General features: G+C 31.6%; 1 protein-coding gene across 1 annotated transcript; it reads left to right on the top strand.

Moving 5' to 3' along the window:
* The first annotated feature begins 34,770 nt into the window (after window positions 1–34,770).
* On the top strand, window positions 34,771–117,074 carry LOC134722936 (A disintegrin and metalloproteinase with thrombospondin motifs 16-like). The gene is made up of 24 exons (XM_063586570.1): window positions 34,771–35,161; window positions 50,854–50,905; window positions 56,565–56,869; window positions 74,587–74,737; window positions 76,716–76,960; window positions 78,955–79,038; window positions 85,357–85,516; window positions 87,629–87,734; window positions 88,091–88,228; window positions 88,743–88,896; window positions 89,772–89,870; window positions 97,688–97,836; window positions 98,052–98,115; window positions 101,175–101,286; window positions 101,821–101,951; window positions 103,790–103,913; window positions 104,194–104,438; window positions 104,840–104,969; window positions 105,991–106,117; window positions 107,084–107,291; window positions 107,802–107,993; window positions 110,614–110,904; window positions 113,906–114,050; window positions 116,296–117,074. Exons 1-24 carry the CDS (start codon window positions 35,114–35,116, stop codon window positions 116,412–116,414), a joined length of 3,579 nt encoding a protein of 1,192 aa, XP_063442640.1. The 5' UTR covers window positions 34,771–35,113; the 3' UTR covers window positions 116,415–117,074.
* Window positions 117,075–121,896: the final 4,822 nt, after the last annotated feature.

The raw sequence follows: 121,896 nt of genomic DNA on the forward strand, positions 1-121,896 counted from the left end.
TATAGAGGACGAAATCATCATTCTCGAAGAAAAAAGTCACATTAAAATATAGTAATATAACATCTAGTACTTGTAAACGCAAAATAGTATTTGTAGATTCTGTGTCGAAAGTGCGCAACTGAATGTAGTCAATCTAACTAGTTAATTAAGTCAATGACATCTCAGACCTTTCTATGCAGTCTTACTTAAGCCAGCATTAACTGTATCTACTTGTTTTTGCATTCGTGGATTACTGCTTTTAATTCAATCTAACACTCAACCATCCCGATTTTACGAACTCGTTCTTTTACAGTTTCGTCTTTTTTTCAAGATGTAACTTTACCAATTAGTATTAAAAATTTAGATTATATAGGAGCATACCACTTTAAGTAAATCTATATAAAAACGTGTAGCATAATAGTATCTATTAAAAAAATTTAAAGAAAAATACGGAAATTTTATGTAAAAAACCAACGGAGCGAGTTGAATGCCATAATATTGTCACATACAAGGCATTATCCGACGAAAGTGGTGTTTTAAACACGGTATTATAGATAGCTAAACCTTACGCTTGTATGAATGACAGCTGTTTATACTTAAGTTGCATTGATAAAATTAGGCGAGGTTAAGCTAGCTTTAAAACCAGGTTTAATCCTCCATTTTCTAAATGAGAAAATGCTTGTACCAATTCAGGAATATGACAATTGTTATCCATGAACTCTATTGACGTGTTTGATATGTTGATTTTGCCATTTGGTTTATAGGGACTTTCTTTTTTGAATTTTCCTCTGAGTTCAGTATTTTTGTGATTTTCCTTTTTGTAATGTCCATGCTTTCGGTTGTATGATAAACATACAAGTGAATGTGACGATGGATGGAAGATCTGACAAATTAGGCGAAAAAAATGTTAACCTGAACAAAACATATCAATAACAAACAGTCTATGAAGAAAAATACCTTATTTTTTGTGAATGCAAATATTATATAATTAAAATATTGAGCCAATGTGTCTTTCATTTATGTTTTTTTTTTATATGCATTCAGTACAAATACGGACGATGACTCTTCGTGTGACTATACAAAATTGGTCCAAAGTATTGTTTAAGTTATAAATGGTACAAATTTACAACTTGTACACAGCAAATTCGTGTTAGAGACTGTCGGTTTTCCAAAAGAATTATATGTTACTTGTAAAATCTATGGGTTTCAACATATTGCATTTGTATTATCTATTTAATGGTCTTTAATTGGATGTGGAATTTGCACAGGTGTAGGAAATCCATTTGTTAATGTAACCAAATATTTGAAGTTTTATAAACAAACAAACAAACAAACAAACAAATAATTTATTAGAGTCTCACCTCTTTAAAACATTTGATATACAACACAATATAATATTAACAATTTATAAAAGAGCCACTCTAAAAAGAGTTATGAGATACTGTAAAAACACAGATTAAAATACATTTATATTACATCTATTACATATATCAATATATCTTAGCATAAACACCATGTTATTAAAAACACTTATACAAAAGAAAACAAACGTCAACATTATAATAACTTATTACGAGTATAAAATACACTTTCTCTTAAAAAGTACTTCATGGCAGATTTTGGCTGTAAAATAACAAACTCTATCATCATAAAACATAAATAAAAACTTTTCTTCATTACTTAAATTACTAAAACAACTTTCTATATTACATACACTGTTAAAAAATATCGTTCGCAGATCTGCATATTCTGGGCATTCTAATAAAACATGTTTTTCATCTTCAATTATATTCAAATTGTTTTTCTTACAATTGAAACAGAACCTTTCATTTACATCTATATCTTCATATCTGCCAGTTTCAATTTTAATCGGAGCAACACCTGCTCTAAATTTAGCATATGCACTTCTATATTATATGAAATAAAACTCTCATCTTAACTTTCTCTGTCCGATATGTTCAATTTGAAGATACAATATGTAATTCGCCGTTAAAATATGGAGTTGTGTCTCTTTGTGCATTATATTAAAGTTATGAGATCATTAACAAAATGGAACATTTTCGTTAAAATTGTAAAATTATTAAAATGTTGAAATTGGGAATTTTTAAAATCATTTGGTAAATGATATAAAGCATGTTTACATTACTAAATAAAGACTTTAGAAATGGACAATATAAAAATTGAAAAACAGACCCCCAAAATGACGTATTCGCAGAAGGTGCTTTTGTATGAGGTATAATTCTTTCGAACGGGAAAAAAGTCACGATGGGAATCCATTTGTTATAAAAATTTAATAGGATTTCTTTATTTTAAATCTTCCTGGCAATATTTTTGTCTGAAAATATTTTTGACGATGCTATAAGCAAGTAACTATATGTAGCATTAAGGATGAGGAAAAACAGGGCTTCTAAACCCTTACAAGAAAATTGTTTTAGAGGCGACTTTAGCATGTTTGGAGCTCAAGTCTTATTGATGACGACGGTGCCAATAACTCAAAAGTAGAACGATAAGCAATGCTGAAAAAGACGTTTAAAAAGTCGAGTGTAATGGGTATTACGTAATGTAAAAATACCCGGACGGGTAAGCTACCGTTCTATTTCTGTTGATAAATAAAAAATAGTAATGCGTCGCCTAATGTGATGGTCATAAGGTAGTTTAGATAAAGGGAACATGGATGTGGATAATTTGTTATAAACTTATTCATAAAAAAAATATTTTAAGGGTGGTTAACTCCATGATTAATTTCTATGTATCAGTCAAGGTTAAATTTTATTTTTCAGTCTTTCAAGACAATGAAATGCACACATAACTTTATGTGAGGAAACGACTGCGATATTCCATAAAAATGCATGAAGCTTGCTTCTTTTCATCGTTGATTGCTAAAGTTTGAGATTTTTTAAGTAAAACATATTGAAGTCGTATCCTTTAAGTTCTTGTCCCAATGCAAGTCAGTAGCATGCAGTGCGGATGTTGTCATTGGTTCAGGTTTGTCATATTTGGGGGTTTTTTTGGGGTTTTTTTTCGTACACTGTTTTGTTAGTCCGTTATTGTCTCAATCGAATTGTTGTATATTTTATTGGTAGAGGCATTTTATAGTCGACTATACGGTATGGGTTCTTTCTCATTGTTGAAAGCAGAACGATTGCCTATAATTGCTTACATCCACTTCATTTATACTTTGGTGGATAGTTGTCTATTTGGCAATTTTACCGCCTTTCTTACTTTTGTACTATTATAGCCATACACAATGCGGAGACGAGTTCTCAACATCAAGCATAGTTACCATATATATCTCCTTACTTTTATTTATTAAAACATTCGGTGGTTCGTAGCGTGCATTCTGTACTCTTAAATGTAGATAAAATTGTCAATACTTTTTAATAAACTTTTTCATTACTTTTACAAAATATATAAAATGTATGTAGTTGACTCAATATCACAGGTGCGGAATAGAAAACAATAAATAGTTTCTTCCATAAAAGCTTTGACTGTTCCTAATACTTGTCTGGATGGAAGAATTTACATGATTCACGTATTGTTTATGCGTGAAATCATATTCTACTAAATCATCAGTAAACAAAGTGAAAACTATTAAACGACCATAACTAATGTTATAGTATTTACCTTAAGAAGCAATGTCACACGTTAGCTTTTCACGTTGTCACTGAAGTCTTTAATTTAGATGACAAATGCCATCAAGTTAAGATTTAATGCACATCGGTGCACTATTGTGCAATTTAGAATATGTTTAGGTTGATATATTGAAAATTCTTTTATGTGAATAACTAAAACTTTAAAAGACATGGGTCTATGGGTTAATCTTATACTGGGTTTAAGTATTTTACGAGTATTTTAGAAAAAAACATAATTGACGTGAAGTTGTTTAAGTCAATACTACATGTCACTTGAGTTTCAATTTTAACAATTAAGAAATTCCAGATATAAATTTTATATGAATCCAATTAAAGGGGAAAATGTCGGCAACTTCTTAACATTTTTTGTCAAAATGTAGAAGACAAAAAATAACATCGAATTTGAAACCTTTTGAAACAAAAACTTACCTTTGATTTTCAGTATGCCTGGGGAATTCAGTACAGTAATATCTATCTAAAGGGCATACTCCTTTGCCGACGAGCAATCGCATTCTTTAACTACCTACAATCAGACCCTTCTGAAACAATCTGGTACATTGCTATAAAATTAGAGACAATAGTAGGTTACCGATGTTCAAATAGCTTGTAATAGGAGCAAATCAAGATAAAACAACATCTGAGTGAATCTTGTTTTATCCAAGCAGTGCGATACCGGACTAGTTTATATACATTGACAATGTGCGAATCAGACTCAGTCAAAATCTCACTATGGGGAATGAGACACAAAAACTAGAAACTCTGGGACTATAATGGAAAACTAGTTGCATTATCGAAAATCAAGTACATCCTTGCAGCTTAAAGATCTAAAACATTCTGAAATATAAAAATAAATGTAAACAAAGTTCAAAAAATAGAATGACGACTGAGCGCTAGCAAAATAATTCTGTTTCATTGTGAATGTGTTTGAAAACAAATTTTTTTAAACTTGAAAATCGGTCTATGTACATCGGATACTCGTTGTGTACGTAACTGCTGATCCGAACATCAAATTATTGTGGTGCAAGCAAATACTGTTCACCAGCATGTTGTATTAGCTGCTCTACATCGGGTACCTCAGCGCTTTTGAGTTACTTGTAATTGCTTTAGACAGGATAATTATGTTACATGTTACTGAATGTACAATTGACATTTGTGATAAGTGCTATCCACATAATACTTCAGTAGTGGTACAGGAAACTGAAGTATTATGTGGATAGCACTTATCACAAATGTCCATTGTAAATTCAGTAACATGTAACATAAGTATCCTGTCTAAAGCATGTTACTGTTGTTCCCTTAGTTCCTGTTTGTCGTATCATTTTCATTTTGAGGAATCGAACGAAAAGAGAGGTACAAATAGACATCGTAATTCTGTGTGTCCGCAGCGCTCTTCTAGATTTACTTTCATAGGCTAAAGTCTATGTCTTAAATTTGGAACCCAAGAATGTATCAGTACCGAAACATGTGAAGAGCTATATAACCAAAAGTTACCTTCAATAATGGTCATATCAATCTATGGTCAACATTACCCAAAGGATTTGGTACTTTTATTGTTTATAATATTGTAATTCTTAAAGTTCAATTCAAGAAAGATTATTAATCACGTCACCGAAGAGCACTAACTACAGAGCTGATGATAGATTACTATTTATAATAATTAGTTCATCAGTAGATTATTGACCGAGTTCTATAGATATGAAAAGAGCACTTTGTAATTTCATGCGTCCGAAATGCTTTTTTGTGTTTACCTCCATTAGTACCGCTAAAAGAATACGCTTAATATTTGAAACCCAATGATATAAAAGTACCGATACACGCGTGAAGATGTTTTTTTTCTTGAAATAATAACTTAGTTTTGTATGTACATGTATATGTTTTTATTTCCTACTTACCTCATATAAAGACAATGTATATCAGATTGAGACACAAACAAGATTTGAAAAAGGTGAAAAAAGAATAAACTAGCATGTACTTTTCTCATCTTATTTATTGATAGGCTTCATTTTTTGGTAATATATGATAACTTAAACATCCACTCGGACAAAAACATGTTTCGTTTATATTGGGATCTTAAGATACAGTAAAGCTGTGCTCGTATGTATAAACTAATTATCTTTTTTGCCAAAACCTTATTTGAACCTACACATCTTTATCTACATGATGTGTAAGTGTTTATTGTTTCTAGTATTGACCATTATTATACTAATCAGTTTATCAGAGATTTGTTATTCTACCTGCTTCTGCCTAATTGAAGTCTTTAATGCCATTTCATAGTATAGTCTCGTTTAATATATCAAACTCTCGCACCTAAAAATCCGATTTTACCGTTTAGAATCAGTTTAACCAAACGTAACATCTATCAATCTCTTTTCATCGGAATGAAATCTTTAATATTAACTAATATTTTCACTTTGTTAAATCTATTATCACTTCTTTATATAATTCGGTAACGATTTTTTAAAAAGACGGTGCTTTTGCCTATTTAATTTATTACCGCTGCTTTGTAATATCCGCTTAATTCTGGACTTTACTACGAAATAGTATTTGTAAAAGCATTGTATCTGGTTGCTTTTTTCCTTTTCGATTATCATAACATCTTTATTGAAATTTCATCAAAATTGTATGTCGAAATTTATAAAAACGGAGAAATACATATGAAAATATTTTACAAATAGTTCTGAATGTCTTTCAAAAATATGCTTTAAGTTTCATTTACAGTTAATAATTGAATGCTTCTTTTTGTAGACTGGTTCCTTTGTCGCTCAAGCAATGCACTCGTGTTTACGTTAGTTTCCTCTTATGGCTGGATATTCCTATCAATATGTATTCATAATTTACATGTATACGTTAATGGAATGCTATGAACCTCTAGTAATGAATTAAGGAATAATGTATATTATTATATTATTTCACACATAAGTGAACAATTTTCTTTCCGTTAAATTCAAAAATAAAATACAGGCTAATAAAACAAATCTGATTCTAACATTTAAAAGGACACTTGGTCCCTTTTACAGCAAAACGAAGCAAAAATATTTTTATTTCGCGTCAGTACGGCTGATTTAACAGCGATAAATGTATTCTAAAATACTTCACGCCTAATTTGACCCTTTAACACACTGAATTTAAAACAAATACAGCATAGTGTTTGGTACTTATAATGTATACACGTAAAGAGACAATATATGACACGGTCAGAACTAAAACATATCTGTATACTGTTTCGTGACATGGTCGTTTTGGACTGTTGTCAAATCAGTCTTTTTGTAAACAAAAGAACTTGTGTATATAGCTTATTTTCATTTATTGACAACTACTACTTTAAATTTGTAGACTGTTCATGTTCATGGTCCACCATCTGTAATAATAAAATCACGATATAAACGTATTTCCAAATTAAATCCATACTCATGAGCAACCCACCAATAGTCATTATCATCGTTCGCTAGTGAAAGGCGTTGGGATAAAAAGACGTGTAATTTTAATAATTGAATAAATATATTGAAGACTATGGTCGTTGCCTTCTTATCTAAAATAATAAGTTTTTTAAGAGAGTTGATTGAAATCTGTTATCCCTACATGCAATTATAAGATAGTTTATTATCTGATATAGAAAACGTGGTATCGAAAATGTTTTGATTTACTAGGTTTAAAAGTATATCTTTCGTTTGACTGTCATTTCATCGGATATGTTCCTTACGTCGTAACTACAATCCCCTTCCCTTTCATGAATTTGACCTACCGAATTAGACTATTTACCGGATTTGTAATCACATAAGCAACACGACGGGTGCCGCATGTGGAGCAGGATCTGCTTACCCTTCGGAACACCTGAGATCACCCCTAGTTTTTGGTGGGGTTCGTGTTGTTTATTCTTTGGTTTTCTGTGTTGTGTCATGTATACTATTGTTTTTCTGTTTGTCTCTTTCATTTTTAGCCATGGCGTTGTCAGTTTGTTTTAGATTTACGGTTTGACTGTCCCTTTGGTATCTTTCGTCCCTCTTATATCATAATATCACTAAATGAAAGATTATGAGACAAACCAACTTTATCTTTTTTAGAAAAGAATACATACATTTTGATTTAACTTGATTATTGATGTAATAAGTTTTGAAAGAAGAAGATATTATATGATTGCCGATGAGACAACTATCTTCCTGAGATGAAAGATCTTACTCAACTTTAAGAATAAGCCCGGTATTCAAAGTATCGCTAACTTTATATGGATCGTATCGAATTCTACGTGCTCTTTAAACAACATTACTGTAAAATTGAGCAGGCGATATATAGACCAATTGAAATAAGGATTCTGCAGGTACAGCAAAATTTCCTATTCAATTCTATTATTATATATATACTTATAGATCTTAAGCGTAGTACTGCACGTCATATGTACAACAAATAATCAGCAGTAAACGAACTCTGAATTTCTGCTGTCATCAACATTTTGATTCGCATTAAAACTGGTCGATTAGCGGTGATTGACCATGTAAGACTAAACACTTTTTCGTAAACGTGGCATAGCCCCAAAGATCGAAAACTATTAACACAATTCTAAACAATTTTAGTACAGCTTTAACGAATCTATATAACAATGTTTCTACAAGTCAATAAAGAAATTCTTATATTAACAAACCAAAGATCTCTCTGACTGTTGAATGTGGGTCATACCACCGATACAAACCAACGCAAGAATATTATGAGTTTTGATCCCTTTGATGTAGAAATAACAATTGAACCTGTATATGCTACTATACCTATTGTATAGCATATAAACACACAATATAGAGTTTATGTCTGATTACCATGTTGTGTCTGGTCTACCGCAGGTTACACAGATGTACGTGAATTAAAGCGATCATCACCTAAGTATAGTCACTTAGTTCAATCTGTAGACGAAACAGTGATGAAATCTCTTATAAAGTACGTCACCACTTGTAAACTTTCAAATTGTTCTGGATTGTGGACATTAAACAATGTAAAACGGTAATATAGTCCTCGATAAAAGGCACTTTTCTCTGAAAAATAAACCTTTATACTTTGATAGTAGTTTTTTCATACACAAGTGGCATGTGTCCTTAACCCGTTTTAAAATTATGCCTAATAAATGATATCACGATATATTGTGTGATCGTGAAAGATTGGATAATCGTGAAAGAGATTTACTGATCGTGAGAAAAGATTTATTGATCGTGAAAGATTTACTGATCGAGAAAAGATTTACTGATTGAGAAAATATTTACCGATCGTGAAAGATTTAAGTAATCGAGAAAAGATTTAGTGATCGTGAAAGATTTAACAGATCGTGAAAAAAGATTTACTGATCGATTATTTGAGAACGCCCAACCATACACAGACGCACAGAGCGGTTCCACGTGCCTGTCCTAGCGGCCACTTTAATTTTCGTCGTTACACTTCCGGGTATTCCGATTGCTTTTAAAAGTGAATGCTTGCATTTGGTTTGGAATGTCCCTGAATCGACCAAATTATTTAAATAGAGGTACATTTGATGTAATTGATGCAGTAAAATGTTTTAATATGTATACATTCATAACAAGTGGGTGCCATGTCTTAACCTATTCCTACCGTCGGACAAAAGATGTCAAGGTAACATACGATAAATCAACTTAATTTCGCGTAAAGTTTTTTCTTGCCAACCTCGCGACGGGTTATTTTTGCAATTCCCCCACTTTTATTTACATAATTATTCATGGAAAAATCCAGTTTCACATGTACACGACGAATTAATTTCGCGTTAGTTTTCTACTCGCGAAAGTTGCGAAAACAAATCGCTCGCAAAAAATAGTGGAAATATACAGTATATCTATACCCCAATGCACCCCGACATTTTACTGATTGAATATCAATGTATTTTCTTTCCAAATGACTTTTTATTAACACATAGCATAAAAGGTTGTTTGTATGCACTCTCAACGAGAACTAGGCCATTTTAAATTCTAAGCAAACAGCTGAACTGTCATAAATTTTTACATATTAAGTTGTTGCTTCAAAAGTATCTTGGGCGTTCAAACATAAACAAATCATTGATAAATTGAAATTCATTGAAACATGAAAAAAAGAATATTAGACTTTTTTTACAAATAAAGCTGCTCTAAAATTTTGTTGAGATTTTAAAAACTTTTGGAATAAGTTTTTCTATCAATAACGATCTCAAATTAACATGAAATCATTTTAATTTATGAAAACTTTGAGCAAGCAATGGGCGTTTCTGAAAACAAAACAGTACACTATGTTATTGAACATTCCGTTATTGCAGACGACTTTTATTTGACGACTGGGAGGTTATGCGCTTAAATATTTTTGCGCTTAAATGGTTCTTAAACCAATTTTTACAAAGAACATTCTTTTCGTTGTGTGAGTCTTTTCGACTACTTTGACATGACTTTTTATCCAACAATCCTTTTCAATAACAATTGTAAAGACTTGATTAAACTTATAACCTTAAGTGATATTCTAACACCAAATCGTATCAATTTGCACAAATAATTGAACACTACCATTCAAATGTAATCGTATAAAGCAGTCCATTCGGAAATGTTAAGTCTTTTGATCCCATCAACAAATAAAATTTATCCTTATTCAAAATCGTTATAATCCTGTTTAAAACAGTAAAAGAAAAAACATGCTATATTAGTACGTTGTACATGTATGTTTTCGCCTCCTTAAAGAACTAGATTACATTCTCTTACAATTCCTAAAGATAACATCTAGATATTTATTATAGTTAGTATTCTAACTGTTTTACTTTTGTCCCTATACTTTATTTATTTCATAACATGTGTATGTTGAAATTTCTGAAAATTAAATCGTTTATAGTGGCTTTCAAACATTTAGAATTGATCGTTCCTGATGAAGGATAATCCAGGAAAGCGCTTCGATAGCACCTTATTATAGTGAACTATCCGGTTAAAGATTTATTGTCATGAAGAAATTGAAAAATTTGTGGGTTAATAAATGTAGATTGCAAGATGAAACTACGACTTAGTTTTATATTTAAAAGAGAGATTAATTACTGATTGGAATTCATTGTCATTACTATTCATTTTGACTGATTGATTGATTGATGTTTTCTACTCCAGTGGCAAATATTTCATGTAAATTCAGGCAAAAAAAAAACAAATTTAGTCTTAGATGCATGATTTATTTTAATAGTTATCAGTAACTGCGAGTACTTTTAGATCTGTACTTAGTGGTTTTTTTGTTGTTGTTGTTTGAATGTACAAATACCCAGCCACGTCCACTTGTATGTGAAGCATTTGTATGTTTATCCATCTGATGAGTTAAGCCTTTTTCAACTGATTTTTATAGTTCGTTCTAATCTTAAGTTGTACTGTTACACCACTGTCCCAGGTAAGGGGAGGGTTAAGATCCCGCTTACATGTTTAAGCCTGTAATTCATTGGTTGTCGTTTGTTTATGTGTTGAAATATTTGTTTTTAGTTCATAAATTAGACCGTTAGTTTTGTCGTTTAAATTGTTTTACATTCACTGGTTAAAGAGATAATAGTAACTGCAATTACGATTATCCCAATATGGCGACGGCAGATATAGGTAAAATCTTTACAGTCATTTTACTCAAATGTAGCATGTTTTTGTCACTAGTTACTCAGCTGCAAGGTTTTTATATACCATTACATTATATTTGAATCGTAACGGTGCACTGGAATTGTCTAAGCGCTTTGCAAATTGCCGTTGAAAAATTCGGGATGATAATCGTAACTCGGATAAAAAGATAATCGTAATTATGGTTTTAAAAAATGCGAAGATAATCGTAACTGGATAGTGTTTTATTGATATTGACATTAAAAACGTATATCTGATAGCACATAATGAAATTATGGTGATTAATTAATTACGTTTTGACCAACATCTTATGACATGTCTTTTTGTGGATATATGAGTAATGGTTCTAATGAAAACAGCTACATACTATTATATCATACAATTGGAAGGGTGGACAAGCTTTAAGAAATTTGGATATGGGAAAAACACGAACTAAGTTAAAATACAGAAAACTCCCAAGAACTAGGAATGTCACAAAATATGGGAATGAGCGATGAGGCAATTTTATAGGAAGTTATGATATATGGCAATCATTGTCAGGGGAAACGCATGTGTCACCCTTCATCAGATTTGTGATTAATACAATTGAGAATGGAAATGGGGAATGTATCACAGAGACAACAACCTGACCATACAAAAAACAACAACAGAAGGTCACCAATAGGTCTTCAATGTCGCGAGAAACTCCCGCATCCGGAGGCGTCCTTCAGACTGTTAAAGAACATTGATTTATCCTGAATAAAAACATAATAAATATAATAAATTAAATTATTGTTTTAAAACATTTAATGCAGGTGGCTATGTGTGCTATTTCTTCCCCGGGAAGCGACTGCTGGATCAGTTCTAGTCCATATCCGTTATGCCATAATGAAGAAGGAAAGACGTTTAGTATTCGCCAGAGTCAGTTTGACGAAAAATTAAAAACAGTTTTGCACTTTTTGGATATGGGATATTGCTAACCCCCTCCATTTTGTCCCAAAAAAACCCACCTTAAATGCGCACATAACATTGAAACCTTGAAAACAATTAGAATATCTACTTACCACAATACCTGACCCGACAGCTGCTTCATTGTCAATATATTGAACAGGTATATAGATATAGGAAGATGCGGTGTGAGTACTAATGAGACAACTCTCCGTCCAAATAACAATTTCAAAAAAGTAAACCATTATAGGTTAATGTAAGACCTTCAACATGTATACATTAAAAGGTAATACATATTGTTGTCTGTTTTAAGGGCATTTTTCAACAAAAGTGTGAATTTCAGACCTAAAAAAAATAAAAATCAACTTGTCAAAATTTTTATTTCTAGAGTTATTTTGAATACCTTTATTGTAGACCTGTTTGTAAATAAAAATAAAAAGTGTAATCTTAAATACTCTTTAAAATGATATCATTTTCATAATGTATGTACTGTTTCGCAGGGGACATTTGTCCACTACGAAACTGCTTTTAAACGCACATCTTATTGCATTTTATTGTCTCCTATAGACATTCTAATTTGTTTTACTTTATAAACTAGAAAGATCTCAATTTTTCTTAATGTGAGAACCATTTTTTATCGATAAATATTAGACAGTACTTCACATATAAACGTACAACTTATGTTACGTAGTGGACATTTTCATGAGTGTCGAGTGGACAAAACCGATTGGATCGTAGTGGACAAAAAGTTTCGTAGTTGACATCAACCCTATACTATGTTGATAACATACTGAAAATTAAATTAAACTAACCCTTGCTATATGTTTTGCACGAATAGAATTGAAAAAAATAAAAATCTCCAATACTTGTTTCGTAGGTGACCGTTTTGTAGTGGACATATTTACATGGGTGTTTTTTCCCCACAATCTCAATATTGCAATAGTAACAAGAAAGACTATAGTCATCAAAACACGTATTAAGCTGAACACTGATTTTGTTTCATAATTTTAGAACCAGATACTGAAGGAGATTTGAACCGTTTCGAAGTGGTCATTAACAAAAATACGGTATCACTCTGGTCTATTTGATGTGCTCTTTGTTGTGAAACAATTAAAGTGCCGTTATTAAAACATCATTTCTTTTGTAAGACCCTTATGTTTATATCTCTTGCAAACATTGAGCATGAATGTTGAATAGGGCGTCTAGGGAAATGCCAGGAATCCATAGCTTATTAGTCCCTCCAATTATATTATGTTTCTTTGCTTAAAAAATGTTAAATCTAATTCCATGTAATGACTGCACAAAAAAATCATTGTAAAGATCAAAAACATTTTTTTTTAAGTGGCTGGGACAAGAAATCACGGTTTTGTAAAAATAAAAACGCCAATAAATCGAGAGATATATCAGTAAATTTGCCATAAATATTAACCTGTAAGTTTCTTCATTTTTTTTATTTTCCGTAATGTCATCCATTAACTGTACATTTGCATTTTAATACACACAATACCATTGAAATGCTGAAAGACACATTTAATTTTTCAGTTACTATTATCCGATAAAGAAATTACGATTATCAAACAAGGAAAATTCCATAGAGTTACGATTATCATCCCGAATTTTTCAACGGCAATTTTCAAAGCGCTTAGACAATTCCAGTGCACCGTTACGATTCAATTATGATGTAATGGTATAGAAAAACCTAGCAGCTGAGTAACTAGTGACAAAAACATGCTACATTTAAGTAAATTGACTGGAATGTTTTTACCTATATCTGCCGTCGCCATATTGGGATATCGTAATTGCAGTTACTATTATCTCTTTAATACCAGTGACATTGTCATTTCGGGGCCTTTATATAGCTGACTATGCAGTATGGGCTTTGTCCATTGTTGAAGGCCGTACAGTGACCTATAGTTGTTAATTTCTGTGTCATTTGTTCTCTTGTGGATAGTTTTCTTATTGGCAATCATACCATATCGTCTTTTTTATACGTTAGTTAAGTAGACTAAGGTTCTGTCAGCGAATACATATTAATTTTCCTTGTCATCTTCGAAACCCATAGTTACTGACAAAAATACACAGATTACATGTAATCCAAAACAGACCATACATGTAGGTTTTAAAATTTCTTCTTTTTGTACAAGATATTTTTAACATCTATATTCCCTTGGTTTTTTTAGTAGAAACATGTAATTGTCTCATTGTGAGTCATATCATATCTGTTTTTTCATGGCTGCATATTTCATACATCCCATAGGATGAAATGTCTGCCTCTAGGCCACCCAAACAGTGAAGATATTACGACCAGACAGGGATGACTAGGTGACCGCATTTCTATACCCTAGTCAACCAATTTTTAAAAAAAATAGTTGATCAAAATATATAAGTACCTTTGTTTATGTAATAAATCATATGTTTTAGAAATTATGATATGAGCTGATATATAGATTTATCGTTGTTTTACGGGAGTGAGAAACCTCACACGGAATTTGTAAATTAAATTAGAACTGTGTCTGAAAAGATCATTGACATCGATCTGAAAGGTTCTTTCATGTCATTAAATTATTAATGGACTTAGAGCGAATTATCAGATCTAAACTTGGGATAAGTTTCAGGTAAAAATTTAGCAAATATTCTTTTCTTTTTATTAAATACTACAATAAATGCTCATATTTCACATAATTAACATTTATCATCGCCCTGTAATAAGGCCTAAACTCGGTCTCTTTGAAAAGGATATATGATCATTTTGACCACCATAATTTATGCAAAATGTACCTAATCGACCCTCAAACAAAAAAACGACTGAATTTTCATATAAAAAAATGTAAAATAGAAAAAAATATAAATGATACAATTGGTATCTTCTTACAAGATTAACTGCCTAAATTGCCCATTTCAAGCAAATAAACGTCAATGACCACGTATTTCAAGATAAGTCATTGACACTAGAGTGACCAACCTGAAGAAACTAGTCACCTTCATTACATACATGTAGTGTGAATAGCATATACAGCAGCTAAATTATAATATAAGATAACTGTGTCACCTCAATACCTCTTTTAGAAGCCAAGGTTGACCGTGGAACTCAAACTATGGTCATTCCTAGTCTTATCTGATAGAAAAAAGTAAAAACACAAAAATACTGAACTCCGAGGAAATTCAAAAAGGAAAATCAAAAAAATCAAAATAGCTTTTTAATAACTTTTCTGTACGACACATACAATTTCAAACAAGCTATAGCAATGCAAACAATGGGTCGATGCACATAAGACAACATCCAAAAATACAATTGGGTCCATGATTTGTATAAAAAAAAAACACCTCCAACTGACCGCATGGTCTGTAATGATACTTATAACCTCACACAATACGTGTGTTTAGAAAGCAAGCCAAAAAAAAAATTGAAAATTTTGGACCAAGTATATTTATTTTATATGTGTGATAAGGCAAGATATTTGCAACCTAATTTGGATCAGAATATTTATTTTTATCATTTACCACTTCCCCATTGCCTTCAAAACCAACTGGTCGTCTCCTAATGGTGTAATTGAACCTATGCGTAGATGAAATCGTTACAGATATCTTGAATTACATCTAGAAATATACAATGAGAATCGGTTGAAATAACAATTAAGAAAAAAAAAATGATTATTTCCGCTTCCCAATTGTGAACTTTCCATTTTTATGTAGCAACATTCCAAAAGCGCCTGCATACGGAATAAATATATTTCCCAGTTGGTTCGATACTCCAGGGGTTGAATGTCCTATTATGGTTTTCTTGATAGATGGTTGCTGCTCACAATGAAGTTGTTGAACAAAGAGTTTAGCTTTACAAGATGTTAAGTCGATATCAGCAAATTGTGCGGACGCCATAACGAGTTGGTTGGCCGTGACGGAATATTATGTTCCTAATGTCGTAATTTTATCCCGAATATGGTCTACCGAAATAGACTTATTACCGGGTTTGTACTATCATGAGCAACCAGACAGGTGCCACAGCGGAGCAGAATCTGCTAACCCTATTGATGCATCTGATATCAACCCCAGGTTTTGGTAGGGTTTTCATTGCTCAGTCTTTGTAGTTTTTATGTTGTGTATTGTGTTCTATTGTTTGTCTATTTGTCTTTTTCTTTCTGAATCATGGCGTTGTCAATCTATTTCCTTTGGTATCTTTTGAATGTCCCTTTTTAAAATATATTTTGCCTCTTTTCTGAAATCCATAAAAAATCCTTAACATCAAAGCACTTTAAAAAAGAAAGAAATATGTAGTAACGATTAACAATAAGTTCCACTTAACAATGAAACCCAAGAGATGGACGTTACTTATATATAATATGGCCAATTTACTTGTTGCTATAAATGTCATCATTAACAATGTAAACATTAATTAACTTTTAAAGGACCTCAAAAGAAGTTAAATAAAGCCACCTCAGATTCATTAAAGTAGTTGTTTCTAGGGTTCATAAACGCACAGATCATGGTTTTTTTTAATGATACAGAACTTATTTATACAGCCAATGCAGCCTCACGGCAACAACCTCTCTTGACCATGAGTTTTTACCTTCGGATGTTAAAAGACCAAGTTACTTTTCCCTTTACCTCAGCCAAGCTTTTAAGAAGAACTCGTGACAAACACATGTTACATCACATGAACGAATGCCATTATATAGATTTAGAGGTGGTACAGAAAACCCAGTATATAATTAAGTGTAGATAATAGAAGCCGTGTTTAAATGAAGTAACAATATAAAGGGGCGATCATTAGTAGTAAGATTGAAATTCGAGAAATGACAAAAAAATGAAGCAAGTGTGAAAAATGTCTGTAGAGGTAGTTCATTAAAGTATAAGATATCAAATAGTTTTGTTGTTAGCTGGTTTTGTCACCTGAAGACAGCGATTCCGCAATGAACAGATGTAAAATTAATGTATTAAATAATACCCATACTGATCTCTCAGTCATAAACTCTACATCTTTATTCTATACACTATAATTTAATTTAAATTGTAAATTTTATATCATTCTTTCGCAATTTTTTAAACTATAATACAATATAATGTATTATACGTCTTCATTGTAAATTGAGCAAAAGAATTTCACAACGAGCAGTATTTTTGTGCTTTAACTTCAAATTTGAATTTTGAATTATTTACCGGTAAAAATAAATGATTTTTGTTAGGTGAGTGTTGTACCTTTTCAAATTAATCTACGTTTGAAAAATATTTACTCCAATGCCCTTTTTATATAGTTTGTTATGGACATTCAGGCCATAAACATGTCAGTGTAAAATGTATTTACACAAAGGTTAGAAATATATGAGTCTTTATTATTTTTATACCAAAAGAAAGAATTTTAGCAACAATAATAAAAAACGAAATGTCATCTCTTTTACTATAAGGAAATCCGTAAAATATGAGTCTCATAATTTTTATACCAAAAGAAAGAAGTTTAGCAATAATTACAATAAAAACGAAATGTCGATTAACATTGTATTATAAGTCTTAAATACCTTAGTTTGCGTTTATGTACTTTTATAAGCGTCTTGAACCCTCTGTTACTTGTAATTGTTTTACCACCATTGATAAATGGTTGAACTGAAAAAAGCCAACAAGAGATTAAAACACCTTCCATGCACATAGATTAATCAAAACTTATATCAGATATAATTTCTATAATATATCTTACAAGAAGATGGACAACAAGATATGAAGAAAAGCTCTCAATACATAATTGAAATGAAGCTCGTAGAAACCTTTCTAAGGTGAGATACGTGGTTATGATAACCTGGACAGACGCCGGATCTGGTCAGAAACTTGACAGAAATTACTTACTAACTTTATGTTCTGCTCATTATTTTGCTAATAACTTTTGTTGTACAAGTCGTAAAATAGACATCAGTTTAACCCGTCAACTATTGATTTATCAGCAAGGTACGAAATAACTGGAGTGTCAGTGATTTGAAAAGCAGCACGTGTAAAACCAGAATTACAAGCTGAGGGTGAGAAGGTATTATTAAATTGTGCTAAATCTTACAGATAGTTCTACAGTTTTTTTTGTTACAAAATAGAATTGCTGCCATGAGTATACATTTTCGCATTTGGCATAATTAATTATCCAGAATCAATAGAAAGAGAAATTTCGGACTTTATGTAGTGAAAATAAATGTAAAGTAATTGATCTTCAGCGAATACAAAATGACGTCTCAGTATCATTACGACCCATTTCTGTTAAACTTCAAGTGCCAATTAATTTATTTTAAATAAAATGGCTATGATAATAAAATTGAGAATGGAAATGGGGAATGTGTCAAAGACACAACAACCCGACCAAAGAGTAGACATCATATTTTTATTCGAAAAAGACTATCTTCTGCAAACTTTTATATGATTTAATTTGACAACATCATTTCTAATCTCGGTGGATCAAAAACATTTCTTAACTCTGATAATGGCAGACTCTTAGTTTTTGAAAAAAAGTCCCTTCCCAAATGAAAAAAAATCAAAACCTTCAACACATTAAACGAAAAGAAAACAATTGTCGAATTCCTGACTTGGCACACATAGTTCCATACACACAGCCTTGTATTTTAGCTGGTTGACAGAAAGAACATAAAAAATACCAGGCGAATATAGAAAAAAAAAAAACACGCATTAAAAAGACTCCGTCAATTCGCATAACACTTTTACGGTCATTGTCACGAATCACGATAAATCGGTGTCATCACTGGCGACATGTTTTCGCAGTGTATTATTAATATAATCGTCAAATTCTTATTCCCGATTATGACGTTTAGAGACGAGACGATTTTAATTTTGAAATTATCTATTTCCGCCACCTTTGTAGCAATATACAAAATTCACCTGCATTTGAAATATACATTTTCCAACCCATTCGGTATTCAAGAAATGTAGCTGCTGTTCAGACTTTGTAGACGTCACCATTGTATGATCAGAAATTTGATTAGCCAGGGGTTTGTCAAAGAACGTCTCTGGCTTTTCCTAAAGTTCATCGGAAGATAACAAATCCATGCAGATAAATATCCCGTACCAACCGTCTTAAATTAGAGATTCTAGGCACTGACGTTGTTTATTATCATTAAAACGTGGTATACTGATCCTTTGTTTGTCTTTGTTAGTTATTATTTTTACTGTTTAGTCTATTTGTAATATTCAGTTGACATGGGTCAATAATTATGCATCCCGTTATTGGGATTTTGTGCTATGGTAATTTTTGTATTCTTTTCTTTTGTTTCAGCTAATTATATATATGCCCTTTTCTGTTGCTTTTTCGACAAAGAAGTAGGTCCGGTAAGGGTCGATTTTGGCCTACATTTGAGGTTCATCTGACGAAAGATTTTGAGGCCAAAAAGGGGTCTTACTGGACCGACTCCTTTGTTTGTTTTTATAGTGATTAAGATCATAACATAATTCTGACTGTTGTAACTATATTCCGTCAATTTTTTCTTGTCTCTTTGTTTTGCTCATACATTGTTGTCCATAAAGTGGAATTTTATGCGACTGTCATGCAAGTGAGAGGTTAATCAAGCTATAAAACTAAGCAAAGGACCACCTCCGGGTGCGGATGTCTCTCTCCCATTTCCATTCTAAATTTTATTAAGCCACCATTTTCTGCATAAGAAAATATTTGTACCAAGTCAGTTATTTGACAGTTGTAACCAATTCGTTTGATTGGTTTGATCTTTTTATTTTGCCATTTGATTAGAGACTTTCCATTTTGAATTTTCCTTGGAGTTCGGTATTTTTTTCTTATTTTATTTTTTATTGATTGTGACCATGGATTCGTATGGCTGGGATCCGTCTAAGAACCTACTAAGAGTTTTTCCTTGTTAATATTCGCCAGGTTCGTTACACGAGACATTTTTCTTCATTACTTTCATATGATTTAAATTAGAAAATGTCATTCAAATGTGAAAGATAAAGTACTTGTATATCTTCTTTAATTTTAATTCAACAAGGAAAACTACTCCAACTATATGTAGATTTGATTAATGGTTTACTTTTACAAATTGTGATTTGGATGGAGAGTTGTCTCATTGGCACTCATACCACATCTTATATCTATCGATGACATTTGTAAATATAAGATATAATATTTCTTTTTATGAATATTGACACAATAGCAACACACTCTATTTAGAAGTCTTACGTGATCGATCTAATGCATATTTGGTTAATTTCTAACAAACTAACACTCTAACAATTTGAAACATGTTAAGTACAACACATTTTGAATTAAATTACATCTCAGAAATTTGAATGTCAAATTATCACATTGCTACTTTTATTGAATTAAGAAGCTATATGAAGATTCGCCTATATTGCCGATTTTTCCGCTTTTGTTTTCTATTCCTTTGTCATATTTTCTGTTTTTTCTCGACAACGGGTCATAATAAGATCGACCACCTTATGCCAATGTACGTAAACATGTACATATTTAAGACCGTGGTTGACTTCAAAAAAAAAAATTCAAAAACGACAAAAAAGATGAGTTTTGTAGATTTTATTTTACAACGGCTCAATTTTCAAAGGTACAGAGATTATCAGATGTATTAATATTCATTTGCTTCGAGGTCGATTCCTGTCCAACGCGGCCAATTTTCAAAGTGTTATTTTCCATTTACTAGCATTAGGTCGATACCACTGCTGATAGAATGTTACTACCCGAGAGTATAACCTGCTAAAACTAGTCAGTGATTCAGCGATGATATTGCTTATAACATACATTTCTGACATACCTAGTTGATTAATTAAGTAATTAATTAGAAACTAAGGTTGCAACTCTCTGCGGAAAATTCGATCCATTCATATTTTTTTATATTTGTCTTTAAGTCCATTACCGTCAGAAAATGACCTTGCCTTTTTACGTATTTTAAATCTATAGCTTCCATATATTTGACACAATTTGCTCTTCTGATCTGATAGACTGATTCGAGCACTACCAATGAGCATTATGAAGACGAAGCGCTTATATCTGGTGAAACAAATTACAAACATTTTTAACCTAAATCACAGTTTTGAAAGCTTGGTTTGACGTGCCTTTTGAATGTCAGTCCAGAAAAATGTCGATGTACGAAATTCTTAAAATACTTTTTGTCATTTATTTGTGTTAGAAAACACTGTATGATAGGATCAATTATATCACACATTAAAATTAGATATATTTTATGATAAGACTAAGATAAAATTTTACGTATTTGCGTATTTTGAGTAAACTGCAAGCGAACCGCGGCAGTTCCAGTTGAATGAAAAAAGTTTAGCCAGTTGAATAATATATATATACAGTAATGAATACATTTCCGATAGTGTTATCAGTAAAGGGAGACAAGAAGATCATATGTACTTACAGTGGATCATTGAATAAGACTACTAGTATCATAATTCATAACGATATTAATGAAAGTTAAATATGCAAATGAGACCCTAATTATGAACAACCACGAATTATAACCAATGAACTTGTTGCGGAACAAACTACTTGTAAATACCATACTTGAGGAAAGGAAATGCGAAATATACCAATGGACGGACATTTAAAGCAATACGTCACTTGCAACTCCATTGATTCATACGAAAGAAGTGAAAACATTCATGCAAACCACAAAAATTCTTTCCAGGAAAACACCTACAATGTATGTAAACGTACTAAGCAATAATTCATATATATCAGCCATAAAGAGTGAAGCAGAAAATAAGCCGACATTCCAATGTCAAAAAAACGAAAAACACATGAAATATAACATATAATAGTACACAAAACACAACAAAAAACGGACAAAGACAATCCGGGGTGATCTCATTTGCTCCTTATTATCGATTAGTGATGTGCAATGATATGTTCCTATCTACTTATCATTGTTACATGTACAATGAGAATGTAATGCGTACTTCCTTCCACTGCAAATCCTGATTATCACAAACATTTTCATTCCGGGAAAAACAAAGAAAACATGCATTTTTGCATATCATTTGGTAACATATTGGTGGTTTAAAATAACAGAACTGTATAATCATGAAAAAGTTCATTTTTTAAATCGAGCGATTCTTTTATAAGAATATAAATTGCATTTGAACTATTATACAACAATAGTATCATCTGATGGTATTTATCAACATTAATAGACATAATAAGTATATAATAAAATTATATTGTTTTACACAGTAATTACGACAAAGGTTAGTTTCTCCAACCACCTGTTCTTATTACGAACAACTTTGTTAGCAGCCGAACGGAATCCATCAGTAGGTCCGAGAACACAATTAATTCGTAGTGCATTTCTTTTAGAACATAAATGAAAATAAAAAAAATCCCACCTGCGCTTTCTCAAAGAAACTTTTACAGTGTGTTGTACTACTTTTGGGACAAATTATATCAAATTTATAGAAAACTTCATCGCCTCTAACTCAAAATATGGACAATTTTATGTTTAGGGCGTCTTGAAATCTTTTGACAGCTTCCGAAGTGCTCATTTTCAACCTTTTTCAGCTGGACCAAATTACTACTTTCCTTTAAAATTCTGGACCCAAATTTTTTGACAGTGTAATTTCATCCCCCTACTTGCAATTTGAGGCATTGAACATGGAGAAATAAATTTGGAAGGGGTATAAAAATGAATGGCAAGTAACCCACTGTCAACACTAAGGACTATAAAATCAAGGGACGACAATGGTGGTCTCGGACTAGTACAATTATTACTAAAACAAGGAAATGTCAGAGTATATGTGTATGCTTAAATTCAATTTCACGCTCGTTCTTCATAATTCTAATAATTAGATTTACAGGAATTAAAGATAATTAAACAATGTGTCGATATTCCTAAGATTAAAACACTATTCGGTATTCATTTTAAAAAAGGACTATTAAAATATATTTGGCATGGAGCATGAAGTTTGGGTATTTTTTTATTAAATCGAAACAAAAACCTCGCTGTTTAAAAGTTGATTTAAATAAAAAATATCACTTTATCAATATTGTGTATTCGAAGCGATTCGTTTGATTATTTTTTCAAGACAATATGACAATCTAGTCGTGTTCATTATGTCCAATGAAGTGACATCACTTAGAGATTGGCTCCATATTTATAAGCTCATTATGTCCGTGCAGCTATAAATTGAAGTTGGTCAATTTGTAAATAAGACAGATTCGTTGACTGATTCGTCTAGCAAAACAATAATTTTTATATAGGTTAAACGTTTTAGTCCGTTTTTGTGTGTGTTAAATTTTAATGGTGTGTCGTTGTTCCCCTCTTATATTTAATGCTTTTCCCTTAGTTGTAGTTTGATACCCCAATTTTGTTTTTTGTCCATGGATTTACGAGTTTTGAGTAGCGGTATACTACTGTCGCCTTTATTTATTATTATTTTTTATGATTTGAAATCATCAAACATAACTGGAAAATGTCATCCTTATAATTTTGCACGTCCCTGTGTTGATATTTTTATCAGTGTCAAATATGATCCTATTGGCAATCTTCAGAGGTCAAATCAATTGTTCTTTTGATGACCAATACATTTAAACGATTCCCGTTTGAATGGTTTTACACTAGTAATTTTGGGGCCCGTTATAGCTTGTTGTTCGGTGTGAGCCAAGGCTCCGTGTTGAAGGCCGTACTTTAACCTATAATGGTTTACTTTTTAAATTGTTATTTGGGTGGAGAGTTGTCTCATTGGCACTCACACCACATCTTCCTATATCTATTGTATATTGATCCTTTTTGAATCTTTGTAGTTCGGACAGACATTTGAATCAAATCGGAGTACTTAAATTTAACAGTTTAAAAAGAACAAGAATAGGACTCTAGACATAAACAATTGATTGCTTGTTTATGTTGTTTCGTTAAACAAACGGACTATGAAATACTTTTTTGCAATGAGTACGTAAGAAGTTTGGTTCAATTTTGTTAAATTAAAAAAGAACTTCGCTGTTTAAAAGTTCGCTTTTAAATAATGATATTAATTTATCAATATTGGGTATTCGAAGCAATTTGTATTGATTAATTTTTCAAGAAAATATTTCAACCCAATTGTGTTCCGTATGTCATATGATGTGACATTATTTAAAGATTGGCTCCGTAATGCTCATTATGTCCGTGCAGCTTAAAATTTAAGTAGACAAACTAGTAAATAAGACAGATTCGTCTAGCAAAACAATAATTTTTATACAGGTGAAACGTTTTATTATTTTCCTTTTTTATCCATGCTTTGAAATAAAACACAACTGGAAAATATCATCATTATAATTTTGCACTTCCCTGTGTCAATATTCATATTCAGGTCAATATGAAATCCCATTAGTATTCTTCAGAGGTCATATTAATTGTTGGCATTGCATATTGTTTCTTTCGAAATGTTTGTATTTCGGAAATACATTTATGTATGATATATATCAAATTTTAGAGTTTGAATCAAATCGGAGGACTAACATTTGATAGTTTCAATCGAAATACTTCTTATCCAAGCCTAGATTACTTAAGCTGTATTTGGCACAACTGTTTTGGATTTTTGAACCTCAATTTTCTTCAACTTTATACTTGTTCGACTTTCTAGCTATTTTTAAATTTGAGCTTCATTTATGAGTCTTATGTAGACGAAACGCCGGTCTGGTGTATTAAATCATAAGCCTGGTACATTTGATAACTATTTACATTGGTGTACCACTGGGTTGCTGCCACTGCTGGTGGACGTGTCCTGTTAAATTGTTATACGATGATGACTGATGTACCCATATTTTGACAATTTTATTAATTGTGACTGTTTATTTAACGCATCATGTAAATGTAACGGAATTTGATGAGACTGTTATTAAAGTGAGAGGGTTAGCGCTATAGAACCAGGTTTAATCCACCATTTTCTACATTTGAAAATGCCTGTACCAAGTCAGGAATATGACAGTTCTTGTCCATTCGTTTTTGATGCGTTTTGTTTTTTGATTTTGCCATGTGATTATGGACTTTCCAAATTGATTTTCCTCTGAGTTCAGTATTTTTGTGATTTTACTTTTTTCTTACTTGAGGGTTCCACTAGCCCAGTAGTCAGCACTTCGGTGTTGACATCAGTATCAATCATATTGTCAATTTTATAACTTAACTGATTGCAAAAGTATGAACAATTCGAAATACTAATGATTTTCTTATTAGCCGAATTTCTCACAACTTTATGGATTTTGGGACCTCAATGCTCTTCAACTTTATACATGTTTGGTAACAACTTATACGCCTGGTACCTTATAAAACTATTTATACCACTGGGTCGATGCCACTGCTTGTGAAAGTGTGGTCACTTAGGGTATAACCAGCCCAGTAGTCAGCAATTCGGTGTTGACAGGAATATTAATTATATTATATTGTCATTTTTGTAAATTAACTGTTTGCAAAAGTATGAATTATTTAAAATACTCAGGATTTTCTTATCCCAGGCATATATTACCTTAGCCGTATTTTGGACCTCAATGCTCTTCAACTTTATTCTTGTTTGGCTTTCTGAATATTTTGATCAAAGCTTCACTGGTAAGTCTTAGGTAGACAAAACGCGCGTCTGGCGTTTCAAATTATAATACTGTTACCTTTGATAACTGTTTACACCACTGGCTAGATAAACCTCCCACTTTTAAGACGCCCGCATAAAATTGAGTCATATTGAAAACGATGTGTGAACAAAACAAACAGACATAATAGGTGAGAAAGGACGTTATCAAAAACAAGAATATCAATCCAAATGACTTTGAGTACACTTTAATTATCACCAACATAGAAGGACAGCAAGTTTATAAAATCAAACTAGGTACAATTAGTTCAAAATAATATATCAATTGAATTATTTAAGGGACATTATTATTAACAAGAATATAAATCCAAAGGAATACACTATACCACCAATATGAAAGGACAGCAGGTTTATAATATTAAACCAGGTACAATTAGTTCAAAAAAATTTAGCAATTGATTTATTCAAGGGACATAATCATTAACAAGAATATAAACCTAAATGACTTCAAATACACTATACCACTAATATGAAAGTACAGCAGGTTTATAATATCAAACCAAGTACAATAAGTTCACATGGATATGTATACATTGGAGTCACATTATATCATTGTTTTTATTGACAATTGTAATAATTATTGTACCATGTATCTTACTTTTGTTTCTCTTTGTTAAATGTTTGTGTTTACTGTCTGCCAGGTCAACAAGTACGTCAGTGCTATATTGTCCTTTTTTGCGTGCATATGTCAAACTTGTTTGGATGACATTTCAATTCAAAATAAATTTACTACGTATAGTATTGTTTGTCATTTAATATGAAAAAAAGAAAAAGACCATATGTTAACTCGATAACATGATATATTATGGGTGATAGAAAATAAACATAAATCTGCATGTTATGTGCTTGATGACATTGTTTAAATAAAACCATTGCAAGTTGTTGCAGAGAAGCTTTAGCAGGAGTTCGAATACAATATCTTTATACATTTTTGTAGCACCAAATGTTCTTCGCATGAACTGATATGTTTGATCTCAGAAAGAAATAAAGAGCAATCAGCTTATTAACGGTTCTTCCCTTTTTTCATAATCAAACTTTAACTCTAATCTACCTTCTGATCAACTGTTCGATGTTTTGTTTTGTGAATCTGGTGTTTCACAGAATCAAACACATAGCCATTTGAAAAAGGACGTTAAATCGGAAATGCGCCTCATGATATTTTTACATGTTGCTCAGAATTTAGTGAATGTTGTGTTTTAGGCTGTTGTTTATTTTGGTTGTTTTTCATATTTTGTCGAAAAATCATCACTTTGTTTTCGAGATAAAAAGACAAACGACGAAAACAGTGTACAGACAATACACTAAAAACTAAAACAGTCTCTAATATTGTATAATAACATTGGATCATCTAATCACATATCAAATCAGAACGTTACTTTTCCCCAGTCCTTACGAAGACATCGCGAACATTCAATTATTTGATATCACATCATAAATAAATGACAGATAAGTTAAAGGTGCTCAAATCTCATAAAACGATTAAGAAGAAAAAAACAATGTAACAAAACTGAGGGAATCGAATTACAACCCCCCCCCCCCTTTTCCCTGAAAAACAGAAGAGCTAGAGATGTTTCGTCAAAAGACTAAGCGTCTTCTGCTGTATATGCTTTACAAGATAATTCGCATGTGTTTGTAACCTTTTAACTTATGTAGTGCCGATTTCAGACATTACTTCTCATAATTCTATTACAGCCATTTTTTTAGTAAAAGGGTATGTCCCTGTTAATGAAACTCATAATGAAGTTCATATAGCATGAACATGCTAGAGCTTATTTTATCAATTTAGATATATAAAAAAAAAACGCCAAACGATAGTGCCGAGGATATTGTGTCGTTTGTTTTCTCTTATGTTTGAGTGTGAATTCACATTACTATAAGATATGTCACAGTACTTATCAATCCCTAATTCATGTATTTGGTTTTGATGTTATATTTGTTTTTCTCATAGGATTTTGTCTTATGTCGTTGTTCTCCTCTTATATTTAATACGCTTCCCTTAGTTTTAGTTTGTTACCCCGATTTTGTTTTTTTGTCCATGGATTTCTGAGTTTTGAACAGCGGTATACTACGGTTGCCTTTATTTACTGCTGAGAAATGAGTAGTTGACAATTGAAAAGTTCCAAAATCTCAGGTGTCATCAATTGTAGTCTGGCTTGGTAGTATCAATAATGTCGAGTTAACATGGATACATGGGATGAAAAATACGCACTGAAATTGTGTTTATCCGGTATTTTAGTTTCCTGCTTATTAAATGAAAATTAAATACTTGTAACCTTGCAAGAACCTTTTTTTATGTTTTAAAAAAAGAAAAAAACTAACGACAGCAACATTTTGTTGGTTTCCGTTGCTCCCCAAAAGTAAATGATTTTATAGAAACACTTTGGAGAACAACATGTAATGTATTTCCTTCTTTAGATATTGTTTTATTAGCCATTCAATTCCAAAACTTCATTTACCAACTTCGGTATTCATCAGTGTATTAAAAGACTGAACGAACATATTTACGTATTTGGCATATATCTCATTTCATCTAGTTAATTAGTTCGATGCAACAACTATGTGTTCATAATTTACGTTTGTCAAAGTTGACAATAGTGACGAGACTCCACACTGTCCGGAAATTAGGATGTAACGTACTTATCTATCATATTTCACTTCTCCATCCCATTGGAAACATCGTTTTGATGAGCAGACTAATTTTAAATGTAATTTTATCTTAGCGTTTTATTACTTTTTATAGTATACAATAAAAATTAAAGGAAAATAACAAAAATAACGAACTGCGATGAAAATTCAAAACAGAATTTGTATTTCGATTCTACTTTGGAAGTTTTAACATATTTAAGATGTGTTATAGATTTCTAGATAATATCCAACATCGTAAAATGAGCTTACTTTAGGACAATATTATTGAGTTGTTTATTAATTTGTGCAAAATGCACAGTAGTACTAGATGGAATTTTCAATTCTAAGCATGTTTATTCCCGTGAGGTTTTCCTATTTGTAGTTTTGGCGTGTGTGCTGTTTGCAAGCAGACCACATCATCGTCCTCTTCAACAAGACAGCTTTCGGATAAATGTCGCAAAAATATTTCCAGTTGTCTTAGGTAGGGTGAATACAGCTCAACGCAGAGAGAAATTCACGAGGTCGGAGGCGGGTTTCAGCTTTACTTTAAACAAATAAATACATTTGTATATACTAGTTCGGCAAAAAGAATGCAACACTTAACTCCGAAACATATAAATGAACCAAATATTAAAAAAATAAATACTAATACTAACAAACAATTTAAGTTCCTGAATTAGAACAGGTGCAAAATTGCGGCGGGGTTACCATGGTTTGTGATGTCTATGGCTTTAGCTAATATGGAATATACAAACACACAGCAAAACGCACAGTAAAACTTATGTTTAAAGTCCATTTGTTTAATAGGTAATCGAAGAATCTAAGCAAAATGACAGTGCCCTGCATACATTAACAAAGGGCTTCTCGCAGGTATTGACATGCCAGCTCCAGACCTAAAAAACTGATAAAAATATCATTTCCTTATCATAAGATTAAATATACACACATTTGGGAAATATATTTAACTTACTATTTCCGTTCAACTTTAGCACAACAGACTGGATGCATTCTAGATTGTGCACAAGGCGGACAGGTGTCCATAAAACAGACGTATAAAATGCATATAAGCATATAAAAGACATAATGTTACTGTAAATAAAAGTACACAAAACCATCTGGCTATCACGATCTTAAAGCATGTATGTAGACAGACATGTATCACATATATGATACGAGCCAATATGGAACAAGGTGGTTGACTGTATAATGACCGACATTTTGGTCTTTAACGATTTATTCTTGATAGTGCGCTAACCTTCATACTGTTTTCAATTCCAAATGTATATTGTAAACGTATTAAATTTTAACAATGTAAGTTTATCAAACTCTACAGAAGCAGAAATTGTGACAGTTCCACTTGTACTGTGCCTTGTTTTTTTTCGACAATTCGACCATTGTCAATCTTAACATACTATGTTTGAAGTTTCTTTGAAGATTGAATATGTATATTATAGCTACATGTATATATAGTTATAATATCTGATTTGGGAACTGTTCATAGTGTCGTCCCTTTAACCTCTTGTAATATTAATATATAGATGATCTTCAACAAGTACGCGACGAAACAGCAGGATAGAATTCAAATAGAAGGAAATTTATCACTAGAATGTTCATGCTTAAAATGGTTAAAAGAAGTATGGATTATTTTTTTTCAATTAAGCGAACCCTAGATGTGCTTCTTCTGAATATGATCGATTGCGTTTGTGATTTATAAAGTGTGGATTGTACATTGCACTGACTACAACGACTTCTGTGCGTCGTATTCTTGATTCAAATAAATAACATAACAATTATATTTTTCAGCCTTGAAAGAAACGGTTATATAGAAACAGACGAGAACGAAAATCTATACGCAATCGGTATGCACAACTAGAATGCATCGCCTCGACATTTACTACAAGGCACAGCATGAAGTACAATTTATTTGAAACAAAATAGTTAATAATTTTAAGATGAAATCTGAAGACGTGCACAGTTATCAGTATACAACAGAAGAGCGAAGACCTTGTATCAATTTATCTAAAATTGCACACATATTGATAAATGTAGTCTATTTACGTCAAAATTGTTACACCTAAGTACAGAGAATGACCTTTATCATTATATAGTACAAAATATACCTCCTCATTTGGTGTACTATACATTATAACAAGGTGGAGAAATACAAAGGATAAAATCAAAACCATAACTCAATGACTGATAGACAAAAGCATGGTCAAAAGAAGAATAGACAAGCAGCTTGACAACCACATAAATCGGATGTTTGCGCTACGTTACCAGCAGCAGAAAAGCAAACATCAAGAAGGACAAACATTAGCATGTTCAAAAGAAGGAACAAACAAGCAGCTAGAAAATTAGTGGAACACAAGACACAAAACTGTATATTATAAAAACAGAAGAACAAAGACACTGAACGACGAACTTCAGCATGGTTAAAAGAAGAATTTGTATACGCAAGCTGCAAGACAAATAGAAGTCCATGAGACGCATCACACTGATGATTGAGCTGAGTATTCCTTAAAACAGGGGAACAGACATCTTGAACGACAGACATCAGCCTGGTCAAAAGAAGAACAAACAAGAAGCTAGACAGTTAGTACTCAATAAGATACATAACACTGATGAATGAGCTACCTTTAAAACAGAAGACCATAGATCTTGAACAACAAACGTCAGAACGGTCAAAAGAAGATAAAACAAGAAGCTAAACGAATTATTCCATTGATTTATGAAGTCTTTTTTAAAAGAAGCAATATTAGTAGGATGGCAAATATATAAGACAATCATTCCAAGTTCCAAAACAAAACCTGTTTTAGTAATTTTATATCACGTAGACCGTATAATAATCTCTAGGTGTCCGGGGATCCATTACTGACAATGAATATAAAAAAAGAGATATTGCATTCTCGCCAAAAAAAAGTCCAAATGAAACCGATTTAAGTAACTACAGGTCACCGTATGTTGTTCAACAATGATCAAAACCAATATCTTATAGCTTTAGAATTCACCGAAACATACGATCAACAAAAAGCACACATCAACAACTAACATAGAGACAATAGATACAAAAGTATAAATCGAGCTTAGAGATTTTATCAATTAATGAAAGCTAGTTTAAAGCTAATAACAACGAATAGATAAATGATGTTCTCCTTGACTTAAGTATCTATAAGTACTAGTCAAACGAATTTAGTATTTAAAAGTCATAAACAGTATGAAAAGGCATTACCTTGTGTAAAGCCATGCCAAAATGTAAGTACGCAGTATCGACAATAATTTTCAGAACTGTATAGCATTGCATATTTAAATATAGTAACTGTTATATTTTAGTTTAGAAAAAGCAAAAATCAATATAAATACCGATAAAAAAATCAAAGATTTTACTTCCGTGTTAAATTGATAACTGTAAAGAATAAGTTTATGTAAAGGATCAATGAATAAAGATTGAGTTTAGACGGAACATATCTAAATTTACGGGCTTTATACAAAATATTGGCCTAAAAGTTTGGTTGGAAGATTCCGTTTTTAATAGGAATTCTACCAGTACAGCAAATACTTTATAATATATTTAAATTATATTAAAGTTATATGCAATTCGCGGCGACGAAATCCTTGATATCAAGATACACATAAAAAAAAAAAGAAAGGGGCACAGCATTCAACTTGTTTAGATGAAATCGGAGAACTTGTCACTTTTTTGGTGCAAAATCTTTTCATAAGGTGTCTAAATATTTGGTTATTATAATATTTTCAGCTATATATTTTTACGATCGGTTTCCGCGTGTAGTTTCGATACTTCTTTTTTTTCTAAATATTTATATTTTCTGGTTATTATTGTCGCTTATGTAAACATTGATACTCATTTAAGCGCCTATCGTCCTGTTATTTTTCCACAATATTGTATCTGTTGATAGAACCAGAAGAAAACCCATCTGCATGTATGCAACACTTTAATTAGTATGCTCTTCTTTACCTTTGATCATTGCATTAATTGACACGAACCAAAACGTAAACATAATGTCAATAGGGCGAGCAATCAAAAAGTCGTTAGCGTAGAGAGAGAAAAAAAGAACATGCCGAGAAAAAGAATTACAAATTGAACTGACAATAAAAACAGGGATTCCTCTTTTTCTAAAAGTCGAACGATAATGAGTTTTTTTCTGTGTTGTTAATTTATTGTTGATAATTACTGACAAGAACCAACTGTCAGAAAAATAATATTTACTACTTCCATTTTCTTTTGTAGTGAGGTTTAACGTGGACTTTAACTATCAGGTTAATTTATGTAACTAATCTTATATTTTGAAGGGAAAAAATAAAAATAAACACAGAATAGATTATGGTAGAGTGACAGTTTTACTTAAACTTGTCACTATACCGTTCAAGTTCAAAATCATATATTTGAAGATGTGTGTTGTGATAATTTTTAACAACAAAAAATATAAAAGCCATGTATTCGAGAAAAAAAAGGGTTGAATGTGGCGTTAAACATCTTTCAGTCAATGCTCAAGTTTTATAAAAATTTCTTGTTTTATGTTAATTTGCAAGAAACATAGAATGATACGTTCCTTTTTTTCTTCTTAGAATACTATCATGATAGTCAGAACTTGCTCCCATACGTGCATTCTATAGTTAGGAAATCTACACGATATGGATATTTACATTTCAAGAGAATGCTAGTCTTGTTGAAATGCTATCAGAGTATAAACAAAAACGTAAAAATACACTTTCCTTTTATTTCTGTATATAAAAATATATAATTAATATATACATAAATCATCCTCTTTGATACCCTACATTTTCTTAAGATTCTATGAATTTATAGCCATTATATAATAAGAAAATGAAATCATGTATGATTCAAAAGTTTATGATTTTTACCAATTAAATAACTAAAGAAATAATGTAAAAATACCTTCATGCAACTATTTGACTAATAGACGAACCCGAATACAATAGAACCTAGTATGCTTCAGTACTGACTGTCATACTACAAAAAAATAATATTTCGATATCTATACTATCTGTAACTTCTAACCAATATGTTGAACGTAGATCGATGTGCCTGCATGCAATAAAGTTTTCAAGGTCTTCTTTAATCGTTTAAATTTTTGTGAACATGCATGCATTTACAAGCAAAATAAGCAAAAATCCAAAATCATAGTTCTTCTGTGTCAATCATTTATCAGTGAAATTGCTAAAACATATACATGCATTCTATCTTACTGAATGACACCCTCTTATTCCCAGGGTGGTGATTTGACTTTTAAGTTTATTTTCATATTTTTAGTAAACTGATGAACTACATGTACATGTAGTAATGATACAAGTAAATGGACTATTTGGGTCATTTTCAAATGTACCTTTCCGTTTTTCAAGGACTGAATGTTTTTGCCATAGACTTATTTTATTTGTTTAAACGTCGTGGAGCGTTGCAGTTTGCAATTTTTTGATTTTCTTTCTAATGTTGTTGTATTCTTTGTCAAATTAGGTACCCTGTAGCTCCTTATTGTTTGAGGCATGTTAATGTGTTAAGTCTTGTTTTCGCTAAGTAAGCATGTGCTAACTGAAAGAATGACAGGAATCCGTTATTTCATTTATCAAAGAATATTGTGGTGACGGTTGTTCTTGTATACTTTAAATTAGTTTTTATTGCTGCCCAATTTTGCTTCATGCATACGTAAGTGTTTATACAATTTGATGAAATATCAGTGGCGAATCCAGCCATTTTCAAAAAGGGGGGGATCCCAACCCATTATAAAAAGGAGGGGTCAAATCATTTGTTCTCATTCAAATGCATTGATCGTCCAACAAAAGAGGTTATTGCAACCCCCGGAACCTCCCCTTTTCTGGATCCCCACTGCATATCATTGATTCGCCTTTTTCTGTAAATCAGATAAATATGTTGATATAACACTAAGACTTTCTTTTCCCGGGCATAGTTAAAGCTATGGCACTAACTTTATTCCCAATGTATTTTCAGCTTCGTTATCGAGTTTGCCGACTGGTTTGTTTTGTTCGAGCGCGATTGATTAGTCAAATATAGACGAAACGCTGGTCTGACGTAATACATTATAAGTCTGCTATGTTTTAACAGTTATAAATCTAACCCTTTCTCTATAAACCCAAACCCATAACAAAATGTGGCATTATATTATATCTCTACGCAATAGCAAAATGTAAACAAATTATTTATAAACCGAGAAATGATAAAATAAGTAAAAACAGATTAAATGTATTCGGTGTTTAAAGTTCACATTATGAGGTAAAAAATGTATAGGTTTGTTAAGATAATAGGATCTAGGTAGTATACCTGTGAAAGATAGTACTTTTATACTATACACTAGTTATAGTCGCACTACCCCTTTTACACATAAATTTGTCTGTGTTCAGTAGACCACAAAACTTCCAATTTTGATTGGTCGACATGTGCGATAGCAATTGTATATATTCTGCTACAAAATTTATGAATGAGAGTATATTAAATATATTCCATCTTCTTTTATATTTAAATCTATTCCACTTACAGCTGGGCAAAAATTTTCGCAAATGCTTCATAAAAATATTTAACATTTATTAATTCATATTGATATATTTTAAATGTTAGAAATTACAATACACTTTTCTTCTGCTTTGTATATTTCAAACCTAGAAAAGATTATTCTGGGTCGTACAGAGATATAGTGAACAGTCATCTTTTATGATTAGAGGATAGTCAAACGAAAGTGACTTTATAGCAAAAAATAGCATTATGTTTATGCATAACAGCAATTAAGTTCAGGAAATTCTTTTCTATGGAGTTGAAAAATGAGGTTTCACGGACTATTATCAACTCTGATATTATTTCAATTACAGGTAAGTCTTTTAATTCATCAAAAATCTTAACAGCAACTTTGAAATATACTATTATAATATTTAGGCCGAATTTTTATGATTATCAATTTTAAGAATTGAAGCTATCGTAGTTAACATATGTTTGTATGTTAGCATAGATTTTTCTACTATATCAGCACATCTAACACTTTGTAGTTAAAACGTTGGAACCCACCTGTTAGGTTGATTATATAATGTTACTTATGTTTATCGAGTGTTCTGCATTACAGAATTGTACTTAGGAGGCTGGTATTTTAATGTTTGATTTCATTAATGTATGATTTTCAATTACCTTGCAATTACGAAAATGTATAATGTGTACGAACACAACCTTGGAACACATTTTACAAATTACTGACAGTTAAAATGTTTCAATAAAATGCGGTTTATTCAAGTTTACGTTATACTGCCTGAGCTTTTGATTGTCCGTATTACCGTTTGATCTTTTTTTGCAATATCTCAAATAAATTAGCACATATTAGCCATTAATTTTCAGCTGATTTTTACTCTTAAAAAAGCAGGTGTTCGACTGCAGCTTCCAGATTAAGTAATTATACATAATTGTTCTATATCAAACTATGTCAGGTGCTTTAAGGTACATAGCAGTTGAATATTTCAAAAGAGTTCGGGAAATTCTTTCTATTATAATAATTGACAACAAAAAGGGGCTTAATGAGATCTTATGGGACTCCTAATTTGAAAAAAAACCAGTTTAACTAGAAGATGTGGTATGAGATAAATATAAACAAGAGTTAAAATGATCTGTAAGTAAGCAATTATAGGCAACGCTACGGTCTTCTACAATGAGAAAATCCCATAGTCGACTATGATGGTCCTAATATGAAAAATGTGAAACTATTCAAACGAGATAACTATAAAGGCCTAATGTATAACAAAACAGTTTACGAAAATTGAATATGACAGACATGAACCAACAACAACCACTGTACTAGAGACTCCTGACTTGGGACAACTACATAAAGAATGCGGCGAGATTATATATATTTACGAGCATCCAGTCTAGGTCATTGGTGAAACAGCACAACATAGGAACAAACCTTAAAAATCAATTGCAATTCGCTTAACTAAATAAATCGGTAGGAAACTGCAGAAAATACAATAACCCAAATGCACCGAAAATAAGAGTACTCGCAATTACAGAAAGCTAGAAAAGTCAATACCAACTGATGTACAGTAGTTGTCGTTTGTTTATGTAATTTATACTAGTACGTGTTTCTCGTTTCTCGTTTTTCATATAGATTAGACCCGTTGGTTTTCCTCTTTGGATGGTTTTACTAGTAATTTTGGGGCCCTGTATAGCTTTTTGTTCGATGTGAGCCAATGCTCCGTGTTGAAGGCCGTACATTGACCTATAATGGTTTTCTTTTATAAATTTTTACTTGGATGGAGAGTTGTCTCATTGGCACTCACACCACATCTTCAAATAACTAATACATAAATAATGTTCGCTTAGACTAATGTATCAATCAATGCACATCCAATGGATTTAATGTAATACTGTCCGGCGGAATCTCATGACCTTGTGCAATTGTAATGAAATACATTTAAAGACTTTCCACACTTTTGGCTAAAGAAAATGTAGTCACGGATCAATACAATAGTTCTCGCAGCCTTACTCTTCCTCAATGCCCCTGTTCAAATAGTTATGTTTTTGCAGCCCCTCATTTTATGGAAAAACATTCAATTTGTATGACATTTTCATCTCATTTTGACAATTCATTTATTCGTTATTTTGTTTTAAAAAAGTTGAAACATTTTCGTGCTTGTTTCTTTCTTATTCATGCATAATGAACCAAGGCTCCGTGTTGAAGGCCGTACTTTAACCTATAATGGTTTACTTTTTAAATTGTTATTTCTCATTGGCACTCACACCACATCTTCCTATATCTATATAAATAATCAGAACTTTGTGTCACATTATTCTAGTAAAATAAATACGAATAGGAAATTAAATGAACTGTACCTAGTGTCAAACAAAAGGGGACAGAGCTTAACACTGGACACTTTACTATCACCCGTGACATTACATACGACTTTGCATGTATGATTCGAGGACTATTTGTTTGATTTCGTAATTGATACCTGTAATACGCGTGAATGTTGGTAGGCTGTGATAGATTAATTTTGTTATATACCTCTATGATTTTATTGAAAGTTGTGGTTTTAGTATAGACTATTGTTGATTGTAGTCCAATGTGGATGCATGGTTCTTAACTAACAGTCAATAGTTCAAAATGGAGATTAAGCAACCAACATTTAATCAATCAATTTGTGTATCAATTTCTGAGTGTCTATTCTAGTTTATGTCTTGTGTTTTGTTTTTTGTTGATTTTTTCATTCCACTTTTTTTTTTTTTTATTATTATATTTTACTGCATTCTTTCTTTCCATCTCTTGGTTACACTTCTAAAAGTTATGGATGACTAAAGAGGATTTTATGTCAACGTTTTTAAAGTAGACTTTTCCCAAGCCCATGAAGTAGCTAAAATAGGTACTTCTGAAGCACAAACAGCCTTTGTGAAATTATCTTGAAATAGATAAAAGGGACGATATATCAGTTTGTCGTAGGTTTGAAGCTATATTGGATGACGGATGCTATTTTCATTGCATTTCATTACATTTCATTACATTTCATTGTCATCTCTCTCCTTTGTTATTCATGCATTAGTTATGAACTATTTTATGCATATTTGTTGAACAATAAAGTAACAATGTGAACATCGTAGTTTCTGTAGGATGCAATAATGTGTTTTCTGATAGTAGCTGACTTCTGTCAGAATTAGCTGTTATCTTCAGTAATCGTTATATAATCTGGTCTGACACGTTAATTTGATAGGGACACACGACTTCCCGGCATCCTTTGCAGCAGAAGCTTGATTACCCGGATGATAAGATACCAAGTTAAGTAAAGCATGTAAACTAAATTGAGATAATGTCATGGTGATACAACCTGTAGTTTTGTCATTATTTTATTGGGGAAAAGAAAGTTTTTGGCATTTAATCTTAAAAAAGTGACAACATATCAGTCGTACCTAGGAGCGTTTGACGTTAAATATAGAATTTATGGTGCATACTTTGACACTTAAACAGTGTAGGAGGACTTATACGCGACATTTATAGCGGATTCTGATGCTACTGCTTTGTCATCACTAACGTGCTTTTCCCCCTTAATGTGTTTTAAAAGGACATAAATTGTGTATACTTGTATAAGAACAGTAAGCGTAACATCATGACAAGATTTGAATGAATAAAAAAATCTTAAGTACTTTGTCATTTTAATCCATCACGTAACGTATTTTTGGGGATAAACGTCAATAATAAATTGTTCTCTAATTTATAGTTTGAACAATACTTTACAAATTTTGTTTTGCCTGTATCGTTTGTTCTGTACATTTCTTTCTGTACTGTTTATTGCGTTGTTGTATTAAACCTTCAACCGATAGAGTTGACAGCATGATTTCAAAACTCTGAAGAGGTTCTTTGTACCGTGACGGGTTCAACCAATTTTAACCTTTATCTGATCATGCGCTCTACTCGAGGGCTCAATAGTGCGCCAATATTAAAAAAAAGATTTAAGAATAATGTTCCACCTTGCCGTAGATTTCAAAATTGTCGCAGATATAACTGAAGACCAACACAGAGAAGAGTTATTGTCATGGTTTGGGACATGCTCATTTACATAATCTGTTTAAACTTGATTAATTCATTTCGCGTAATGATAACGGTCGTTTTGATATCAGTTTTTGTTTTGTTTAATTACAAAGGTAATAATAAAATATGATTTATAATTATTCCAATATTGAAATCATTGTGTATCATTCTCTGGCATAAAGAACATACGTTCTAATAATTTTGTTCCTCTTTTTTTTTAATCATATATTTATATTGGAAACAAATTTGTAGAGTAGATTAGAAAGTCCTAAATCTTTATATCTTCTGTATTTGTTTATTAGAAATTGACCACAAATTTCTTATCACAAACCGACTAAGCATGTAGACAATTACAATGTTGACATTTATATAAAGCATATTAAATGAACTTAATCACTGTCAAATCTATAACTGTGTAAGAACGATGTACAATTTAATTGAATTTTTGTCCAAACATTGACCACTGGTCATCTAGTCTAAGACACTTTAAAGTCCAGAATGAAAGTTCCTGTTGTTTGAATATTGAATACGTGGTCATTTGAAGTAGTACAAGGATTACAGGAATAGTATTTCAAATAAAAGCTAACTTAACACGTCTGATAAACTTTAGGTGACAGTAAAAGTCGACATTAAATTAAAAATACACAGAATCAGCATTTCCAACTGTTTCCATGAGCGTCCTTTTATATAACAGCTTGAAAAAACAAGAATGTGTCCCCAGTACACGGATGCCCCCACTCGCATTATCATTTTCTATGGTCAGTGGACCGTGAAATTGGGGTAAAACTCTTATTTGGCATTAAAATTAGAAAGATTATATCATAAGGAACAAGTACACTAAATATCAAGTTGATTGGACTTCAAAAACTACCTTGACCAAAAACTTTAACCTGAAGCGGGACGAACGGACGCACGGACGAACGAACAGACAGACAGACGGACGGACGAACAGACGTACAGATAAGAAAACGTTATTGCTCTCGTAAGTAGGGCGTAAAAACGACAACTCGCGAATTGAGGTTATAGTAACTATTATATACATAAGCAGCTCGTTATTTTCACAACTTAAAAGACATTAAATCATATTATTATCATACTTTTCAGGACGGATTTATGTAAGACTTTCCAAATCTTTTGCTTTTTTCATGCTAAGAGCATGTATGTATTATATTCATGAACCTTTGGGCAGAAAGTTTGGAAATCCAAAGTAAAAATACCCTTTGTACTCAATGAAATGACACCAATGGTCTTGAAAAATGATTAATGATTATCCATCTTGGTTAAATCCTTATACCAGTCATAACGATGCATGTCGCCTTTGTTTAGGATTAAGGCCTCATTTTGACCCATGGCCATCTAGATATTTTCAAAGTCTCCATAGTATAAAGATTTCAATTGTTTGAGTTTTACGTGATAACATGATGGATTATCATGGATTACATGCACAGTCAATTTTGTAAAAGTGAAGGAATTGACGAACAATACTGTATGTGTTAAGTTCAAACAAATTTAACGTGTATAATTTGTATGTTGGTGTACATTATGTTTGCACAGGAAAGGTAAAAATATAACGAAAATTTAAAAATGACAATTCAGTGGTTGTCTTTTTGTTGCTTTTTTTTCTGTATCATATTTGCTGTTCATTAGTTGTTCTTCATTTAAATCAGACCGTTAGTTGTCTCGTTTGAATTGTTTTGCATTTTTTCGTGTATTGGAACGTCTTATAGCTTGCTACGTTGTATGTTGAAGGTCGTATATATGGTGACAGACCTATAGTTCGATCAATCTACGTTAAGTAATTAATACAAATAGCAATACACTGTTATATTAAAACATCAAAACCATTTAAAGCTAAAGCTTTCAAAATACAAATTTTTATAATAGGTGAATGATATCATATATATAGGACACCCAATTCTCATGATATAACATATATAAAATACGTTATGGATTTAAGTCTCTATTCAACTTGAAGACAACATTTGTGTTCTGATCAACCAATGTATATTGGTATTTCTAAAATTTCTTCAGTATTAGTACATGGTTAATTTGTATGTTGGTCAATGGTATTCCTCTTTCTGTATCTCCCTCTCTTTTTATTCCAGTATTTTTAATTAAATGCATCTAAAATAGTGGTGAATCCCGAAGTCTAAACTTTTTCAACATAGTTTCGATTTTCATAAATGTTATAAAATGTACACTCAAATTTATGATCATTTACATTATATACGTTGTTACACGCCACGATGAAACAATGAATTCGATGTCAATCGTGTGTTGCATGACAGTACAGTGAAATTATCATCTTTCTGGGTACGTTTTATATTTTGGCACGTAATAAGCTCTATATCATGGATTAACTTGATAGAGATATATCATATATTAAATTTATTGCATTGTATCACCAAATAAAAAATACCCATCAGAAAAAAAACCTGTTGAAATGAAGTCTTTTGAATTAAAATCTGTTGTCTATTGTTTTGAATAGATATTGTGCCACAAATTGACTTCTCGGATTATAGGATATCTTGTTTATTATTAATCTAATGTAAAGTACCACACGATATTGAAGTTTAATTTTCATATTTGCGTGCTTGTAAGGTATACATTTTTCTGTCAATACTAGATATTTATGAGGACGCATATACAATTGAGGTTGATTGGATGAAACAAGGATCCATTCTCAATCGACCAACCTGTTCTGGTTTATTAAGACGTTTCGCGTGTTAAAACACTTTCACTTTGGAAGCTTGGTTGTTATTACTATGTATTGTTTTCAGTTTTTGGCATATTTCACTGTCTTGATACTTCACGTTACAACAAGGTGAAGATATCTTAATGAAAACATGCAGCATGAATATGACTAGAAGAAATTATATCAATTCCGGATTATTTAAGATCAGACGAATCATCTGCCTGTATCTGTATGTTCTGGCATAAGCCAGGGTTGACAATCTGAAGCCTCTTTATAATGATGCCAGTCTATATATTGTAATCCATGTGAAAGATTTAAAAGTTATATGTGTGGTATATCATTATTCTCTATAATTAGTTAGATGATAGGTTTGTAGTCCTATGGTGGTCACCAGGGTTTCTTTAGGTAGCTGAATATAAATCGTTGGAGAGCATACACACCATAATGGTCTTTCAGTTGGTCAGCTTTATATTGATAAACATCTTCAGAATATATAATTAGGTTTCTAATACCCTTTCCACCAGATGTCCAGACAATAGATTAAGGTCAATTTATACTGGTCATCATAAGAGGTAATTTTTATTTACTTTTGTACTTTCGTTTGTTTAAATCGGTGTTGTCAAGTACTAGATTATACTTCTTAAGCAGTCTATTTTAAGTAAATTGTCTGTCTCGTTTGACACTCACTGGTAATTATCGACGAGAGTTCAATAATTTTAAAGGCACAAGTACTCGAACTGTGATGCATGGATAGTTTCTAATTAATAGCTATATGCGATTATTTATGTATGGTTTCTTTTTATCGTAAATTTTAACTTTTAGAAGAATGCATATCTTTCTTTAAGATATATAATCATTTTTAAACCATTTCTCTTAACTTTATTCTAAAAATTGACCTTTGAAATAACACAAGTTCATTTGATAGAAATATGCTTTCGACAGAACAGCCTTTCTTTCATTGTTTTGTCTTACTTTGACAAATTCTTATATACATTGTAATATTTTTCATATGATGAAAGATACTTATGATGGTCCGCCTATTTACAAAATGTATATATACCATCCATTGTTCATTTTAGGTAGAACTTGATCTCGTTTTTACTCCTTGCTTCTGAAACACTCATCTTGCATTACTGTTTATTTCTGGAAGTCAGATACGTTTGAGCGCTTGGGTTTTCCATTTCATATGAGACTTTCCATTTTGAATTTTCCTTAGAGTTTGGTATATATTTGTTAGTTTGCTTTTTCCTTTCAGTAGTCAAACATATAGAAAGGAATGGACGTTCGCGTTTTACTATAATTTACTCCAACTTCTGGTAAACCCGAAGATCAAACCTGTTGTCAAGATTCCAGTATTGGTCATAATTTATGACATTTTCTACATAAGGAAATGCATATTCAACGTCAGGAATATGACATTTGTTTCCACACGTTTGATGTGTTTGAGTTTTTGATTTTACCATTTTATAAGGGACTTTTCATTTTGAATTTTCCTAGGGGTTCGGTAATATGTAATTTTACTTTTTTCTTATGTCTGTAATTTTCGGGTGAAACGAGTTTGGAACTCCTCTGGATTTGTTGTATTTGATTGTATAGCAAAATTCCAATTCAACATTTTAATGTTAAATCACTCAGTTTAACCAGATGTTCTATGCTTAAACGATCGTAACTTCCTTATCTTGTCTGTATTTTTTTTAATCTGATACCTGTTTTATTCATTTCTTACATATCCATTAGACAGATTAAGAGAAGAGCACTTGTTAACGATCTTGTTTGTAGGTACCTAATTGAGTGAACAGACAGATCATTAAATCTCATGACAAGTAGCATATCGTGTTAGTCCCCGAGTGATGAGGTTATGTAACCATTATGTAACGTCAATCAAATACCAGTTTAAGATTGTGTGGGGTCTGTAAGGTGGTTTTCCTAACTCTGCTAACTCTGCAATATGTAACATGCAACACATATTAGTCTAACCTACTGCAGATAATAACTTTGTATATTGTTTTTTGCACGTAAGAAACATTTGTCTGGTACATATTTCAAATCGTGTCTTGTGACTTGAATGATGCCATTTTCATGATTGATTAGATATATCTTCATATTTCCGTTGTTATGTGTTAGACTAGATATATATCTACTAGTTTATCCTTTCAACAATTCCTTCGGTTTGTAACATCAAAAGTCCGTCTCTGATGTCTCCACTTTTTTGAAAAAAAAGGCCCGAGGTTGGATTTCAATGGTGGTGGATTTTTCATTACCCAAGTGTATCACCAGCCAAATTTTCAGCACCTTTTTGTTGACACGAATAATAATTGATATGGTCATAATTATAAATTAACTCATTATTAAACTTGGCATTTTGAAATACTTAGTTTTTTCCACCTTAGTAGAAGATTACATAAGCTGTATTTGGCAAAACTTTTAGAATTTTTGGTCATAAAAGCTTTTCAATTTCATACTTTGTTTGGCCTTTTTTAACTTTTTTTTTCGAGCGTTACTAATCAGTCTTTTGTAGACGAAACGCGCATGTGGCGCAAATATAAAATTGCAACCCTGGTATCTATGATGCGTTTATTTGTTAACAAACTGACAGTGGTTTTAATCATATATAGCATTAATGTAATATACCCGCAATAGCTTATGTTTTTTCCACTAAAATTTTAATCCAGTAAGTTACTACTAGCATATTTGAGTTCCATATTCAGTTTGAATAATATTTAATCACGATTTCGATAATTGGTAATACCCCTTTTTGGCTGACAAAATTATCGCAGGTTGATTTGCAACTTAGCTGATCTGTCCAAAACTGAAAATGTCTGTAAAAGTAGTTTACAGGTTCAGTTATGACAGTAATTACTTTGTAATCAACATCATTATTACAATGTTCTTATTATCGCTTGCTTTGCTTTTTAACTAAAGCAATTGACACATATCGTTTCAGTTAAAGACAAGTTGATGTTTGAGGTGGTTAGTAATGCATCGTTTATTTGTCGTCAATAAAGACTTGAATAATAGTTCTAGGTTAGAAGTAAAGAACAATCAACATAATAAACAATAAAGATTGATACAAATAATGCACATCACATGAGAATTTCATTATCATTACGTTAACGACCTGAGTTGATATTCCTATAGTTATACTTTAATTAAAGAGTGTTTCTTTTACTGTAGTACAAAGCAATACCACAGAGTTTGTTCAGATGTTCGACCTAAATATCAAAAATGATGCGTCTGCCATTTTCGTCGTCTTTTGCACAGCATGGGGATTATGAGATTTGCGTCGAAACTTGGTGAAAAAACATCAAACAAGGAAAAGAGTTGTTTTTTTTTTTGTTTTTTTTTGGTGGTTTATCATTAATTCTAGTATCTTCATAATTTTTTTTTAAAGAGTTTAAAGTCGTATATGATTGTTAATTATATATAATAAATAGAAAACTAAAAACTGAGCAACACATAAACTTTTATCTGGATGCTCAGGAAGGTTATGTAGACCCTTCTCCACATATAGCTACCGTCGTGTTGCTCATGGTTAGTACACATTCAGCGATAAGTCTGATTCGGTGATCTTACAATCAAGTATTGTGGTTACGACTATTGGGAGATATCAAAGGTCATCTATCTTGTCTATGACAAATATATTCAATAATGGTCAATCAAATAATGATGGCGTCCGTAGTGTTGCAAAGGGATGACTTCAACCTTACCAATCGCTATCAACTATTTTAAAATTGCTTCTCTGTTTGTAACAAGAAAGTATCAAATAAACAGAAATTAAGTTGTTTCCGATTGAAATATTACAACAATTGCTGAAGATTCTATTTTTTAATAAAAAATTGTTACTTTTTCATTAAGATTCATTCTTCTTAAAGAATACATGTGTGGAGTATTCTAAAAATTCCCATGTTTTTTTATTCCATTTCTGATCAAAATTGACGAGACAATATTATCTGTAATAGCGATTAACAACGTAGCCAATTTAACAAAATTTCATATGGATCTTGATTATATCAATCAATAAATGAAGAAAATTGTGCAAAGTTTTAGTTAAAACGCTTTTTTCTTTTTTAAGACAACGTTTTGATAAAAAAATAATATATGGCATATTGACGCTTATAACAATGTAATTTAAGGTCAACAGTATATTTCATCATATACAAAGTACAGTACTAACACCTGTAAAGCATGTCACTGACCAAGTTTTTAAATGAACCCTTAGACCGATTTCCTACCTTCATTTAGTAGTATATGCGTGAATTGACAACAAAAAGTTGCGTTATTGTGGCTTTTTAAAACCACAAAAACTTGCAAATATTAACTTAAATGTCACATATAGGATCTGTGAAATGTTGTGAAAAGTTTGTTGATGACAAAACACAGGAAGGAACTTCCTTTAGATCACAGTATCAGTCTGAAACATACATTTTCAATGACATCATTGGTTTAAGAACAAACTGGCTTTCTCTTAATCCCACATTTCCCTATTTTTGGCATCGTAGTGGTTAAATTGCACAATGATGTGATGTTTACCTCTTAGTTCCCCTTATCCTCAAAAACTGTACAAATTTTAGTTTCGACTAAAACAAAACAAAATAAACATACATGCCACACAGACCGCTTACTTTTGTTTCGTCTTTCGTCCAACTGTTTAATTTAATGGAGTACTTGCGTAACTAGCTTAATATTGAATTTTCTTAAGATTTTGTTAGCTCTATTGACCATTTTGTTCTTCTTCAAATATCCATGGAGAAATGATCCCTGTTTTTTCACTTAAAAAGGTTCTTTCAGTGTTAAAATTTAAATCACTTTGTTACCGTCTATTGACCTTTTTGTACTTTACTTTATTCCTGTTGAATCATCATTCATCATACTAGTATAGTTATATACTGCTTCAGGAAGTCATGTTACATAAATATTTTTTAATCATTTGCAGTCTCTGACAATTAAGCCAATAGTAATTTACCTACGTTCAAATCTAACAAATCGATTAAAAACTAAGGAATCGAATGACTTTCAAAGGGAATGAGAAAACATTTTTATTTCGTATGCCAATTAATTGTAATTCAAATATTTTACCAAAAGTAAAATTACAAAATGACCGATCTCTAAGGACAGTCTCTTATCAAATGACAAAATCAAAAGTTCAAATGCATCTAACAAATGAAAAACAACAATCTCTCTTTTACATACTTATAAGGATTTACAAATAGTATCTTTCATATCAATTATTTTGAGGTGCATTTACGTTTGTCTCACTACTTTGTTGCCATGGATTTTTATAGATTATCGTTGATTATCTCAACGAGATTGATTTTCTCGCTTGAGCTGGAACAGCGAAAGTGAGAAAAGCAATCGGGTTGAGATGACCAATGATAATCTGTTTATCGCTATTTTACCTATGACGACGTTGTCAATTTCAATGTCAATTTCATTATCAACGCCACGTGGCCTCCTTAGTATCTAGTTATAATTTTTTCACATCAAGCTAGAAGCATGATATGAAAATTATCACAAAAAAAGATCAAATGAAAAATGCACAAAATAGCGATAATTTTGATTATCGAAAAATAGGACAAATCAACTGGGATTCAGTATAATATCTAAATGTTCATGTCATGCATACACTTCTGATTGTCACTGTGAAAGACTAACAATAAAATTTCAATAACTTTTATGTAAAGTTTGCATAGTTGACTGGAAACAAGTTATTGCAATTATTCTTTTTATGGAGAAATTTATTTGCAAATAAGAAGTCGTTTGCAAGACGTCCCGTAATTAAAATACAATATAAGTTTAATTTATAGTTCTCATTTTTAAATTTCAAAGAAACAAAATTAACTCAGTGATCATATATAACCGAACTTTAACTGATGTTCTATGGGTATTAATGTGCATAGCACAGATCAAACGAATGTTCTACAATGCTATCTTAGGTTATGTCTGCAGCGTAGTAAAATAGTGCAAATTGGCTGCATTACTCACTCCTTTTTAACATTTCAATAAGAATACTATAGGGTGATTTATTATTTATTACGATCTTCTATTGTTTAAATCAGTTATGGCACACACATAATGATCATATGCTTTTATTATACTGTTTTTTAATGTGTTTTAAGGTTTTTAAATGTAATGTATGGTGCATCTACTAACTGCGATAATCTTAATTCTACTAATGCGTTCTAAAGATGAAATTACAATAAATTTTAGTTTATAAGTACTTGTGTATTGGGAAAACGACATCGACGATTATTTATTTGACATTACAAAAATATCAATCAAAAACATTTCAGACACATTGATTTCTCATGGTAATGAAAAGTTTTCTTGTATTTTTTTCAAATTAAATTCCTATTACTTTTCGATTACGGTAGGCTTTAAGTATAACTTTTCAGTTAATGATGTATATATCCCTTGCAGTGTAAGTATGTTTGTAAGACATATACATTGGAAATTATGATGAATGCTTTTGTTCAATTTTCCTTATTAGAATAATGCTAAGGCCCTGCTCTTCTTAAAAAGGTATCGGCAGAGCAATCCAAAGATATGGGGAAAAAAGGTATAAGATCGTAAAAAGACAAAGCTAGCTAAATGAGGAAATTAAACGCCATCATCCAATAACGTTTCGCACGATTGAAGCAATGAACACATACTAGATAAGTTCTTACAAATATGAATACTAAAACAAAAATTCTAAACAAAGGAAAACTGTTATAAAGTAGTATTCAATTGTTCCATCCATAGGTTCTGCCGCTGACAATGATTTTGAGGATTTACTCTTGATGAATGCTGACGACTTTTATAATTGTAAAAATATTGTATTACTTCTCTCTAGATGTAATATCAAGATACTTCAATAGGTAAATGTATACGTTTCCGGTGATGACACTAATCCGACAGTGTGTGTTTCCAAATAAGTTTTAAGATATCTTTGTAAGTAATAAAACATATGTAGTAGTTCCATTGATTGATGTTTATCGTCGAACGAGTAAAATTTCAATTATTGTTATGAATGAAACACGTTTAAATGTGTAAATGTATCTATCTTCTTGAATTGTCAAGGATGTCGAATTAGTTGTTTGTCTTCTGCTATGTCTCGTGACAATTGTGCATGTTTAATGTCAGCTAAATAGATCAGTTCTTGGACTTTTTTTATATTTTCGATATTTTTTTTTAACCTGGTACAGAAATTAAGGCCATGGTATGTTACAACTGTTCAATAGTCATATATCGATTTAACTGAAACAAATCCGGGTCACAAACTAAAAAAGAAAGTCAGGGTATACAATTTCCGGTTGTATACCTGCTGAAGTGTTTATAACTGAATGGTTTTCATCTCCTGATCTCTATGGTTTGTATATCATACTACGAAATTTATCGTCTGTAGTAGCATAAACATAAATTATGGTGAATGAAATAATACATCATACATAATCGTGGAGTATAAATCAAATGTGGTTTACTTATAAATGATTTATTAATATCAGTAATGTTTTGTTCTTTTTCCAAAACCATTGTCCTAATTAGTGATCATTACATTGTATTTTATAGACTACATTATATATGTACATAAAAAAATAAAAAAACATTTTGTCATATGCTATCCATACATCAACCTTTGAAACAGTTTTGAATCATCTTATGTAGACAATTACAATAAACTTTAATTTTTAATTAATTCAAAAACCATTGTCCTTGTTAGTTATCATAACATTGATTTTAAAGACGACATTATATCTGCACATAAAAAAATTAAAAAAAACAAATTTGTCAAATGATATTCATACATCAACCTTTGAAACAATTTTGTATCATCTTAAGTAGTCAATTGCAATAAACATCAATTTTTAATTAATTTAACAATAAATGGAGACCATAAATGTCATTAATTTACAAGACAGGTTCAATTGCAGCATATAATGTTTAAGTTTTGGCAGACAAAGACCATAGTATGAAAGGTATAAATTATTCAGAGACTTATTAAGGAATCAAAGTAAATGCATACACATATTGAATGTATAGTTATTAGAGGACGCCAAAGTCGTCTTAATTGTTAGTCACAAATATTGGTGAGACATAAGATATGTATATATATAACTCGTCTAAACATCAACCCAACAATTTCAGATCTGTAGATTTGCTTTCGCAAATTTTTGGTTCTTCCCTCGCCTTAAAACAGGGTGAAAACAACTAGATTTAAGAAGGGACTATTATGACAAAATGTCTTTAGAAATTAAACGTCGGATGACGTTTTAGTCATATTATCATTCGGTATAACCAAATACAGTGATTGGTTATAGTTTATTGCTTATCTGTATAGATCCTTATGTTGATTCATATCAAAGTTGTTGAAAATTCAAATGAAAGAGAGAAAGATCAAGAGTTTAAGAAAGATATCATTTTCTATTTTGTTATGTTCTTCAATGATAAGAATAGATCTGTTGTAATTAAAAGTTAATCCATGTTGCATTGGAAGCCATTGATCACCATTGTCAAAAAGTAAATCTAAAAAATACGGAAATACGGGAAGTCCCTGATCTAATGTCAAAATCATAAACTCAAACACACCAAATGAATTGATAACAACTATCATAATCCTGACTTGGTACAGGCATTTTCTTATGTAGAAAATAGTGGAATAAACCTGGGTTTTAAGCTAGCTCAACCTCTCATTTGTATGACACTAATATTAACAACGATGCGTAAACAAAAGAAACAGACATAATAAGTAAAAATGTCACAAATAGAAGTACAAAAGCAATACGAACCCCACCAAAACCTGGGGGTGATATCAGGTGACCTGGAAGGGTGAGCAGATCCTTCACCATGCGTTTTACCCGTCATGTTGCTCATGTTATTTCAAAGCCGGTAAATAGTATAACTTGTAGGTCCCATTCGTGAAAAGGGAGCAGGATTAGATTGTAGTTACGACATAATGAACATTTTCGATATCAATTTCATAACTGTCAACCAACTCCTGATGGCGTTAAAATGAGTCTTCTATAGTATTTGTAATTGGTGACAAGGAAAGTCTTTTGTGACATTCACTTTAGAATAATTGTACACCTTAGTATTAATGGTCAACCAGTTGGTCCGTGCATTGATTTGCTTGGTATATTGAATGTGCTAACGAAGCAAAATGAACTGTATACAATATCTTTTCTCCTATATTTAAAAATATGTTGCTATATGTGTGCTGATCTTTATATAATTATTTATAAACTGGCTGATCTGATACAAAGTTATACGATAGTATCCTTCTACCTGAACTTAGGATATGCATACCAATTTTAAAATCATTTTTTTTCCAGAATATAAGCCTACCAGTATTAGGAACAAACTCAGGGAAACTACTACCTCGAGGTAAGTAATATTAGATAGTTAAGGAATTTGCATGCTCTTCGCAATTTTTTGTGGTGTCAATATTTGCTTCTAAATAAAACTACCAAACATACACGATACATTGACGTGCTAGTGATATTATTAAGTAACGAATGACAGACATACATTATGAGTCAGATGTGACTAGTGCTCACCGCAAAATGAAACGCACTTTTACAGTACAAAATGATCTTCGCAACTTTTTAATGTTGACTAACTGTCTTAAACTTTCTCGTATTAAAAAAGAAATGGACACCATAGAGATACAATAATTCACCCAACGCACCAACCCTGCGTCAAAATCCGGTTTAAGTATCACTTCAGATGCAAAGATGGGTAACTACCTTTCCGATTTAGAACAAAAGAGGCAGGAGATACCGAAGGAAAAAAAAACTAAAACGAGGAAGAAAAACAAATACGAAAGGCAATCAAGACACTGCATATAAGACTAAAGACAGCAACATTATCTAACTTTGACTCTTATTTGATATCATGCAGGTACTTTGGAAAATTGAGCATTAAACCATTGTGTTCACATACGCGTTTGCATTTCTCCAATTTTGATTTCATCATTCAGGTTACAAAGGTAAATGAAGACCAAATAAAAAGTTTGAACTTAAAAATATAAAAGCTGCAATACTTAAAATAAACAAGCCAGCACAGACATAGATTACGACAACCAGTAAGAAAATAACCCAAAATAACGACTAAAAATACAAAACAAAACATAGAAATCTAAAGGCTCTCTAACATTGTATTGCTTTACGATTCATTGGAAAAAAAGATCTATAGCTATATCTACTGCATGTAACCGTAGACCATGTACAATTTTACTTCACTATCACGAGGAAAGCCAGCACTTACCAACAAAACCTGTATTCAAATAATTTAGTTTGCTGTCTGGTTTATAGAGCGCGTTGTAATTTTTCAACCAGTTGAGGTCTTATTCCGAGCTAACGAAACGATATTGATGTGGAATGATATTATTGTTTAAGAAACCTCGATGTCATAGATATCACTTTAAAATTAATATCTATGAAATATGTGATGCCAGGGTATATTTATATTTTTATAATGAATAATATTCACTTAACGGTGTCACTATTGTGTCTCAATAGCAAAGCTTGTGGTGAATGTAACTTTGGGAATTTAAAACATAGACGGCGTATAAAACATATCAGACTATGAGTTTTGGAAAATAGTTTTATATGTAGACTCCGAATGTGGCGATTATTTTTGTAAAATAAAATGTGTCATCCAATTTATCTTGCCAAGTAAAATGAGTAAACTTCTTCTGTTTAAAGAGTGAAGACCTATAGTACTTAAAACCCATAAATCAATTCTTCACCTACAGATTTGATAACATTTTTCGTGTAATTTTGTTTGATACTCGACTTTTTAAAACGATCAAATGAGAAGGAATGTCAGGGATATCGTTTTACTAAAGACCATCACAGTATTGTTGCGATGACGTTTATCTCTTAAGATATATGTTAGGTGCATTGGTTATTTCAGATAACTCAGGAATGTGCATGCACTACACACTTTTTTATGTGGTGTCAATATTTGCAATCAAAATGACAGACATGCATAACATGAGTCAGGGAGTCAGTTGTGACTATGGCTAACCGCAAGATGAAATGCACCTTCACAGTACAAATGATTTTCACAAAAGATGGAAATTAAAAGGCTTACCAAAGTTTATTTTACATCTGAAAATCCAAATTATCACACAAAAAGTATCGCATGAATACCAGGTATGCCAACAATGTGGACATCACTTTCGATGCGCTAATCACCCGTGTCACCATTTCCTAGTCAAGACGCCAGTTAATTTTGAGGGTGCTTTAAAGTAAACGCCTTTTACATTTAATTTCTTTTTAATAAGGGTGTCATTGGTGAGTATTTTGTAGACGAAGCGCGCGTCTATCCAAAAGGTCATAATAAAGGAGAGTTTCTTCTCAAGAATGGGAATAACATTGAGAATGGAAATGGGGAATGTGTCAAAGAGACAACAATCATACCGGAGAGCAGACAACGGTTCGTGCAACACATGGGTCATCAATGCAGCGAGAAACGTCCGAAATTGACAACAAATAATTTGAAATCAAGGAGTTTGTCAGACTTAAGATGTAAGGGCATACACAATATATCCGATAATGAAATTGAAAACTTGCTGTTTTATGCATGCCTGAACGGAGGTCTTGTAATAGTAAAGTTTTAATGAGTATAAATAGAAAACAGATACAAGGGATCACATTTGTAAATCATTTGATATCTAAATTTCGGTTGAAATATCAATCCACCAATCCACCTAACTTGATAAACTTCCAACATAACATTTTCAAACATGGGATAAGGCATAAACGGGACATTCTAACATTCAACTTATGGTTCTGTGTTTTTCAATATCTTCTCATCCTGTCGATACATCAAAGCTCTCGTCCATACAGTTTTGGCGAAAGATACCAGAGGGATAGTCAAACTCAAACAACTTAACTCGGAGTACAAAATATGTGTTTTTTATGATTGATTTCCGAGTATGAGTACGATAATCGTATTCGAAATACCCAGTCGCGCTCTTTTTATGAGTTCATATGAATCCTACAAATTCTGCTTTTCATCTTACTATGACTCGTCCTAATCATTTCACTAGATTTGAACATCAGTTAACTACTGTCATTTCAATGATAAATTACGAAAGATCAGATGGAAACATCTGATATATTCATGAACAGATAGATTTTTTTTACAACTCTTGCCTAGGCTATATAGAAAATACATCTCCGCCCTACAAAAGCTTTATCTAAGAAGCCTAGTTCGCCAAGTTATCTAGCACACAAAGCAGGTGGTACTGCCGTGTAATATTTCAACAACCTAAATTTTTAACTGATGGAACGATATAAATTTGATCTGATATTATGTTGTTGGAAGCTCCATATCATAGATTTAATTTGAAAGCAAAATATATATAAAAAAGTCAAAGATGACGTAGATCTTCAAAGAATATACTCCTCTCAGACGTTAAAGTTTATATATACCCTATATAAGCTTGGATTTCGGTATTTATGTTTTTTTCCTTTTATATAACAATGCCTTAGTATATAAATGCCCTCATCGCAGCTATGTTTAAGCTTTAAAGTCTAGTGGTACCATAAGCATGTTTCCGGTTATGGTACTTAGAGGCAATATACCGATTTTGTATCAATAAAAACACCCGATGTATACTTGAGAATTGATGGCAAGGTTCACCTATGAACCAGAATAAGGGTGATACGGAGACAGTTATCATGTAGTGTAACAGCATTGTAAATAGTACGTGATTGATTTTTTATTTTTATTCATTGAATCAATGTTCTACCCAGTATTTTGCATATCAATTTTGATATATGAGTTGTAATTTATCTTGCCATATGAAGTACATAAAGGGAACATAGTAAACGTCTTCTATTTAAAGGGTTAAAAGACCTATAGCACAAAATGTCGATAAATCAATTTTTCATGCATAGATTTAATAACATTTCCATGTAATTTTTTTGATACTGCTATAAAGATAAAATTTAAACGTTATGCAAGCTATATGGAAAAAGCATATAGAATGAGACAGAATTTTTACCAGGACGTATATCTCTTAGAGTTGCGTGACGTGCAATGTTAATAAGTTTCATAATCCGTTTCATTATACAAAAGTTATACTGTATTTCTTTAAAACTGATAGGGATATTGTACAGAAAAAACTTATTGATTAATTATTCAATTAAATGTTAAATTTTGATCTTTTTTAATTGTTTGTATTTCTGTTTTAGAAAATATCAAATCAAATAGTTACAAATATACGAATACACATATCACTTGTATCCAGAGGCGTGAACATGTTGCATGCAATAAATCTAGTGTATATCCTGTTAATAAACATCGACATGCAGTTTGCAAATTCATCATGCGAAGCATAACAGTATCTATTTTTGAAAAAAAAAGATTTATTGTTATGTAATGTTATTAATTTCCAACAAACTAATAGTGGGAGAGGAATTTAGTATCGCATTTGTCCGTTTGTCTTTATTCAAACACCTGTAGGCATTACCGTGGTAAAGAGGTCAGTGCACTAATTTTCCATCTTCACATATCATAGATAAAACCGTACAATAATTATACATGAAGCGTACATAAACGTTGTTAAATGTTATGGGAACGTATCAGTGGTTAAGACCTGATATTCTTGGGTAAATACCAAATTTCAATTTGTTAAATTGGCAGTTTGATAGACTTCTACCTTGGAGTTCACTATCTATGTTATTCTTTTTATCCAAATTATAAATTTTGTACGTCCAAAGTATTTTTTAGATTGTCAATATAAAGTACGCATTTTAAATCTAAAAATAAAGAAATGTGTAAATTGTTATAATAGTAGATAAACAACTTATAATCTAATATGCATATGATTTTACAATCAAATATAGAATAAAGTAATTGTTACCAGAACATAGATCAATTGCAAGGACTTTAAGGGGCATCCACTTTACTTCATTTACTCATTGGCAACCAGACCACATCTTCTTATTCTTATATCTGGTGCTATTGTATTTACTATACAGCTTACTTCAGCGTCGTGTTTGTACATTAAATATCTTTTTAAGTAAAGTTAAGTTCAAGAAAATACAACTTCAGAAGAAAACTTTTGATAGTTAATATATTACATGTGAACATTTGTATTTGATACGATTCAAATTGTTTAACCTCCAAACTACACAAGGTGTTCTTTTCTAATTACACCAGTTTGTGATTTGATTCTTTTGTTTCAGGTTGGATTCTTTTTTCTTATAATTAAGGGTGGTTGTGTCCGTCGACATTCATAAAAAATTATTCATTTCCTATCATAAATATCATAACGATAACCCATAATTCATTTATGCTGAAAAGATGAATGTGTTGCCCAAGGAACTATAAACACATGGCTTTTTTCGTCAATTAGGAAATAAGTAATGCTCTAGATAAAACTAGGTAACTTACTTATCTTCATATGATATAATCTATCCTTCCTTGCATTAAAATAAATGTAAATTAGAAAGATGTTATACCAATTAACGTATCTTGTAAATTAACAGGTGGGGGGAGTATTACTACAGAAATGCTTAAACCCAGATCGACAGTCGATATATGTAAAACACGAACAGAAAATGCAGTTGTGTATCACATTAGAACAATTATGAATAAAGAATACTTTGCCATACTTTTGTTGGTACATTCAAAAATTTGCTTTCGAGCACACCTGACAAAGATTATTCGAAAATTAGTTCACTTAAATATTATTATCAGCTGATGTATTTAAAAAAACGACATAACTCGACATCGTAAATAGTTCAGGATCACACAATCATATGTATTAAAATTGATATTTTCCCTAAACTAAGCATAAAACTATATTAAAGTATGCTATAATGAATCACCAAATTACAATTATTATTGTCCTACTCAGAATACTTTTCTCAATTTGCGGTTTCTCGATACATATTTGTGTGTTTGAAGACAGGTTTTTATTTTTCTTATTTCTATGTATTTAAATCATATATGTCTACTTCAAATAACCTCATCAATGTTTAATACGTTATTAATAATTGCCTAACAATTGTTTCTTCTGTAGATTACCAACTGATATACCCTATCATCTCAGAAGAACCTCATATTCCGATTGTATACTCAACCCAGAGACACCGTCGTAGTGCTCCTCAACTCAGGAACAACCTGTTTTTAAACTTCACAGCTTTCAATCAAACATTCCAGCTTCATCTTAGACGTAATGGACATTTCGTAGCACCTCATTCCTTTGTCCAATATCGATATTACAATGTATCATCATCATCTGAAAGTATTGACAAACAGTGTTATTTTAAAGGGAAAGTTACCTCGCGGAGAGGAAAAGCTGCTGTATCCCTATGTGATGGTGTGGTAAGTTTATTTCATCAACTGTACAAAATTTGTATGCCTTTGACTCATTTGCATATTCCTCATTTGTATACGCCTCATTAGCATGCAAACGCCTTATTGCCAGGTGTTTAACTACTATTGATTTGCATGATTCTAATGGTCATGCTTAAGATCGTCTAACAGTTTGATCTAGAATTACTGTTAGTGTAGGTTATATTCTTCCTTAAAAGAAGAGACTCATGTAACAAAATACTGTAAACCAACTTATTTTCGCGAGCGATTTATTTTCGCGACTTTCGAGAGTAGAAAATTAACGCGAATTTAAATCGTCGCGAATATGACAATCTTCGATCTTTCCTTAACAAACTTCATCAAGTAAATCAGATAATCGCGAAATTAAATAGCCGCGAAGTGGTCAAGAAAGGATAAAACGCGAAATAAATTATCCGCGAAAATAAGTTGGTTTACAGTGTTCTTTCAAAACAACAGCATCTTGTTTTAATGTATAGCTGTTATACGATATGCCATTCAGAAACATCGTTTCTGTTTATGAGTATATTAGGCACTTTTTGTATGTTAAAATACTTTCAAGAGGTTTATATTTTAAAAAGCGTTCTGGGAAGTTATTAGATCATTAACTTGTAACTGTCTATTAAAGTATATGTATTGTAAAATTCTGTGAAAAATCAGTGGTTAGTCCACATCTTTCACGTACTTTCTAATTTTGTTTTTTTTTTCTTCTTTTTTACATCTGTTTTTGCGTATTGTACTTGAAACACCAAATGCAAAAACAGTATCTGGATTTGATTTAGGGTTTATCATAAACTGCTTATGATGAACGGATTTTGCTATTCGTTTGGTCGTATTCGATTATTTTACTATATTTGTCTTTCAATTTTTGCTTTATCGTTCCTGGCGTAGGCGAATTCAGATTTTTTTTATTTGATAGCTTTTGTCGGTTATGTATGATTAGTGTTATTTCAGCGGTAAATTTAATAATAGTTTGTTTCAATGATTTTGAGTTAAAATTGAAACATACAAACGCTTTGTACATTGTTGACTAGTGGGCAATATTATGTTGGAACGGTATGCTATGATACGGTGCTCGTGTTGGAAGGAATCATGTAGAACTTGGTCTTGGGTATAACGAGTACATTCTAATTTCATGATTATATTTGTTTATGTATTTCAATATGAATTCGTCAACAGAAAACTTTAGTCACACGGACTATAAATTTAACCCATTTCAGATAAATTTGTTTAAAAATATTTATTGACTGATTGATAATTACAAATATCAGGGCAACTAATATGTAATTTCAGATAAACAAGTAACTGATTTGGTAAGGGGGTCACTACAAATGTTAGATATTACATTTGACTTATTACAAACTGTAAACAAATAGAGATAGGAACTAGTTGATGTTGCGTAATGCAATGATTAAGAAGCAAATAATAACCCCTATGTTTATGTTGTTCCGTGACATAGTGGTTAGCACTGTATATAACTTGTCTTGTAAATAGTTCTATATTTAAGATCACTGACATGATGACACTTTAACAGTACGAAATCATATTCAATTAAATAGGACAGATGCAAAAATGTATATTACATTTTAACAAACGCCAAATAAAATATTTAAGAAGATTATCTCAAAGTTCACGATATATACCGATAAAAGTCTGTTCTTCTCTCTGTATGGTTTACATCGTACTATACCACAGTTCGAAATTCATAAATCGATCGAGAAAAAAACAAATCCGGGCCACAAACAAAAACCGAGGGAAACGCATCAAATAAAAGAGGAGAAATAAATTTAGTTTTAGTAAGTCGAATAGGTTGTATAAATTTAGTTTTAGTTAATCGAATACACCTTTCATGGTCAGCTTCATATAATTCAAAAATACAGTGCATGATATATGATCAGATGGTATGTAGATGAAATACATGTACTTTGTGTATCAGATGTTTTTGTCAGTCGTAATAGATGAAACTACTTATTACATAGTCACATCAACATGCAGATCTGACATTGCTGGCTTAATTTCAGACGAATTTTGTATTAATATATTTATACAAGGTGTATACATAGTTGTGAACCAACTCTGTACTATTTTAACAGAAAAAAAACCCCGATCGGATTGTTTCTCAACACATAACTGATTGGTACGTGACAAGATAAACCGCATTCACGAGTAAATTTGAGTAGGAACTCCATTACGCGGCAAATACCATAGAAGTGGTCATTAATGGTACAGTTTGGTAAATTATTGTTTATGCGTACAATTTGATAACTAGTAATGTACTCAAAATGAAATAAAGTAGTCATGTATGCATATATAATTATATCAAATTGTTATGTACGCATACGAAATGATAAACAGGAGTCACGTTCGCATTTATAAAATGATATGAAGTAGGCATATACGCTTACGAAATTATTCATGTTCGCATATGAGATACTATTCCGTATTAATTTTCGCGTACAAAATGATATTCAAGAGTCATGTACACATGCGAAGTGGTATCTAATGTGCGCATACAAAATGATATTAAGTAGTCATATAAGTGTATGGATGAATCGTGTACGCATACGATATAATAATATTAATCAATAGTCATGTACGGATACGAAATAATGCTCAGTAGTCATGAACGCATACGAAATAATGCCCAGTAGTCATGAACGCATACGAAATAATGCCCAGTAGTCTTTACACGTACAAAATTATATTCAAGATTCGTGTATGCGAAAGAAATGCTAGTAATTGTAAGAAGTTATGTACGCATACGGTGTCATAGATTATAGACATGCGCGTGCCGGATCTTATTCAAACAATTGCTTACCCTGAAGGATTCTTCAATGCATGATAAACCCATTGAAAATATTATATTTGTAATTCATCTATGGCCACCTTTGCTTGAGATAGTATAATCAAGTTATTTTTTCTCCATTAAAAAAAATTATATCTGCAGTTTAAAGTAGTATTATGATTATCGTGAATTACGTTAAATAAGTACACTTCATTAAAAAAAAAACCAATTAATTGTTTATATCATTTAAATGGTTTTTCTAAATGGAATTTTTGTAGCTAAAACATAAATCTATTTCAAAATCATAACTTCAGCTACGAAATATGCAGTATATAAATATAAAAGTTGAAATTTATTTTTATTTATTTTCATTTATGACATAAATGATAAACGAGCTGTTTAAAAGAGTAGTATTTATACATTGCAGAGAATAAAACACGCCATGCATTTTGTAAGAAATATGTTTTCTTGGTGATAATTTGTCGATCCTTTTGATAACTGATCATATTTCAAAAGAAATGATAAAATCTTTAAATATTAAAGTTATGATGTCAAATGAAATATGCGTTGAACACCAAAAGATGAAATATCAACATTCCGTGAAGAACCAACGTACTTGGCAGAACTGCATGTAATAATACTTATTTTTATCAAGATTCAAAATGTCGTGGAAACGGACGAAAGACGCTTATTATTATTTTTATTATTTAACAGTTTTGTCATCGTAAGACCTAAAGGGAACTGTAAGCCATCTACATGTGGTGTGGAAGTGCCGGTTGTTACTACGTTGTGATGACAAATTTATGGCTAGTTGTTAGCCCATACTCTAGTTGGATACAAAAGGTGATCATTGCATTTTGTATTATGTCAATCTCCTATAGGAGGAAATAAAGTATGATTATGATGTATAAAACCCATTAGCTAATCTTAATATTTGTTGCTCTTGTATCCATTCACGAAAAAAACATTATAACCTAAAGAGACATCCCTAAACCATTACATTAGATAAATATGTTTATGATTATTATTACTATTATATTATAATCATTACTATCCGTGACCAGAAATATTTTATGACAGATGATGTTGAGTTCAGTCGATTCAGTCCCTACTTAAGACTACGGGAATATTACATTGATGACCGAATAGTGGATCTGACCTTTGAATGCGTGTGCTTTTGTTAAGCTGTGTTGGTTTGTCCTCACTCATTGGCGCTTAAACCAGTTTTCGCTAGTTTTACTGGTACTATATTCATTTGATTGTTCTCCAAGACTTGTCTTTATGGTCTCTTTTTGTATGTCAATGTTTTGTATAGTGTTTTGTTGTGTTGTGTAACTCATAACAGTCTGCTGTTTGAATCAATAAAAAATCCAAAAAACATTTTTTTTCTTATTATCAAAATTAACATCATGTGCATCAAAGAACAACAAGTGCGAAACAAGCGATAGATGGTTGGTACCAGGGTACATGTGAAACGAATAGAATGCTTTAATCATTGATGCATGTCTATTTCAAACCGGATACATGACTAAAAGCTCCGTATTTAGACTAAGATTTTGGCGTTGATAGAAAAGTCTGTAAGTATGCACAGTGATCATAGTCCAAAATATCAAATAATCTTTTATTGCATATAAAAAATTTGACAGTAAAATAAATAATATTGTAATTTTTGAAGGCTTAATATTGATACAATCAGGACCATCTATGCACTATAATGCAAGACCAATCAAAATACTTGACACAATACCTTATCTAAAGTAATTTGTTAAGAACTAGTAGTTTTTCCTCCGTAAATAGCCGTACTATTTGTCGATCTCTACTTGACAGCTGATCGAATTTCAAAAGAACAGATAACATTTAAAAATCACATAAGTTAATAAAGTGTAAAAAGTGAGAAGAAACATTATCGCACCTGTTTTGACAACTTAATTTCATATATTGTATCCTCTATGGAAGGAAAAGATTGTGTCTTGTAAGATAAATAACAATTGAAGGTGAAACAGAAGATTTATTTGAAAGATAAACAAAATTTGAAAAGCTTTGAAGGTTGACAGACGTGACAATGAAATTTTATTACAGAAAACTTAAAATTAATGATTAAGAAAAAGCTATTTCGTTTATATTATAAAAGCTTGTGACAACTTACTGAAAGCATTTTAGTAACTGCTTTGTTATATTGCTTTCTTCTGAAGGTCTTCCTAACGTCATTGCACATGGTTTAACCACGAACGGGAACACCTCTTTCAATGTCTTTTTCTACAGTTCCATCAGCTAGGGGTGGGGTGTGAGTATATATAAAAAAGATCATCATAGCTACCAGGATTGAAATTTTTTATTTACGCCAGACACGCGTTTAATCTACAAAAGACTCGTCAGTGGCGCTCGAATCGAAAAAAAAGTTAGAAAGGCCAAATAAAGTAAGAAGTTGAAGATCATTGATTGTAAATAATCATTGACAACACTTCGGTGTGGACATTAATATCAATTATATGGTAATTTTTATAAAGGTATAAATTATTCGAAATATTAAGGATTTCTTATCCCAGGCATATTTTCCTTAGTCGTATTTGGAAGTTTTTGAAATTTCGGGTCCTAAATCCTCTGCAACTTTGTACTTATTTTGGTTTTCTAACTTGTTTTTATCTGAGCGTCACTTATTGGTGTTATGATGACGAAACTAGCATCGGGCGTATCAAATTATAAGCCTGGTTTAACAACTATATATATTTGCAATAAGAGGTTAAAATTCGTCCCATCTTTATAATAAGTACTTGACACAGAACCTTATCATAAAAACGAACATATTATTGGTTATCAAGCAAACCATCTATTTATAAAACAAGTCTGCGATTTGGAATTGTTATTGCTTGCAGAATATTCAATTAACCAGATCAGGTTAAAGCATTTAACATAATGATTATTTTACATCTGTCTAAATAACTTCATTTATGAATTATGGTGTAGGTAAATGCTGTCACGAAGCATCTTCAAAGTCAGAGCTGCGTGTTGCAGATATGCATGTTATTACGCAACAGTCTGTTCCTACAGTGACGAAAGGTAATTTGTTTCCTGTAATCAGCAAACCTCTTTTACCTCATCTCGTAAAACATTAAATCATATCTTTGAAGAAAATTATTTATGATACCAGTAACAAAATTCCTTGCTAATTTGATAGACAGTTATGTTGAATTAGGAACTTTAAATGAAACGTGAATCTAGATTTAATTTGACAAAATATATTCGGTAGACATTTTCGTTATAGTTTTTTGCTATATAAATCATGACCCATGTAATAGATTTTACTTTTGTTGGTTCATCAAGTTACAACAAAAAGTATTAAGTTATGTTTAAAAATCAAAAGGCAATTTTTTTGGGTTATTTATTAGAATGTAAAAAAGGTTGACCGAAGCACATTTTTGTATACAAATCATATGCATTACACACTTACGAAGCTTTAAAATGGTAACATCATATTCAAATTTACAAAAGTAGAAACAGTTTAAAAACCGCAGTTGAAATGAATATTTCTTATTTGTCTTAAGTATTTAAATCGTATTCAGGAAAATGGGAAAATACATGGGGCAATCCAATTTCTAAATACTTATAAAAGCAGACAACACCACTGTTTAAATGGAGAGAAAAAACAAACAGAAATAGACTAAATTCTACACAGAACACTAAAGATTCAGAACAAATCCCATCAAAAACCGGTACGAAGAAGGCGGGTGGTCCGGAAGGTTCAGAAATTAGTGCTATCAACTAGAAAAAAAATTAATTAGCACTGATAATTTATAAAATCAAGACAAGAGTTAAAATGATATATTACACGAGCATTCGTTTAAATTGAAAACAAATATCGTGTACACACTGGGATTTTGGAAATATGGTTACACCAACATGTTTGGATGCACGACGAAGAAATACAAAAATATGAACATATGAAAAAAAGGAGAAAAAAACGATATATATAGAGAGAGCATCAGTTAAAACTGTTATATCGGACCTTTCATCATGTCTTCAAAAGCAAAAATAATAAAATAAGACCACGTCAATTTTTTAGTGCATAAAGGCAAAATTTAAAATGCTTTCAGCAAAATTTGTTTATATATATTTTTTGTTTAAAAGAAAAAAAAAAGGAAATTGAAACGCATACACATGTTAATAAAATATAACAAAGCTTTTAAAATGTCTCTTATGTCGAATTTTAATAAAAGAAAATGTACAAAAACAGAGACTAATTTGGTCAATTGTATCTTCGGAGAGATCTGCTTCAACAATAATGCTATTATGTTAATCTCTTTTTCCTGTTACAAAACTTTAAATTTTTCGAAAAACTAAGGATTTTCTTATCCCAGGAATAGCTATAGATTACCTTAGACGTATTGGGCACAACATTTTTGGGAATTTGGGTCTTCTTTGCTCTGGTACTTGTTTGGCTTTACAACTATTTTGATTTGAGTGTCACTGATTAGTCTAATGTAGACGAAATGCTCCTCTGGCGTATCAAATTATAATCCTGATACCTTTGATAACTGTGAACACTATTGATCGTTGCCACTACTGGTGGACACCAGCCCAGTAGTCAGCACTTCGGTGTTGACATGAGTATCAATTATAATTTAAAACATTTCCTGTTACAAAACTTTGAATGTTTCGAAACACTTTAAGGATTTTCTTATCGCAGGAATAGATAACCTTAGCCGTATTGGGCACAACCTTTTAGGGAATTTTGGGTGCTCTATGCTCTTCAAATTTGTACTTGTTTGGCTTTACAACTAATTTGATCACATGTAGACGAAACGCGCGTCTGTAATATTATGTTATAATCCTTTGATACCAACACTACATACTAAAATCAATCAGATGCATTGATCATATGTGATTGTGCTGGTGTTTCGAGAGAGAATGCAAAAACGTATGTTGTCTAACTTTGACAAAATGAAAATTGATAGATATAAGGTGAAGTGAGATATAAAATCGTTCAATCCTCTTCCCACATATAAAAAAATTAGAAATAAAAAAAAATCAAATCAACAAAGTAATCATAATAAGTCCGTAATTTTTTTTTTACAGAGTCCAGCATATATGAAATTGTATAATTTGCCTAAATAGATATAGGAAGCTGTGGTGTGAGTGCCAATGAGACAACTCTCCACCCAAATAACAATTAATGAAAGTAAACCATTAAAGCTCAATTAATATTCAAAAGTAAGATTTAAAAGGGATGAATGTTTGATGACCTCGAACGTTTAAACATTTGTCTTCCAAATCTTGTAACTCTCAAGAATTTATCTGACGAAGATTACGTCACAAAATCACGAAAAATAGTACTTTATGTCTATATTACAAATCACTAGAAATAAATTTAAAAGATTTATCAGTCAAGATATGTATCTTTTATTTTTTTGTAAAATATTTAATTTCACTCATTTGTCTTAAATACAGACGTGACATTGAGGATGTTAAGCAGAGAAGAATAGATACCATTGGTATATATTATTGTAGGTGTAATGCAGTGAATATAGCTTGATGATTTGATATAGATGGATTCCTTGCATGACAATTCATTCATTGTCGTAACTAAAGCCGTGTGCATTTCAAAAGATCTAATATGTGCACAAAATGTGCGATTGTGATGCATTTACTGACAGGTGATCAGTTAAAGCACTCTTTTTATGGGGTGATAAAAATGTTTTTTTTAAATTGTTTTATGAACCAAATGGCCTTTGGGTTAAAAGACCGAGTTTTGCTGAGATTAACACTGGAGCTTGACTGTTTATATATCACATTATTGTGTTTCAATATTGAGTTAAGTTAAAAGGATACCTCAAGATAATATGGTTTCGGTATATCATTATCATTTTAGTGTAAATGCATGCAATATGATGACAATTGACAAATAGGAAATAAATACAAACTTGCTTATCAATTTTGAGACGACTTGCCACAAGCTGAATAAGTTAATAGTATCTGCTGTTTAAAGAACTTTGTTATATATCTTATCATTTCGATGTACATGTATTTAATGGGATGGCAATAGACAAATATGTAAGAAAAAAATACAACTGGCTTATCATTTGTAAGAAGAGTGGCAAAAAACTAATGTATATTTCTACGTTATAAGTGAACTTTGGGGCATATCTCTGATTTGGAAAAGCACAAATATACTGCACTGTTTTTTTTTTTTTAAAGAGCTAACGTTAACACAACATTTATCAGATGGAATACCGCAATATTGTTATTCTAACGCGGTCTTTAACCCAACAAGTAGAATACAGATTTTCATTCTCAATTTTGTTAGAAGCAAGGATTGTTTCAAAGAGACAACAACCCGATCAAACAGCGGAAAAGAGCCCGAGGCCTCCAATTGATCTTCAATGCAACAAAAAACATCAACACCCGGCGTGGATTTGTCTAATCACTTCACATGCATACTTTTAATGAACCAAATCTTGTAGCTCTTTTTGTACATTAAACTTCTTGGCTTATAGATCTAAGCGCTAGAATGACGAAATTTAACTCAAAAATTATTACGAATGCAAAATTACTGCATATATATTTCACTTTGAGTTACGAGGTCGTCATTTCAACAAGTTTAAATTGTCCTTCCGTTTAAAATCTTGTGTTGCGAACTTTATCCTTTTCAGCTTCATTGTTTGCACGAAAGTTATACATTATGGTGGATCAACTTTTTATTAATCAATTAAGTCGTAGTTTTTATGGAGTGATGAATATGTTTTGAAATGGTTCGAAGAAACCGCAGGTCATGAGGGTCAGAAGACAATGTTTGTTTGATAATGATATTGAATCGTGATAAATAGCAATACAAAAAAATGTACCTCATTTGATATGCCAAAACAATTCAACTTTGACAGATATTTTCAGCTACATAACATACTGAAGTTTCACAGTTTTCACAAAAGAAACAAAAATAACAATTGACGAATTCGGTGAGAAATCTATACCAGTTATTATTGACTGTACGAATTACAAGCCAATCACAAAACTAGATCTCAGAACTCATTGCAAGCCAATCAGCTGACAGAACTAGATCTCAGAACTCGTTGCTAATTTCCTTTTATAAATGACATATTATATATCAAATAAGTATGCTAAACAACAAAGTTGGATCTATTCTTCCCTTATACATCGTTTTATATGGTGAAATTTAGGACTTATAGACTGATCCTAATTTCGTTCAATGTAAAGTTATTGCCATGAATATATGCTTGATCATTTTCTTGGTGTGCCATGAATGTATGATTGATCATTTTCTTGGTGTGCCATGAATGTATGCTTGATAATTTTCTTGGTGTGCCATGTATGTATGCTTGATCATTTTCTTGGTGTGCCATGTATGTATGCTTGATCATTTTCTTGGTGTGCCATGTATGTATGCTTGGTCATTTTGTTGGTGTGCCATGAATGTATGCTTGATAATTTTCTTGGTGTGCCATGAATGTATGCTTGATAATTTTCTTGGTGTGCCATGAATTTATGCTTGATCATTTTCTTGGTGTGCCATGAATGTATGCTTGATCATTTTCTTGGTGTACCATGAATGTATGCTTGATCATTTTCTTGGTGAACAACGACTGATTCGTTGTATTACGAAAAGGTAAAATTATAAAAACACTTTAAAGATCACTTAACTCCGAGGAAAATTCAAAACGGAAAGTACCTAATCAAATGGCGAAATCAAAAACTCAAACATATTAAATGAATGGATTACAACTGTCATATTCCTGACTTGATACAGGTTTTTATGAAGAAAATGGTAGATTAAACCTGATTTCAAAGCTAGCTAAACCTCTCACTTTTTTTTTTATAAAAATAGAAACTGTTATGAATCCTATAGCGACATGTAATATATCCTTTTCCTCCCTACTTGTTACTCACAGACATTTACTGGTGGAAGTTAAGCTAACTTTCTATTTTATGGTTTGTTTATGTTTATTTCTGCATGATATGTCTCTATATTTTTACAATATATCCGTTATGTTCTTACAAGGTGCATTGGCAGTTCAAAGGTTGTGTATAATATATAAATTTACACATTACCAGTGGTTGATTATAGAAGCATAGTAATAAATCTTTTCGACCAAACGTGCATTTTCGGAATGTAGGATACTAATATGAATGATAAGCGTCATACATTATTTATACCTTAAATTACTTATTTCCGTTCTCTCGCTCGCTAGAATGTGAAAATATGTGATTCTATGAACTGATTTGACAGGGAAAATAGATATGTCACATTCATTTCACGGTGGATTGCACTGACCCTGTAAAGTTTACCACCCCTGGAGAAATAATGTGTTAGTACGGTGTATTTATTTAAGCAAGGTCAATTAAATTAGTTAAACGTTAAATCAAGTGTGCCCTAATATACACTTAAAACGGAAGTTGTTACGTTGGGAGATCAATTATACTTGTCAGTGTCATCGTTATCTCTGATTTTATTATTATATATGGGCAAATATTGGAAAAAGCATGCTGCTAGGGCCAAAAGTTCCAGGCTAACAACAGGTCTAGGGTTGTTTCGATTAATTTAATGATTTAATGATATCAAATGGGTAGCATAATTGAGTTTAAATACAACAATAGCACGATTCGGATCACATAAAATTGAGAATGGAAATGGGGAATGTGCCAAAGAGACAACAACCCGACCATAGAGCAGACAACAGCATAAGGTCATGCACCAACAGGTCTTCAATGCAGCGAGAAATTCCCGAAACCGGAGGCTTCCTTCAGCTGGCCCCTAAACAAATATATAATTTCAGGGTTAATGAACACCATAAACTAAAATTTTACACAAGAAACATAACACAAGACTGATAAAGGCCAGAGGCTTCTGACTTGGGACAGGCGCAAAATTGCGGCAGGGTTAAACATGTTTATGAGATCTCATCCCTCCCCCTATACCTCTAGCCAATGCAGAAAAGTAAACCCATAACAATACGCACATTAAAATTCAGTTCAAGAAAAGTCCGAGTCTGATGTCAGAGGATGTAACCAAAGAAAATAAACAAAATGACAATAATACATAAATAACATCAGACTACTAGCAGTTAACAGACATGCCAGCTCCAGACTTCAATTAAACTGATTGAAAGATTATGTCTTCGTCATATGAATCTCAGGCACAATCCTATCCGTGAGGGGTTTAGTATCATACCATCATAACATATATGAGAAGAACACGACCCGTGTCATGCCAACAACTGGTTTTTAAATAAATGTGTTTAGTTCCAATGCCTTTTAAAATTCGTGGTAAAATAGCAATAGTAAAACAATATGTCGATATAACTGTCACATCTTAACGATTCAAAGCATTTGAGCGTAGTTATTGGGTTGGGGTTTTTTTTTTTTTTGGTTTATTTGGTTGTTGTTTTTTTGTGTGTGCTTATGTTTTGTCTTTTTTGTTGTTGTTCCCAACTTCTGTACTCTTTACACAGTTTTGATTAAAAGTGTAAACCTACAACAAAATGTAAAGACAAAATGAAAAAAGAAATAAAGTAAAACTTTATTTAAGAAGGGACTAACAATAATAGGATGTAGATAAACTCTTGATGCTACAAAAAAAAAATCAGTGAAGAATTTCATAAAATTACTGGATTTTTTGGCAACATATTCGTAACGTTCATGTTGATGGACCTCAGTAATTTTAAGATTCCGACATTCCTATGGAAACTAAATGTTAGCCTTTGCTTACATACTTTCCCCTTACTATGACGTCACGATGCAGTCTTCATGCAGGCTCTTCTCAAATATATGAAAATAACTTGAAACAGAAAGAGAAAGGACCATAAATTTACTTGGCAATGCCTACATTGTAGGTCTTAAATGAAATGAAATAAAGTACAAAAAGTAAAAAGTCTAATGATACTTCCATTTGATTTTAGAGGGGGAGGGACAGGATTTAAAATGTTGTTCTGCATTTTTTTTATTTTTCATTCTTTACGGACCTGCACTTTTCATTAGTTTACTGAAATTAAATTGTTTACCTAAATTGTCTTCCTGCTTGTTAGGCCAAATTACTCATCCTGCCTTTGTTTGTTCAAAATAGATATAGGAAGATGTGGTGTGAGTGCCAATGAGACAACTCTCCATCCAAATAACAATTTAAAAATTAAACCATTATAGGTTAAAGTACGGCCTTCAACACGGAGCCTTGGCTCACACCGAACAACAAGCTATAAAGGGCCCCAAAATTACTAGTGTAAAACCATTCAAACGGGAAAACCTGTCTTGCTTTTTTCAAATTTCATCCAAGCCCCCCCCCCCCCCTCTCCTCAAATAAGGGTGGATATGACCTTCATCGGGACTCTGGGATAGGGCGATTTTATTGTCTGGAATTAGGGATTGACCCTTTCTAAATTTTAATATTTGGGACCTCGGAATTTCGGCATAAGGACCCCTCCTACCCCTCTCACAAATGGTAGCTCCCTCCGATAATAAAATTTTAACCAAATGGATAATAATCCATGGACAATTACACAATGCTTCTTTTCCTAGATCTTCGTATCAAATTGATAAATTCAAAACTGAATTGTCTCCACAATACTTTTTTTAATGAAATAAACTATGGCATTAGTAATTAATACACGTAGCAATGTAAAAAAAAAAGGTGAAGAATAATTCAAAATTTGATAATTGCTGTCATATATTTTAAAGTGTAATTCAATATTCTATTGCATGATTTATATACATGTAAAAAGTTAGAAGATACTGATGGGGATAATCAACCACTAGTGCACCATTTACATTATTTACATGTTACAAAGTCAAAGAGACAAAGCAGAAAAAAAACGTCTGATTGTACAGTCCAAAAAAACACTACATAATTTTTGGTTTCTTAATTCATATTAATAATCTTTTTATATCTTATAGTATCTTTCCAACCTTTATCCTGACAGATGTAGAAAATTAACGGGTGTCTCCTATTCCGTCCGCAATTTTAGGAAAAGTAAAGTCTATATTTAGAATCATAGTTGAAACTGAAACTTCATATGTATGATATAAATAGAACATGTTATTTTCGCTTTATCAAATTTAAATTTCAAAGGTATAGTAAAATTGTTATTTTTCTTTTTCTTGTGCTTTTTTCCGTTATTTTTTATCAAAAGCAATTTTGAAATAAATATGAAAACGAAAGTGGTGTGATTACAAGTGACAAGTGAAAATGTTTAGAACTTCTCAAGTCTCATTTCAAGATTGTTACTGAATAAAGTAATCATTCTCTATGATAATAAGGGGCCCCAAAAATAATGTTAAACTTGCATCAAAAGTTCAATGTAGGTTAAAAAACTTAATTCACATAGTTTTTGGACCTTTTGGATTTTCATCTTTAATATAAGCTTTGGATTTCAAATATTTTGGCCACGAGCATCACTGAAGAGACATGTATTGTCGAAATGCGCATCTGGTGCAACAAAATTGGTACCGTTGATTTATTAACCTCCCCCCCCCCCTTTCACACCCAAATTATTTGCAATTGATTTAAGTTTTTTTTTTTATCCGACATCGATCTTTTGATGTCGTCCCTAACCTCTGAAGAAATACTAAAAAAGTTCTATGTTTAACGAACTTGATTTCACAGAATAAGGATTCTGCACAGTCAGCTCTATGTCATCTCTCATGAGCAGTGGCTCTTTGCATCAATGGTCTTGTCGTAAGTTTGAATTGTTTATTTTTGAATCTGCAGATCAATAAATTGACAATCTAGATCATGTAAAGCATATGCCAACTTTAAAGCTTCCGCACTTTCCCTATGTATCATGTGTAATTTTGGCGTGTCATGCTTTTAATTTCAACAGCTCCTATCTGATTCTAAAATCAGTCACATTCTTTTCTTTGCCCCTGCAACTGAAAGTCGGGGGGAAAAGGGGGGGGGGGGTATTGTTTTACCACTGTCCGTCTGTCCTTTCGTCCGTCCCATTATTGGTATATAGTTATTTGGCATAACTCCTACCGTTTGATTCATAGGAAGTTTTCACGTTGCTGTCTGTTGAGTAGTTAAGTACGTACACTGCGCTTCAATAAAAAAACGATTCTTTTTTTTAAACAATTTTATGTGACTTCATGTCCATTATCTATTCTGTGTGCATTGAATGGGTTGACATGTCATAAAATGTGTCTATATTGTTTTATGGTCGATTAAAGCTTGTGTAATATAATTTTTTTTAAATAAATATGAATTCATAACTGCATAAAAGTAAAGGTCCGTACAAGGGTTTCTCACCAAAGACACAATTTTCGTCCTTGAGGTCAAAGTTCAAGGTCACACGATGGTCAAAATTTAAGAAGACACACCACCTCATGATGATACATCCACATGCCAAAGATGTAAGGGCCTTACTAAGGCCTAGGTCAAAAGGTGAAGAATTTATGACCTACGTGTAGATGGTTGTGTTTTTTTCACGCAAAAAAAACAACATCAAGTTGACCTTGAGGTCACATCTGAAGGTCACACAAAGTTTATCATGATGCAAGACAGTTAACCCTGTGATGATACATCCACATGCCAAATAGCATAGGCCTAGTTCAAAAGATGAATAAAAAAAATATCGCTATTAGGTACTTTTTGAATAGATTTGGCTCTGATTTAATGAACCAATTTGAGGGTGGGTCGTAATTTAAACTTAAATACCAAAAAATCTAACGGTTAAATTTAAAAAAAAATTGCAAGAACAACCGACTAGTATAGCACTCCAAATGCTTAGTTTTATGAAAAAATTAAACGACACATTTTTTTTCAAAAAAAATTTTCCTCTTCAAATACTAGAAGCACTGCATTTATTTTTCGGGGCTGATTCTGATACCCCCTTTTCAAGTTCTGGATTTTTTTTAATCCGGAATAAAAAAAACTTACAAGAAAGGGGTATCAGTGAACTGATATTCACCTCAGCTATCATTATTAGCTATGCTATTGTCAATTTAGGATTATTATTTTTTTTTTTTTAACAAATTCAACCCTGTACCCATAGTTCAGAAACTTCCAATTTTGACCCATATTAGTATGTAAAAGATGCCATATTTGAGTTGCCAAATCTTTTAAACCTATGGTTCAAATCTTTCAATTTGTTTACAAGATGTTAAGGTTGGCCTAGTTTATCAATGAAAAAAAAATAAGAAAAATTAAACGACAGGAATTTTTTGGGGTATAGTGTTGAGTTCACTATCTGGATAAGGTTATCCATTTGAAATTCAGTGTTGCTGACGAACATGATTATATCGATTTGGTGGACCATTATTGACTAACTGTTTCGCAGACGTCCACGGAATTTTATCAGATATCATTTTTAACAATCTTGTTTTCCTTTCCTCGATTATGATAGTATCATCAAAATTTTACTTGCACGAGCAACCGTAATTACCATTGTCACTAGTGGAACAGGACAGTTTGGACAGCTGCATTGGCTTGTCTGTTACTGTTCTTGTGCAAATACATGTACATGCATCCCCGATTCTTTGTTTGATTTGTTGCTTTTCTTTAACATAAAAAGTCAAAATCAACTTATCAGACTAGCAAATTGTCCATCACCAACCTTTATAAATTGAAATATATTGGTAATAAAAACAAGTAATTAAGATCAGTCAATGGGAGATAATCCATGTCAAATTTCCATTAAAAGCTATTTAGCCATTACCCGGTTTTACTCTTCCCTTATAGTTAAAAAAATGATAGGAAAAAGACTAAAACAAAAAATGACAAAGCATAAAGATTAAATTTAGCTCATTATTGTTCACACATACTCGATGTCAGTCTTCGTTAACGAATATGATACTGGTCGTACGTTACATTTTAATTGTTTAGTTTGGTTAGTGTCGGGATCTCAAAGCGTTTCAGAGACGAAGATGAATTATTTTGGCGCGAAATAAGCACATGTATAAACACACCGAAATTTAACTGAAGTGGGTGAAAATTGTCTCAGATCAGCTCCTAGTAAGCCTGTCAGATCACATGTACCTACATGTAAACATATATGAGGAAATACATTCCAGATGACCGATGTTATGAGCTAAATTTTGATTTAGTCCTACACATAAATCAGTTAATAGTCATATATATAAACATTGACCTGGCACATAAATTATTCTTTTTTCAATTTAATAAATTTCATGCCATAAATTGAAATAGTGAAAGGAGGTCCCTGTAGACTCTCATTTTTCAACACAAGAAAAATGGAGTGTTCCCTGAATACATGGAATTCCCCGCTTGTCTGACTTGTGTCCAACCTTTCATGCCAGGATTGGATCCAGCCATTTTAAAAAGGGGGAGGGGTTCACTACATGCTCCCATTCAAATGCATTGATCATCCAAAAAAAAAGGTTGGTTCCAACCCTGGATCCGCCAATGCATGTGGACCCTTTGGCTAAAATGGCTGCATTTTTACCTCAATTTTTACTTTGAATACAGATCAACTTGTGCATCCAGATCAGTTGAAAGGCCTAGATCTTGGTAAAACAACTGGACTTTGCAGAGCACTTTTTTCCGACTGTGCAGAAGATGAGAAAATTAACAAACATACTTTTAAAGATATCTATTGTCCATGTCTATCAATACAGTTCACTTCAATTATTTCCTGTGGGGGAGTTCTCAAAATATATTCCAAATTTGTAAGAAGTGTTGAATGTTCATTGGTCATTTATATTTTAACACAATTTTATTGGATTTAAAACAATATTAGATGGCATATTGATAATACAAAAAGTTGTATAATTTAGCCATTGATTGAAGTATATTGTAACTGGAGGGCATGTTTCTACTCAGTGACAGTGTTTTACCCACTGAGCCAAAGAATCATTCCCTAGCTCAGTTGATTAAGACTGGCTGTATGTTCTACCTGTACTAAGGGGAAGCAATATAAAAGATGTACTGCTTTTTTTAAATATATATATTTATTTTTCATTTCAGAATGGAGTGTTGCAGCTTGAGGATGATGACTATATATTTGAGCCAGCACCCCATCATTTATTGTCCACATCTTATGGTGATACAGAAGCATCCCACATTCTCTACAGAGCCTCATCTTCATCAGTTCAAAATCAATACTTTGACTCAAATTGTAAGTTTAAAAATAGGAGTGTCCATATAAAAACACCTATATTTTCTAAATTTTAAATACCAGATCACTGTAAAAATGGTAGGAAATACCAAGAGGCCATATAAAACCATAAAGTGTCTTTAAGTGACAAAAATAGACCACACCATGATAAAAATATATGCTATTTATTATCAGTCCAGGGCTCGACATTACCGCTTGTCCGATTGTCCGGGACAAGTGGAAATAGGTGTCGGGCAAGTAGATTCATCATACTACTTGTCCGATGGGACAAGTGAAAAAATCGATATCAGATGTTAATAGATCAAATTCAAGACTTGTACATTCCTAAAAATATGAATGATTGTTTTATTGATCATACAAAATGAAATAAATATTCATTGATTGAACCAGAAACATATAAAATTGTATAATATATCTCTGATTGAACGTATTTGAACATGCTGGCAGCCATTGACCAGGGGAAAATAAGTAAGGGGAAGGAAACCAGTGCAAATGTTTCTTCTTAGTATAAGCCTCTTGAATTAGGAGCACCTCCATTTGCATGATATGGAGTTTTACCTTAACTTTTAAATTTTAAATTAAAAGTTTGTATCATTTGATTTTTCTTTTAGGCATAACATTAAATTAAAAAAGGTTTTATTTAATAAGATCTTTTTGTTAAAATAATAAGTTAAGATGTAAAAATTAAATAAAATCTAAAAAGGCAGATTTTTTACTAAAATGTTTTATATACTTCATGATCATATATCAATGTATGTAAAAATCAAGATAAATTGTAAAATCTTGTTTGGCACCATCAATAAATAAAAAAGGTTTATTTGTAAACAAGGTGTCAGGTGTATTTGGTTTAAACCATACCACTACTTCAGAATGAATATAGATCCATGAATAGCAGAACCTAGAAGAAATATGATTTAATGATTGACACATGATAGTGACAATGATTCAGAGAGCTCAGTCTTGCAAATAAGCCTTCAGTCTGAAATTATAAAATGAATTTTGATGTGGTATTCATATAACATAACAAAATGCTCCCTTTATTAATCTTTATTAGGTACAATCAAAGGGCAAGTGTTATTATTGCATATACCATGTTTAATCAATATGGAGGATTTTCAATTATAAATTCGGACAAGTGAGTTGAGAGTTCGGACAAGTTGATTTTCTTGCAACTTGTCCGAAGGGACAAGTGAGAAAAAATGATAATGTAGAGGCCTGCAGTCTAGTAGCACTTTACATAAAAATTATATTGAACAAGACAATAATGACACATTCAAAGCCAAGACACATGCAATGCTTGTATTTGTAGTTTTTTTTATGTCTCAGAAACTCTTGTTATGAAGATTTCAACAGAGTTTTACATTGCTTTCATTTTTCATTCTTTAAAAAGGCAACATATACAGCTCTACATTGTTAGTACTTACTTGTTTGTTTAACTCCAGTTAAGTTTTGATGTTTAAAAAGGATTTGAAAATGCCCAATGAATAACTTCAATGTGTTTTCTGTTAACATTTTTTCTTGTAGTTCTGCACTTGTGTCTTGTGTGATTGTTGTGTCCTCAAAATCTCAATTTTCATTCCTTGTTTTGGTATTTTTTATGTCCCATTTATTATGCCCCATTTATGGGCATTAGGTTTTCTGGTCTGTGCGTCCGTCTGTCCTGCTTCAGGTTAAAGTTAAGATTAAAGTTTTTGGTTGCAGTAGTTTTTTATGAAATTGAAGTCTAATCAGCTTGAAACTTAGTACAAATGTTCCCTATGATATGATATTTCTAATTTTAATGCCAAATTAACGATTTTACCCCATTTCACGGTCCACTGAATATTGAAAATGAGAGTGCGGATGGGGCATCGATGTACTTTGAACACATTCTTGTTAATCTGTATACATAATATCAAGAACACATTTTAGGATGTATAACTAATTTTATATATACGTATTTATCTTAATAATAAAAAAACAATTTTCTTTTTTCCAGATACTATAGAAAATAATAAAAGTGATACATATTATAATCCATCAAGACGAAAAGAAGAAGAATTTGATGAAAACCAGACTTTACCTAATGGTAGCTATATATATTTTAACCCTACCAGGACGAAAAGAGCTACGCACAGAAAATCTGTTAAGACCGTGGAAACATTGGTGGTTGTAGATAAACATGTTTACTGGAAACATGGAAGAAATAACATCACAACATATGTACTTAGTATGTTTAATATTGTAAGTAGAAATAACATCACAACATATGTACTTAGTATGTTTAATATTGTAAGTAGAAATAACATCACAACATATGTACTTAGTATGTTTAATTTTGTAAGTAGAAATAACATCGCAACATATGTACTTAGTATGTTTAATATTGTAAGTAGAAATAACATCACAACATATGTACTTAGTATGTTTAATATTGTAAGTAGAAATAACATCACAACATATGTACTTAGTATGTTTAATATTGTAAGTATTGGAAACATGGAAGAAATAACATCACAACATATGTACTTAGTATGTTTAATATTGTAAGTAGAAATAACATCACAACATATGTACTTAGTATGTTTAATATTGTAAGTAGAAATAACATCACAACATATGTACTTAGTATGTTTAATATTGTAAGTAGAAATAACATCACAACATATGTGCTTAGTATGTTTAATATTGTAAGTATTGGAAACATGGAAGAAATAACATCACAACATATGTACTTAGTATGTTTAATATTGTAAGTAGAAATAACATCACAACATATGTACTTAGTATGTTTAATATTGTAAGTATTGGAAACATGGAAGAAATAACATCACAACATAAGTACTTAGTATGTTTAATATTGTAAGTAGAAATAACATCACAACATATGTACTTAGTATGTTTAATATTGTAAGTAGAAATAACATCACAACATATGTACTTAGTATGTTTAATATGTTTAATATTGTAAGTAGAAATAACATCACAACATATGTACTTAGTATGTTAAATATTGAAAGTATTGGAAACATGGAAGAAATAACATCACAACATATGTACTTAGTATGTTTAATATTGTAAGTAGAAATAACATCACAACATATGTACTTAGTATGTTTAATCTTGTAAGTAGAAATAACATCACAACATATGTACTTAGTATGTTTAATATTGTAAGTATTGGAAACATGGAAGAAGTAACATCACAACATATGTACTTAGTATGTTTAATATTGTAAGTATTGGAAACATGGAAGAAATAACATCACAACATATGTACTCAGTATGTTTAATATTGTAAGTAGAAATAACATCACAACATATGTACTTAGTATGTTTAATATGTTTAATATTGTAAGTAGAAATAACATCACAACATATGTACTTAGTATGTTTAATATTGTAAGTATTGGAAACATGGAAGAAATAACATCACAACATATGTACTTAGTATGTTTAAAATATTGTAAGTATTGGAAACATGGAAGAAATAACATCACAACATATGTACTCAGTATGTTTAATATTGTAAGTATTGGAAACATAGAAGAAATAACATCACAACATATGTACTCAGTATGTTTAATATTGTAAGTATTGGAAACATGGAAGAAATAACATCACAACATATGTACTCAGTATGTTTAATATTGTAAGTATTGGAAACATGGAAGAAATAACATCACAACATATGTACTCAGTATGTTTAGTATTGTAAGTATTGAAAACATGGAAGAAATAACATCACAACATATGTACTCAGTTTGTATAATATTGTAAGTATTGGAAACATGGAAGAAATAACATCACAACATATGTACTCAGTATGTATAACATTGTATTAACAAAATCAGGAAAGAGAAAAACATTACAAACGCTAAATTACTATGAAGACTCATTTGTTTGTCTTTTTTAGGGTGTGAAGGGTGTGAATTTCAGATAACTTTAGTTTATAAATCAAAATGTCTACATTTCATTGGGAAATTGTTGTGTATAAAATTCAGTAATTCAGTTGCATCTGAAGATATTTTGATTTTTATTTATTTTTTGGTTTATACATGAAGATCTTCCAGGGTTTTTAAAACTTTCTTTCAAAGAAGAAAACGTAATTTTTATGGAAGGTGAATGAATAAGCTGATGTTTGTTTTAAAATAATTTTTTTTGCTTTGATTCTGAAAAAATTTATAAAGGTGTGCTTTTGTTATAATGTAACAAAATGAACATTTAATTTATAACAGGTGTCTCAGTTGTTCCAAGAGAGTGGTGATGCATACAGAATTAAGATAGTTGTTGTTGGTCTAGTTATCCTGGAAACAGATGAGGTATGTTAGCTTTTTCTAGATCCTCCAGACCACCTGCTTAAGGTGGTACCCAACACTTTCACTTCATTGAGAAGCTTAATATTCCCATAACAACACAACATAATTAAAACGTTTAGCTGATTTCACAGAGTTATCTCCCTGTAGTGTTAGGTACAACCTTTAGAAAGCTGGAGATATACATTTATGTTGATGACAAGATAGATATAAGAAGATGTGGTATGAGTGCTAATGAGACAACTCTCCATCTAAGTCACAATATGTGAAAGTAAATAACTAATGGTCAAAGTGGGGCCTTCAACATGGATCCTTGGCTCACACCGAAGTACAAGCTATAAAGGGCCTAAAAAATGACTAGGTGTAAAACCATTCAAACAGGAAAACCAACATTACTGTATACAGCAATACATCTTTATTTACCGAAAAAAAATCAATGTTACTAGATATAATTCTTGGTTCTTGTATAACAGAATCATATTAAAAAAATATTATCTAAAACTATTTAATAATTTCTTTACAAAGATAAATTCCATTACTCCGTAATGTAAACAAATGAAACTCTTTCTCATTTTTTAAAGGCAGTGCTTTAAGGCCTGACTTTTAAGTCATGAGGTTCATCTTTTCATACGCAATCTTTGCAGGGGGTCTTTTGGCCAGAAATAGATCCGGAAATGTTCGAATTTCTCCTCTTCTTTTTATGGTATAATATGGTTTTTGTTTCTTTCATTTACATTGGGGACTAAAGAAACGATCAGTGTGTATTGTTCGTTTTTTAGAACTTGTTATTAGTGTGTATTTTGCATTATAAGCAGTCAACCTGACTACAAACTATCATTATGTGTATTCCGTGTGGAAAGAGGTCGGGTCAATTTCGAGTGTTATCTGACATCTAAAGTTTCTTTAATTAGTTCAGACGTTGATATAACAATGAAAAGTCGACTGAACATGATTAATATTGCATCTTCTATAATTCAAAGCGGAATTCGGTTTATGAACGAGAAACCGTAAAGCGTTTTCAATTTCGGTTCTAGTTATGTATGTTGTCCACGTTTTATCCTGGTTCCCGGTACTACGTTCCGGGTATTAGCTATTTGATATATGTGATGTGTAACATTACGATCGGGTACCAGCCAATCTACGTGTGTATGTGTACATGATTTCCCGCCAAAATGACACTTCCGGCAAATGACGGATAAAACCTAATCGACGATCCCGGGTCAATGGACAAAGCCAATGCAATGTTACGCGACTCGGGTTCGCATACTTATTTTATTTATTTTGGTAATCGATCTATTTCCGGTATCATGTAATATTTATCGTCATGAACATTGATGTTTTTACTTGCTGAACATTTGTTTCTCTTACATAAATTAAACATCTCTATACGTTTTGAAATTAATTTTATGTTTTTGTTGGATTTCAACTTTGTCTTGTGTATTTTTTTACTTGTCCACGGGCAACCAAGACAAAAATAATTACTTGTCCGGTTGTTCAAATGTACGAGTCGGGCATAGCATTTCCACACCCCTGGTTATAAAACTTTTTTTTCAGGGCACAAACCCACTTTAAAGAGACTTGGGATCTCCTGTAGTTGGTGATCGCAATACTGGTATACCAGTATTGTCCACAATACTGGTATAAAAAAATATACCAGTATTGTATTCCAGTATTGTACCAGTATTGTGCTTTTTTTTAAATAAACAATACATGCAATATAGGTAATTAATCTTTTATTAAAGGTGATACATATATGCATAATGAAATTAACATATGACATGACACTTTTATTAGGAATGATTGTGTTTAACTGATGATGCCATCTATAGATGATACCAGAGACATATATACGTCTCTGATGATACACTGTGATTGCCATCAAATAATGTTTTAAATCTTAAGCTGTTTTTTTCTTAACCATTCTGTCTCAGCATTTTAACAAACAATGTACTTTCTTCTATGTTTTCTTTCAGCTCTCTCTTTTTCGAGATTCGTGTAGTATATTTTATTGAATTTTATATTGACATTAATGCTGTTATAGCCTCTGTATCATCAGCATTGGTATTGTCTATTTCTTCTTCAGATGTGATTTCTGCAACCCCTCCCCCTTCCTTATAATATTGGTATTTAGGTATTCAGTCTCAGTGAACTTTCTCTGACGCTTACTTGATTACAAGCTATTTCAGATAGCATCTGTACAGCTCTCTTAATGTCAGTGTGCTTGTCTAGTATTAGTATTTGTACCAGTAGATATACTTGTATCTGCTACTAATTGTATTGTCTATGGTACTGAATCAACTGCTTCGACCCTTAACATTTATTTTGACAAACTAGTTAATTTAATTATAACCAGGTTCCCCTATGACAATGTATAAAGCAACTTTTTATAATTAATGAATAATATTGATATCTTAAAATGTGAAAGATTATTATAAGAAAATAAAGACAAACAAATGCACATGATCTTAGTACACAAAAAATGTAATAAATGGATTAAAATATGTGATGGCATACATGTAAAAGCTGAATTTACAGAGTTGGAGTCTAATAATTTGCTTGAATTTATTAAATAATTACTCAGATAATGATAAGCTTTTATTTTATTTTTACTATATAAATAATTTGTATTAAATAAAATATAGAAATATGATAAAATTATTAGCAATTGTTTAAATAATAATGATGATATGAGTTAATTTCAATAATCCTTTGTTTATTTGAACAAGTATAGTTATGACTTTTAACTGGTTGTTAATTGATTTCACAATTATCCTCTATAATCTTTTTGAGTTCATTTAATCTCCCTTTGATCTTCAATATAGTCTAGTCAACAAAACAAACACAATACTGGTATATCAGTAATGTACCAGTATTGTTGTTTTTTTAATAGAAAGTTACAATACTGGTACAAAATTTTTATACCAGTATTGTGGACAATACTGGTATACCAGTATTGCGATCACCAACTACAGGAGATCCGAGACTTGTCTACTGCCATACCCATCCTATTTTCATGCACCATTTGCAAGCAAGAGACTGAATGGTTTGCAAAATTAAAAATCAGGACGGTGTCCAATTAAAACAAAAGAACTAAACTGGATGAATATTGTAGGAGAAATCTAGAGGAAAGTTTTGATTTGTGAAATTGGTTTTCCTGAAAAGTCATTCATTCTAGCCTACAGAAAGGAACTATATATTTAACTGACCACCACCAACTGACGAGCTAATGTTGAGCTTCACATATGGAATTACTCAAAAACCAATGTCTATGTTTTCAGCACAGATTTAACAAGTTATGACACAGCTGTGCTTTTTTTATACTTGATAAAGAGTTGTATACTAAATTTTATTTTTTTATCAATAAATATATATTGTGTCATTTAAGAACTTGTATTTTGTCAAAAGATGCATACTAGTGAATGAAAGTGGTGCAGTTCATTTTGCTTTGGTATATAGAATTGAATTATAATTGTTCATGTTATTGGAATGCTTATAAAAATAAGGAGATGTGGTACAATGTATTTGATATTTAGTGAGTTTATCAAGCAAAAGTGAATAAGAAATAGGTATAAGCAGTTACAGGTACTACTGTACAATCTCAAACAATGAGAAAAACTCATACCGTAAAGAGAATTTCATATTTACAAGCAAGTTTTGTTTTTGCGTTAAATAATTTTCTTCTTTTGTTTTAATTGCAAATATGGGAAGTGGTTAAAATGCTAATGAGACAGCTGTTATGGCCACATAGCCTTAATTGAAATTTTCTTTTTCATTCATACCGGTAGATTTTGCCTGGAGTTAGAAACATATCTGCCAACTTTTCAAAATGCACATGGGGGTTTTACGTGAAAGATGGTCCATATAGTCATACAAAACCTTCAAGGGGGCCTTCAAATGGAAGCAGGACAAGTTGCCCCACTTTTTAAAAAAACGCCACAAACTGATTTAGTAAATCGCCCCACATGTGAAATTGGTTAAATCATGTTTAATATTACTCCTGCCAACTCACCCTACTTATAAAAAAACAGTAATATTTAGATTAATATATATACAATTAAACATAAAAACTCGCACCACTTTAATGAAAACTAATCTACACAGAATACAAAAAAAACGAAAATTAATTTAATTACTATTATTGATATATACTGAGATTATAATTCTAAAAAAAAACTGATTGTTGAAGAATAACTAAGTTTTGAAGCTTAGTTATTTGCATAACAATTGAAAAGTAACCAGTTAAATGTATCAAAATGCAATATAAGGAATTTAACTTATATTCAATGGAATAACATCTTTTTCCATAAGTGGGTCGAGTTGGCATTACTTAATTCATCCTGGTTAATAATATATTTATCTAGATTTCACCCATTTCCATTAGATGGGACCAGTTGGCAGGAGTAATATTAAAGGGATTTAACACAGTTCACAAGTGGGGTGATTTGGTAATCCAGGTTGGGGCAGTTTTTTTGTCGAGTCTGCGACTTTTGTCGCTGAAAGCTCGACAGGGATAGTGATACGGCTGCGGCGATGTTAGCTCAGTTCTTAAAAGCTTTATATTTTAGAAGGTGGGAGACCTGGGTGCTTCATACTTTGTATATGGTTGCCTCATGTTACGAAGATTCCGTCAGTCACATGTCCAATGTCCTTGACCTCATTTTCATGGTTCAGTGACTACTTGAAAAAAAAGTTAAAATTTTTTGTAATGTTAAATTCTCTCTTATTATACATGTAAGTAATTGGATAACTATATTTGGTATGTGCGTACCTTGCAAGGTCCTCTTGCCTGTCAGACAGTTTTCACTTGACCTCGACCTGATTTCATGGATCAGCGAACAAGGTTAAGTTTTGGTGGTCAAGTCCATATCTGAGATACTATAAGCAATAGGTCTAGTATATTCGGTGTATGGAAGCACTGTAAGGTGTACATGTCCAAACTGGCAGGTGTCATCTGACCTTGACCTCATTTTCATGGTTTAGTGGTTATAGTTAAGTTTTGTGTTTTGGTCTGTTTTTCTTAAACTGTTTGCAATAGGTCTCCTATATTTTGTGTATGGCATGGTTGTAAGGTGTACAGGTCTACCTGGTAGGTGTCATATGACCTTGACCTCATTTTCATGGTTCAGTGGTTTAATTTAAGTTCTTGAGTTTTGGCCTTTTTTTCTAATACTTTATGCAATAGGTCAACTATATTTGGTGTATGGAAATATTTCATGATTTACATGTCAGTCGCACAGGTTTTATTTGACCTTGATCTCATTTTTTACGGTTCATTGCTCAGTGTTAAGCTTTTGTGTTTTGGTCTGTTTTTCTTAAACTATAAGCAATTAGTCAATATTATTTGTTGTATGGAAGAATTGTAAGCTGTACATGCCTACCTGGCATGGTTTATCTGACCTTGACCTCATTTTCATGGTTCAAAGGTCAATGTTTAGTTTTCTTGGTTTATGTTAAGATTATGTGACAGTTGTAATAACGCTTTATTATTAGGACTATCAACAGAATATCAATGATTAGTAAAGAAGGCGAGACATTTCAGTGTGTGCACTCTTGTTTTTAAAGTGAGGCGAGTTAGTGAAAAAGTGGGGCAATTTGTCATGGATTCCCTTCAAATATATTCTAATGTGGTTTTTGGCTTCTTCGTGCATTAACAAGCTCATAGCCATTGTTGAATTAATTGTTTTCCTTAAAATAGTCGACAAAATTGCTCTCACAAAATTTCCATTTGGGAGCCTTGAGCTCGATGGGGGAAATACTCTGCAAATACTGACAGTTGACAGGTATGGTCATCAAAAAAGTTGACATGTTACTATGTACATTTACCATTATGTTACTTGATGTCCTTGCTATACACACAGTACAGAGACTAGTCAATCTTTGTGAACTATTTTTTATGGGATTCATAAAATATGTGTATACAATCAATAATTAAAAATAGTCTATTTATATTGAAAAGGAAATATTCTTATATGTCTAAAGAAGAGGGACGAAAGACACCAAAGGGACAGTCAAACTCATAAATTTAAAGCAAACTGACAAGGCCATGGCTAAAAATGCATTTCATGGGAGGCACAGAAAATATACTGTAAACAGTAGACTAGATATAGGTGAACTAGGTACAAAAGAACTCTAAATCTTAAATTCTACAAACCACCTCTGTTCTATGGAAGATAATGATATAACTGGACTAGAAATACACACAACCTGTAATTAACTGCCTTTACAGCGCTTTCGCGCTTTGATTTCAGTAAGAGCTTGAGACTGTCCCAACATTAAATCAGATTATACTTATTTTAATTTCCTTTATTTTTGCTTTATTTGCAGCCAGGTTTGAATATAAACAACAATGCAGACAAGACATTGAACAGTTTCTGTCAATGGCAAGCTCTAATAAAGAAGGGGAGACAACATCAACATGACCATGCCGTCCTCCTTACAGGACTAGATATATGTGCCTTCAGCGACAAACCTTGTGATACGTTAGGTAAGCTTTAAACAGTTTCTGTCAATGGCAGGCTCTAATAAAGAAAGGAAGACAACATCAACACGACGATGTCATACTCCTTACTGGACTAGATATATGTGCCTACAGTGACAAACCTTGTGATACGTTAGGTAAGCTTTAAACAGTTTCTGTCAATGGCAGGCTCTAATAAAGAAAGGAAGACAACATTAACATGACCATCCTGTACTCCTTACAGGACTAGATATATGTTCCTTCAGTGACAAACCTTCTAATACGTTAGGTAAGCTTTAAACAGTTTCTGTCAGTGGCAGGCTTTAATAAAGAAAGGGAGACAACATCAACATGACCATGCTGAACTCCTTACAGGGCTAGATATATGTGCCTTCAGTGACAAACCTTGTGATACGTTAGGTAAGCTTAAAACAGTTTCTGTCAATGGCAGGCTTTAATAAAGAAAGGGAGACAACATCAACATGACCATGCTGAACTCCTTACAGGGCTAGATATATGTGCCTTCAGTGACAAACCTTGTAATACGTTAGGTAAGCTTAACACAGTTTCTGTCAGTGGCAGGCTTTAATAAAGAAGGGAAGACAACATCAACATGATCATGCCGTCCTCCTTACAGGGTTAGATATAGGTGTCTTCAGTGACCAACCTTGCAGTGATCGGGAAGGACGTGCGCCCTGCGCCTATAGCGCATATTCACCAGAAATGGCGCATAGAGTGACAAATGTAAGCGCCCACGTGGCGCACGATATTTTTCACATAGTTTCGAAATGTTTAAATATCGTCAAATAGTTTTCCGATCGTGTTCCGTGCCGCCATGTGTGTGTACACAACTGTATAATGTTCCTCCAATCATAGGAGCACCCATATATTTTTAGGACGTCTCGGGTGTTTTCATATGGTAATAGAATCATGCGGTTTAACGTCTCGGGTGTTTTCCTATGGTAATAATAGAACCATGCGGTTTAACGTCTCGGGTGTTTTCCTATGGTAATAATAGAACCATGCGGTTTAACTGATAACCCAAAAAACGCAATTAACCATCATTCATGATATAATTTTTTATAAACAACTTAACATTTGTGAAATGTGGCTATTACAGACGAGATTTAACTCTAATAATAATCTTTTAATTTAGTTTAGCTTGCTATTATTTCGATTGATAACCCCTGAAGCCTTTTTATGAATATAGTTTTTGTCTCTATAAAAGGCGCTTAACTGTCCTTGTCATTTTTTGGTCTTTGGCTTGTTTTGACATTTTGTAAACATGACTTCAGCGAATTATTGTTTAGTTCTATCAATTAATGATACTCTCTACTGTTATTCTTGTCATCTTGATGAAGTAATAATAATAATACAAGAAGTGCAGAGGACGTTCCTGAAATGTCCTCTAATACGGAACGTCTGGAATGAGTATGGTATCGACGAAGACCCAAATTTAATGTTAAAAAAAACATGAACATGAATAAGCCAAGGCAACAGTAACAGTTTATACATTGTAAATAAAGGTTTATCTTTAATAATATTGTCCGTTTTGGAAGAAGTTATTGTATATTCATTGAAATTACAGAATCACAGGAACAATATTATTTAAAATCATTAAGGTAAACTTGTACCAACACCTTTTTTCCAAAACATGAGAAAATAATGATACTTTTTATTTTTTTACAGAAGTCAATTCAAATGGCCCACTCATTTGACAACATGGCCCATTATTTTTTAAAATGGCCCATTGAATTTATTTTTGAGGGGCCCTGGGCCCATAGTGAAAAAAACCTTCCAGATCACTGACCTTGTGATATGTTAGGTAATATATTTAGGAAGCATATATATATAAACCTGGTAAAATTTGAATTCATGTGAGTTTGAAGCGAAGTTGAACATTTTTCAAAAGTCTGGATAAACATATGAATAATATACTACAAGCAACACATGTCTCCTTTATAAATAAGACTGACATTTAAAACAAAGCCATAGTGAGAATTAAATTAGATATTTCCTTTTCAGTCAACAGTTTCAGTTTACCATGAATAATCAGGAATAGTCCTTGCATGTAAATTATTATGTACAACAAATGATAGCACTTTATATCAATTTAACATAATATTTTCCTTCTTCCAGGGTTTGCCCCAATTAAAGGTATGTGTGAAGAAGCTAGAAGTTGTATTGTGACTGAGGATAGTGGTCTCTCTACAGCATTTACTATAGCTCATGAGATAGGCCACAAGTAAGTATAGATTTCTTATATAGCATTTAAGATATAGAAAGATGTGGTATGAGTGCCAAGTCACAATTTGTAAAAGTAAACCATTATAGGTCAAAGTACAGTCTTCAACACAGAACCTTGGCTCACACCAAAAGGACCCCAACAATAAAGAGTTCTTATTTGAAAAAAGAAGTTCTGAGGCTTTTCTATGAAATATTTCCAAGGAATTGCAAGAGGAATTTTAAAATAACATGAAACATTATATTTCAGAGAAATTGAAATCCAGGATGAATTATATCGTCCATACAACATACTCAGCTAACCAATTGTAATAGAAAGGTAAACGTTTTGATTTTGTAAAATCTGTTTTTCTTCAGCTTTGGTATGATGCATGATGGTACTGACAATCCATGTAGATCCAATGCAGGAACAATAATGTCCCCCACTCTCAGCTCTAGGACAGGGTTGTTCAGGTGGTCAAGATGTAGTAAACATTACCTGGACAGATATTTCAAGTAAGTACAACTTCTTCTTTAGATTACAGGAAAGACTTCAGTCCCAGGGTATTGACACACTTATGCACTGAATATATATACCAAACTCCACCATTCTAATATTTTAATATAAAGTATATTTCATAAAGAATGGCCATATCATATATGCTAAATTAGTAATATTTTGAGACTCGGATTTCGTGGTTCACTGAACAAGGAAATATGATAGTTGGAGTAAAGAGTTGAGTCTTTCTTTTGGATAAGGACATTCTTGTGTAAAGTAAAATAACAAAAATACTGAACTCAGAGGAAAATTCAATAAGTAAAGTCCCTAATCAAATGGCAAAACCAAAAGCTCATACACATTAAACGAATGGATAACAACTGACTTGGTACAGGTAAAAAATGGTAGATTAAACCTGGTTTAAAAGCTAGCTTAACCTCTCACTTGTATTGATGTTTCAGCTTTGTTCAATTTTAGAATAATTTAGGTCTGCATCCATAAGATATAAGAAATATTTTATATTTGTTTCAGTACCATACAATCATCATGTCTTGAGAACAGACCCCATGGACTTGGAGAATTACAGTTCCCAGAGAGACTACCAGGCGAACTATTTGATGCAGACACACAATGTAGATGGCAATTTGGAAGAAATGCAAGACTCTGCATATTTGATTTTGGAAAGGTATGGCCCAAACATTCTTTTTTAACTTTTCATTTTAGAATTGATTGCTTCTTTTTGTAAATTCATTCAGGTGTAAAAGTGTTGACCCAAGTTCATTTTATATGAAGAGTGCAGGCCCTTCATTCTAAAAATGTTAGCACGTTCAAGGCTGTTTACCACTCTATGAAATAACAAAAAGAAGCATTCAATACTTATCATTTTTATAATTACATTTCCTTGCTATAATCATGAAAAATTGTGTTTTTTTTTTATTTACGGCATAAACTGCACACTTTTTGGTGATAGCATGTGTCATCATGAATTTTAAACTTCATTGGGATATGAAGGTTAGTGTAAGTATGAAGCACAAGTGTTGTTATCCCATCAAAATAGCGTATTCTTCTGAAACATGCAAGTAATGTAATTATTAGTTCTTGAAAAAACTAGCCTACACAATTTTTGCTTTAACTAGTGATAACAATTTACATGAAAATGTATGGATTATATGTGATGACTGTTAAGTCTTTAAAATCATTATATACACCATTATGAAACCCTTCTTTCATGTCATGGTCAAACAAATAAACCTTATGGTACACATGCTTGACAAGCTTCTCAAGTCAAGAGCCTATAATTCAGTGGTTGTAGTTGTCTGTAATTTATGTTTCATTTATAGTTTTCAATTTGTCATAAATTTTTTGGTTATTTTTTGTTTGAAAATATTTTACAATTTGATAGCTGTTTTTTCCTCACTGTTCAAGGATGTACAGTAAGCTTTAGCTGCTTACATCCATGGTAAAGTCAGTTGATTTTAGATGCACCAGAGATGAAAAGTTACATTTCTATGGTAGTTGTTTTTTTCTGTTTTAAAAAATAAATGTACTTGTGTTTTTCAGAGAGAGATTTGTCAGAAGTTATGGTGCTATAAAGGAGGATTGATGTGTGAAACCAAGTTCCTACCCGCAGCAGATGGTACTTCATGTGGTAATGGTATGGTAGGTAGGCATATTTTGTCATGGTAACTTACTTATGTTCAATCTTAGAAAATGTCCAGAAAACTCACTTGGTGAAGATAGGGAAGTACAGACTTTCTAATTACATTTACTTACTTGTTCTTTAGGACTTGTCCTAATGTAGGCACATTTTTAAATGGCAGCTTATGTTCACTCTCGGAACACGTCTAGAATATTCAGCAGGTCTGAAGAGTTTATGTTTTACAGTACTACAGGTTTTTTTCCTAGGAAAATGATAAGGAGTTATTGCCCTTTATATTAAATATTTACCAATTTTCATAAATTTTGTAAATTTTTACAAATTATTTTCCACTGTAACTACTGGGCCAAGTTCATTATAAATAGAGATAATTGTAAGCAACAAGAATGTTCATGAAAGTAAGATCTATAAACACATCACCATCACCAAAACACAATTTTGTCATGAATCTATCTGTTTCCTTTGTTTAATATGCACATAGACCAAGGTGAGTGAAACAGGCTCTTTAGAGCCTCTAGTTTTAATATAGATAAGTATTTAGACCATTGAAAAATGATTATACTGTTATTGACTTATAAGCATCAAACAGATTTTTTTTGGAAAATGACGCAGTCATTGTTCCATCACTGCCGACCTGAACTTCATTTCATTGCTCTGCCTGTAACACAACACATGGTTATTTGGAATAGTAGTTTATTCAAGCCCGTCTGGACCAGTGTCCATAACGGACGGTCTCCTCTATACAGTAAAATACACAAGTATATATACAGAATATAAACAGTGTCAAGGTTTCTATTAATTTGACCATCATAGTCTTAAATTAAAAGATACAGGGATGAATATCTATTAAGTTGACTCTAATTGACATGTTTTGGCCAACCTGGAAATTAATGATCAAAGAATACACGCATGTCCAGTGTTTTAACTAATTGTTATTGCTACATGTCTCCACATGGTATGCAATACACGTATGTCCAGTGTTTAACTAATTGTTACATGTCACCTCATGATCTGCATGTAAATATTTCATATGCAGTAGCGGTCAATTGAACAACCTTTTACAAGGTCATGATTTTCTTAATAGATTGATATTCCCCTGTATTTATTTTATTCAATTTAATAAACATTTTAAGAATATATAATCATCAATATAAATATAAATATATTTTATATATATTTATATATATATTTTTCGCCTATCATATTGTCACATTCCTCCCTTTCTTAAGAAATATAATTTATATTTTAGTTAAAATCGGTGACAATATGAATGCTTGCAAATTTCCCTAAAAACAACAAAAATATTCATAAATAAAATCATTTCAAAAGTTCAACAACATCTAAATGTTCAGCAATGTATAGTTCATACAATTCTTGTGTGAATAACTAAGTTGGTAACATCAACTATTGGAACTTCTTATTCCTAGAAAAAGGCGCAACCATCAACTGCGGACCGTCTTCATAACCCCGACTCCAGTGAACTGCTCCTCTGATCGTCGTTGTTAACTCCAACAATCCATTTGTTTATCTGCAACGCCAATTCCCGTCATTTAAAAGTTCTGCAACCATTCCAACTTCATGTGATCCACCATCCGTACTTCATGTGATCCACCATCCGACCTTCATGTGATCCACCATCCGTACTTCATGTGATCCACCATCCGTCCTCCATGTGATCCACCATCCGCTGTTGATTTACTCCTAACTGACCTAGCTTACCTACTCTGTTAATTCAGAGTCCCTGACTAGGTTGCTCAGTTATCACCGGCTGAAACATTACAGGAAAATCTACCTGTGATGCTGTAGAACGATTCCCTTTACCAATAAAAAGTTATGTGATCGTATAGTTTTATGTACATCTAAGCGTCTGCGTTGTGTCCAATGATCAAAGCCAATATCCAATACTGGATAATGGTTCTTAGTGGCTGGTTCTCAGTAATGGTGCAGAAGCTATTTTAACATCTTTGTAGGCAGTACCATCGCCCTCAACATCAGTTGACACCATTTGATCACCACCAAGGTATCGTGTGACTATTTGAATCTCTCTATTACTAAATTCTCTTGGCTAAACACCTATTATTACACTTAAGAATATTTTAATAACAAATACCTATAAATATAGCAAAAAAATAAATTAATGCATTTACTAAATTTGATAGTTCAAAGTCGTTCTCAAGTTCTAACTGCTTTTTGTCTATTTGAAATAAGAACAAACAAAAAAAAATTAAACTCAAATACAAAAACAATAAAACTAATAAAATAAACTTTTATCTAGTATTACGAATGAAAAATTATTTACAATGAGGTTTAACATTCAACCAACACTTTCCTTCCTTTTTCATAAACAAAGCTGTGATTCAGAGATTACTGATATGTATAGGATTTCTTAACAATCAACAATTTTTCAGTGAGCAATCTGAAGCGTGAATTAGAATGATTAATCAAAACAAAATTATTTTATATACACATATATTTATTTAAAAACAATCATCACGAAACCTACGTCTACGACATGTTAGTCGTTCATTTTATTAAGATAACTAGAAATGTTTGAGAGAAAACTTATAATTAATTCGTCTTTCTTTTAGACCTATGATTTCTTTAGTGTTATAATTTCATCAAGATGTATATTTTGACTACTTTCTAAATTATGTCTATCAGAACTATTATCATTTGTCATATCCCTTTAACTGGAATTTATAGATGACCTTAAGTTCCTTTATGTTTTCTCATTTTTTCTTGGTTTGCTAATTTTCTTTTAATTCAATCAGCATCACATTAAAATATTTGCGGAAGATGTATCGCGTCATTGTTTATAACGATTAATCATATGATACTTATTTCCATATTTTAAATCCTAAATTGTTTCTTATGAAACATTTTCATTTTTAACCCTCACTATATATTTATGTTCTCTATAAATAATCCTATATTTCATCTATCGCTAAAAACTGTCAATACTTTTAAAACTTATAGAAACCTACATTTCCCTAAGAGTGGACTTACCACTTATATCAATTTTAATCATTTAGGCGCTGTTTCTGAAGATAGGTCCGTCATTCTTTAAAAATACCACAATAACTGTGCGAAAATAAAGGTTTGGATTCTAAATACCATAGAATATCTCTAAACAAATGTGCTTACGCACTTACGCACTTACCAAACTGCGTCAACCATATTTGAACAACCATATGATTATAACATCGCAGAAATACCCTTAAATCCGTCGCCAAAAGTGTTCTTATGAAACTTTCTTATATCAATGTATATAGGCGCGTATATTTTGGAATTACTGATTGTCTCTTCAGAAAACAGATCAAAATATGAATAAAAGATGAAATTATTATATTCAAAATCAAGATATATTAAATGTTTTGATATTATCATTATTCGTGCATTTAAATACTTTAAAATATAACCAACATCTTTAAAATATTTTTACCTATTATTATTTAATTCTTAAATATTAATATTCAAGTGTTGTTTTTTTCCTATTTAAATATGTATTCTGTCTTTTAAAAAACAGCATATAAAAACTTAACATTATATCATAACAATATGTACGCAAAACTTATATATTGACTTATACTATCAAATACCTACTAAGTTGCCAGTCTTTTATATTGACTAAAACAATCAAATACCTATCATAAGTACCTTCACCCTTATGATAATGATTACATAAAAAAAATATCAATAAAAAATAAAACCTTCACCATTGATTGATAAGAAAAATAAAAATTATCTACATTTTCCCTTAAAAAAACATTATCTAATAAATATTTTTTTAATGAGTTAATCAGCATCTTGATCATGAACAATTGTGCTCACATCTGATACACCTATTCCTAATTTGTCTGATTTTGAACCATCAAAGCTTTCAATCGAATTAATGCTTTTTTTAAATACCTTTTGAGTGAAACTTTGAACTTGTGTTTCTAAATTTTGAAAAACAGACCCTGCATTAAATTCTTGTCTAGCCATTTTGAGAAATTAAGTAAAGAGTATCAAATAAAAAGTCACTTTACCTTAATATCCTTTGGTCACGGTTCACCAAAAATAACCACTTGTAACACAACACATGGTTATTTGGAATAGTAGTTTATTCAAGCCCGTCTGGACCAGTGTCCATAACGGACGGTCTCCTCTATACAGTAAAATACGCAAGTATATATACAGAATATAAACAGTGTCAAGGTTTCTATTAATTTGACCATCATAGTCTTAAATTAAAAGATACAGGGATGAATATCTATTAAGTTGACTCTAATTGACATGTTTTGGCCAACCTGGAAATTAATGATCAAAGAATACACGCATGTCCAGTGTTTTAACTAATTGTTATTGCTACATGTCTCCACATGGTATGCAATACACGTATGTCCAGTGTTTAACTAATTGTTACATGTCACCTCATGATCTGCATGTAAATATTTCATATGCAGTAGCGGTGAATTGAACAACCTTTTACAAGGTCATGATTTTCTTAATAGATTGATATTCCCCTGTATTTATTTTATTCAATTTAATAAACATTTTAAGAATATATAATCATCAATATAAATATAAATATATTTTATATATATTTATATATATTTATATATATATTTTTCGCCTATCATATTGTCACATGCCTACCGCGCTTGGTTTCGTATTTCCTATTTTCCAAACAAACTGGAATCTGCTTGTGTTATCATTATGCATCATTGTGTAGTATTAAACCAGCCAGGACCCAGTTTACACTGGTTTTTGCTTGTATTCCACTACACTCGAACAAAGTGTTGTAGTTTGACGGGAACCAGTTTTAGAATTTGTAAACTACAAAACGTAATCGGTTATTGTTCATTCCGTTTTGGTGTTTCATACCGACTTATATGGTTTGAATAAGCTTAAGACCATTCAAACATTAATGTGATAGGTATATTAAAGATTGTTTTACAAAAGGATTGAACTGTTTTACTTTCAAAGTCGTACTATAGGGATATCTGTCATATACGGATTTCCACTCTCACCGGTTAATTTCTTCTTTTACACGTGCTTTGGAAACTTCCTGTTTAATCGCAAGTTTTAAAATTGTTTTTGAGTGAATTAAACTTATTTTAACAATCATGAAGCGTTCCAGAATCATTTTAAAGCAGTTTCTTCTTCTCTTTGATGATGGAAAATAGGTTTTCTCAAGAAAATACCGCAAACGATCGCAGAGGAATTGAAACGTACAAGTCAAGTCGGCACCTGGTTAAATTGGCATCTAGTCAAATCGGCACCTATTCGACGTCAATTCGGCATCCAATAATATTTGATATAATATTTTCTATTCAATTAATTAATTACTGTTACCAAGTACATAGTGAATATGTTGTTGTGTATTTTGGTAAACCACGAAACGAAAGTGAATATGTAGTGTATAAAGGTAAACAACGAAGCCCTTACCAAAGCTGTTGTTTTAACAATTAGACAATTTGTGTAATTGTAAAAACAAGTCAATTATTAAAATAAAATGGAAAACTATGAGTCCCTTTCAATAAATCAAACTTTCATGCCAAATAATTAGCAAATTTAAGGTGTTTGTTTTTCAGTAAAGTTTAAACAGCATTAAACCAACAATCCTGTAAAATGCTCAACTGGTTAAAATAATGCAGAAAAATACACAATATCTCATGTATTAGTCCAAATAATTATGACGTCTGGCAAGGCTATTTTATTATTTTTCTGGGACGCCTTCCTACGACGTTCAGGTGCCAATTTAACTAGGTGCCAGTTTGACTAGAATTCTTTGACAAATGTTTGAAACTATCTGAGTTTCATTAGACCTTTGATAGCAGTAACAAAAAGATTATTTACTTAATATTTTGTGGGAGAAGGGGGTTCAGACTGTGTGGCATCAGGTCTGTTTGTGCCCAATACATTTTCGCACCCTACACGTTCGCACATTCACACTCTACTCATTCACGCCCAATTTTAATTCAAATTCAAGTTGAATAATTGGAAAATTATGGTTGTTGTTTTAAATTGCTTTGGTGTAAATACTGAATGTATTTATAGCTTGGTATGAGTAAAACATTGAAGATTTTAAAGGAAAAAACACAAAAGATAATTGTTTTTAACAGCTTGGTCCCATTGATCTGAAACAACGAAACAATAAAACATAGAAACCAAAATATAGCAATCCACTAATATAACCAAAACATGATAAAATTTATTCAACACCCAGAAACAAACATAGTCAGAATCTCACTTCATTTTGAAACAAGTCAATGAAACAAGTTATAGCAATACACTAACCAAAACATGATTAAGAGTTATTCAACACAAAACAAAACGTTGACAAAATACCACTTTATTTAGAAAGGATTATTCTTATTTTTAGCAATACCTTATCCAAAACATAATTAAGATTTATTCAACACAAAAAAAAAATTGCTGTCTCACTTTATTTTGAGACAATGACAACAATTATACTTATAAGAAAACACTTGCTTACATAGTTATTAAACACAAAACCAATTAAGATTGGGTGCGAACATGTAGGGTGTGAAAGTGAAAGGGGTGAAAATGAGTGGGTGCAAACGTGAATGGAAGCGAACGGACTCAGATTCAGACTATGTACCAGTGAGAAATATACAAGCCTTTCTACGGTATTTATTTGTACAATTCAGCTAGTCTTGACCTATTCATTTGTCTTAAAAAACCAGCCAGTTGTCACCTTCACTTCACACACACACACACATATACGAATATCAATTATATGCTTACGATGCATGTTGCATTGTTAAACTAATTACGGTATGTGAAAATCAAGACTTGCATAAAAACTATCCCAATATTAGAGACAGTGGCGTCATTTTTCTTCAGAGCTTTCAGCTCTTTGATTTGTATATTTGTAACAAAAATAATTATAGTGCACATTAAAGTTAAGGGGGTACTAGCTACAAGATGTATAAAAAATCTAAAGTAAGATTTTTTTGTTAAATCAATAATGAAAGTGAAATAGTGAAATAATAATTCACTTTTAGCAGTCATTATAGTTCAATTTTCTCAAATTAGGCGAAAAAACATTGATATTCTCTATTTCACTTGCAAGTGAATTAGCTGACCTCATTAAATCCGTATTCATGTGAACTTCAGTTTAACCCTAGCTAGAGATTGACAACGCATGCATCTTACGTGTACTGGTTATTTTTTTTTAAAGAAAAAGAATGTCAACAATGAAAGTGAAACTGCGATAAACCATTTGATTACTTATTCGATCCATATAAAATCATTCTTATACGGTTAAAAACAACAAGAAACATATATGTTTAATCTATAAAATAATATCAAACAGACCTATAAAAATCTAATTGCACGTGTTGGTTTAATCTATTCATATCTTTATTATGTTTACATCGCTTATATGGTCATTTGAGGTCAAATCGTTAGTTAATTAGATGGACTAAAACTCACACGAATCGAACCTACATATTCTCTACCCCATGCTCTGTAAACTGTTTCTTTTGGACTTTTGGTAGTTTGGATAAATGTTTTACATTGTTATAAATCATATATGAAAATTTGAGTCAAATCTGTGACCATGAATTTGACAGCTAGTGCCCCTTTAAAAAGAGGCAATGTGTATAGGCCTAAATTGACTATATTAAATTGAGAATGGAAATGGGGAATGTGTCAAAGAGACTACTTGACCAAAGAAACATGTCATTAATTTGTAAGCAGAGTTTATTTAAAGAAAAAATGCATCCACATCCACATTATAAATATCATACCAAATGAAGATAGGCTATAAGGGAGTTCTTATTCTTAAATTTTGATTTAAATATTACAGTGGTGTAAGCAGGGTAATTGTGATTCCTATGGAAGAAGAGGTCCACAGCCAAGAGATGGAAATTGGTCTGTTTGGTCCGTATGGGAACAGTGCTCTAGGACATGTGGAGGAGGGGTTAAAAAGAGGAATAGACTCTGCAGTAATCCTTTGTAAGTTTGGGAGATAAAAATTTGTGGATCTCAGTTGAAACTTATTTAGAAATTGGTATTTTTATTCATGCTGAACACTTTCATAACTTAAATCATTTTCATTAATTATGTTCAAAACCAAAAATACACTTTCAAAGGTATTTTAGAGTTAAGTAAAGATTTAGTTTGTAATTAAATATTGGATAGATGATTATAAATTTTACTGATACTTTCAGACCACAGTATGGAGGGAAACAGTGCCAGGGGAAATCAGAAATGTTCAAGCTTTGTAATCTTCAGGTAAGGTACACTCCTTGTGATGATATTTATAGGTTCATTTTATAGGACAGATATATTAAATACTTCAAGATATATGATTTTTCAACTCCTTCAATCAACCAATTAAATTTTCTTGATTTATTCTTGTGATATCTTGTTTCAGAGGTCTTTGGTTCAATCCACTATTTATGATTCCAAAGATTTGAATATTTAATTGATATTTACTGCTTCTCTGTTGTGGGTGGCATTATGGGTTCAGAATTACTAGTTTTCCCATAGTTGGAACAGGGTGTCCTGGTTAAGTGACAAAACATACAGAATGTTATTTTTTTCAACTAATGTGGATTCATTATTATTCATTGTAACGTTGCACACAATGTTCCTACAACGCGACGTTACACCACAACGACGTCAAAGAGAGTTTACTGAAACTTTTGACGTACATTTATTCAATTTGCGAGTTTCATTTGCTTTTTTTTATGTAGTTGGTTGATTCTAAATCTGTCTCTATTAATGTTGTGATGTCTATTTACCATGAATTTATGTATCACAAGTTGTGGGAATCGATTAAATAATTTTTACTCATAATTCACCTTAAAATGTTGTTTTGTCGTAATTAATGAACTTGAAGGAAGGGAAAATGGGTCAGAAGTATACGGTTTTCAATAAATGAATTATAACTAGTGTTGTCAACGGTTAACCGGTTAATCGGTCGAACGACCGAATACCGAATACCAAAAACGCTAACCGGTTAACCGGACTTTTTTCAATTTCGATAGATTTGATATAAATTTGTGTTGAAAATCAAATCATTAAATAGTTATGTTTTATTTAAAAATTGTCGACGTGGTAATTAGTATGACAGATCAATTGTCCAGTATATTGATTGCTATTGTTAATCCTAAAAGCATAAAATTAATTAGAGTTCGGGGTAGGATCTTAAAAAAACATAATTAGTAAACATGTTTTTTTAACACTAACTCTAAATTTAAATGTGCAACCTCCGCAGTGCAAGGGTTAGTCTTACTTTAAATTCAAAAACACACCCCATTATTTTCGGAGACAACCATAGAAAAGGAAAATAATCGGTTTCAGACATATGACATATTGAATTCTACGAGATGAAGATTGTTTTTTTTATTTTTTAATCTGAAGTTGGTACAAACGCTATAGTTGGATACGGCGTTTTTGATTATTTTAAAGTCAAACTTCGCCAGGAATCCTCACAGACAAACCTTATAATGCTAAAGGAAAAAATGAATTCTAAAAGCGTATTTATGACTGGGATGAAAGGTTGTCAAATTGACACTCATACCTCATCTTATATCTATGTGTAGGGTTCTATTGATCAGGCTTTCAAACACCAACTTAAATTACCGGTTAACCAGTTAATCGGTCGAACGATTATACGAGTAACCGGTTAGGCAAAAGTGTACGATTTGACAACACTAATTATAACAAAACTTTAATCGCAGGCTGCTAAAATTGTATGGTGCATATCATGTCATTGTAAATTTTTCATATCTTGATTCAACCCTTATACAAATATATCCAACACTCTGCAGGTAAATAAAAACATATTTACCCTTGTTTAATTTGAATTGAATTGTTTTAAAAATTTGCTTGACACATAACTTGTCGAAATACAACCAATAAATAAAATTATTATAACCCGATCTTGAAAATTATTTCCCAGTCATTTGAAGTTGCTGGCTTTTAAAATGTCCTGAATCGTCCGTATAATACGGGGTTGCATTAATTCAATGAAACTGTTTTTGTCGCTGTTTCCGATAAGTCGTTCAGTTACCTCCGTGTCATGCACAACATGCACCTTAGGGTTTTTTTTCGACGACTAGCAATTTGTTTTTATATTTCACTAAGCGATTCATTTTAAGTATTAGGAATATAAAATATAACAAATATTGCACATGTGACGTCGAAAACAAAAGCGTTTGTTTGTTTTTTTCGACGTTTGGACAAAATGGCTACTGTTTTGTAATGTTTCGTAGCATTTTATTCCTGTAAGACCCAAACATGCAGTTAATAAAGAAATAATCTAGACTTTATGTTCTTTTCGTGTATTTAACTTTTGTTTTGGTAAATTATAAAATAGTTATTAAAATATCAGCTAACAAACACGCATTAATTGCTTGGACAAATGAAATATCAACTTGGACAAAATGGCTACCGCTTGAAAAACGACTGTGTAGAGATGGTTTTATACAATCTACAATTTTTGAACTCACGAACAATGAGGCAAATGTTTGTTCTTTCGGTAGATGTTATAATTATCTCACATTTTTTAGACATTTTTAGCTATGTCTACTTATAAAACAACATTTTAGCCATTAAGTCAGCGAAAAACGTCATTGGACATTTTTCTTATTCCAGCTTAATATGCAGCCACCGAGTCAAACAAAATTCGACAAAAGAACGGCTTTAATTTAATCAAGAACTGACACACTTCGTTGCTTCTGCCAAGTTTCGGAAAGATCAGAGAAAAAGAATATGATCACTATACATAAGAGATAAAACAGTTGTTCAAAAATGTAACGTTGGACATCTGGTTTTTTTTCATATAGCTTTGTTGTTTTAATCCTCAAATATACTAGAATTACTAGGCATATGACCAAGAGCTATAAGAACATAAAGGAAAACATATACTGAATTAGTTTTTATAGTGGTTAGTGTTTGTTAACATTTTATATTGTTTTGCCGAGGAAATTTTGAAGATTCTGTTTTAAATCATAGGAGTTGTAGGAACAGTGTGCGTGACGTTTGTATAACAATTTTTATGGGTAGAGAGAAACCACAAATTAAATATGAATATATGCAGACTTTGCCAAAACCACAAATTAAAATATCCACAAAAATGTATTTTTCTTCAATCCACAAAAATTGGTACCTACAAAAATAAATGAATCCACAGTAATATGTTTTAGTACTTAGGGTTAATATTCATGCCACATTAGCATATTTTTTTTCTGATATGCATGGAAAATTGGCCCATGTCCTGGATAATAAATTCACCATTACAGCTTTCAACAGTAACCATCAAATTTAATTTATTATTTTCATAGGACTGTCCATATGGCAGCAAAGATTTTAGAGAAGAGCAGTGTGGCCATTTTAATAAACATAGATTTAGAGGATTTATGTATAAATGGATGCCTTATAAAAGGATATATGATGGTAATATATTTGTTAAGATGAGATGTACTTGGGTGAGGTTTCTTCTTTACTCTCATCAAGTAATATTCCTTACATTGGTTAATAGAAACAATAAGATGTTGTATCAGTGCCAATGAGACAACTCTCCATCCATGTCACAATGTGTAAAAAGTAAACCATTGTAAGTGAAACATGAAAAAGTTTTAAAAAGAAAATTTATATTATTCAGTATAACCCGTGTTATCCGACACACCGTGGGACCAGAAAAAAAAGATGAATTAAGCAGCCAGGGTGTGGGATTACTCAGGTTTTGTCGGCAAGGATAGGCATATTTTGGGACCATGAAAATGTTTCGGTTAAAGCAGGATGTTTGAATACTAAGGTGATGGATTAGGCAGGTTACACTGTAATTGTATTTGTCTGATCAAAATAATGTGTCTCATGATTCTTTTGAAAATTTTCTGCTCATATCTTCTTCAATATTTAGATTTTGATATTTTGAAGTTTCAACAAGGTGGAACAACTCATTGATCAGTATCTGTTATCTTGTTATAGAACATGACCAGTGTAAGTTGTACTGCCAGGCTGATGGATTTAACTTCTATTATGCCTTATCTAAACAAGTAGAAGATGGGACCAGATGTAATGACTACAGTGATAATATCTGTGTACAAGGGAAATGTAAGGTATAATGATTATCTGTTGTAGAAAGGAAACAATGTAAGGTCAATGTTTTTTTTCATCAGATTACCTTCAATAGATTAAACTTACATTTTGCTGCAAACACAAGACCCTTTTAACCCTAGTCTCAAGTAAAAATAATACATTTTCGTGCCACCTCTTGGAGCGGGCATTAATTTTTTACACTTATCTATCTGTAAGTATGGCCCATAATTAGTTTCAGTTTTCTAACTTGACTTTGCCTGAATCAAATGCTATGAAACTTTAACACAATGCTTACTATAACCAAATACAGATTAATGGGTTTGAGTTATGTCCCTTTATAAATGGAAAAATTGCTAATTTTGCCATTTAACGGTACACACTTTTTTAGTTTGCCTAAACCAAATATTATAACACTTTATAAAATCAAACACAGATCAAGATAAAATTTGAGTGGTGTCCCTTACATTGACTTATGTCCCTATAGTGGGGGAAAATTGATGGGTTTGTCATACATTTACAAGTAAGGAATTTGTGTCCCATAGACTTATTCTTCTTTTATTTTCTAAGTTTTTCAGGAATCATAAATGACTATAATGTCACCATTCATATTTACTTACATCTCAATCTTTTGTAATCTTGAGTCTTCAACAGAAGTTTTCACTATAAAATGTGCATGTCTTTATGTAAAAATTAATGCTAGAAAGTTTTTAATAAACACTTTTTTGTTTAAGCTAGTGCTTGTCCTCAATTATAAAATTGAATGCTACAAGACAAAGTATGTTTTAAGTTGTCTTAAAAACATGTCAGAAAATAAAATAGAACTTTTTGTGTCCCAAGTTTTATTCTAAAGTGTCCAAAATAGGTCAAAATAAGAGATTAAGACAAAATTTTGACAAAATTAGTCAGATTTCAAACACATTTAGGGCTAGGAAACAAAGAGAGCAGACTTCAACACACTAAATAATTGAGTTAAACATGCAATATGTCATCAAAAACATTGTGTTAAAAATCTTTTTTATCAACGTATGCGCTCTATGTTTCCTGTCCAATAATCAATGCAAAATTTACCAATATTTTTCAAATAAAAATGAATACTGTTTGTGACGTCACCAGTAGAACGCAGGAATGTTGATTTTCAACAAAGAGGCTCATTTCCTATCAAGTCAATGTATTAGCTATGATTAATTGTCATATTGCTCAATAAATTGTAATTTGAAATTGAAGGTGAAAAGGGCCCTTATCCAACCTACTCCTTTGAATGTAATCGGGTTGATGGCATACATACAATTAACAAACTAATGGCAACACATTAAACATCATAAAAATGATAAAAGAACAAAGCATATCACACATAATTATATAGTAATTATGCCGTTGTTGAGTTCACTCTCCTCAGTGATTAGTGACACCAGCTCTACAATGTAGGCCTAGGTCTTTGTCACTTAGACTCTATAATTCTAATGTATAAGAATAAGGTTTTAATATGACAAGCGTTAGGAATCAGAAAACCTTAACATGCACTCTATAATGTAACTCCATAAAGAATTTGATACTACACTATTTACCTTGGCTGATAATCAAAGGTGAATAATTAAAACCTCCTCTCTAGAAAGGGGCTTTCATTTCAATCACCTGATCTGTCCATTCTTCCAAGAAATATTTTCAACATGTTTGACTTATAAACAACTGAACAGAATGACTTCATATCTATCAAACATATATAGCCTGTTTTCTGATATTTTGAGATGCGAGTGGAAGTATGCTTGATACAACTTCAGGTGCATTCTTGGTTTAGCCTTTTCTCTTCCATTTGAATTGGTTAATTGTAGAGTGATAGATTATGATATTTATATTTCAGACTGTTGGTTGTGACCTGGTGGTTGATTCTACAGCTAGGAAGGATGTTTGTGGTGTATGTATGGGAGATGATTCTACATGTCGTAAAGTGACAGGAAGATTTGACAGACAGCCTCCTACTAACAGTAAGTCTCAATGCTTGGAACATGATTTTGGTTAAGTAATATCTTAATAACAATATTTTTATTGTTTAAAAAAAGTAGAGAATATGTTATTTCTAAGTCAAAGTAATTAAACTGCCTCAGCTGTCTTTTGTTACCAGACTTGCTACAAGTGTGGAAGTTAGGGGTTGGAGACTTGAAAATTGGTATTTGCTTGCTTCTCTGCCAAATGAATAGCATTGAGGAGATTGAGTAAAGATGTTCTCATCCTGTCCCAGAAATATATGACAATTCTTTTTTTTAGCTTATTTTCCCATAATGGTCCTACCAAGAGGAGCTAGAACTATACAGATTGCTGAAGAAGCCTTATCACGTAATTATCTAGCTGTCCGGGACATATACGGGAAATACTACCTGAATGGAAATTGGCATCTGAACTCTAATGGAGCATACGCCATTGCTGGAGCTAAGTTTATATACAAGAGAAGTTATATAGAACCTGAAATCCTCCAATCAGACGGACCATTGTTGGAGGATGTAGTATTAGAGGTATGAGTTAATGTAGAGTTAGAAGTAAAAGTTGATGTATTCAGAATAAAAAGTAAGAGTTAATGTTGAAAAAGAGTAATGAGTAAATGTTGAATAAAGGTGGAGGAATTTTTTACAATTGATTTGAATTTGAATATTAAGAACTAATATATTTTAATACCCACATTAGTCTTAGGTTTTTCCAGGAAAAAATGTATGGGAGAGTTGAACAACACATATTATTTTCTGTTGATGACAGGTCTGGTCGCTTATTGATTCTGTTACAATTAAAAAATATGGGTGGAAGCCTATGAAAAATGTTGTCAGACCCCCTCTTGTACGTTTGTTACATGAATAGCCCTGATTCAAACTGATGAATTTGCTTTCACTCATCAAAGTTTCAGTCCTATTTAATTTTGTAGATACTAACACAAGGCAAGAACCCAGGTGTTACATACCAATATACTTTACCTAAAACAGATGACAGACCAAGGAGATATAACTTTACATGGACGGTCAAATTGTCTACTTGTAGTGAGCAGTGTGCTGGAGGTAAAGAGATATAATGATATTAAACCATACAGCATAAATTATTTTATTCATATTAGGAAGATTTGTTTTCATCATGATACATCTAGCTACCAGAAAAAATATCAACTGAAAGAAAAGACACTATTTCCTTTGTTTGTATGTAAAATTTTACATTTCAAACAGTTAATGGTATACATCAATATAATGTAACGGAGTTAAATTGCAAGGAGTACCCAAATTGCACCTATTTAGCCAAAATGACACTATTTCCTTTGTTTGTATGTAAAATTTTACATTTCAAACAGTTAATGGTATAAATCAATATAATGTAACGGAGTTAAATTGCAAGGAGTACCCAAATTGCACCTATTTAGCCAAAATAGCAGTGGAAATCTTACAAGATTTTCTAGAGACTTAATAAGTTGTATGTTTATGATCAGATAGTATGCACGTCTTTCAACATAGGTAAAAATATTTAGATATACACAAAATGTTTACAGTATTTATCAACAGATGAAGTGTTTACTGAAAAAGCAAAATGTACTGAAACATCGCATGATGATGCGACGTCATCAAAACGTCATCTTTTTAAAATTAGCAAATACAATATGTTTCAAGTATCCATTTCTTAAAAAAAGAAGAGTAAGCATGGGCAAATATCCAATTGTTCTAAATATTTGAAAAATATAAACAAAAGCTCTGTTATTCGACTTTTGACAATGCATATTTAAGCATGGATGCAATTTGGGTACTCCTCATTTCAGAATAATTGATGGTGTGGAGGTTAGTTAAGACCAATTTTTCTATGATTCCATATGAATTGAAAATCAAATTGGTGTACCTATATAATTGAGAAGGATACGGCTACTAAATAAACACAAAATGGAAATGTTTGTTTTGATCATAAAAAAACGTAGTTGAAAGAACTGTCAAAATAGGTGCAATTTGGGTACCGTCACGTTAACCACTTTAAAGAACAAAAGATATGCACAGGTGACATTATCATCAAATTTCAAAATTGTGTTTTTGAAACATGTTTCAGGTATACAGAAATCCTCAGCCCACTGTTACCGTGGTGATGGAGAAGAGGTTAACCCACATGTTTGTGAACAGAGCTCTCGTCCTAGAACTGGTATATCATCATGTAATACCAGACCTTGTCAGCCAAGGTACATGCTCAAATCTTATGTGTCTTTGACTTTTTATATTTTTGTCAGTAAACTTGTCTTTAGATATACAGCTATATATAGCTAGTTACTGCAGTTAATGTAAGTTCAATAAATCTATGTTTTATACTATCATATTGTGTGACAGGATTTGGGGTTATTTGTAAAATTTGTAAAAATAATAAGGTTTAACTTAGCTGCAAAGTTGTAGCTGAGTCCCCAAGTTATTAATTAATTAAATTTTATTCTCGATATGATCATGTATATTTAATGTATTCCAAAGTATCTTTTACTTGTATCATATACCGATTATTCACATCATTTACTTGTATTTGTTTTTACTATGTCTTATTCGTAAAATATCAATAGTATGACTATGCCATATGTCAATCACTTATATATTGTAAAAATGTATGTATGTATGTATGCACTGTAGCTTGAACACCAAAAAGATCAATAAAAAAATAAAAAAAAGAGTCCCCATTATAATTATACTGCATGCATTTTTTGAATGAAGACTAGGTAGACTTTAATGCCCCCCAAAAAAAACATTCAAATGTATGGTTTGATTTATTTTTAATAACCTCCTTAAGTAGAAATATAAATTTCCCTAACAAGACAAAAACTGAATATATTCTAGTATGTATATCTATGAATGTATTTCAGTATAGAAACAAACAAAAAAGAGGAAATGTGCACACCACATATTTTTTATTAAAAAGGTTATTCAAAAAATAGATTAGGGTACACGTGAACAGAACAAAATACCAGACTGCTATAGAGGTATATTCTAAATAAGCTAAAAGAGAGAAGTAAAAGTTTTGAGAATAATTTAAAAATATTATTAACTTGAAAAGAATATTTAGTGGGAAACTTTCCAAAAGTATAGGAAATTGTTGAATCATTGAATAAGATGAAATGAAATAATATTTTTAGGAAAATAAAACACTTGTTTTGTTATTTTTACAGTTGGTTTTCTGGTCCTTGGACCGAGTGCACTAGAACTTGTGGAGGTGGTAAACAGAAAAGACGTGTTTACTGTAGCCAGAAATTATCTCTCACTAAAGAAAGGCGAGTGAGACGTAATAGATGTAGCCATCTTAAGAAACCAGCTAGAAAAATACCATGCAACACCCAGGAATGTCCACCTTCATGGCATGCCAAAGCATGGTCAGAGGTAATGATATACAATATATGAAAGGTGTAGTCTTCTTGAAAGATATAACAGAAAATTAAAGTGATGAGATATATTTTATCTTTATATATAAGAAAACAATTGTTTTTTAATTTCTTCCTACAAAATGTAAAAAACATTTGTTCTCCTATTCTTCTTCCCTAATTGACCTTTCTCCATGAAATAACAAAAAATATATTGATAAACAAATTCTATTGCATATGGTGGATTGGTTATTATTCATTGCATGCCAACTTTCATAGATTTACCTGAGAATAGGGAACCTTGAATTGAAAATTTCCAGAAATTGTCAAAACCATGAAATCAAATATCTAAGAGTGGAAATACAAGTTTTCTTGAATCCACAAAAAATAAGTGAAACAACAGTATGCTGTTTTACAATAACAAATTTAATGTTGAAATAGTAGACATAAAGTCTTCAGAAATTAAAAAAAACTGTACATGGTACTTAGGCGTTCCAAATGTAAAATTGATTTTATCCTTCAATTATAGTGTACTGTAACTTGCGGATCTGGAAGAAAGGTTAGAGAGGTGACATGTCTCAGTCATACAACACGTGGATCTGTCTTATTACCAAACAGTATGTGTGATCACCACCCTGCTATGGACAGGGTGACCAGTTGCCAGATGCCGACATGTCCACCTGTAGTAACATACCAATGGAGTGTTTCCTCTTGGACACAGGTATTTATTAAAATCTGTTTGAAACATTAACTTAAATGAAATCCTGATATGGTACAGTGCATGTTTACTGTGGATTTATTATACCCCCGCTTTAAAAAAGGGGGGCTATACTGTTTTACCTTTGTCTGTCAGTCCGTCCGTCAGTCAGTCCGTCCCATGAAACTTTCGTCACATTTTTCTCAGCAACTACACGTCCACTCTTTCTGTAATTTGGTATCAACATTTAAATATGTCAGCCATACCGTGTGATGCATTTTCAGATTCATCATTCATCGACTTCCTGTTTACTGAACACTTGTATGATTTTACACATGATAGCCAAGTTGAAAATTTTCGTCACATTTTTCTCAGGAACTACAATACAAGGATTTCTGAAATTTGGTTTCAGGGTTTATCTAAGTCCGCTATACCGTGTGATGCGTTTTCAGATTGATCACTCGACACTTCCTGTTTACCGAACACTTGTATTATTTTACACATGATAGCCAAGTTGAAAATTTTCGTCACATTTTTCTCAGGAACTACAATACAAGGATTTCTGAAATTTGGTTTCAGGATTTATATAAGTCAGCTATACCGTGTGATGCATTTTCAGATTCATCACTCAGCAACTTCCTGTTTACCGAACACTTGCATATTTTTACACTATTAATATTATCCACTTGCGGCGGGGGTATCATCAGTGAGCAGTAGCTCACAGTTTTACTTGTTATACCCCCGCTCTAAAAAAGGGGGGTATACTGTTTTACCTCTGTCTGTCCTTCCGTCAGTCAGTCAGTTAGTCCTTCCCATGAATATTTTTCGTCGCATTTTTCTCAGGAACTACAATACAAGGATTTCTGAAATTTGGTTTCAGGGTTTATCTAAGTCAGCTATACTGTGTGATGCGTTTTCAGATTGATCACTTGTCAACTTCCTGTATACCGAACACTTGTATGATTATACACATGATAGCCAAGTTGAAAATTTTCGTCTCATTTCTCAGGAACTACAATACAAGGATTTCTGAAATTTTGGTTTCAGGATTTATATAAGTCAGCTATACGGTGTGATGCGTTTTCAGATTAATCACTTGACAACTTCCTGTTTACTGAACACTTGTATGATTTTACACATGATAGCCAAGTTGAAAATTTTCGTCACATTTTTCTCAGGAACTACAATACAAGGATTTCTGAAATTTGGTTTCAGGATTAATATAAAAGTCAGCTAAACCGTGTGATGCGTTTTCAGATTCATCACTCGACAACTTCCTGTTTACCGAACACTTGCATATTTTTACACTATTTATATTATACACTTGCGGCGGGGGTATCATCAGTGAGCAGTAGCTCTCAGTTTCACTTGCTTATTTTCCTGGGCACAATATTTGTGGATTAAGGAAAACTTTAATTTCGTAGTTTTTGCTGAGGCTAGCATACCAGCCTTTAGTAAACTTTTTTATTCTTTGAACATCTCATTTCATGGTTCACCTGTGTGCATGAAATCCACGAAAAATTGGTATCCAACCAATAATAATGAATCCACAGTATATACACTTCTGTCAGCTTAAATATATACTCTTTATTCCCTACCTTGGACCAATTTCTTGATTTCCCTCCAAAGAACAAGTACAAGCCAGGAAACATTAAATATCAACCTTGTCTGTATGTATGTCCCAAAATTGGATTCTGTACTTTTAACTTTAGTTTTCCTCAACTAAATGTTATGAAACTCATACACAATGCTGATAACTATATAGCACAGCTTAAGATCGAAATTGGGAGGTGGCATTTTTACTGTTCGAAAATTATCTCCCTTATATCATACAGGAGCATTATCTGTATCTCATTGACTCATTCTCCTTATATTTTAAGTTGACCAAGAAAACCTGGTTTTATAAAAGAGTTGGAGTATCTCCCCTAGACTAGTTGTCAGTTTTGCAACCTAGCATTTCTAAGAATATCTTTCAACTTCAAATTTTGAAGATTTTATTTTTAAACTATTCATGAGTGATGGTTCTTAATTGGTTTAATATGCAGTTTTATGTCATTTTAAGTGGGATAATATGAGATTTTATCTAATCTTAATCTGTTGTTACTGAAAACTAAATTAAGGTTAATCTTGATTTTAACTATTTTCATTGATGCAGTTGAGGAGTTTTAAGAGTCTTGTTTGAATTACAGTAAACAAAAACATTACAGTGTATTTCCATACAGTAACTTCAAAATTGTTTAATCATTTCTTTACAAAATTCTTATATGTTGCTTCTGAAGGCATATTTAGAGTTGAATATGAAAAATTTTCAAATATGCTGTACAGGAGTTATGGCACTTGGTTGATTTACAATAATACTAATAAATATAAGAGACCATTAAGAAACCCTTACTTTAATTATACTCAATACAAAAATGTATTTAGAACAATTCATAAGTACATGTTAATGAATAATTCCTTGAATAAGCTTAAATTGCAAGCAATGGATGAATTCAATACCTTCATGCGATTGATGTCAATTTTTTTGGATAAAAAATTAGATATGACATTGTCGCAATGGAATGAAATGAATTCAATCTTAAATGTTTATACAGCATCCTAAATCTTTAGTTAGTTTAAATGATTTATATTATTTATATTGTAGTGCTCAACAACATGTGATTATGGTACAAGAAGAAGAGAAATGATATGTAATCGACAGATAGAAAACAGTGCAGAAATCCAGACAATTCGACCTGAGTATTGTCAGAATATACCTCGACCTGTTCAGCAACTGTCAGACAGATGTATCATTCAGGAGTGTACCAAAACAAAGCCATATTGGTACACCTCACCTCTATCTCAGGTATATACAATTGTACCAAAACAAAGCCATATTGGTACACCTCCCCTCTATCTCAGGTATATACAATTGTACCAAAACAAAGCCATATTGGTACACCTCCCCTCTATCTCAGGTATATACAATTGTACCAAAACATTTATTACAGCATGTATCCTCTGACAATCCTTTTCTGCGTTTAAAACAAATAAACTTAAACTCTATTTGTTTCTTTTAAAATTATAATCTTATAACGGTGCGCAAAATCAAAGCCAAATTGCTACAATTTTCTTCTATTTTGTAAATAGTTTTTACAGAATTTTACCTGATCAGGTCAATATGGTGCATGCCACCTCTAACAATTTCAATTGGCTGTTATACTGTAAACCAATCGTCAGGAACATGTGAAAGTTGGATCTTTCCCTTTTAAACTTTATCCTGGAAATAAGATAAACGCGAAATTAAGGGGGGCTCCTGGGTATACATCTTTTTTTTTTTTCTAATATAGGATTTCGCTATATTTTTTTTTATAAATAAACTTTATCATATACTTAAAAGAAAAATGAAACAAAAAAATGGGGTCACCGTTCAGTTAACTCACAATCTGCCTCCGGAAGAAGCATACATTTTTGTTAATGTCCTTTTTTTCTATTGAGCTAATAGGACAAATAGAGGTAATATCAAAATAAAAAAATAACCTGATTACAGAAATTGCTTAAATTTTACAATTATTTAGTTTATGTACAGCTTATTTGAAAACAATAATACAAAATATAGGTCACCGATGAGTTAAAAAAGATATTTTGAATTTAATGCTAAAAAATGACATTTTTGCACCTAAGGGAGATAATTTGGAGCTTTTTCAATGATATAAAGTGATCTGGGGCCAAACCAAAAATGGAATAATTGGGGTTCTTTGATATGCCGAATCTAACTGTGTTTGTAGATTCTTAATTTTTGGTTCCGTTTTCAAATTGGTCTACATTAGGGTCCAAAGGGTCCAAAATTAAACTTAGTTTGATTTTAACAAAAATTGAATCCTTGGGGTTCTTTGATATGCTGAATCTAAAAATGTACTTAGATTTTTTATTATTGGCCCAGTTTTAAAACTTAGTTTGATTTTAACAAAAATTGAATCCTTGGGGTTCTTTGATATACTGATTCTAAACATGTACTTGGATTTTTTATTATTGGTCCAGTTTTCAAGTTGGTCCAGATCAGGGTCCAAAATTAAACTTTGTTTGATTTAATCAAAAAATAAATAATTGGGGTTTTTGGATATGCCAAATCTAACTGTGTTAGTAGATTCTTAATTTTTGGTCCCGTTTTCAAATTGGTCTACATTAGGGTCCAAAGGGTCCAAAATTACACTTAGTTTGATTTTAACAAAAATTGAATTCTTGGGGTTCTTTGATATACTGATTCTAAATATGTACTTGGATTTTTGATTATGGGCAAAGTTTTCAATTTGGTCCAAATCAGGATTCAAAATTATTATATTAAGTATTGTGCAATAGCAAGAAATTTTCAATTGCACAGTATTGTGCAATAGCAAGAAATTTTCAATTGCACAGTATTGTGCAATAGCAAGAAATTTTCAATTGCACAGTATTGTTCAATAGCAAGAAATCTTCAATTGGCAGTATTGCGCAATAGGAAGAAATATCTAATTGCATAATATTGTGCAATAGCAATCAATTTTCAATTGGAGTTATCTTTCTTTGTCCAGAATAGATATTTGTGCAATAGCAAGATATTTTCAATATTTCTTGAAAATTTGAGTTATCTCAACTTAAATCATTGTTTTATACACTATACAATGTATTTTCACTTTTACTTCCAACTGATAAATTAAAACAATCTTTACCATTCAGTGATAACAAGCACTTTTTTTTAATATTTGAAGATGTATTTAAATGAGCAGTTATTTTTGCAAACTCCATTAGAAATTTGAATTGAGGTCAGTTTTGGAATAAGAGAAAGGGGGATGTGAAATCAAAATTTTTTTTTTGGGGGGGGGTCAATTTTTTTTCAGATTTCATAAATTAAAAGAAAATTTCTTCAAACATTTTTTTGAGAGGATTAATATTCAACAGCATCGTGAATTCCTCAAAGGCAAAATTTTTTTTTAAGTTCAGTAATTATACCACATTCATTCTGTGTCAGAAACCTATGCTGTGTCAACTATTTAATCACAATCCAAATTTAGAGCTGAATCCAGCTTGAATGTTGTGTCCATACTTTCCACAACCCTTTAGGGTTCAACCTCTGCTGTCGTGTAAAGCTGCGCCCTGCGGAGCATCTGGTTATACCATATCATAAAGTAATAACTAATAGTGTAATAAATAAAATTTGTAATGAAAAAATAAAGGTTTAATTTTTTGCTGAAATTTTTGTACCCATGAGCCACCTTAAATAGCCGTGTAGTGGTCAAAAAGGGTAAAACCCGAAATAAAGTATCCGCGAAAATAAGTTGGTTTACAGTAAATGGCAGCCATATTCATACACCTGTTAGGGTTCTAACTTGATAGTAATCTGGTTCTATTCTCATGTGTGATAATGTTATAATAACTTTCTAGTAAGAAACATGCTCTCCTACTGCATCTTTTACAGTTTGAGGAACACTGTCTGTTTTTGCATTCTCTAGTAATCTGTCATTTAAATGATTAAAAAGAATAAACAAAGTCAGGTAATTTTAAACAACAATCAAACTAAGCAAATACTTCTAAAAGCATAAAAATATAGTATATATACCAATACACATAATTAACAGCGCCTGGTGATGTTTGATAGCCTGACCGGTTTCGGTCCATAAAGGACCTTCATCAGAGGCAGAATGGTGGATTAATGTTTGCACCCTATTTATATAGATATGGTAACCGGCGGTTGAGTTAACCGGTGAAAAATCCCAGTGGGATTTTCCATAGTTACAATTATCTATATTTAGCTAATGTTCATGTTACAGTAAACTTTTTGACATGTTACGGTAAACATTTTTACACTATCTAACTGAAATTTTGTTGTAAAACTAAACAAATACTTCTAGTTTCCAAGCTTGGTAAATTCATTGTAAAGTCTTCACAGCTATCTAACTGAAATGTTTGTTGTATTGCAGTGTTCTGTCAGTTGCGGAAGTGGCAGTCAGACCAGACTGGTTCACTGTTTAGATGAACTTACTCAGGAATTATCTACAGGATGTGATCGGGGTAGGAAACCAGATTCTCAAAACATCTGTGTTAAACCTGAATGTCCAAAGCCAGGTATATATATTAATCTTAAAGAATAAATTGCAAGTAGTTGAGAAATTTTAGGACATAAAGATTGTATGAAACTTACGATTATAATTTTATTGGAGCAGAATAGTAAAATGAACAAATTACACCACATATTTAACATGTTTAAGAAAAGGATTGTTTTGCACTATATCAATACAGTACATTCCGGTTATTTGCATAGCCTATTTGTCAGACGAAATTATGCAATAAAGCGGAGTATGCTTATATCCGAAATGACAAATTACGGAGTCAAATGACATCGATAGTGCAGATCAGCAAAGAAGAAAGATGTTCGTCCATAGTCCACTTACAACATAATGAATGCTTATTTATTCTAATAAAAGTTATATGTCTACTGTCATACATTTTATTTCATTGTGTATTCTTTCAATAAAGTTTATAAACACATTTTGTTTTTGTTTATTTATGTACCGACTTTTCCTTTACCTGAGATACGATAATAAAATTGTTCTAAAAATAGATTTGTTTCTATGACCCGGATGTACAAATTAAATTGTTACGCTTTGTTTAAAACAAACTGTTTAACAATACTACACAGTCTATAATCAATGTACACAATAATTGTGTAATGAACTGCCTTTGATATTCAGTATTTACCAATTACACAGTGATGTGACACTGTTACTTTAACACCGCTAGTTTCGTTTATGCAAAGCAGTTAACAGGTGATGGGGCCATGCACGGGTTATTTGCTGGACACGAGTGTTGAAAGTGAGAAAATATAATAATCAGAAGTTAATTTTCTTTTAGAAAAATATTAAAAAGGAAAGATTGATGTATAAAATTCTTCAACCATATATAAATGCCCTGTAATATTTAACATAAATGTAGATCACCCAAGCTGAATTACGAAATTACACATTGGATAATGATCGATAATTAGCAGGCGTTAATGTTTTAAAAAATCACCCAAAATATAATCTATGAACACTGTTTGAAATCCAATCAATAATTAACACCTTTTGAGATAGAAGATCATAGAATGGTTGTGTTTTTACAACAATCAGCTGATTGACATTTTTATGACCTCGAGGCTTAAAATAGAATATGGGAAACTTTACCTGTGTACACATCGAGGCCTTTTCTATAATCATATAAACACGAAAGATACTGTTTTAAAACTTTATTTGAATAACACACAAGTAAATGTGAAATAATAATGAAAATTATGATGCATTCAAGAAAAATATACTTACCAAATTGCCGTTTCCGGTCAAAAATCTCGTCAGTTTTAACTGAGCATATCTAGCTGGCGATTATTTTCTATGCAATAAACCGAAATGCCACTTGTAAGGCTATGCATATAACCGGACAATTTAACATTAGGTGAATGGGAAATGGTTTTGTGCAGGAGAAAAGTATGCAATTAACCGAATTATGCTATTAAGCGGTATGCAATTAAGTGGAATCGACTGTAGTACCAGGATTATAATTTTATACGCCAGACGCGCGTTTCGTCTACATAAGACTCATCAGTGACGCTCAGATCAAAATAGTTAAAAAGCCAAACAAATACAAAGTTGAAGAGCATTGAGAACCCAAAATTCCAAAAAAGTTTTGCCAAATAGGGCTAAGGTAATCTACTCCTGGGGTAAGAAAATCCTTAGTTTTTCGAAAAATTCAAAGTTTTATAAAAAGAAAATTTATAATATGACCATATAATTGATATTCATGTCAACACCCAAGTGCTGACTACTGGGCTGGTGATACCCTCGGGGACGAAACGTTAAACCATCTTTCAGCTTGCAATTTTCCCATGACCATCCAAATGTATTTGAGTTATCTTTCTTGCTCTATTAGCATTCAATTGTTTTATTGCATGAAGTGACATTTTTTAAGGTCATAACAAATGTGTTTTATTTTCAAAATAAACTTTTGGGATGTCAGCATTTTGCAAAATTGTTATGTCTGTATTCTAATAATCATATTTGTAAAGTTCAACTTCCAACTGCAATTACATCAACTTCATATGTATATATGTTTGTTCATGCATTAATTATATTTGTTGTTAAATTTATTACACCTCATGTGAGGCCTTTAGTGAAATAAAAAGTTTCAAAGCTTCAAGTCTGTATGGATAAGTTACAAGACTTTTTGGAATTGTCTTTTAATAAACTGTTGTTTTTTAATGGGGTAGATAATTTTTGTTGTTTCTTAAAGGGGTAGATAATCTTTAGCACTATCTCACAGTTCTTCTTTAATATTTCAGATCCAAGGTGCACAGACCAATTCAAATGGTGCTTTTTAGTTCCAAAACATGGAATATGTCATCACAGATTTTATGGATCAAAATGTTGTCGTTCCTGCAGTGGATTCTTCACTGGATAATGATTACTGTGTCCAATATTCAGGGAACCAGTTTGTGGTCTCCAATATTCAGGGATACTCCGATTTAGCATTTGAAACTAATTACAAGAGTTTTATGGAAAAGACATGAAAAGAAAATGATTTTGTATATGATTTTTGTTTTGACAGACCATTGAAATGTATAGGATATTTACATTTACTAATTACCTAGTAATATTTATCATAAATTGCATCTTTTTTTCATTTCACATGACAATCTTTTACAAAATGTTTATTTATTTGTCATTTTGTTTCAGTAACCAAAGGGTACCAGCAAACGTAAACATGTATTTTACATTTAATATGTGTATATTTGATATTGTATTTTATTGATGCTGTATTTTTAACCAATCAAAATGTCCTGTATACAGCTTTGTATTTATTTATATTTGTTAAAATGTTTTTTTGAGGGATTTTTTTTAATAGCTGTATCTGAGATTTAAATCACAAGAAATGATTGTAAATAGCTGAATATATTAACCTATTTTAAAGTATCAGTCCTCTATGATATGATCATATCTGGATACATTATATATTTAGGAATACCATGCTAAAATTTTATAGTTAGGCATACCATGCTAAAATGTTATCTATGTTTTGCAATCAGCATTCTGCAAACTTTTATCCTTACTTGAAACAGAAAGCAGCATGTTTAAAAAGTATATATTCATGTAAACTGAATATTATTGAGTAGGGAAGGGAGGGTTTTTTGGACACTTTCCATGTTTCATTTTAGCTTTTATTTTTCACTGAATGTTTGCTAATAATTAAGTGCCAGTCTTTATAAGAATCATGTTATATGGAAAAAAATTCTAAACAAGACAGAAAAAAAAACCACCAACCTAATTAAGTTGCTGTCATCCTGAGTTAGAAATGGCCGGCTTTTTGTTTCTACATGTCTTTAATGGAATAGTCCTTATAGAATTTACTGTGTGAAATCTAACTCTCTAGAAATATATTTGACAGAATTTTACAACTGTGGGAATAAGGAAAAATATAAGGATAATGGCATGGGAACGAAATTAGAAAATTAGAGATTGGTGAAATAAGTCAACACATTAATTCTACATTATTGTTTATTAATAATATATCATGTTAATGTCAGATGTACAGTTTCTATTGATTTTATTTTAAATATTCATTTAGAATGTCATATATGAATTTGTTATTTCATGTGAAGAAAAACAGTGAATTTAACTGTCATTATTGTAATAAAAAAACTTTGATAACATTTCTCAAATCAAATGGTCAGTTTGTTAACCATTTAAATTTTTGTTTCTTTATTTTAGAGCTTCAGGTTTTTTATTATCCTTAATCTGGAATTGTACCCTTTTACCATTCGTAGTAGGTTCTCTATGTATCAATAAATACTCGTTTAAAAATTCCACCATTTAAGGGTTATTAGACAGTATTGTTGAAGGATTTAAGTACTATTAATTCAGAAATTATTGCGAAAAAAAATGACAGTTTTAATTGCAATAATTTAAACTTATATTTCAAAATTTAAAATCGCATTTTAGTTTAAAATGACAAAATCGCAATAATGCTGCACTCAATACTTTCTTAATTTACTGTACTGTGTACATCCTCTTATTAAATTCCCAGTAGACGAGTTTGCAGGGTTTTCATACATACAAAGGTAAAATTTAAAACTCAATCCATCTTGCTCTATGATATAAATCAAGGGGCACATGTTTTCAAATGTATCAGGGGAGACAAATCTTGTATGAGCCTGTGTATCAAAACCTGCCAGTTTGTAAATGCATGAATTCCATTAAAATCTATGGAGTTTTTTTCTTTTATTTCTTTTGTAGATATGTACATACCTGTCAACCTGTGACGATGAAAATGCAGGTCATGACCTGCATTGAAGAATCAAATCTCAGGTCATAACGCGTACGAACTTTTTCGAGCTGAATTTCAGTATTTATGGTACATTTTCTTAAAATGTATATCAAAGATACCAAAACATCAATGCATGTTCACTTGATTAAGACATTTAAATCCTAATAATTATTATTTCATTGCACTTTTAAAGATTTTATGTTCTTTACTTTTTGTCATCATCATATACTACAATTTATTTTTCATATGTAATTTTAAAATGTTTGAGATTACCGACTACTGACTGTATAGTCTTAAAACATGCCTTCAACCAGTTGGAAAGGAAATAAGACTATGAAAAAATATAGTAATACAGTTAAAGGAAGTATATAAATGTAAAAAATAATTTTCACTTTTTTTTATAAATATTGTATAAAAGTATAAAAATAATGGACAGTTATTTCTAAATATGTATTTGAATTTTATATTCTCATGATTTAATCTTTTTTACCCATAAAACATAAATATAAGGAATAATTTTGAATGGTGACAAAATAAGGGGAAGTAACTCTCTAGTTGAAATATGTTTGTAAAAGTATGTTTTAAAAATATATTAAAACACCATTGCTTTTATTGGTATTCTTTTTCTTTTTGTTTGTTGGAAGGTTTCAATCAAGAAAATTCAAATGACCTTCAACCAAGAACATGGGAATGACTTCTTAGCCTTAAATCAGTATACTATGTATGCTTATGAGGGGAGCAACAATTTGATTCTATTGAGAAAAGGGGGAAAGGATTGGCTTCCGAATAATTGAGACACACAATTTGTGTGCTAAAAAAATATTTTTTGTCCCTGATTAAAGATTTTATGTTCTTTACTTTTTGTCATCATCATATACTACAATTTATTTTTCATATGTAATTTTAAAATGTTTGAGATTACCGACTACTGACTGTATAGTCTTAAAACATGCCTTCAACCAGTTGGAAAGGAAATAAGACTATGAAAAAATATAGTAATACAGTTAAAGGAAGTATATAAATATTTATATTCTCATGATTTAATCTTTTTTACCCATAAAACATAAATATAAGGAATAATTTTGAATGGTGACAAATAAGGGGAAGTAACTCTCTAGTTGAAATATGTTTGTAAACCAAACAATCAATTATTTACGACCTAAAGCTAAGGTAATTGGTGTTATTTAACAGTGTGTTTGACACCAAAGCTGTCAAGTGAAGCCATGCACTTAATGGGTCACTTCATTTGACAGTTTACATAGCTAGATGAACTTCCTGTGCATGGAAGAATTACGAATTTGCCGGTATTTCAAAGGAATATTACTTATGAAATCAATCTCAAGGCTAAGAAATACGGGTGAAATCGGGTCATTTTTGGAATTCCCGGGTTATTTCAATAACCCGGAGGGTGTCCCGAGTGATCCCTCAGAATTGTGAAAATCTCGGGTCACACCCGCAGAATACGGGTCAGTTGACAGGTATGTATGTAAAACAATTGATACCCCTGAGATTCATATAACAAGCTTGTTAAACTTTATAATTTTACTAGGTATGCTTTATTTTAAATCTAGAACAGAAAATAGGTTTAATTTTCACATTTATCAGGAGCCTTTTGTAACACACATTAAAGTATGGTTCTTTGGCAATCAAATCAGGTCTATCATTTATATTCATGAGGGGGGATAGGACCTTTATCGGGACTCCGGGATCAGATGTTTTTAAGCTCAGGATTTCGGGATTGACCCTTTCGGGATCCGGGAATTCTATTTTTTCGAATTTCTGGACCTCAGGATTTCAGGATTTATTGTTTTTAGGCCCGGGATTTCGGGATCAGGACCCCTCCTATCCCCCTCACTCATGTTTTGCAGTTGTCTCTTTTGCAAAGCCCATTTATTTAAATGTCCGTCTGCCACTAAATGCATTGCTTTTATTTTAGCTAATGTATGGGAGACAACTCATGTTGACATAGTCTTGTGCAATTGTAAATTTGAAGATATGTTCCAGGATCATAGTAATATATATGTGTTTTATACAATTAAGTATTTTATATGAACAATGTCATTAATAAATATTTGATACAGTTATTGTTATATCTTTATTGTAAATTAATTATTCTAATATTTAGTCCTTTTTACGCTTTGTAAACAAAGCTGTGTTCTAATGAGCATAAAAATATGTTTGACACATGCGCACGAACTTACTGTGTATATAAACGTTATTTCCATCGTTATCCTTTAAAATATATACATTCAAGCAGCTAGAATAAACTTTTATCAGATATTTTTATAAGACAACATATATTTACCCTGCTTGTGGTTTTTAATCTTATCAAATATGAATTGTAATGCACAGACTCCTTGGGGAGGAAACGGGGAAAAGCCAAACGTTTTTTCTGTATTTTCTTACGCTTCGACCTTTAAAAATAATGCATTTGTCCTATTAGAATCGAAATAATTCCTTCATGTCATGCTCTATGCTCATTTTAACATAGGTAGGCATTATATTTGACCACATTTTACACCTCGCTAACGCTCAGTGTAAAATATCGACAAATATAATGCCTACCCATGTTAAAATGAGCATAGAGCATGACATGAAGGAATTATTTCTTAAATATAAAAAAAATTGCCAAATAATAGACAAGGAGATGTTTTGATATTGCAGTATGCTGTGATCTATAAGTTCAGTGTAAAAGGTTTTGGACAAATATTTAGATGAAGAACTGCATTTAAAGTGTTGTTACCTTGATAAATTGGTTATTCCTATTTCTCGTCTCATTTTATCTTTCTATTTCGATCACATATGATATACATCTTGTGACACTATTATGACTTACCTCAGAAAAAAAATCAGAAAAAAACAAGGGAACAATTTCTCTTACCTTTACATGAACAATCCTCATGGTACCCACTATTTAGTATAAAGAATGTCATTTTTTGTGTTCCCACCGACCACCACTATGGCTGCCAAAGCTTAAAATAAACATAAGGATAAAATGCATAATTAATTGAAAACCAAAAGAAGGAAAAAAGTATAAATCCACTACATGATGATAGGACTATTTACAGTGGTGTAAATCGTTGTAATCTGATATAGATGGGTTTGTATGTTTAGGTTTTGTTGTTCAGTCTCCAAAAAATAAGTTATCACTTCAGCTGTTTATGGTCAATAATTGGCAAAAATGTTCATTGGACGCCTCTGGGTGCGGGAATTTCTCGCTACATTGAAGACCTGTTGGTGACCTTTGCTGGTTGTTTTTTCTATGGTCAGGTTGTTGTCTCTTTGACACATTCCCCATTTCCATTCTCAATTTTATTATTGTCTCACTCTTACTGCAGAACATGTAGATGTTCATTATACCCCCGCTTTAAAAAAGGGGGGGTATACTGTTTTACCTCTGTCTGTCCTTCTGTCAGTCCGTCCGTCCCATGAAACTTTCGTCACATTTTTCTCAGGAACTACAATACAAGGATTTCTGAAATTTGGTTTCAGGGTTTATCTAAGTCAGCTATACCGTGTGATGCGTTTTCAGATTGATCACTTGACAACTTCCTGTTTACCGAACACTTGTATGATTTTACACATGATAGCCAAGTTGAAAATTTTCGTCACATTTTTC

The sequence above is a fragment of the Mytilus trossulus genome, chromosome 6, assembly GCF_036588685.1.
Source record: "Mytilus trossulus isolate FHL-02 chromosome 6, PNRI_Mtr1.1.1.hap1, whole genome shotgun sequence".
Classification (NCBI taxonomy): Eukaryota; Metazoa; Mollusca; class Bivalvia; order Mytilida; family Mytilidae; genus Mytilus; species Mytilus trossulus.

What these genes read in the sequence shown, in the direction of transcription:
- LOC134722936 (XM_063586570.1), top strand. Translation starts at nt 35,114, where the DNA reads ATGAGGTTTCACGGACTATTATCAACTCTGATATTATTTCAATTACAG. An exon ending in TGGAGGATGTAGTATTAGAG is followed by an intron (nt 104,439 to 104,839) that starts GTATGAGTTAAT and finishes TTAATTTTGTAG; the next exon opens with ATACTAACACAAGGCAAGAA. An exon ending in ACCTGAATGTCCAAAGCCAG is followed by an intron (nt 114,051 to 116,295) that starts GTATATATATTA and finishes TTAATATTTCAG; the next exon opens with ATCCAAGGTGCACAGACCAA.